The sequence below is a fragment of the Amblyraja radiata genome, chromosome 24 (assembly GCF_010909765.2).
Source record: "Amblyraja radiata isolate CabotCenter1 chromosome 24, sAmbRad1.1.pri, whole genome shotgun sequence".
In the NCBI taxonomy this organism is placed as follows: Eukaryota; Metazoa; Chordata; class Chondrichthyes; order Rajiformes; family Rajidae; genus Amblyraja; species Amblyraja radiata.
The window spans coordinates 22536594-22680772 of NC_045979.1; the positions used below are offsets into that span (position 1 = coordinate 22536594).

The following is a 144179-nucleotide window of genomic DNA, read 5'->3' on the forward strand; positions in this document are numbered from 1 at the left end:
CTGGACAAAAGGAACGCGATGTTTTGTGTCGGCGGTGACGGCTGTATTGCGTGGGAAAGGTACTCGGTGCGGGTTGAGGAATGGTCGCAGCGAATGACAGGCGCTGAACAGCGGCTCCGTCTCCTCCTCCTCCCGCACCCCGCCCGCCCTGATAAGGGCCGTTGCTTGCAAACCCGCACTTTCAATACAAACCCTCCCGCACGCCGAGGCCGGGAGGGGGGAGGGAGGGGGAGCAGATGAGCCGCTGTCGCTCCAACACTTCTGAAGCAGCTGCACAAAAGATACTATAGCTATAGGATCTTTGAGCTGCACCGCTCGGCACCGTTGGCTGGCGGAGGAGGGAGGCGGTGGCGAGGAGATCCCAACGGCCAAGGCAGCGGGCGATGTTGTCCGAGGAGCGCTGACCCTCCTTCCTCCATACCTCGCCCCCCTTCTCTCTCTCTCTCTCTCTCTCTCTCTCTCTCTCTCTCTCTCTCTCTCTCTCTCTCGTACGCCCCCTCCAACCCCCCCTCCCCCTTATCCTGGGGCCCCTCCTCTACATCCAGCACTGATCCCCATTCCCGCCTCTATTCAGTCCTCACTGACATCCCCTGTGCTCCCCTCCCCATCTCCTTCCATCTCCTTCCCCCCCCCCCCCCCCCCACAATCTATTAATCCTGCGCTGATCACCCTATCCACCTCGCATTGATTCTCCTGCCTCCCGCCCCCCCCCCCCCATCCATCCTACACTGGTTCCCCAATTCACCCTGTACTTACCCCTTTCCCATCCATCCTGCACTTCTCCTCCATCCATCCTGTACTGATCCCCCATCCATCCTATACTAATCCACGCATTCATCCCATACTGAACCACCCTCCATTTACCCTGCACCTTCCCCTCATTAATCCTGTAGTTAATCCCATTCATTCTGCACAGACCCTCCGATCCACACTGTACTGACCCTCCCCCCCCCTCACCCCCATTCATCCTGCGCTGATCTCCCCCCCCATCCATCCTGTACTGATCCTCCCATTCAAGAAAAATGGGGGGAACAGTCTGAAGAAGGGTCTCGACCCGAAACGTTGCCTATTTCCTTTGCTCAATAGATGCTGCCTCACCCGCTGAGTTTCTCCAGCACTTTTGTCTACCCCATCCATCCGTACTGAACCCCCCCCTTTCAACATCACTGACATCCCCCGTGCTCTCCCGTCAAAATTTTACCTACTCCAACCAAAATGTTCTAATCCACCTGCCTCAATCCATCCATTCTGCACCGACTGCCTTCTAACCCCCCTCCCCCACTGCCATCTATCCACCCCGCACTGATTCACACACATCCCCCTCCCTGACCCTATTGTAGGTATGTTGCAAAGCCTACCTGAAGCGTCGTTGAAAATCTGTCGCTGCGGGTGTGTGCGATTTTGGCGCCGTTTAGAGGGGGGCGGGTTTAAAACGCGATTTTCTCTAGGCTGTTCAAATCGAAGATGTTCAGCCTAGTTAATTATTAATGAAAAATCGCTGGAAGACCCCGTCGCAAAAGCTATTATTAGTTTTAAAGGCCTCATATAATAGTTATAGTAGTTTAAAAATCAATCTCTAAACCCGCGACCGCCAGCAACCGCAGGGTCCCATAGAGCAAACCACAGAAGGTATGTAGCTTATTTTTACATTAAAAAGGGCTTCTAAAGATCCCTTTATACAAAGTTTAATATTGCGAGGTGCTCATTTTGGGCCCATTATATCCCGCAGTATTTTTCTGGGCATTCGGGGCACAAATCTACCGCAATGTGAACGTTCTAAACCAGCGCGTTCCACAGGGACCAACTGGAAAGCTGATTTAAATGGGCATTTATTTACAGCAATTGAACACTAAATTCCTTCCATTTGGTCTATAAATTAATGTAAATTAGATTTAAAAATCATGTTTTATTGTGAATTATTTGTGAATATTATTTGGACATTTAAGCTATTTAAAAATGTTAATCATTTATTAAGAAATGGATAGATGTTTAGATCTAGTAATTGAAGTCTGAAATTAGCTACAATTAGGTAACTAACTAATTATATGCTTTAATTTCAGGCCATCCAAGTAAGATTATTTTATATTTGTTTCAGAATGCTTCAATCTATGATAACTGAAAATTTCATTCAGTTCTCTTAATTTTTAAGAAAGTTATGGGCTTTTGACTGTTCACGATCACAGCTTTTTTGTTATGTCCATAGAAAATCAATTCCGAGTATGAAAATGGCCATAACTTTTTAAATACTTGAGATATGAAAGTGAATTAGGTGTCAAATTAAACTTATTTTTATGCTTTATCTGATGGGATAAATTAGACTTGATTTTTAAAATCTCAAAATTTTGTAACATTGCTACCTATTGTCCTGGAAATGTCTTCAGAGGAACATTGACTATGTTTGATAACGGAATGCAATAAAAAAATATGTTTTAATTCCCAATGTTATTATTTGTTTTAATCCATAAAGATGGATTAATTAAATTGTCAACATTCACAACTATACGTACGCATATATGTTACCATGGTCCAGGATTTATTGACACAGGTTGATCATACGCTGAATAATTCAGCCACATTTTTGTTTGGAAGTGGAAAGAACTAATAGAAATTGCATTAATTACAATGTGTAAAAAGAGTTGAGATACTGCCTTATAATTTTGCTGCATGTCATTGTGGTATATATAATGTCTTGATTGGTGAATGTTTAGTTTGTGACTTTATTTGAAGCAGAAATAATATGTGAATGTTTCATTGAGTATAATTCCGACTGGTAACTACGCACTTCGTCTGAGCACATTATCCCAAGCGTCATGCAAGCCATCTTAAATAACCACCTAAACTGTCATTTGGCAACCTAAAAAGCTGCCAAGGTTGCCCGGCTGGCAACAGGGAAAAAAAGTTAAGCGAGAGCCCTGGGTATGTCTCTACCAGCTTTGCACATCTAGAGACTGAAATTTTTGCCCATTCTTCTTTGCTAAATAGCTCAAGCTCAGTCAGATTGGATGGAGAGCGTCTGTGAACAGCAATGTTCAAGTCTTGCCAGAGATTCTCAATTGGATTTAGGTCTGGACTTTGACTGGGCCATTCTAACACATGAATATGCTTTGATCTAAACCATTCCATTGTAGCTCTGGCTGTATATTTAGGGTCGTTGTCCTGCTGGAAGGTGAACCTCCACCCCAGTCTCAAGTCTTTTGCAGACTCTAACAGGTTTTCTTCCAAGATTGCCCTGTATTTGGCTCCATCCATCTTCCCATCAACTCTGACCTGCTTCCCTGTCCCTGCTGAAGAAAAGCATCCCCACAGCATAATGCTGCCACCACCATGTTTCACAGTGGGGATGGTGTGTTCAGGGTGATGTGCAGTGTTAGTTTTCCGCCACACATAGCGTTTTGCATTTAGGCCAATTTAGGTCAGTTTAGGTGGACAGCCATGTCTTGGTAGGTTTGCAGTTGTGCCATACTCTTTCCATTTTCGGATGATGGATTGAACAGTGCTCCGTGAGATGTTCAAAGCTTGGGATCTTTTTTTTATAACCTAACCCTGCTTTAAACTTCTCCACAGCTTTATCCCTGACCTGTCTGGTCTGTTCCTTGGGCTTCATGATGCTGTTTGTTCACTAATGTTCTCTAACAAACATCTGAGGCCTTCACAGAACGGCTGTATTTATACTGAGATTAGATCACACACAAGTGGACTCTATTTACTAATTAGGTGACTTCTGAAGGCAATTGGTTGCACTGGATTTTATTTAGGGGTATCAGAGTAAAGGGGGCTGAATACTTTTGCACGCCACACTTTTCAGGTTTTATTTCTAAAAATATTTGAAAACCATGTATCATTTTCCTGCCACTTCACAATTATGCGCCACTTTGTGTTGGTCTATCACATAAAATCCCGATAAAATACATTTACGTTTGTGGTTGTAACGTGACAAAATGTGGAAAAGTTCAAGGGGTATGACTACTTTTGCAAGCCACTGTAGATAGGTAGGTAGGTAGGTAGGTTATCACTGTTTGTGAGCTATTCAAGGTAGTGTTCCTCCATTTTGTGTATGGCCTCACTCTGGCAATGGACGAGGCCTAGGACAGAAAAGTAAGTGTGGGAATGGGAAGGGGAGTTAAAATGATAGCAAATGGGAAATACAGTTGGCATTGGCGGACCAACCGTAACTGTTCATTGAAACAGACAACGAGAGAGACTGTATTTCAGTCCCTGTTCGTCGTGTGTCACCTCTGGCTTCAGCAGAGTGTCCTTTGTGGGAAGCAGGGTCCTGGTCCTCCTGCTTAGGAGTCTCTGTGCCGGGCTTGTGTTGAGGCCCTGGCTCGGTGTGTTGCGATGATCCAGCATTGCCAAGTACGGATCCTGTCTCGCTGCTGCAGCCTTCAGCATCAGGCGCTTGGCTGTCTTTACCGCTGACTCCGCCTTCCCATTACTCTGCGGGTATCCCGGCGACGATGTCCTGTGTTCAAAGCCCCACTTCTGGCTGAAGTGCTGAAACTCTTGTGATGCATACTGGGGTCCGTTATCCGAGATAACAATGTCACGAATCCCCTGTCGGGCAAAGTGGGCCTTGAGTTTTTTGATCACTGTGTTGATAGGAGAGGTCCTATCTCTCTCAGAAGCAGAAGGAGGATTGGAGGTGTAAAGAGCAGAGTGAGGATGGCTGGGTGGGGCTGTGGATTTGGAGAGCATGGGAATGGAGGCTGCCTGATGGGGAGACAGGGAGAGAATGTTGATTGGGAATGGCAGGTGACAGAGTGAGCAGGGGTCAGGAAGCCGGGAGGAGGTCGAAGGACTGAGGTTGGAGTGAGAGAGAGTCTGGGAAGGAGAGGAGGGTTCGAGGTGGTGAAGTGTTGTAACTGCTAGTCGAGCAGGTGAGACCAGGAGAGGGAGAGCGCCGTGGGCACAGAATCAGAAGAGAGCCTGTGCCCAACCAATGATCCCAAGAAACAGCGGACCGTTCCTGGAATCAAAGACGGCTGCAAAGGTTTCCAGTTGTGTTTGTTCTGTGATTAAATTGCCAGTTTGTCTGTAATGACCGAACATCCCCCCCCCCCCCTCCTCCTTCCTCCCCATTCCCTTCACTCTCCCCCTCCCCCCCATCCCACCTGTAAAGGGCCTGTCCCACTTTGCGATTTTTTCGGCGACTGCGAGCGCCAGTGACTGACATCCGTAGTCACCCTAAAAAAACGTCAAGTTGTACGTCAATCTACGACATAGAAACATAGAAAATAGGTGCAGGAGTAGGCCATTCAGCCCTTCGAGCCTGCACCACCATTCAATATGATCATGGCTGATCATCCAACTCAGTATCCTGTACCTGCCTCTCTCCATACCCCCTGATCCCTTTAGCCACAAGGGCCACATCTAACTCCCTCTTAAATATAGCCAATGAACTGGCCTCAACTACCTTCTGTGGCAGAGAGTTCCAGAGATTCACCACTCTCTGTGTGAAAAATGTTTTTCTCATCTCGGTCCTAAAGGATTTCCCCTTTACCCTTAAACTGCGACCCCTTGTCCTGGACTTCCCCAACATCGGAAACAATCTTGCTGCATCTAGCCTGTCCAACCCCTTAAGAATGTTGTGATTTTCTATAAGATCCCCCCTCAATCTTCTAAATTCTAGCGAGTACAAGCCAAGTCTATCCAATCTTTCTTCATATGAAAGTCCTGACATCCCAGGAATCAGTCTGGTGAACCTTCTCTGTACTCCCTCTATGGCAAGAATGTCTTTCCTCAGATTAGGAGACCAAAATTGTACTCAATACTCCAGGTGTGGCCTCACCAAGACGCTGTACAGCTACAGTAGAACCTCCTTGCTCCTATACTCAAATCCTTTTGCTATGAATGCTAACATACCATTCGCTTTCTTCACTGCCTGCTGCACCACCATGCCTACTTTCAATGACTGGTGTACCATGACACCCAGGTCTCGTTGCATCTCCCCTTTTCCTAATCGGCCACCATTTAGATATAGTCTACTTTCCTGTTTTTGCCACCAAAGTGGATAACCTCACATTTATCCACATTATAATGCATCTGCCATACATTTGCCCATTCACCCAGCTTGTCCAAGTCACCTTGCAGCCTCCTAGCATCCTCCTCACAGCTAACACTGCCCCCCAGCTTCGTGTCATCCGCAAACTTGGAGATGTTGCATTCAATTCTGCGTCACCCACCTTCACAACACAAGAAGGTTACACTGAAGTATAATAATCACATTGGAAATGAACTTATCTACAATAAATCTGAGGACCAAAATAATATCATATTGAAAAACAGCAATTTGTTTAACAAGAAAGGTTTAACGTCATCAAAAATAACTGTATATATTTAACGCCATATTTCAAAGAACACCATACTTATGCAAACATTTTATTCAAGAACAATAGTCAGATCTGACAATAACTTTACAATTTACATCAACTCCAATGAACTTCAACAAGGCAAAAAGATCTTAATTTGTTCACCACATTAGAATGAACATCATTTCAGTTGTTCTTAATAATGTACATTTATGTACTTTTGTACTTTTCATTGTTTATGGGCACTTTGGCCCTGGCTATCTTCAGCCAAATAATCAAAAAAGCTTTGAAAGTCGGCGCGTTATATACCCGTGTCACCGGGCATCACCAGCAGGACAGCGTACGTCAGCGTGTGACAGGGCGCACGACATGACAAGACACCCAGATGTCGCCTGAAGATTTTGAACATTCCAAAATCCAGGGGAGGCAGGGAGACACCGCGCGTCACCACATGCGCCACTCCGCGACAACCTCTTTTCAGGCTGTCGCTGAAAATGTCGCCCAACTGGGGCTCCGATGTTAAAGCCCCCGGCGGACAGTAAGCCCTGTGGCCATTAAGCCACGGCGGGCGATGTTAGGCGACCTGACAGGGAAAAAGTCGGGTCCCCGTACAGGGAAGAGATTAATGGTTTCCCCCACACCCCCCCCCCCTCCACCCCCCACATATACACAGCTAAAAAAAGAATTAAAAACTAGGCTCAAGGCATACATTTAACAAGACAAAAATTTAAAAAAAAAGACGATTGTGGTCGAGCCGCTGCCGTTAGGCGCCGCCACTCCCACCTAAGATTAAAGAGATTTTTAAAAAAGGACGAAAACTGATGAGCTGCTCTGCTGGGAACTATATTCTGCTCGCTATATATTCACCTTTGCTCTATCTACTGTACTTTAGTTTGAAGTTATTGTCTGTGTATGGACTATCTAATCTGTTTGAGTAACATGCAAAATAAAGCTTTCGACTGTACCTCAGCACAAGTGACAATAATAAACACAAACTTAAAATGTTACCAAAGTTTGTAGCATTTGTACCCACGGTTTGTAAAATGTTTCACAGTTGACAAAAGGATCAAGTCATTGGCAAAGAAAGGGGAAGCAGAATAAAAGAGCAAGAAAAACAACAAATGTTTACAAACATCTATGGATCTGTATAGTGGCAATGATTGGCTAATGTTGATATGGAACCATCACGACTCAGACAGGAGAAACTATATTTTAATTTAGGTAGGAAATGCAGCGTGGAACAGGCCCTTCAGCCCACCCAGTCCATGCAGACCTTCGATTACCTATTCACACTATAGGGCATTTGTTACAGTACATGTAAATACCTAGGGAGGGGATGGAAAATGTGGGAAGGGATGAATGAAACATGGAGGTGGAGTGTCTGCAAATGGAGCAGGTGAGACCGGGAGAGGAATAACGCCGCGGGCACAGGATCAGAACAGAGCCTGTGCCAGATCAATGATCCCAAGAAACAATGGACTGTTCCTGGAACTAACGGCAGGTTTCCAATTCAGTCTGAAGAAGGATTTCGGCCCGAAACGTTATCCATTTCCTTCGCTCCATAGATGCTGCTGCACCCGCTGAGTTTCTCCAGCATTTTTGGGTACCTTCCAATTGTGTTCTGTGATGAAATTGCCAGTTTGTCTGTAATGATTGTTTGACTGAGATTCTACCTTCAAAAACATGGTAGGAGCCAGTAATGGCACCCTTTAACTAGACTGAGCCAATAGTTAGAAATATTTCCACACCGGAACACAAACATAAGTGCAACAGCTGTGGTTAATAAGAATAAAGAGATTAGATCAAAGGAAATGTCGAAAACTGGTGCCACAATGATGGGAACTATATTCGACACTCTATCTTTATCTTTGCTCCATCTACTGTACTCAGTTTGAAATTATTGTGGCTGTGCATGGACTATCTGATCTGTTTGGGTGGCATGCAAAATAAAAATTTACACTGTACCTCACACACATGACAATAATAAACTCAAACTTAAAATGTTACCAATGAATGTTGGACCCAAGGACTGCAAAACATTTCACAGTTGAGCAAAGGATCAAGACGTTGACAAAGAAAGGGGAAGCAGAATTTGAGAGCAAGAAAAACAGCAAATGGTTACGATATTTTAATATATTTAACTATATTTTAGTTTAGGTAGGAGATACAGATTGGAACAGGCCCTTTGGCCCACCTAATTCTTGCTGACCATTCACATTATAGGGCAGGTGTCACATGTAAGTAACGAGGGAAGGTGTGGAAAATGTGGGAAGGGATGAATGAAACCAGGTTGTGAAGGGAGTTGTCTCTGCAGAAGGTGCAAGGGGTGGGGATGGGAAGATGAGACTGGTGGTGGGATCACATTGAAGATGGCAGAAATGTTGGAGAATTATGCAACTGCCAATCAAATCCCACCTCACCTGCACCAACCTATCACTTCCCAAAGTTTGTCCTGCCCCCACCTCTCTTCCAACTATCTATATCTCCATCCAACCGCCTAAACCCCCCCCCCCCCCCACCCACATTCACTATTACAATCAATCTGAAGGAAGGTGTTAACCTGAAATATCACCTGTCCAGACATTCATCCTGGCCATTTGCCACTTTGCACTGTACGTCTTTATAATAAACCAGATTCAGCAGTTCCTTGGGTCTCCAAGAAGATAGGCTCTTCGGCCCAACTCATCCTTCCTAACTTAGCTGTTACCATTTGCCAAAATTTGACATCCCTCTAAACCATTCCACGTACCTGTCCAAAAGTCTTAAATGTTACGAAGTACCTACCCCTGGCAGCATTCCATATACAGTATTATATATATATTCCACCCCTTTCTTCTATGTGAAAAATATGCCCCCCAGGTTCCTGTTCAATCTTTCCCCTCTCATCTTAGAGCTATGCCCTCAAGTTCTTAATTCCCCAACACCAGGGAAAAGACTATGTACAATCATCCTATCTATGTTATTCATGATTTTAGATACCTCGATAAGATTAGTCTTGTCCGTTCAATGAATAAAGTCCTAGCCTGGCCAACCTTTCCCTGTAACTCAGTCCCTATTATCTTGGCAACATCCTAGTAAATCTTTTCTGGTCCACAGGATCTCAGCGTTTTTCTTCCTGTCAACAACTTCAGGCCACTCACCACCGACCCCCACCCCACCCCTCACCTTGCGAATGTTCTGTTGCATTCAGACACATCCCCAACTCTGGCACCAGGGGGACACACTATCCTGTGTGTGGGTTCATCAGCTGGGACATTTAATACAGAACATAGAGGTTATGGTAAACTTTGTAACACATTGATTAGAATTCAGTGAGCGTATTATATACAGTTCGGGTCACCGCACTAAAGGAGGGATTTCATTGCACTGGTGAGAGTGCAGAGGAGATTCATCAGTATGTTCCCTAACCCCACAATAGATGTGTTCACAGTAAGGGGGCATAAGGTTAGGGTGAGGAATAAGAGCGATCTGAGGAAAAGATTGTTTCACCCAAAGGGTGGTTGGAGACTGGACCACACTGCATGAGAGGGTGGTGGACAAAGATACCAGAGAAAAGCCGTAGTAGCGGATGGGTAAACTTCAGTGCCATTTCCGTAACCGGCTTCTGTCATCTACAAACGCAGCGTACTGCTCGAATCGCCATGGCATGCGACCCGACCAATCTTTCTTCAGGTTCCCCACGAAAAACGAAAGGTGAGAAAAAATGTATTACTTTCTGTCGTGTAGTGACAATATTATTTAGCCTGCCCGTTCTCTCCCTACAGCTCAGATAGTCGAGTCGTTGCCATGACTCGTCTATCTGAGCTATCAAGTGGGAGAGATCGGGCAGGCTAAATAATGTAATTTCTTTCTGCCTCTCGTACAAATTCAACTGAACATCTTGACCAAAGATCGTAGAAGGGACTATGATCTAGACTCTGTTGCACTTGTGCAGCTCCCATACCAAGGGAACAACTACATGCCACGAGGAGCACACATTAAAGCCTTAATTTCCTTCCTAATGTATGATGACTGTAACCATATACATGTAACATACAACCATATACAATTCTATTCTTATGATCCCAACAATGTATTATATTATATGGCATAATTTTTATATTAATGTCTGTTATTGTCCAGCATCCTATTTACTTTATTAATTGCTCTGTCAACCTGCCCCACCTGCTGGCCGATTACGGAAAAGGGAGATGCAACGAGATCTGGGTGTCGTGGTACACCAGTCATTGAAAGTAGGCATGCAGGTGAAGCAGGCAGTGAAGAAAGCGAATGGTATGTCAGGCCCGTACGAAGCTTTTCAAAAAGGGGGGTGGCATGACAGGATTCCAAAAATTTTATGTGAAATAATGTGCACGCAGCGCACATCACAAGCGGGAAGCCCCTCACGTCCGGGTTCCAGGGGCCCTGAAAGCTTTGGGGTTTTAGATGCTCTCTGGTGCATTCTGAGCCTTATTTTGGAGCTTTTTGCACCAAATTTAAAGAAAACCTTTTTTTAGAAAATGTTTTGTGTGATGATTTGATTGCCCGTTACTGTTAGACTGTTAGTGTGTGCAGTGCACCTTTAATGATCCTCCTGACCTAACAACTTCACATCACATCAACTTCAACATGAAATAGTTCAGTTTTCCGAGAATGTAACTGTGCAAACCTACTCACCACTTTGTCCAAGTCATGGGCAAAGTCATAGTGAATGTGCATTAAGGCGAGTGCAGACAGCTTGTCATTGCTCATGGAAGTCCTGGCGTAGTGATGCAGGCGATGGACACTCGTGGCACGCCTGCATATATTGCCATTTAGCCATCAATCGTGTTTTCCAGTCTATTTTCCAGGAATGTAACTGCGCAAACCTAGTCACGACTTTCTCCAAGTTATGGGCAAAGTCATAGTGAATGTTGATTAAGGCAAATACAGACAGCCTGTCATTGCTCATGGAAGTCCTGGTCTTTCCTTCTTTGCGGATGTGAAAACGTGTTTGTCCTCTTTGGCTGGATCAAAGCAAGATGCTGAGCGAGATCGCGCTCCCTGCAAGCATGTCGCCCGAGGCGAGCATCTCTCTGGCACTCAGGCTCATGTCCAAGGGTCCCGGCTACCCCCGTAGACAAATGGAGGGGGACAGGCGGGGTCGGCAGAGCACTGTGGAGAGACTGGCTGCCAACAAGGCCAAGCACTTGAGGAGCCAGATGGCGATGTGGTGCAAAGTGGAGCCCAATGGTTTGGAGCAGCTCTGCCTCCGAGGAAGGCAGCGGCAGTGGGGTCAGCAGCAGCATGAAGACTTACCTGGCCTCCGGCAGCCCCCAGCAGAGCGGGCAGCTGGGGCTCCCGCCTGACATTGTGCGTTACTCCAGCTCCAAGAGGCAGCTCAGGCCTGACTCGCTGGTCATGTATCGGCAGAAGTGCGAGTTTATGCGAGGAGCGGCGGCCACCAGCAGCGCCCGCAGTTTCAAGGACACTGGCAGCCTGGTCCGTTGGCTGCTGCCCGGCTCTAGCGGCCGGGGCGACAAGCAGCAGGGGCTGGCAACGGGAGCAGCAACGTCAGAAGGGGGAGAATTAGCAGAGGGGACAGAGGCTGCAGCACCCCACGGTGCACAAGTAACCACACCAGCAGCACTCCAGAGTTCACAACCACATGAGCAGCACTCCAGTGAGAAACAGCAGCCTCGCCAGCAACACCCCAGGGTGCACAAGTAACTACACCAGCAGCACCCAAGGGTGCACAAGTACACCAGCAGCACCCAAGGGTGCACAAGTAACCACTCCAGCAGCGCCCCAGGCAGCACCGGTCGCCACGCCAGCTGCATCCCAGGGTGCACAAGTAACCACGCCAGCAGCGCCACGAGAAGCAGCATCAGGTCGCCCCAAGGAGCCGCTCAAGGGGAGGGTTTGTGAAGGCGGATTATGGCGCTCGCACTCCGACCTCAGCTGCCGTTTCTCCCGAGCCTGCTCGGGCTTGGACAGTTTCTCCGAGCACTGCGGACTCGAGCCCGAGGTGATCGAGAACCTGGCCAGGGAGAAGTTTGCCGCCGACGCCGCCTTCGAAAGCCTTGCCTCAAGTTTCGCAGCGTGAGATGCCTGTCCCACTTGGGTGACCTTTTCGGCGACAGCCTGAAAAGAAGTTGTCGGGTCGTGGTTGGGGTGTGACGCGGCATGATGCATAGTGACGCATGTAGTGATGCGCGGTGACTACCTGTCACCTCTGGATTTTGGAATGTTCAAAATCCAGGGGCGACATCTGGCTGTCTCATCATGTCGTGCGCCCTGTCACACGCTGGCGTATGCTGTCCTGTGGGTGATGACCGGTTAGGGTTAGGGACCACAGATGGGCTGTAAAATATTCTTCCTTCAATGCATAGATTTTAAACTTTAATATATTAAAATTAATACAATAAAATCAATTGTGGAAATGAAAAGATGTCTGTCCAGTTTTATTTACAGATGTATTGGTCCGCTTCCAGATCCAATCACCATCTCTAACTTTTCACAGGGATGGATTCAGTGAGTGTAACTGAACTCCCCTCTCCCTTCCGCCCCCCACTTCCCTCCTCCCGTCCTAATCCCTCCTTATCCACTCCCCACCCCTCTACCCTTCTCCTCCCCCCCCCCCCACTCCACTCTTCTCTCCCTTCTCCACTCCCCAGGGCACTCACTTAACTTTTTTCCCCTGTTGCCAGCCGGGCAACCTAAGCAGCTTTTTAGGTTGTCAAATGACAGTTTAAGACGGCTTGCACGTGCATTAATGTGCTCGGATGAAGCGGAATAGTTACCAGTCGGAATTATGCTCAATGAAGCATTCACATATTATTTCTGCTTCAAATAGTCACAAACCAAACAAATTCACCAATCAAGACATGATATATACCACAATGACAAACAGCAAAATTATAATACAGTATCTCAACTCTTTTTATACGTTGCAATGAATGCAATTTCTATTATTTCTTTCCACTTCCAAACAAAAATGTGGTTGAATTATTCAGTGTATGATCAACCTGTGTCAATAAATCCTGGACCATGGTAACATATATGCTTAACCATGCACACTACAGATTGATGCAAGCATGTTTTCTGTGAAGGACCAAAAATTATCATGACATGGCCATAGCATGGGTCGTTATTGCTATTGGTACATAAATATTCTCACTTCCCACATAATTTATCCACAACAAAAAAAAACAGGTTGCAAGGACATTTTTATGATAATAGCTGTTAAAGGCGACTATACCCATCTGACAGGTTAAACATTATACTAACTGACAAGAGATGGCCAAAGGACATCAAATGTTCTTTTGGCAATATATATAAAGGTGTCAAAACGTCACATTACCGGAATTCAGATTAGATGAATGTGTTGTGAACAGCAATGAAGATACTCAGTTTGTACGCACCAGATTTAAAAAAATATATTGATAAACGTTGTTTCCATCATTCCCACTTCAGAATTAACGGTAAAATTACAACGGAAATATCTCCAGACCAAATTTGTGGTGTATATGATCAACTGTAGAAGTAAAACTTGGTTAAATCCACCGTAGAGCTGTGAATGTTGCTCAATAAATAATTACAGTACTGATACTACATATTAAGAGCATTGATTTGCCGTTAAAATGATTTCTGTAATAATGTGTCAACGGTAGGAGTGACAATTGTACATTGCGGTTTTAATGTTTCACTTGTTCACAATTTAATTAATCCATCATTATAGATTAAAACAAATAATAACATTGAGAATTAAAACACATTTGACTGCATTCCATTATCAAACATTGTCAATGTTCGCTCTGAAGACATTTCCAACGCAGTAGGGTCAGGCGGGGGTGGGCGAATCAGTGCGGGATGGATAGATGGGGGGGGGGTTGAGAAGGCAATCGGTGCAGAATGGATGGATTGAGGCAGGGGAATTAGTGCGTGTTGGTTGAGTAGGTAAAATTGTGAGGGGAGAGTGCGGGGGATGTCAGTGGGGGAGTACGGGATAGATGGGGATAATCAGTACAGGATGGATGGGGGGGGGATCAGTGCAGGATGAATGGGTGGTACAGTACAGGATGAATGGGAGTGGGTCAGTACAGTGTGGATCGGGGGTCTGTGCAGGATGAATGGGGTATCTGTGCAGGATGAATGGGACAACACCGGCACTCCTCGGACAACACCGGCATCATCGCCCCGCAGCCCGTCCCTGCCCACCACCAAAAGGGGGGGCAGTTGGGACCTCCTCGCCATCGCCTCACCAGCTAACAGGAAGGTGCGGGGCCGAGCGGTGCAGATGCTTCAGACGGCGGAAGGGGACCTCCCCTTTCTTTCCCTCCCCCCAGCCTCGGCATGCAGGAGGGTATGAGGGCGGGCAAGGTGCAGAAGGAAGTGGAGCCGCCATCGCCACTGTTGCTGCTGTGCGGGGCCCGTCATTCACTTGGACAAAGGCGATGGTGGGGGACGATGGACTGTCGGGGCGGGTGCGAGGGCCCGGCGGGTGGGGGAAGCGTAGGCCCGCGACGAGGGCCCGGCGGGGGGTGTTAAAGGCGAGGAGGGGGGGCGTAGACCCGGCCGGAGCAGCGCCTGTTGTCGGGTCACGGCCGCTGCCAGGACCAGGTTCAGTCAGTCGTTCCCGCTTCCCGCCCGGAGAAACGGGATCTCCTTTTTTACCCCAAATCATCCCGCGGGTCGGATTGGACCTTTCGCGGGTAGTTTAACACCCCCGATATAAAACAAACAGATTCCCCCTCCGCGCAACACAACGCAATATTTCACGGTCCTACTCACCCAAACTAGGCCCGGAGCATCGAAGCAATGCATTGAAAATGGCGGCGATCTCATCCCGTCCACTGCGCACGCGCGGAGAGACGGCGTCATTTTGCGTCGCTTCTGCGTCGTTTGTCACCAGCTTCCCCCCACTGCGCAGGCGCGGATGGTCGCAAATATTTTTTTCAAATCGCCCCGCGGGCCCGCGGGCCGGAACTAGAATTTCCCGAATTTTAGGATGGGATGGGATGGGGTGGGAGGGTGCGGTCGCACCCAATGCACCCCCCCTTCGGACGGCCTTTACATTGGGGACCTGGGGTGGAGAGTGCTGCACAGAGCGGTGGCATGTAATTAACTTTTGAGTCGGTTCACGGGCTCGTCCGCCGCATGTATTTTCTGTGGTGAGGAGGAGACCGTGTTCCATGTGTACATGAGAGGTTACTGCCCCTGTACCAATATTTGAAGGGGTTGTTCCTCAAGTTCTGGGTGCATTTTAGTCCCACGATTCTAGTGTTTGGACATAGGGCACGGAGTGAGGAGAGCCGATCGGGGTGGGGGGGGGGGTGGGATTTCCCTGTCGGTTTGCTCCTGGGCCTGGCCAAGATGGCCATTCGTGGGTCCAGGCAGCGGGCGGTCAATGGTCAGGTTAGAGTCGGCTGCCTGCCCCTCTTTAAGGGCCTACGTCCGTGCACATGTGTCCCTGGAGAGGGAACACGCGGTGTCCACGGGGACTTTGGAGGCGCGGGCGCTGATCACCGCGTGTGGTTGAGAGTATTGTAAACAATGAATGCACTGTTGTACTATAATGATTATTTGTTATAGTGTAATTTCTGATTATGTTTTGATGTGTTGTATCATACGATTGTCGAATAAAGGTTTTTGAAAAGGAAAAGAAAGAGAGATTGGAAGTAAAAAAGAAACAGGGAGAGAGAACAGGACTGTGTGTGGATGTGTGTATAGAGAGTTACATGCAATGATGTAGAGAGAGTCACATATGTAGAGAGTCACAAAAATAGGGTCCATGGGTCTGAGAGAGCAACCGATGCATAGAGACAGAGATAGAGATTCTAATTAAAACAAAATGAAAAAGCAAACAAGTCAGAATGTTGGTACGGAAGAGGTCAGTGCAATGTGTTTCTTCCCTGTATGTATCCTATGTCACATGCAGAACATGCTGCCTATTACCCTATCACAGGCGGGTCTGAGGAGGAGTCAGTTCCTGATCTTTTCACTCTTATTATAAATCTCGCAGCGCTGGAACATCACTTCAAGATGTTTTCTTTGAGGAGGATCCCCTTCCTACTCTGTGCATCCCTCATCGGCATCTGTGTAGGTAAGTACAGATATTAATGATCAACTCTGGTTATCGATGAGTGTGAGGCTTGTGCAGGTTTTCAGTGCATATAAAGGCCATTCAACCCATTGTGGTAATTTCCTGGCTTTATGCTATCCCAAATGCTGCCACACTGTCATAAAGGTGGGACAAACTGGTCTCTCATTCCATCCCTCTCTCTGTCATTCACAGCCCCTCTTCCATTCTGCTGATGTTATATTTCTGTGCCTCTTTCTCCAGTTCTGTCACTTTCTGCTGGTTCCTGACATCTCTACAAACCTCTGTCTGTAGTTAACATTGTATTGCCAGTTGTGCCTTGCTATCTCTCTCCCTCCCTCTCTCCCTCCCTTCCTTCAACAACCTCCCCCTCTACCCATTCCACTACTCTCGCTTTACATCCCCAGTCCAGCTCTATTTTTCGCTTCACATACTTCTTGTTCAGCAAAGTGTTCTGAGCCTGAACCACTTCCTGCCACCATTTGATGCAATGTTTGACCAAACACACCCCCCCCCCTATCAGAACCAGCCCATTGCACCCTGACAGCAGCTTCTGACTTCTACAGGGCTCTTGGCATTCAGACTATCAGCTCTGATGGATAACAGTAATGAACTCCAACTCCAAGTGAACTGTCTAATAACAGAATGGCACAACACAGCAGAGACAGTTCCTCACACCAGGTAGTTTCGTAGCACTGGGATGAAGGGCCTGATTTAAGATTCATGGGATCCACAGTGACTTAGACATTCAGATTCAGAACTGGCTCACTCATAGAAGGCAGAAGGTTGTGGGGGAAGAGTGTTATTCTGGCTGGAGGTCTGTGACCAATGGAGTTCCAAAAGGATCTGTGTTGGATCGCTATTGGGTGTTTAATATTATATATATTTACTAGATTAAGGGGGACCCGTTGGGTCCCAGCATCACACAGGAGGGCTGGTCATCCAACATCCAACGCAATATTCCACATCTCCACTAATTCTAATATTGGTGGCCAATTGGGGGGGTGCTGCTTTGTGGAGCGCTAGTATGGGTGTTGTGGGCTGAAGGCACTGGTTTCCAGAGGGCTATTATGCAAATTGTGCACCAAATGGATTCTTGGGCTGGCGTCTCAGTCAATCAAGCCTGTTGTGCTGGCAACTCACTCACTCACGGATGGTGGGCTGGTAGTTGACTCACGGCTAATCCTTGAAATTCTATTTCAAGCAGGGTATAAGGCCACCAAATTCATGTGCAGTTTCTTACCACTTCTAGCAGGGTGCAAGGCCACCAAATTCAAGTGCAGTTTCATACCATTTGAAGTAGGGTGCAAAGCCACCAAAGACAGCGAGTCATGACCTCTCCCTCCTCCATCTTGCAGAGAATGAGCCACACCCACATTTCTGGGTTTTATAACCCCTCCCCCCCCCCACCGGAAAAGGTGTGGCTTTCATGGGGTGATTGATAGGAGAGAGATTCTCAACATTTTTTTTTTAACTAATAACACTTTTATTTTTCAATGATGGGAAGAATTCTCTGCACCTGCTCAGCGGAGGGGGACTGAGTAAGATGGCCAAAAATCACAGCCGTAAGTGGTAGCGTTTTATCTAAAATCAATATTACAGTGCAAACAGGAAGCAAGTGCATTTACAGTAGTGCCTTTTAACTTCAAGCCAAAGCACCCAAGCCACCATTTGCAGTAAGTAGTACCCTTCAACTTCATGACACCATTTGCAGTAAGTGGTGCCTTTCAACTTCAAGCCAATGCACCCACGCTACAATTTGCAGTAAGAAATGCCTTTTAACTTCAAGCCATTGCATCCAAGCCACCATTTGCAGTGCCTTTCAACTTCAAGCCAAAGCAACCAAGCTACCATTTGCAGTAATAGTGCTTTTCAACTTCATGCTACCATTAGCAGTAATAGTGCCTTTCAACTTCAAGCCAAAGCTCCCAAGCCACCATTTGCAGTAAGTAGTGCCTTTCAACTTCAAACCAATGCACCCAAGCCACCACTTGCATTAAGTAGTGCCTTTCAACTTCATGCCACCATTTGCAGTGCCTTTCAACAATGCCAAAGCACCCAAGCTACAATTTGCAGTGTCATTCAACTTCAAGCCAAAGCACCCAAGCCACCATCTGCAGTAAGTAGTGCCTTTCAACTTCAAGCCACACCCAAGCCATCATTTGCAGTAAGTAGTGCCTTTCAACTTCAAGTCAAAGCACCCAAGCCACCATTTGCAGTAAGTAATGCCTTTCAACTTCAAGTCAAAGCTCCCAAGCCACCATTTGCATAAATAGTGCCTTTCAACTTCATGCCACCATTTGCAGTATTGTATTGTATTGTATTTTAATGACCACACAGCCAGGCTGGTGGAATTTGTTATCAGTACAGCTCGGTATAGGTTCCAACATTTCATCAAACATTAAACATATAACATAGATATACATACAGACAGACACATTACATGATACATAAGGGCCATGCTTATTCTTATTCCTCACCGTACAGAGTTTAAAATGTTAATTGCAGTGGGAATGAAACTGTTTTTGAAGCGGTTTGTTTTGGAGGCAATTGTCCTGTAACGCCTCCCAGAGGGCAGTAGCTGAAAGGCATAGTGTGCAGGGTGAGTGGGATCAGAGATGATCTTGCGGGCTCTGTGTAGTGTCCGTTTGTGGTAAAGTGATTCAAGGGATGGTAAGGGTAAGCCAATAATTTTGGATGCCCTGTTGATGATGCGCTGTACTTTCTTCCGGAAGAGTGAGTCGAGACTGCCGAACCAGACTGTGATGGATGAAGTGAGGATGCTTTCGATGATGGCTGTATAGAAGCGGAGCATGAGATGAGACCTTACTCTGAACTTCCTGAGCTGTCGGAGATGGAAAAGTCTTTGCTGGGCTTTTCCATAGATGTGGTCTGCGTTTGTCCTGCATTTGAGGTTGTTGCTGATGTGGGTTCCAAGGAGTTTGAATGTGTCAGTGATGGAGATGGATTCACCTTTAATGAGCACAGGAGTTTTGGGGGATGGCTGGCGTCTTGGGTCGATGATGAGTTCTTTTGTTTTTGATGAGTTGAGTAAGAGATCATGGTCTGTGCACCAGGTCACTGCTTGGTTGACCTGTGCACGGTATTCAGTTTCTTGGTTGTTGGTGATGAATCCTATGATGGTTGAGTCGTCCGCGTACTTGTACAGGTTGACAGAGCTGTGGTGGGATGTGAGCTGGTTTGTGTAAATGGAGAATAGCCAGGGTGAGGGAACACAGCCTTGGGGTGTGCCTGTACTGAGGAACAGAGGGGAGGATGTGTTATTGTTGATCCTCACTCTCTGTTGCCTGTTCCAGAGAAAGCTGTGAATCCAGTGACAGATGCATGGGTCAATGTTCATGTCCAGTAATTTATTGAACAGTTTGGCCGGGTTTATTGTATTGAATGCAGAACTGAAATCCATGAACAGGATGCGGGCATATGTGTTTGCGGACTCCAGGTGGTTCAGAATGTGATGAGTTGCTAAGTTGATGGTGTCCTCAACTGACCTGTTGGCTCTGTATGCAAATTGGTATGGGTCCATGAGTGGAGTGGTGACAGTTTTCAGGTGATTGAGTATGATGCGCTCAAATGATTTCATGACTGCCGATGTCAAGGCAATGGGTCTGTAGTCATTGAGGCAGGAGATGGTCTTGGTCTTGGGAACCGGGATGATAATGGATTCTTTGAAGCAATTGGGTACTGAGCTTTGACAGAGGGAGGTGTTGAAGATGTTGGTAAAAACTCCAGCCAGTTCCGCAGCGCAGTGGTGGAGAACGGAGGGGCTGATGTTATCTGGGCCGGGGGCTTTATTCCTCTTAAGTCCCCTGAAGGTGCTCCTCACCTCCTCCTCGTAGATGGTGAAAGGGGGGGAGGGAGGGGGTCGGGGGGAGATGGTGGTGGAGCCGGTGCCTGCTCAAACCTCCCATAGAAAAAGTTGAGTGTATCAGGAAGCTGATTGTCGCTGTCAGGTGTGGGGGTGGGTTTCTTTTTGTAGTTCGTCATGTTTTGGAGTTTTTTCCAGATGAAACGTGTGTCACTAGTAGTGATTTGTTCTTCTAGTTTAGTGGCATAGTTGGATTTGGCTCTTCTTATAGCAGATCTCAGTTTGTATTTGGCAGCCATATATTGTTCTTTGTTTCCTGCCAGATGTGCTGAATTTTTCTCCTTTCTTAATTTTTGAATGTCCTTGTTAAACCACGGTTTATTATTATTGTAGTGTTTGACTTTTTTGAGTGGTATGCACAGGTCCACGCAGTAGTTGACGTATGACGTCACTGCAACGGTGACGTCGTGGAGGTCGCCTGCAGCATGGAAAACATTCCAGTCTGTGCACGCGAAACAGCCCCGGAGTTTTTCGATGGCTTCAGGGGACCAGCACCGGACAAGTTTTGTTGGTGTCTTGGAGGATTTAACTTTTTGCCTGTATTGTGGAATTAGCAGCAGCATTGCGTGGTCGGACCTGCCCAGCAGAGCCCTCGGGAATGCACGGTAAGCCTCTTTGATGTAGCAGTTTAGCAGTGGTCCAGCGTGTTGGTCCCTCTGCTGGGGCAAGTTACCTGCTGATGGTAGCCGGGGAGCTCAGATGTCAAATTGGTCTGGTTAAAGTCCCCAAGGACGATGACTGCTGTGTCCGGGTGTGAATTTTCCACTGAGGAGACGTAGTTGGCTAACTCGGCTATGGTGGTGTTAGCGTTAGCCTCAGGTGGAATGTAAACACAGATCATAATTACCATAGTAAGTGGTGTCTTTCAACTTCAAGCCACACCCAAGCCACCATTTGCAGTAAGTAGTGCCTTTCAACTTCAAGCCAAAGCAACCAAGCCACCATTTACAGTAATAGTGCCTTTCAACTTCAAGCCACACCCAATCCACCATTTGCAGTAAGTAGTGCCTTTCAACTTCAAGCCAAAGCTCCCAAGCCACCATTTGCAGTAAGTAGTGCCTTTCAACTTCAAGCCAAAGCAACCAATCCACCATTTGCAGTAAGTAGTGCCTTTCAACTTCATGCCACCATTTGCATTAAGTGGTGTATTTCAACTTCAAGCCACACGCAAGCCACCATTTGCAGTAAGTAGTGCCTTTCAACTTCAAGCCAAAGCAACCAAGCCACTATTTGCAGTAATAGTGCCTTTCAACTTCAAGCCAAAGCTCCCAAGCCACCATTTGCAGTAAGTAGTGCCTTTCAACTTCATGCCACCATTTGTAGTAAGTAGTGCCTTTCAATTTCAAGACACACCCATAGAAATTGTTTTGCAAGGTTTAGAACCAATAGACATTGTTTTGCAAGCGTTAGAAGCAATAGACAATGTTTTGCAAGCTTTAGAAGCAATAGACATTGTTTTGCAAGCTTTAGAAGCAATAGACATTGTTTTGCAGGCTTTAGAAGCAATAGAGACATTTTTGCAAGCTTTAGAACCAATAGACATATTTTTGCAAGCTTTAGATCCAATAGAGACATTTTTTGCAAGCTTTAGAACGAAGAGAGACATTTTTTTGCAAGCTTTAGAACCGATAGACATGTTTTGCAAGCTTTAGAACCAAGTTCAAGTTCAAGTGAGTTCAAGTGAGTTTATTGTCATGTGTCCCTGAATAGGACAATGAAATTCTTGCTTTGCTTAAGCAAACAGAAAAATAGTAAGGCATTTACTACAGTACAGATAAATATGTCCATATACCATGATATAAATATATACACACATGAATAAATAAACTGCAAATAAAGTGCAAATAACAGAAAGTGGTTGTTAATAATCAGAGTTTTGTCCGAGCCAGGTTTAATAGCCTGATGGCTGAGGGGAAGTAGCTATTCCTGCACCTGGTTGTTGCAGTCTTCAGGCTCCTGTACCTTCTACCTGAAGGTAGCAGGGAGATGAGTGTATGGCCACGGTGGTGTGGGTCTTTGATGATACTGCCAGCATTTTTGAGGCAGCGACTGCGATAAATCCCCTCGATGGAAGGAAGGTCAGAGCCGATGATGGACTGGGCAGTGTTTACTACTTTTTGTAGTCTTTTCCTCTCCAGGGCGCTCAAATTGCCAAACCAAGCCACGATGCAACCGGTCAGCATGCTCTCGACTGTGCACCTGTAGAAGTTAGAGAGAGTCTTCCTTGACAATCCGACTCTCCGTAATCTTCTCAGGAAGTAGAGGCGCTGATGTGCTTTTTTGATGATTGTATTAGTGTTCTCGGACCAGGAAAGATCTTCAGAGATGTGCACGCCCAGGAATTTGAAGCTCTTGACCCTTTCAACCATCGACCCGTTGATATAAATGGGGCTGTGGGTCCCCCTCCTACTCCTTCCAAAGTCCACAATCAGTTCCTTGGTTTTGCTGGTGTTGAGGGCCAGGTTATTGCGCTGGCACCATATGGACAGTTGCTCGATCTCTCTTCTATATTCTGACTCATCCCCATCAGTGATACGCCCCACGATGGTGGTGTCATCAGCGAACTTGATGATGGAGTTCGCACTGTGGTTCGCTACGCAGTCATGGGTATAGAGTGAGTACGGCAGGGGGCTGAGCACGCAGCCTTGAGGTGCTCCCATGCTGATTGTTATCGAGGCTGACACATTTCCACCAATACGAACAGACTGTGGTCTGTGGACGAGGAAGTCGAGGATCCAGTTGCAGAGGGATGCGCAGAGACCCAGTTCTGCGAGTTTGGTAACCAGTTTGGAGGGGATGATTGTGTTAAATGCCGAGCTGTAATCAATGAATAACAGCCTGACATATGAGTTTTTGTTGTCCAAGTGGTCCAGTGCGGAGTGGAGGGCCAGCGAGATCGCATCCACTGTTGATCTGTTGTGGCGGTACGCGAACTGCAGTGGGTCCAGGTTTTTGTCAAGGTAGGAGTTGATTTGCGCCATGATCAACCTCTCAAAGCACTTCATCACCACAGACGTTAATGCCACTGGTCGATAGTCATTGAGGCACGTCACTTTGCTCTTCTTGGGCACCAGTATAATTGATGCCCTTTTAAAGCAGGTGGGAACTTCAGACCTCAGAAGTGAGAGGTTGAAAATGTCCGTAAAAGCTACAGCCAGATGGTCCACACAGGTTTTTAGAACATGACCGGGTTCAGGGCCAGGCACATTTCGAGGGTTCACCCCTCTGAAGGATTTTCTGACCTCGGCCTCTGTGACTGTGATTGAAATACCATCCCAGCGAATGGGGGCTCGAGAAGGCACACCAGTGTTCTCCCTATCAAAGCATGCGTAAAACGCATTGAGCTCGTCAGGGAGTGATGTTTCGCTGACATTCGAGCTGCCTCCTAATCTCGCCTTGTAGGAGGTGATTGCATTCAAGCCCCGCCACAGCTGCCGAACATCTGTCATCCTTCAGTTTGGAGCAGAAGTCGCTTTTGGCCTTTTTGATGGCCTTACCAAGGTTGTATCTGGACTTCTTGTAGACCATTGTATCATCAGACATGAATGCCCGGTGTCTGTTCTTCAGAAGAGTGCGGTTCTCATAGTTCATCCAAGGCTTCTGATTGGGAAACACTTTTTGTTCGGATGCAGTCCTCCACACATTTCTTTATGAAGTCTGTAATGACTTCATAAAGAAATGTTGCCGAGTCCCTGAACATTGCCCAGTCTACAGACTCCAAACAGTCCTGTAGTTGTTCCTCTGACCCCCCCCCCCGACCAGCTCTGTGCTCACCTCGCGGTCTTCAATTGCTGCCTGTAGGCAGGAAGAAGCAGCACCGCAGTATGGTCAGATTTACCAAAGTGAGGGCGAAATGCTGGAGTAACTGCTGCGGGCAGCATCTCTGGAGAACATGGATAGGTGACATTTTGGGTTGGAACACTTTTCTCCAGATTGATTGTGTTGGGAAATGGGGTGCGCCGGGATATTGTGGAAAAGAACAGCGGCCAGGACAGAACAGTTACCTTATATTGGAGAATTCTATTGGTTGTAAGCTACCCAGAAGGAATTTGAGGTGCAATCCTCCAGTCTGCATGTGGCCTCATTTTGACAATGATGGAGGTCCAGGACAGAAAGGCCCAGGTGATTTAAAAATGGTTAGCAGCCAAGAGATGCAGCAGGCCTTGGCAGACCGAGGGCCAATGCTCGGTAAAATGGTCGCCGAATCTATGCTTCATCCTGTTGACGTAAAGGAGGCAACACCATAAACACCAGATGCAGTGGATGAAGTTAGACAAAGTGCAGGTGAATCCGTGTTCAACCAATGAAGGCAAATATTCCGTATAGCTTCACCACCATATCCACCTATGCTGCTACCTGTAGAGATCCTTGGACTAGTATATCAAGATCCCTCTGTGTTTCAACACTCCTTATGACCCTTACCATTCTTAATATGTTCTAATTCTATAACTCTTCCCAAAATATCTAATTTAGCACCTATTAGGAACAAATTCCACCTGTAATCGCTCTGCCCATCTTAACAACTGAACAGTATATTCTGGAGTCTATGACTATGCTCCAATCAAAGACAACACAGATTTTTTTTTGTGTCATCTGCAAACATGCGAATTAAACATTTTTATTGTACATAGGGAGTAAGAATCCCAACAACAATCCGTGCAGTACACGACTGGTCACAGGGTTCCAATGACAAAACCAACCCTCTACCAATATCTTCTGCTTCCAATCACCCAGATAATTTTGCATCCGATTTGCCAATTTTCCCTGGATCGTGTGCTCTCACCTGTTGATCGTTTCTTGTGTAGTATTCAGTCACCTATCTGTCCTTACTTCCTCCTTCAGGGATCTGTGTACGTGCACTCCAGGGGTCTGCTCCTTGTCCCCACCATATCACTCACACCCTCCCATTTACCCCGTTCCTCCACCATGTTTACTCTCTCCAAACTCACCCCATCCCCCTTCTTTTTCAGACGAGGTCCCATTTGCTGTGTCTGTACCCCCTGACCCATCCATCGATATCTGGCTGCAGGCAGTAACTTCCTTCCTCAGCCCCGGGTGCAGAGAGTCTTCACTCTGTTCCCCCCGTGGGCTCACTATGTGATCTAGGAACTGTGGGCCGGGTCTCTTACAGAACCGGGAGCCAGACGATGGGCCGCATGGCCTACTCCTGTGCTCTGTGATTCTCCCAGCTCCGATTCCTCCTCCAGTCGCTGAGCTCTCCAGCTGACTGCCTCTCTTGTCTCCACAGCTGGGACTGGGGCCGCCGCCGGCACCGTGACCGGAGCTCGGGGACACTCGGTCTCCTTACCTGCTGGGATCACAGTCGCACCGGACATTGCCAGGATTGAGTGGAGCCGGACATCACCCAGAACCAAGATAACGACGTACTCGGCTGAGAATATTGAATACTATACCACCAATTACAAGGGACGGGTAACTCTTCACCGCGGGAACTTCAGTCTGGAAATCCACGATCTATGGAGAGACGACGCTGGTGATTACCAGGTGGATGTTGTTACAAGTTCAGGAAGTGAAACTCAGGCAAGAGTTCGACTGGAGGTGTACGGTGAGTGAGACTGCCGTGGAAGCCCTGGGTTTCACCGGCTCCTGAACACACCTAATTAATGGGCGAGGGCAGATCCTGTGCGTTCCCCAGTTTACTGAACCTCACTGACTGCCAGTGTGCAGAGTGGGGGTCATGGTCCCAGTGTAGTGGGACTGGAGCAGTGCCAGGCTGGGGGACAGGCCCACCACATTCCCGGACACTGGGCCAGGGGCCATGAAGCATCAAACGGTTCCCACATTCCCACTGCTCCATGGGGAAGTGTATTTCCTCCAGACTCCCTGGTGAATTTTCTGGATGACACACACAGCACCCAAACTGATGGAGGGATGGATTGGTTAGGGATTGGACGGAGGGAGTGCTTGGGGTGGTGGTGGGAGTGCTTAGAATGGCAGAAGGATGATGTTAGGATGGGGGGAGGAAGTGCTTAGGCTGGCAGAGGGTGGGAGTATTTAGGGAAGTGGGTAGGGATCTGATTAAGCAGCTGCTACAGTTACAGGTGATGGCAACTTCTTGAGTGATGTTGGAGCTGCACTCACCAGGTATTTGAAGAGTGTTCCCTTACACTCCTGACATGTCCTGTAAATGGGGAAAGGTCACGGTGTCAGGATACGGGATACCCAGCCTCAAACTTTCTCCAATAGCCACAGAGTATGTGTAATTAGTATTGTTGAGTTGCTGTTCCGTTGTCCTGATGATGTGGGACTTGCTGCTGGGAGAATCATTGAGTCTCAAGCACTGGGCTGTCTCCTGCTGACACTTCCATCACGTGGTTGCAAACTTCCCACTTATCAGCCCCTGCCTGAATATTCTCTGGGTCCTGCTGCATGCAGTTGAGTTGATAATGGAACTGAACATTGTGCCATCATCAGTCAAACATTGCGATGCCAGGAAGGTCATTGATGAAGCAGCTGGTTGAGCCCAGGATACTGCCCTGAGGAACACCTGCAGTGATGACCTGTGGCTGGGTTGACTGACCTCCAATGACCACAACCATCTTCCTCCGTGTGAGGTGTGACTCCACGTCAGAGTGTTAACCCTGGATGTTCGTTGACTTTAGTTTTACAAGGGGTCCCTAATGTCAGACTCAGTCAAACAATGCGTTGATGTTGAGGACAGTCAGCCTCGCCTTATCTCTGCAACTCAGCTTTTCGTTCCAGTCTTGGACCAAAGCCGTGATTAGATCTTCAGCTTCAGTGAGCAGGTTATTGGTGAGTAAGTGCTGCATATAAAAAGTGTCAACAATAGCTTCTCTCACTTTGCTGATGATCAAGAGTAGACCAATTGGAAGGTGATCAGCTGATTGGATTCATCCTGTTTTTGAACAGCAAACATGAGGGGAATTTTCCACATTGTTACTGGATGCCAATGTTGCAAAAACAACTTGGCCAGACGTGCCACTACTTCAGGAGTACAGGTCTTCAGTACTATAGCAGGGATGTTGCCTGGAGCTGGATATTTATAGGGGCTCTCTGCTGTTTCCTGGATAGACTGGATGTGGAGAAGATGTTTCCATTAATGATTGAGTCCAGGACCCAAGGCCATAGCCTCAGAATAAAAGTACATACTTTATAAAGGAAATGACGAGGAATTAATTTTGTCAGAAGGTGATGAATCTGTCACAGGAGGCTTTGGAGGCCAAGTCAATGGATATTTTTAAGGTGGAGATTGATATATTCTTGATTAGTACTGGTGTCAGGGGTTATGGGGAGAAGGCAGGAGAATGGGTTTGAGGGAAAGATAGATCAACTGTGATTAGATGGCGCCTTAGACTTGATGGGCCAAATGGGCTAATTCTGCTCCTATAACTTATAAACATGATCTTACATTGAGTCAACTAAATTGTCTGGTCACTGGTTTCTGTGACGGTAGGCTCTCAGAAGATCAGAGATCATTCACTTCAGCACTCTGACTGAACACGGTTGTAAATGATCAGCCTTGTCTCCAGCACTCACATGCTGGGTCACATCATCGCTGAGGATGGGGATGCTATTTTGGCTGCTGCATTCGATGAGCTATTGAATTGTCCACCACTATTCATGTCCAGATATAGTAGGACCAGAGCTTTGACCTGAGTCATAGGGTGTGAAGTCCCTCAGCTCTTTTTTTTGCGGCTGTTGTTGCTGATGAGCTCACAATTCGTCCTCTGTCGCAGCTTCACCAGGTTGGCACCTCGTTGTGTTTATCTCCACCTGGTGCTGCTTCCTCATGTCCTCCTCAGTGAACCAGGGTTGACTCCCTCGGTGACAGGAATGGTGGCGTGAACCATGAGGTTACAGACTGCGTGGTGGACAGTTCTGCTGCTGTCCGCAGGACCGCATGGACCCCAGTTGTCAGCTGCATGATCTCTTCTGAGCCTCTCCCACTGAGCTCAATTGTAGGTGCCACACAATATGATGGGGATGAGCCTTCGGTGTGAAGACCAGACTTGTCTCCACAAGGACTGTACAGTGGGAAGTCTCATCATGAGACTCCTGCCACTGGTAGCCTAGGGATGGCCAGGTCAGGCCAGATTACCCCTGGTCGCAGTCCACCATGGCCTGCCTGTCCGTCAGGAGTTGGTGGCCCAGTCTGTGGAGGTGCTACCAACCCACTCCCATGTTGGACATTGAAATCCCCACCTAGAGGATATTCTGGTCTTTGCTGGTCTCAGGACACTTTCTAAGTGTGGTCCAACATGGGGTAGAGCTAGTTCATCCGCTGAGGATGAGGGGCAGTGATCAGGAGATTTCCCTGCCCTTTCTACCAATGTATCTGCTTTCAGTGAAGTTGACTCTGCAGCCCCAGATCTCTGCTCTGTCCCTTGTGACATTTTCTCCATTCTGACTCCTTGGTTCCCCTCTCTGAATGTGTTCCATCACAAGACTGGGAATAACTTGCTACTTACACCCCCGATTTGTGAGTTGTTTCAGTCTCTGTGGGGGAGAGGGTGTGTGACCCAGGATCTGCAGGGTGCTGGATTCACTCTGGAACATGGCACACTATCCCAGTCTGGGTCTGTGCCCATCACAGTCCCAGGGCTGACACTCTTGGACCAGGTTCAGGACCGGTTTGGGCTGGGTCACACTCGGGTGCATAAGGGACACAGGGACCATTTGCAGAATTGAAGAAAACCCTGCATCTGGATAAAATCCCCAGGTTCAATCATCCATGATTGAATGGCGGAGTAGATTTGATGGGCCAAATGGTTTAATTCTACTCCTATCACTTAAGATACAGAGCCATAAACAGGACATGGTGGAGAGTTGGTGGATGATTGCGGGCAGTAGTCGGGAAGGGGGCGCATCACGTGTGGACTTCGTACAGCAACAACTCGCTGAACTGAAGGGGGGGGGGAGGGTAGAGTTAAACTGGTGGGTGGAAATGAGCTGGGATCGGCTTAAAGTTCACTTGTGGCTGTTGGAGACGGGGTGTTGGGTATCGTGGGGTCCATAAGGATCTCCTTTACTCATCTTTCTTCTCTCTACCCCATCCTCAGAGCCCGTGGCAGGAACACAGATTAAGATTCAGTACATCACCGGGATCTGCAACCTGACCTGCTCCGTGACCTCTGGCGACCCCACCAGCTTCAGGTGGTGGAGGGGACAAGAACCTCTGGGAAACGACAGCACCCATCACCCCCGGCGACACGGAGAGACGATAGAGGTTCATCACACAGCAGCGGTCGGGGACATTGTGTACAAGTGTGAGGCCAGGAACCTGGTCAGTGAGGGCACGGCACAGATCCTGCTGCCGGATGTCTGCAAACAGGCTCCACCTGGTGAGTGAAACACACTGCTGATACTGGAAATGTGTAATAAAAACAGAAAATATCGGAAATACTCCGAAGGTTCATCAGCCAATGATATGAGAGAAAGATAAACAACATTCCAGGTTAATGATTTTATGTCAGAAATTGGAAAAGTTAGAAATCAAATGTATTTTATGGGACAGAAAGTTGGAATCGGAAATACAGGGAGAATGCCAATGATAGCGACAGAGAGACACACACATAACAGAGGCGGTGGTGATGCTGGCTGAGAGATGGTGAATACTTGTTTCGTGAACAGAACCTGACTGTAAAAGGTGCAAATAGGAGATGAATTATAGAAGAGAGAAACAAATCCATGCTGGAACTGTAGAATTCCAAACTTTTATTCAACATCATGCCGAACAGCCTGCAAGCTTGGGTGGGTCCAAAATACAAAAAGTGAAATTGCAAATGGAATCTATGCGAAATAAGTTAGCTCCAGAGAGAGTCACTGAGGGAAGAGATGTGTCTTAGGGCACTTTGTTACAAACAAGAAGGAACAGAAACTAATGAAGGTGCACTGTTATTAGATTTCCATAAAGGGCCTGTCCCACAAGCATGCAACTGCATGCGGCAAGCGCGACCAAACCGGAAGTGTGTGCCGCGCGGAGGTCGAGTGATCCCCGTACAGGGCTGATCCCACAAGCATGCGGCGAGCACGACCAACCCGGAAGCCGGGGCCGCGCGGAGGTCGAGTGATCCCGTACGAGTTGACGTGAAGTTCGAGCGAAGTCCACGGGAAGTTCGCACTAGGCGTACGCCGTCAAGACACTGCGTACGGCGTCGAAACGCTGCACACGCCCTTCGAGGCGGTGTGTACGGCCTCAATGCGGCTGCGGGCCGGCCGGCCGTTGCCGCGCGGAATTTTTGGACAGTGTCACTTTTTCGGGGGCCCGCGCGATGTCGGGACCAGCTCCGCACAACTCCATGCGGCTCTGGCGATAGAAGTGGGACCGGCCACGCGAGGCCGTACGGCTCAAGCGACCACGTTAGGTCGCGCTTGCCGCTTGCAGTCGCATGCTTGTATGACAGGCCCTTTAGGCATTTGATGGAGTTGTTCCATTGTGTGCAGTTTTGGTCCCCTAATTTGAGGAAGGACATTCTTGCTATTGAGGGAGTGCAGCATAGGTTTCCAAGTTAATTCCCAGGATGGCGGGACTGTCATATGCTGAGAGAATGGAGCAGCTGGGCTTGTACACTCTGGAGTTTAGAAGGATGAGTGGGGATCTCATTGAAACATATAAGATTGTTAAGGGTTTGAAATACTAGAGGCAGGAAACATGTTCCCGATGTTGGGGGAGTCCAGGGGTCAGAGTTTGAGAATAAGGAGTAGGTCATTTAGAACGGAGACGAGGAAACACTTTTTCTCACAGAGAGTGGTGAGTCTGTGGAATTCTCTGTCTCAGAGGGCGGTGGAGGCAGGTTCTCTGGATGCTTTCAAGAGGGAGCTAGATAGGGCTCTTAAAGATAGCGGAGTCAGGGGATATGGGGAGAAGGCAGGAATGGGGTATTGATTGGGGATGATCAGCCATGATCATATTGAATGGCGGTGCTAGATCGAAGGGCCAAATGGCCTACTCCTGCACCTATTGTCTATTGTCTAAAAGTTATTGAAGAAAATAAAAGCTTGTAGTGCAGCAGGATTTGTGTTGGAATGAACAGAAGACTGGCAGGATAACAGGAAACAGAGTAGGAATAAATGAACACCATATAATATTGCCATAGGGCTCGTTCTGGAGACTCCACTAGTATATGAATTTTAACATGATTCGTATAAAAGGCCCGAAACGTAGGAAAGTAAGTTATGATGTGGACATAAGATAATTTACTTAAGGACTAGACTAAGTGGGACCAGTTGGGTCCCAGCATCACACTGGTCACCCAACGCAATATTCCACCTCTCCACCAATTCCAATATTGTTGGCCAGTGGGGGGGGGGGGGGGCTTTCTGTTGCGCTAGTATTGTGGGCCGAAGGGTCTGGTTTCCAGAGGGCTAGTATGGACATTGCAGGCTGAATGGATTATTGGGCTGGCACAGTCACGGAGGTCTGGCAGTACAGTCACTCAGACCTGGCAGCTGAGAAACTGCCTAAAATTGTGCCCAAAACAGGTGACAGACTCTGTGAGAGAGAAGGGGGAGAGGGTGGACTGAATAGATTATTGGGCTGGCAGCTCAGTGAGTCTTGGCTGGATGGCTGGCAGTTCACTTACTCAGGGCTGGTGGGCTGGCAGTTCAGTCACTTAAAACTGGTGGACTGGCAGTTCACTTACTAAGGGCTGGTGGGCTGGCAGGCTGGCAGTGCAGTCACTCACGATTTGTGGCTGGCAGTTCAGTCACTTACAGCTGGTGGGCTGGCAGTTCACTTCCTCACGGCTGGTGGGCTGGCAGTGCAGTCACTCACGGCTGCTGGGCTGGCAGTTTAGTTCCTCACGACTGGTGGGCTGGCAGTGCAGTCACTTACGGCTGGTGTGGTGGCAGTACATTCAGTCACCACTCCTCCCTTCATCCCCCCACTCTGCTCCTTGACATTCCCCACACCCCAACGCATTCAGTCCATCTCCCCACAACCTCCCTCCATGCACTCTTAGCGGCTCTCCCACAGAGCAGCCATTCCTGCCTATTAGGTTCCCATTGTGATAAAGAACACGCAGGCATGAAAAGTGGAAAAAGGATTTATTAAAGTTTAAAATGTGAATGACTTAAAATATATGAACAATTTAAATGTTAACATAGAAACATAGAAACATAGAAAATAGGTGCAGGAGTAGGCCATTCAGCCCTTCGAGCCTGCACCGCCATTCAATATGATCATGGCTGATCATCCAACTCAGTATCCTGTACCTGCCATCTCTCCATACCCCCTGATCCCTTTAGCCACAAGGGCCACATCTAACTCCCTCTTAAATATAGCCAATGAACTGGCCTCAACTACCTTCTGCGGCAGAGAATTCCAGAGATTCACCACTCTCTGTGTGAAAAAAGTTTTCCTCATCTCGGTCCTAAAAGATTTCCCCGTTATTTTTAAACTGTGACCCCTTGTTCTGGACTTCCCCAACATCGGGAACAATCTTCCTGCATCTAGCCTGTCCAACCCCTTAAGAATTTTGTAAGTTTCTATAAGAGCCCCCCTCAATCTTCTAAATTCTAACGCGTACAAACCGAGTCTATCCAGTCTTCCTTCATATGAAAGTCCTGACATCCCAGGAATCAGTCTGGTGAACCTTCTCTGTACTCCCTCTATGTCAAGAATGTCTTTCCTCAGATTAGGAGACCAAAATTTCTCCTCATGCCAGTCCTAAATCTTTTGCTCTGTAGCCTGAGACCGCGGGCCCTTGTCCCAGACATTCCAGGCAGGGAAAACAACTTCCACTCATCCCACCTACCAGCTCTCTCAGAATGTGTAAGAAGGAATTGCAGATGCTGGTTTACACCAAAGATAGACCAAAAATGCTGGAGTAACTCAGCGGGCCAGGCAGCATCTCTTACCGGAGACTCTTCTTACCGGAGACCGCGGGCTTCATGGTGATAAAGACCACAGGCCCCCGCGGTCGGAGCACTTCCACAGCGATCCTCGGCAAAGGATCGTGGCTCCAGGAAAGGCCACACCACTCCACATTGTAGGCCGCAAGGGGGGGGACGGAGATGCAACATGGAGCAAAATCACATCTCCGTCGAGATAAGATAACTCCAGGTGTGGTGTCACCAAGACCCTGTACAACTGCAGTAGAACCTCCCTGCTCCGATACTCAAATCATTTTGCTATGAATATGCTAAGCTTTGTTAAAGATGAGAATTATTAAGTTCTTTCTTGTTGTGTCTCTTGTTGTGTTCTGCTGCTCACTGCCTCTTGATGGCTATTTGCTGTTGATAAAGAAAAGAGACAATTTTAAAATAGAGAAATTGAGCGATTGTAATTTATTGTAATTCTCAATCCTCTGGTCTCACTGAAAAATTTGTGCAAAACATTTTTTTGAGGTGGGGCTGTCGGGGTGGGGGCGTGGCAAACGTCCTGCAGCCAAAGGAGGGAGACGGCTTCAGGTGTGGGGCTCTCGTGGGCTGATGAGGGAGGGGGTGTCCTGCAGCGGGAGATGGGGGCGGCTTCAGGAGGGGGAGCATCCTATAGCCAGGTGGAGGGCAGCGTCTTGAGGTGGGGATGCCAGTGGGGAGGGGGGGCTTATGACTGACTTCTGGAGTCACGTCCGACTTTTGTAAACTGAAAACATCCACATTGAGGAACAGCTTCTTCCTGACAGCCATCAGGCTATTTAACATAACGAATAAGCCTTGAACTGCGAAAGACTATATTATTTGTACTATTTGTTATTTGTTGATCACCCACACAACCTCCACTTCACACAGCCACTCACACACACACAGACTCACACACAGATACAGACTCGCTCACACACAGACACACTCACATACACACACACACAGACTCTCACACACACACTCACTCACTCACACACACAGACTCACTCACACACACAGACTCACTCACACACACGGACTAAAATGCCAAGTAACTTCAGAACTTGGTAAAACAGTCTGTAAACCGAATGATTCAAACGTTTAAAGTCTCCTGTAGAGGCTGCTGCTTCTGAAGCAAAAACGTGCTTTAAATAACGTCCAACAAACACACTCATTATAGAGCAGCCAGCTCTCTTGATTTATTCAACAACGTCTTCACTATGCCTTCCGCAGTCAGCGCCATCTTGCCACGAACTGGAAATAACGCACTCAGTGCCATCTTGCCGCTAACCGGAAATGACGTAATCGCCGCCATCTTGCCACTAAGCGGAAGTCACGGAATGAGCGCCAATTTTGCAATTAAACACAGTCCTGGTTTAATTCAATGTTTATTCATGCTTCATCCATCCGAAAACTGCTGAACACAAACTTTTTAAAAGGCAAGGCAAACAATTTGGCAACCACTTTATAACCAATCCATTTACTGAACACTTTTTAACAACCAAGGCAAACAATTTGGCAACCATTTTACAAGCACATCGAGGGGACTCACCGTCGAGTAGACGTGCGTTCAGTGTTATTCGCAGCTCAGTGAGCCGTGACCCTCTCACTTCCTCCATCTCTCAGAGATTGAGCGAGGCATGACACTTTCGGGTTTTATAGTCCCTCCCCCTGCCGTCAGCGGGCGCAGCAGAGAGAATGGTGACATTTTTAAAAACATCAATAACTCTCTGATTTTTCATCGATGGGAAAAATCCTCTGGTCCAGTCCGGCGGAAGAGGACTCTGAGCGAGGTGGCCAAAATTGATGGCCGTAAATGACGGCGTTCTCTCGGAAATCACGAAACAGAAAGTCGAAAGCGGTCAAGATCTTAGTTATAGTAATATAGAAGATAATAAGGCAAGATAAGTGAGCGGGCAAGAATCTAACAAATGTAGAATAATGTGGGTAACATGTTCAGACTGAAGAAGGGTTTCGACCCGAAACGTTGCCTATTTCCTTCGCACCACAGATGCTGCCTCACCCACAAAGTTTCTCCAGAATTCTTGTCTACCTTTGATTTTCCAGCATCTGCAGTTCCTTCTTAAACATACATATAACTACAATCAATCTATACACAAGCAAAAAGAAAAATACCAGAATGCAGAATATATTTTTGCAGCATTGTAATGTTTCAAAGAAAAAGTCCAATGTTGGCAATGTGGTAGATTAGAAGATCAGGATTATACCTGGTTTATGGGTGGACCATTCAGTAGTTTGACTCAGCTGTTCCTGAGTTGGAGTCCTGAGGCTGGTAGTGTGTGGTTTTAAATGTTTGTATAGTCTGCACAATGGGACCAGTACTTGATCCCTAGCTTTCTAGCCTTGGAAATGTATGCCCCTGCCCAGAGGCTTTAATACTGTGAGAATATCTGCCCCACCACCTTCTTAGGGAGTGTGTTTCAGATTTTGTCTGCCCTCCAGGCGAAACAAATCTTCCACAGATCCTCTATAACCTCTCACTGTTATCCTTAAATATATATCTTCTATTAGAAAAATCTATTCGTACTATCTCCATTATCTAGGTCCCTCATAATGTGGTGCATCTATAACAGCACTCCTCAACTCTCAGCCTCCTCCACTCTAAAGAAAACAAACCCAACCAATCCAGTCTCTCCTCATAACTGAAACACTCAATCCCAGACAACATTTTGATGAATCTCCTCTGCATTGCTCCAGTGAAATAGAAACATAGAAAATAGGTGCAGGAGTAGGCCATTCGGCCCTTCGAGCCTGCACTGCCATTCAATATGATCATGGCTGATCATCCAACTCACACCCTTTCTCTAGTGTGATGGCCAGAATTGTACACAATATATTCCAGCTGTGGCTTAATCAATGTATTATAACATTGATCCCTGGAGGGTCTCGTACGACAGAGGGACTGAGTACAAGTACATAGTTCCCTGAAAATAACATCACAGGTTGACAGGGTGGTGAAGAAGGCTTTTGACATGCTGCCGTTTATCAGTATAGGCATTCAATATAGAAGTAGGGATGTTATGTTGCAGTTGTACAAAACTGTGATGAAGCCACACTTGGAGTATTGAGTTCAATTTTGGTCAACATGAAATAGGAGATATGCCATTAAGTTGGACAGCGTACAGAACGATGTACAAGGATGTTGACATGACAGTGAGAGGTTGAGCAGGCTAGGCCTTTATTCCTTGGAGAGTAGAAAGTGTTCGGCTGGCGACCGGAAGGTGGCTGGTTCGAATCCTGCTTGGAGTGCATACTGTCGTTGTGTCTTTGGGCAAGACACTTCACCCACCTTTGCCTGTGTGTGAATGTGTGTGAATGTGTGTGAGTGATTGGTGGTGGTCGGAGGGGCCGTAGGCGCAGATTGGCAGCCACGCTTCCGTCAGTCTGCCCCAGGGCAGCTGTGGCTACAGAAGTAGCTTACCACCACCGAGTGTGACTGAGGAGTGAATGAATAATGCGATGTAAAGCGCCTTGAGTATTAGAAAGGCGCTATATAAATCCCATCCATTATTATTATTATTATTAGAATGCTGAGTGATCTTACAGGGGTGTATAAAATCACGTGTAGCATAGATAGGGTGAACATTGCCTTTTCGCCAGGGCTTTAGAATCAAGAACTAGAAGTCATAACTTTAATGTGCGAGGGGAAAGATTTAGTGGAAAAGTTTGGGGCAATGTTTTCCACACAGAAGGTGGTACATAAATGGAATGTGCAAGCTGATGAAGTGGTTGCAGCAGGTACCATAACAAAATTTAAAAGACAATAAATTCTATCTTCTATCCTTATCTCACACCTTTTGTCTTTTCATCGCTGGACTTTGCCCAACTTTCTGCCTATCAACCCCTCCCCCTTTCCTGTTTCTACCTATCACTTGCTGGGCTTTGCCCTGCACTTATCCAGCATTCCCCCCACTCACCACAATGTCCGAAGAAGGGTTCTGACCCGAAAGATTACCTATCTACGTCCTCCAGAGATGCCGCCTGACCCACTGAGTTATTCCAGCAAATTGTACGTTCCAGCAAATTGTAGCTCACCTTGGATTCCACGCGGGGATGGAGGAGAATGTTTTGAGGGGTGAATAGAGGGTGGACTGAGAGTACCAAAACTGTATTAATGGAGGACTTCATCAAAACTCATGTGGATAGATGGATCCCATCAATTCTCTGTCAGTGGGAGAGCTAGAATGGAAATTGAATCATTAAATTTTGACTCCTCTGTTGTTTTAGGGCGAAGGAGATTAACATGGAATACAATTATTATTATTTGCAGCTTGTGTAGCTGTTTTCATCATTTTTCTGGTCTGCTTCATCGTAAGGTGAAGAACAGTAGGAGGTCAAAATGCTCTAGTCACTGGAGGCAAGTATCTGATACCCAGCCCATGAGCCAGAGTGGTCGCAGTCCCAGGAAAGACTGCACATGGTGCTAGATGGGAGATGATGAATTGGGCCGAGCGTGACCAATGAGATAAGGGGCTGGAAAGCGGTGCTTATTTATTTATTTCTTTCTTGCCAGTGCTAGTGTCGAGCTATTGGCTTAAAACACTATTATTCTGAAATGGAGGGCTAGGAAAATTACTGAAGGGTTGTTTAGAGACTACGGTGCGTTGTGACAGCATGTGTAAGAAAGGCCTATGACAGTGTCAAAAATATTATACACCTTGCAGGGTTCTCACTTTATTTTTTTTCTCTGTTGTCAGCCGGGTAATCTTGGCAGCTTTTTAAGTTGCCAAATGACAGTTTAGGTAGTCATTTAAGGCGGCTTGCATGACGCGTGCGATAATGTGCTCGAACGAAGTGCGTAGTTACCAGTCGGAATTATGCTCAATGAAGCATTCACATATTATTTCTGCGTCAAATAAAGTCACAAACTAAACATATTCACCAATCAAGACATGATTTATACCACAATGACATGCAGCAAAATTATAATACAGTATCTCAACTCTTTTTACACATTGCAATGAATGCAATTTCTATTATTTCTTTCCACTTCCAAACAAAAATGTTGTTGGATTATTCAGCGTATGATCAACCTCGGTGCGACCAAGCGCAGGCTTGGCGATCGCTTCACACAACACCTCCACTCAGTTCGCAATAACCAACCTGATCTCCCGGTGGCTCAACACTTCAACTCCCCTTCCCATTCCGTCCTTTCTGTCCTGGGCCTCCTCCATGGCCAGAGTGAGGCCCACCGCATATTGAAGGAGCAGCACCTCATATTTGCTTGGGTAGTTTACACCCCAGCGGTATGAACATTGACTTCTTCAACTTCAGGTATTCCCTGCTTTCTCCTCCCCTTCCCAGCTCTCCCTCAGCCCACTGTCTCCGCCTCTTCCTTCCTTCTCCCCCCCCCCCCCCCCCCACACCCTCACATCAGTCTGAAGAAGGGTCATTGCCTATTTCCTTTGCTCCATAGATGCTGCCTCACCCGCTGAGTTTCTCCAGCATTTTTGTCTACCTATTCACACAAGTTCTGTTATCTCACTTTCCTCACACACTCCCGACACATTAGGGGCAATTTTACAGAGACACGTTAACCTACAAAGCCAATGTGTCTTTGGGATGTGGGAGGAAACCCACACGCTTGCAGGGAGAATGTGCAAATTCAGCACAGACACAAAACACAATTATACGTTCGGTTACAAAAAAAATGAAAATATCCATTTTCAGTTTAAAATCTCCAAGTGACGCTATGTCCCCCTTTACAGCTACTGTATGTTTTAATTAAGTTTTAATTAAGATAAAACGCTATCACTTACGGCTGTGATTTTTGGCCATCTTACTCAGTCCCCCTCCGCTCAGCAGGTGCAGAGGATTCTTCCCATCAATGAAAAATATAAGTGTTATTAGTGCTTAAAAAGTTGAGAATCTCTCTCCTGTCAATCACGCCATGAAGGCCACACCTTTTCCGGAGGGAGGGGGAGGGGTTATAAAACCCGAAAGTTGGGGAGTGGCTCAGTCTCTGCATAACGGGGGAGGGAGAGGTCACAACTCTGTCTGAGCTGTGAATCAACTGAACACACTGAATGTCTACTTAGCTGTGAGTATGGTGTTTTGTGTGGTTTTATGGTGGTTTCACCCTGATTGAAATGGTATGAAACTGCATTTGAATGTGGTGGTCTTGCACCCTGCATGAAATGGTATGAAACTGCATTTGAATGTGGTGGCGTAGCACCCTGTATGAAATTGTATGAAGCTGCATTTGAATTTGGCGGCCTTGCACCCTGCTTGAAGTGGTATGAAACTGTACTGAATTTTTATGGCCTTGCACCCTGCTCGAAGTGGTAAGAAAGTGCACTTGAATTTGGTGGCCTTGCACCCTGCTTGAAATGGTAGGAAAATGCATTTGAATTTGGTGGCCTTGCACCCTGCTTAAAATGGAATTTCAAGGAATAGCCATGAGTCAACTGCCAGCCCACCAGCCGTGAGTGAGCTGCCAGCACATTGGTGGAGAGGTGGAATATTGCGTCGGGCGACCAGCCCTCCCGTGTGAACATGGGACCCAACAGGTCCCACTTAATCTAGTAATCGTATATGTTTCAATAAGATATCTTCTCATCCTTCTAAACTCCAGTATACAAGCCCAGCCACACCATTCTCTCAGTCATCGTGGGAATTAACCTTGTAAACCTACGCTGCACTCCCTCAATAGCAAGAATGTCCTTCCTCAAATTAGGGGACCAAAACTGTACACAATACTCCAGGTGTGGTCTCACTAAGACCTATACAATTACAGAAGGACCTCTTTGCTCCTATACTAAACTCCTCTTATAAAGGCCAACATGCCATTCGCTTTCTTCCCTGCCAGCTGTACCTGCATGCTTACTTTCATTGACTGATGAACAAGAACCCCCAGATCCCGTTGTACTTCCCCTTTTCCCAACTTGGCACCACTTAGATAGTAATCTGCCTTCCTGTTTTTGCTACCAAAGTTGATAACCTCACATTTATCCACATTAAACTGCATCTGCCATGCATCAACCCACTCAACCCATCCAAGTCACCCTGCATTCTCATCTATCATCTGCAAATTTGCTAATGTTACTTTGAATCCCTTCATCGAAATCATTGATGTATATAGTAAAAAGCTTTTAAAGAACAACAGAAGGTAACTAAAAAGGCAATATCTGGAGAAAAGATGAAATACGAAGGTAAGCTAGTCAATAATATAAGCGGATAGCAAGAGTGTCTTCAGTTATATAAAGAGTAAGAAAGAGGCAAGAGTGGAAGTTGGATCACTGGAGAATGATGCAGGAGGTGATAATGGGGTATAAAGAAATGGCAGAGAAGTTGAATAACTTTTTTGCATCAGTCTACACAGTGGGAGACACCAGCAATGTCAAGAAATTCCGGAAGTGGCGGCGCTGGGAACGGCTGCGGCTTGCCTGCAGTCCGTTTGTCTTTACTTTTTTGTGTTGTTTTTTTCGTTTTGTGTAGTTACGTTTTTGGTTTTAAGCTGTGTTTATGTGGGGGGGGGGTGGGGGGTTGAAACGGGGCTTGCTGTCTCTCCCTTCGGGGGAATACGACTTTTTGTCGTATCCCCCTTCTCTGCCTCCGTCTGCGCTGAGGCCTAATGGCGGAGCTGGTGACCTCGAGGCTCTGGAGGCAGAGCCTGTCAGGACTCGCCCTAGGCTCGCTCCCGTGAGGGCAGCCTGACGAGGGGCTGTGACGCTCCCGTCGGAGTGGCCCAGCCCGAGGTGGAACGGCACGCCCGTCGGAGTGGCCCAGCCCAAGGGTGGAACGGCACTCCCGTCGAAGTGGCCCAGCTCAAGGGAGGAACGGCATTCCCGTCGGAGTGGCCCAGCTCGAGGGAGGAGCGGTACTCACGTGAGGGCGATCCGGCTCGGGGCTGGAACGGTGCTCTGGTGGCTGGGACGGCGTTCTGGCAGCGGTGACCTGAGTCCTGGGTTCAGCCGCGTGCCAGCGGCTGCGTCCACTGGACTGGAGGGCGGCAGCTTCGACCACCCCGGGCCGCGGTGTTTGAGCCGGCCCGTTTGTGGGGTTCGGTGAGCCGCGGGACTGTTTGTGCCATCGCCCGGTGGGGAATCGCCTCAGCGCAGAGGGAGAAGAGGAGGGAAGAGACAGTAACCCTAAGATTTTTGCCTCCACCACAGTGAGGAGGTGCTTGGAGGATACACTGTGGTGGATGTTAATTTGTGTTTATTGTTGTTTTTTATTGTATGTATGACTGCAGGCACGAAATTTCGTTCAGGTCTGAATGACAATAAAGGTATTCAATCAATTCAATTCAATTCAATTCAAAGTCAAGAGAGCCGGGGGTTGGAAGTTAGTGGGGTGGTTATTACGAGGCAGAAGGTGCTTGGGAAACTGAAAAGGATGAAGGTGAATAAGTTACCTGGGCCAGATGGACTGTACCCTAGTCTTCTGAAAGAGGTGCTTTAGAGATTGTGGAGGCATTGACAGTGATATTTCATAAGTTCATAGGTTATAGGAGTTGAATTAGGCCATTCGGCCCATCGAGTCTACTCTGCCATTCAATCATGATTGATCTCTGCCTAATCTACAATTTTTTATTTTCAAGAATCACTAGAGACAGGAGAGGTCCTAGATGATTGGAAAGTTGCCAATATTACCCTATTGCACAAGAAGGAAGCAAAGCAGAATAGTGGGATCTATTAGTCTGACCGGCGGTTGGTAAGATTTTAGAGTCCATTATAAAAGATGAGGTTACAGAGTACTTAGAAGTTCATGATAAAATAGGTCAAAGTCAGCATGGCTTTGTGATGGGGAGGTCTTGCTTGACAAATTTGCTGGAATTCTTTGAAGAAGTAAATAGCAGGACAGACAAAGGAGAGTCAGTAGATGTTATTTACTTAGATTTTCAGAAAGCCTTTGATAAGGTGCCACACATGAGGCTGATAAGGAAGATGAGAGCCCACGGTATCAAAGGGCAGATACTAGCATGGATAGCAGGCTGGCTGGATGGCAGAAGACAATAAAAGGGTTTTTTTCTGGTTGGCTGCCAGTGACTAGTGAAGTACCGTAGGGGTTGGTGCTGGGGCTGCCGCTCTTCAAGTTGTATATGAATGATTTGGACGAGGGGATTGAAGGCTTTGTGGCCAAGTTTGTGGATTGTATGAAAATAGGTGGAAGGGCAGGTAGTGTAGAGAAAGCAAGGAGTCTACAGAAGGACTTGGGATTGTGGGCAGACAAGTGGCAGATGGAATATAGTGTCGCAAAGTGTGGAATCATGCATTTTGGTAGAAGGAATAAAGGCGTAGACTATTTTCTAAATGGGGAGAGAATCCAGAAATTGTAGGAGCATGATGTTCAGTGTGGACTCGGTGGGCAGAAGGGCCTGTTTCTACATTGTATCTCTAAACTAAATTTAACTTTTATAAGATGTATATTATACACATCATCCTCTTGTGCTCCAAAGAAAGAAGTCCCAGCCTGCTCAAACTCTCCCTATAGTGTTGGCCCTCACATCCTGGTCACATTCTTGTAAATCTTCTCTGTACTCTTTCCAGCTGAACAGCATCCTTCCTGTAGCAGGGTGACCAAACCTGAACTCCATTAATCATCCGTCAGCTCACCTGCCCAACCAAGTTCCTTCTACAATATGTGACCCAGGATCTGCACGTGCTGGATTCACTCAGGAACACGGCACGCTACCCAGTCTGGCTCTGTGTCCGTCACATTCCCAGGGCTGCCACATTTGGCCAGGTTCAGGGCCGGTCTGAGCTGGGTCACCCTCAGGTTTTTAATGAGTGACATAAGACATGGAACAGGACACAGTGGAGAGTTTGTGGATGAGTGCGGGCAGTGGTCGGGAAGGGGGCGCAGCGCCCGTGTAGACTTCCTCCAGCAACAACTGGCTGAACTGAATGGGGAGGGAAGAGTTAAACTGGTGGGTGGAAATGAGCTGGGATAGGCTCATTCGTGGCTCGTGGCTGTTGGAGACGGGTTATTAGGTATCAAGGGGTTTACAAGTATCTCCTTCTTTCTTCTCTCTGGCCCAACCTCAGAGCCAGTCTCAGGAACACAGATCAGGCCACAGAACATCACTGAGATCTGCAACTTCAATCTGACCTGCTCCGTGACCGCCGGCAACCTCATCAGCTTCAAGTGGTGGAGGGGAGAAGAAGCTCTGGGAAACGACAGCACCCATTACCTCAGGGGACACGGAGAGACGGTAGAGGTTCATCACACAGCAGAGGTCGGTGACGTTGTGTACAGCTGTGAGGCCAGGAACCCGGTCAGTAAAGACACGGCAAAGATCCAGCTGAAGAACATCTGCAAACAGACCACATCTGGTGAGTGTCAGAGGGGGAATCAGGTTTGAAGAATGTGGTGGTTTAACTGTTCATTGAGATAGTGTAGAGGGAGCTTCACTTTTTTTTTACCTTCCAAGGACTTTATTCAGAAATTGCATATTACAGTCTACCAGAAGGTACAAAACGTTCACTAGTCACATTGCATCAGGCAATTATTATAATGCAACAATGGCATCTTCATCCACAATGCACTCGACCCCCTGAGGCGACCAGCGTTCACGGAAGGCCTCCACAGTCCCTGTGGACACCGCGTGTTCCCTCTCCAGGGACACGCGAGCACTGACATAGGCCCGGAAGAGGGGCAGGCAGCCGACTTTGGTGTGACCATCGACTACGCACTGTCTGGACCAGCTAATGGCCATCTTGACCAAGCCCAGGATCAGACAGACAGGGATATCCCACCCTCCCAATCGACCCTCCCCACTCCCTGCCTTGTGCCCAAATCCAGAATCGTGCGACTAAAAAACAACCAGAGTGTGAGGAGCAGCATCTTCAGATACTCGTAGAGGGGCTGCAACCTCTCACACTCCATATACACGGAGTGTGTACACGGTACACGATCTCTACCTTGCCACAGAAGTTACAGGCAGTTGGCGAGTCCGTGAACTGTCTTAAATATCTGTTACACATCACAGCTCTGTGCAACATTCTCCCTTATAAAGAGACCTCCAATGGGGATCACTCCCGCCATCAGGTGGTAACACGGACTGCCAGGGCATTTCCAGACGGAAGACGAGGGTGAGGAAGTGTAGAGTGTGCAGGAGAAACCTGTACAGTAAACGACTCTTCTGGACATCTTGGAAATGTGAACATCTTGGAAAGGCGGCTCGTGTTGTGTAGGGCCGGCTCCCGGGAAAGATTCCGGAGCCAGGTCCCAATGAGCAATTCTGACGGAGCGGGGGCTAGCTCGGTCGGAATTGTTCCGAGCACATGCCTCTTCTCGACACTCACCATGACAGGGTGAGGACCGGCCACCCTTGCAGTTACAACACCCCCTCCCCCTGAGGAGCAGTGCCCTGGCTGAAGGTGACCAGATTCATAACTCTCAAGACATCACGGTAGAAGCTGGGCAGATCCCACGTGGCTGGTTGACTGATGCCCGCCACCGGGATCCGTAAACCCCCCTCTAGGTAACGGCCCTGGCGGAAAATATACATGGCCAGAGCGTGCCATCTAGGAGGGTGTTCTGCATACACGTACCTCCGCAGGGTCCTGAGACGGAGGGCCCCCACCTGGGTACACACGCATAGCAAGGACTGGCCACCCTCCTCTAACGGGAGACTCAGGACCACTATGGAAACCCAGTGCTTCTTGTCTTCCCAGAGCAAACTCACTAACCTCTTCTGTATCGTGGTAGCAAAGGTAGAGGGCGGGACAAGAGTGGCCAGCCGGTACCATAACATGGAGGCCACCAGCTTGTTTTTGACCAGCACTCTACCTTCAAAGGAAAGCCCTCTGAGCAAACCTGACCAGCGCCCCAGCCGGGCGACGACTTTCGTCTCCAGCTCCTGCCAGTTTGCCGGACAAGCATCCTCAGTGGGACTTAGGTAGATTCCCAGGTAGAGGAGGTGCGTGGTGCTCCACGCATATGATGTCATCTCCTCCGGCAGGGAGTCCCCCTGCCACTGACCCACCAAAAGTTCGGAACACTTACTCCAGTCAATCCTGGGGGAGGATGTGGCTGAGAAAACCTGCTGGCAGTGAACGTAAGGAGTAAGGAGTACATCGTTGGCATAGGCCGAGAGAACCACCCCCACCCCGGTCCTAGCAAAGTCAGGCCTGTCAACTGCCTCCGAAGAAGACACATGAACGGCTCTACACAGACTGAGTACAACTGACTTGACATGGGACACCCCTGGCGTACCCCCCTCCCAAAGTGAATGGGTGCCAACAACGAACCGATCACCTTTACGAGACATTCCGCTGTGGCGTACAAAAGCCGGACCCGGGCCACAATATGCGGCCCAAATCCAAACGCCTGCAGCGTCCCAAAAATGTAGTCATGATCTACCTTGTCAAATGCCTTCCCCTGATCAAGGGATAGAAAAGCAACTGACTGACCAGCCCCCTGGGGCAGATGGATCAGGTCCCTAACCAGGTGGATGGTGTCTTGTATGGACCGGCCAGGGACTGTGCAGGACTGGTCCGGGTGGATCAGTTGGGACAGCACGGAACCCAGACGATTTGCCATTGACGGGCAAAACATTATACTCTGTACTGAGGAGAGAGACCGAGCGCTAATTCTCCAACTGGTGGAGATCACCCTTCTTGGGCAGCAGGACAATGACTACCCTGCACCACGAGAGGGGCATCTCCCTGGTCACCAGGCTCTTCCCCCAGGACCTTTGTGTAATCTCCCCCTGGACATCGAAGAAGGCTCTAACAAACTCTACGGTCAGCCCATCCAGCCCTGGGGCCTTACCCCTTCTGAGCTGGTGCAGGGCACCAGTCAACTCCTCCAAGATATTAGGTCATCAAGGAGTTCAACCACCTCTCTATCTACGGACGGTAGACCCTCCCACAGGACCCGCTGTGCCTCGCCGTTAAAACCATCTGCAGAGAACAGTCCCATAAAAGGACCGAACTAAAGCACTGTGGCAGAGGAGACATCATCCGCAAGCAGCTCGGCGAGGGCCACCTCCTGCTGTGACTTTAAAATAAATTCACATTTCCCCCCTCCAATCTCAGAAGAGGCAATCACGTTCTTCTGAAAGAGATCGTGTTGACCCAATACTATTGCATCCTTGGTCCACTGGTACCCGGTTTGGACTTTGATCCCGTATGTGATCCCACGCAGGTCAACGCAACTCAAGTGACCCTGAAGCCGCTCCTGAAGCTGTGCAGTTCCGAGCCCTAGTCGCCACCATCCTGACAGGGGTACAAACCAGAACCAGAAACAACAGCAGTTTGAGTTTAAAAGCGGTCTCAGAGTCAGTCTAAAAGAGCAGCTGAAGCAGTTCTCTCCAGCCAAGCAAGGTAAACGCCCACGCTTATCTTCTCTGCTGAGAGCAGCTTTGGGAGGCTTTTTCCACGTCTTCTGAGCCTCCAGAAACTGCCGGATTCATAAAGTACCTTCTCTTGTTTATGCCCAACTGACCTGGTTACGATGCTAGAAACCACAACTCCGACTCCGTCTCCAAGTACAGTTGGCAATTCACCAGCCACTGCCGCTCCTAAGGCACTCCAGAAAAGCACTGGAATTCCGCACTAAATTGAGAAATCCTTTGAAAAGAAAAGCCCCTGCAGTCTGACGTTATGTCTAATCTTGAAATCTCACTGCTTCTGTCCCTCTTCCTTTCAAAAACCTTTCAAAAGTTACATAAAACTCTCAGCCGTCGGAGCAGTGCCACTCTGTATCCGACCTTGAGAGCTTCACTCTGTGTCTGTCCATGCTTTTTTTTTTTTACAAATACTTTATCCCAAAAACAATATTAACATACAAAGTAGTAGAGCGTTCATACCAAAAGCTGCCTGTGTCGGCAGTTTACAAACAAAACAAAAATTCAAATTAAAATTCAGCCATCCTTGTCTATAATACAATCGACCTCCCGCGGAGACCAGCGTTCACGGAAGGCCTTGAGCGTTCCCTCTCCAGGGACACGCGGGCACGGACGTAACCCCGGAAAAGGGGCAGGCAGCCGACCGCTGTACAGCCGTCGACTGCCCACTGCCTGGACCAGCGAATGGCCATCTTGGCCAGGCCCAGGAGCAGACCGACAGGGATACCCTCTCCTCCCTCCCGACCCTCCCCCCTCTGTACCTGTATCTGTGCCCAAATGTCAGGAGCGTCGGACTAAAATGGAGCCAAAACTTGAGGAGCAGCCCCTTCAGATGGTCGAACAGGGGCTGCAATCTCTCACACTGCATGTACAAACGGTACACGGTCTATTCCTCGCCGCAGAAGTGACAGGCGGCGGACCAGTCTGTGAACCGGCTCAAGTACCTGTTGCAGGCCACGGTTTTGTCCAACACTCTCCACCCCAGGTCCCCGATGTAAATGGGGAGGACTCCCTTGTAGAGAGACCTCCACTGTGGACCGCTCCTGCAGTCAGGTGGTAACACGGACCGCCAGGGTGTGTCCGGACGGAAGACGAGGGCGAGGAAGTGGAGAGTGTGCAGGAGCAGCCTGTACAACACGCGCTTCTCCACGTCACAAAACGGCACGCTGGGCATCCATGCAAAACCTGTCATCTCCTCCGGCAGGGAGTCCACCTGCCACTGACCCACCAAGAGACCAGCACACTTCCCCCAGTTGATCCTGGCGGAGGACGCAGCTGAGAAAACCTGCTGGCACTTGCGCATCCTCCGCCGGTCAACAGGGTCGGTGAACTTTAGAAGAACATCATCAGCGTAGGCTGAGAGAACCACCTCCACCCCCGGCACCTGCAAAACCAGGCCTGCCAGCCGCCTCCGTAGGAGGCACATGAATGGCTCCACACAGCCGGAAATGGGACATCCCTGACAAACCCCCCTCCCAAAGTGAATGGGGGCCAACAAAGAGCCGTTGATCTTGACCAGGCACTCTGCAGCAGTGTTCCATTCAAACTCTGGGAGGGTGTGAATGGACAGCGCTGTCACAGTTATTTGACGTCAGTCTATGGTGGGGGCCCCGAATTCTTGCTGAGTTTGTGAACAAGGCCCAGTGCAGTCTCTCTGATGAGTGATCCCCTCTCTTTCACCAGGATTGAGAAGATGTCTCTGTCGAAGTTATCTGAGGACCATGATTGAAGCCGTCCTGCTTCTGATTCTCATCTCAGCCACTGTCGCCACCCACATCTACTGTGAGTGCTTTTTTTAAGTGTTTCCAGTGAAAATGTAGAAACAAAGAATTGCAGCCACTGATTAATTCAGAAAAGGCGCTGGAATAGCTGTAGCAAGGGAACAGGTTTGCTTGGACCATCTCCGACACCTACTACTAACCTACTGACTCCAATAGCTATCGAGACTACACTTCTTCCCACCCTGCTTCCTGTAAAGACTATCATCTACTCCCAATTCCTTAATTGTTTACAGTTTTGGTCTCCTAATTTGAGGAAGGACATCCTTGTGATTGAGGCAGTGCAGCGTACGTTCACGAGATTGATCCCTGGGATGGCGGGACTGTCATATGAGGAAAGATTGAAAAGATTAGGCTTGTATTCACTGGAGTTTAGGAGGATGAGGGGGTTTCTTATAGAAACATATAAAATTATAAAAGGACTGGTCAAGCTAGATGCAGGAAAAAAATTCCCAATGTTGGGCGAGTCCAGAACCAGGGGCCACAGTCTTAGAATAAAGGGGAGGCCATTTAAGACTGAGGAGCGAAAAAACTTTTTCACCCAGAGAGTTGTGAATTTATGGAATTCCCTGCCACAGAGGGCAGTGGAGGCCAAATCACTGGATGGATTTAAGAGAGAGTTAGATAGAGCTCTAGGGGCTAGTGGAATCAAGGATATGGGGGGAAGGCAGGCACGGGTTATTGATTGGGGAAGATCAACCATGACCACAATGAATGGCGGAGCTGGCTCGAAGGGCCGAATGGCCTCCTCCTGCACCTATTTTCTATGTTTCTATGTTAATCTACACCGCATCTGCACCCAGGATGAGGTTTTCCATACTAGATCATCGTAGAATTCCTCATTCTTTAGGAAACGGGGGTTCCCCTCTTCCATTATAGATGACGCTCTCACTAGGCTCTCCCGATATCCTGCAGCTCCGCTTTTGCTCCGTGGCCTGCAACAGGTACTTGAGCCGGTTCACAGACTGGTGATGACAGAGTCCCCCTTGTCATCACCTTCCACCCCACCAGCCGTTACAAACAGCATATAATCCTCCAACACTTTCACCACCTCCAACGGGATGCCACTACTGGCAACTTCTTTCCAATCTCCACCCCTTTTTGCTTTCTGCAGAGACTGTTCCCTCCATAACTCCCTGGTCAACTTGTCCCTTCCCATACAAACCACCTCCTCCCCCGCCTGCAGTGTTATGGGGTTTAAATATAGCGCTACTGGCCACAGCGCTATGGGCTTTAAACAGTATAACAGTAGCTCAGCAGTTCAGGCAGCATTTCTAAGGAACATGGATCAGTGACGTTTCAGTTCGAGATCCTTGGTTGTAGGGGCAGGAGAAGAAAGGTGGAAACGGGGAAGGCTGGACAAAGCATGGCAGGTAAAAGATTGACAAAGGCGGGAGAGGGGGGAATGTTGATCGGCAGATGGGGATAATTAGCAAGTGGTCACATGGGAGGCCTGGTCTTCCAACACAATATTCCACCACTGAGCCAAAGCCCTCAACTGCGCATGATCGGCTGACAGTCCCGCACTAACGACAGAAGTTAAGCCGTCTCGCTTCCTACTCCTATCCTCCTCCATTCCCCCTCATCCCCCTGCACTCCATCTCCCTCCTCTTGACACTGCCTCTTTTTTCACCTTTGCGCAAACACGGAGGGAGGGAGAGGTGGAGGGAGGGAATGAGGCACAGAGAGAAAGGGATGGAAAGAAAGAGGGAGGGGGGAAAGAGGAGGGACAGAGAGGGAGGGAGGGAGAGAGGGATGGAGAGAGGGATGGAGAGAGAGAAGAAGGGAGAAAGAGAGAGGGAGGGGGGCAATAGAGGGAGGAAGAGAGAGAGGAAGAAAGAGAGAGAAAGAGGTAGAGGGAGGGAACGAGGGAGGGAATAAGGAAGGGAGGGAAAGAGAGGGAGGGAGGGAAGGAGAGAGTGGGAGGGAGAGAAAGGCGGAGGGAGAGAGAGAGAGAGTTAGAGAGGGAGGGAGGGAGGGAGGGAAACAGGGAGAGGGAGTGAGAAGCAGAGAGAGAGAGAGGGATGGAAAGAAAGATTGAGGGTGAGGGAGGAAGTGAGGGAGGGTGTGAGGTGTATCAGTTTTACAGTGAAAATGGAGGGAGGGGGTAGAGAGGGGGTGGATGGATAGAGGGAGGGGTTGAGAGGGAGGGAGGGAGGAGAGGGAGAGAGGGAGGGAGGGAAGGAGAGAAGGAGGGCCCGTCCCCGATCCCCGGACCCAGGCTCGTTCTTGGTTCCTCCAAGGCCGCGGCTTCTTTCTCGGCCCCGGTCACGGCCCCATCCCAAGCCTCGGGCTCGGCCCTGACTCCAGCCTCAGGCTCTGATCGGATCCAGACCAGGTCCAGTCCCAGTCCCCGGGCTCGGCGGCCGCCACCACTCCTTCACTGACGCGGCCAATCAGTCCCGGCGACGCCCCTTCCTGACTGACACGAGAGGAGACCAATCTACGTGGCGGCAACTGACAGGAAAGGAGACCAATCTGTGCATGCGAGGTTTTTAGGATTTTCAAACATTAATAACGTTTACAATATACCATCGATCAGAACAAAACTTGTCACACATGAGCACAAGAGAATGCTGAGTAAGGTGGCAAAAAATCGTAGTGCTATCCTGTACCGTTTTTGCGCAAATAGAAAAAACACGCAAACCAGAAGAGCACAAGATCAGAGTTTTTGTTATGTATGGATATGGATAGATATGTAGGTACAGTGGCTTGCAAAAGTTTTCATACCTCTTGAACTTTTCCACATTTTGTCACGTTACAACCACAAACGTAAATGTATTTTATTGGGATTTTATGTGATAGACCAACACAAAGTGGTGCATAATTGTGAAGTGGAAGGAAAATGATACATGGTTTTCAAATTTTTTTACAAATAAAAAACTGGAAAGTGTGGCGTGTAAAAGTATTCAGCCCCCCTGAGTCAATACTTTGTAGAACCACCTTCCGCTGCAATTACAGCTGCAAGTCTTTTAGGGTATGCAGAGCTCGAAATTAACGGTTGCCCGGGTGCCATTGACCACTCAAAGCGCCGTCGGGCAACTAAACACCGAGTAATTTTGCCCGGCTTGGCAACCAGATACTGGTTTGTACCAAAGATAGACACAAAAAACTGGAGTAACTCCGCGGGTCAGGCAGCATCTCTGGACAAAAGAAACGCGATGTTTTGTGTCGGCGGTGACGGCTGTATTGCGTGGGAAAGGTACTAGGTGCGGGTTGAGGAATGGTCGAAGTGAATGACGGGCGCTGAACAGCGGCTCCGTCTCCTCCTCCTCCCGCACCCCGCCCGCCCTGATAAGGGCCGTTGCTTGCAAACCCGCACTTTCAAAACAAACCCTCCCGCACGCTGAGGCCAGGAGGGGGGAGGGAGGGGGAGGAGATGAGCCGCTGTCGCTCGCTGTTCAGCGACCGTCATTCGCTCCGACACTTCTGAAGCAGCTGCACAAAAGATACTATAGCTATAGGATCCATGAGCTGCACCGCTCGGCACCGTTGGCTGGCGGAGGCGGGAGGGAGGCGGTGGCGAGGAGATCCCAACGGCCAAGGCAGCGGGCGATGTTGTCCGAGGAGCGCTGACCCTCCTTCCTCCATAACTCGCCCCCCTTCTCTCTCTCACTCTCTCTCTCTCTCTCTCTCTCTTGTACGCCCCCTCCACCCCCCCCCCCTATCCTGGGACCCCTCCTCTACATCCAGCACTGATCCCCATTCCCGCCTCTATTCAGTCCTCACTGACATCCCCTGTGCTCCCCTCCCCATCTCCTCCCCCCCCCCCCACAATCTATTAATCCTGCGCTGATCACCCTATCCACCTCGCATTGATTCTCCTGCCACCCCCCCCCCCCCATCCATCCTACACTGGTTCCCCAATTCACCTTGTACTTACCCCTTTCCCATCCATCCTGCACTTCTCCTCCATCCATCCTGTACTGATCCCCCATCCATCCTGTACTAATCCACGCATTCATCCCATACTGACCCACCCTCCATTTACCCTGCACCTTCCCCTCATTCATCCTGTAGTTAATCCCATTCATTCTGCACAGACCCTCCGATCCACACTGTACTGACCACCCCCCCCCCCACCCCCATTCATCCTGCGCTGATCTCCCCCCCATCCATCCTGTACTGATCCTCCCATTCAAGAAAAATGGGGGGAACAGTCTGAAGAAGGGTCTCGACCCGAAACGTTGCCTAATTTCCTTTGCTCCATATATGCTGCCTCACCCGCTAAGTTTCTCCAGCACTTTTGTCTACCCCCCATCCATCCCATCCATTCAACATCACTGACATCCCCCGTGCTCTCCCCTCACAATTTTACCTACTCCAACCAACATGTACTAATCCACCTGCCTCAATCCATCCATTCTGCATCGACTGCCTTCTAACCCCCCTCCCCCACTGCCATCTATCCACCCCGCACTGATTCACACATACACCCCCCTCCCTGACCCTATTGTCCTGGAAATGTCTTCAGAGCGAACATTGACTATGTTTGATAACGGAATGCAATAAAATATGTTTGAATTCCCAATGTTATTATTTGTTTTAATCCATAAAGATGGATTAATTAAATTGTGAACACGTGAAACATTAAAACCGCAGTGTTCGATTGTTACTGCTACCGTTGGCACGTTATTACAGAATTCATTTTAACGGCAAATCAATGCTCTTAATATGGAATATCAGTTATTTAATGAACAACATTCACAACTATACGTACGCATATATGTTACCATGGTCCAGGATTTATTGACACAGGTTGATCATACGCTGAATAATTCAGCCACATTTTTGTTTGGAAGTGGAAAGAACTAATAGAAATTGCATTCATTGCAATGTGTAAAAAGAGTTGAGATACTGCCTTATAATTTTGCTGCATGTCATTGTGGTATATATAATGTCTTGATTGGTGAATGTTTAGTTTGTGACTTTATTTGAAGCAGAAATAATATGTGAATGTTTCATTGAATATAATTCCGACTGGTAACTACGCACTTCGTCCAAGCACGTTATCGCAAGCGTCATGCAAGCCATCTTAAATGACCACCTAAACTGTCATTTGGCAACCTAAAAAGCTGCCAAGGTTGCCCAATGGCAACAGGGGAAAAAAGTTAAGCGAGAGCCCTGGGTATGTCTCTACCAGCTTTGCACATCTAGAGACTGAAAATTTTGCCCATTCTTCTTTGCAAAATAGCTCAAGCTCAGTCAGATTGGATGGAGAGCGTCTGTGAACAGCAATGTTCAAGTCTTGCCAGAGATTCTCAATTGGATTTAGGTCTGGACTTTGACTGGGCCATTCTAACACATGAATATGCTTTGATCTAAACCATTCCATTGTAGCTCTGGCAGTATGTTTAGGGTCGTTGTCCTGCTGGAAGGTGAACCTCCGCCCCAGTCTCAAGTCTTTTGCAGACTTATAGTCTTTTGCAGGTTTTCTTCCAAGATTGCCCTGTATTTGGCTCCATCCATCTTCCCATCAACTCTGACCTGCTTCCCTGTCCCTGCTGAAGAAAAGCATCCCCACAGCATAATGCTGCCACCACCATGTTTCACAGTGGGGATGGTGTGTTCAGGGTGATGTGCAGTGTTAGTTTTCCGCCACACATAGCGTTTTGCATTTAGGCCAAAAACTTAAATTTTGGTCTCATCTGACCAGAGCACCTTCCTCCACATGTTTGCTGTGTCCCCCACATGGCTTGTGGCAAACTGCAAACGGGACTTCTTATGGCTTTTTTTCAACAATGGCTTTCTTCTTGCCACATAAAGGCCCGATTTGTGGAGTGCACGACTAATAGTTGTCCTGTGGACAGATTCTCCCACCTGAGCTGTGGATCTCTGCAGCTCCTCCAGAGTTATCAGGGGCCTCTTGGCTGCTTCTCTGATCAATGCTCTCCTTGCCCGGCCTGTCAGTTTAGGTGGACGGCCATGTCTGGGTAGGTTTGCAGTTGTGCCATACTCTTTCCATTTACGGATGATGGATTGAACAGTGCTCCGTGAGATGTTCAAAGCTTGGAATATTTTTTTTATAACCTAACCCTGCTTTAAACTTCTCCACAACTTTATCCCTGACCTGTCTGGTGTGTTCCTTGGGCTTCATGATGCTGTTTGTTCACTAATGTTCTCTAACAAACATCTGAGGCCTTCACAGAACGGCTGTATTTATACTGAGATTAGATCACACACAAGTGGACTCTATTTACTAATTAGGTTACTTCTGAAGGCAATTGGTTGCACTGGATTTTATTTAGGGGTATCAGAGTAAAGGGGGCTGAATACTTTTGCACGCCACACTTTTCAGGTTTTTATTTGTAAAAAAATTTGAAAACCATGTATCATTTTCCTTCCACTTCACAATTATGCGCCACTTTGTGTTGGTCTATCACATAAAATCCCGATAAAATACATTTACGTTTGTGGTTGTAACGTGACAAAATGTGGAAAAGTTCAAGGGGTATGAATACTTTTGCAAGCCACTGTAGATAGGTAGGTAGGTAGGTAGGTTATCACTGGTTGTGACCTATTCAAGGTCGTGTTCCTCCATTTTGTGTATGGCCTCACTCTGGCAATGGACGAGGCTTAGGACACAAAAGTAAGTGTGGGAATGGGGAGGGGAGTTAAAATGATGGCAAATGGGAAATACAGTTGGCATTGGCGGACCAACCGTAACTGTTCATTGAAACAGACAACGAGTCCATGCTTGGCCTCCCCAGTGTACAGGAGGCTATGTTGGGAAAACTGGATGTAGTAATTGAGGTTAGAGGAGGTGCATGTGAACGTCTTTCTCAGCTGGAAGGAATGCTAGGTCACTGGATAGAGGCGAGGGTGAAGGTATACGGATATGTGTTTCATCTCATGTGGACTCTCGTAGGGTGCACTGACCTCTCCTATCTCTCTCCCCACAGGCGCCCGCCCTGTCAGTGGAACTGCAGACAGGCCTCACAAGACTGAATGACTTCCCCTCACCTCTTTCCTTCTCCACATCTGCTTTTCCACCTCCCTCTGCCACTGCTCCTCACTCACTTCCCTTCCTCTCCTCTTCCCCATTTTCTCTTTCCCGTCCCTCTCCTTCCCTGCACACCTCTCCATACTTTCCCTCTCGCACTCCCTACTCTACAAAAGGGAAGTCAGCAGTAAGGTCGGGAGGGTGAGAAGAGTTATGGCAGCCAGAGGTGGGGAGGGTGAGGGACGGATAGGGAGGAGAGATAAAGAGAAGTGACAAAGGATAAGAGGAAATGAATGTAGAGGGTTAGGGTGGGAGTGGGGAGGGTGGGCAGAGGTGTCAAGAATAAGAACAGTCATGAATAAGATGGAGGGGTTGGAACGAAGATGGGTGGCATGGGGAAGGACAGATGAATGAGGGAGGATCATAGGGACAGAGTGGGGAGAGAGAGAGAGAGAGATAGGAGAGGTCCTATCTCTCTCAGAAGCAGAAGGAGGTCTGGAGGTGTAAAGAGCAGAGTGAGGATGGCTGGGTGGGGCTGTGGATTTGGAGAGCATGGGAATGGAGGCTGCCTGATGGGGAGAGAATGTTGATTGGGAATGGCAGGTGACAGAGTGAGCAGGGGTCAGGAAGCCAGGAGGAGGTCGAAGGACTGAGGTTGGAGTGAGAGAGAGTCTGGGAAGGAGAGGAGGGTTCGAGGTGGTGAGGTGTTGTAACTGGGAGTCGAGCAGGTGAGACCGGGAAGGGAGAGAGCCGTGGGCACAGAATCAGAAGAGAGCCTGTGCCCAACCAATGATCCCAAGAAACAGCGGACCGTTCCTGGAACCAAAGACGGCTGCAAAGGTTTCCAGTTGTGTTTGTTCTGTGATTAAATTGCTAGTTTGTCTGTAATGACCAGACATCCTCTCCTCCCCTCTTTCCTCCCCATTTCCTTCACTCTCCCCTCTCCCCCTCCCCCTCCCCACCTGTAAAGGGCCTGTCTCACTTTGCGATTTTTTCAGCGACTGCGAGCGTCGGTGACTGACACCCGTAGTCGCCCTAAAAAACCGTCAAGTTGTACGTCAATCTACGGCATAGAAACATAGAAAATAGGTGCAGGAGTAGGCCATTCAGCCCTTCGAGCCTGCACCACCATTCAATATGATCATGGCTGATCATCCAACTCAGTATCCTGTACCTGCCTTCTCTCCATACCCCCTGACCCCTTTAGCCACAAGGGCCACATCTTACTACCTCTTAAATATAGCCAATGAACTGGCCTCAACTATCTTCTGTGGCAGAGAGTTCCAGAGATTCACCACTCTCTGTGTGAATTTTGTTTTTCTCATCACGGTCCTAAAAGGATTTCCCCTTTATCCTTAAACTGTGACACCTTGTCCTGGACTTCCCCAACATCGGGACCAATCTTCCTGCATCTAGCCTGTCCAACCCCTTAAGAATTTTGTAAGTTTCTATAAGATCCCCCCACAATCTTCTAAATTCTTGCGAGTACAAGCCGAGTCTATCCAGTCTTTCTTCATATGAAAGTCCTGACATCCCAGAAATCAGTCTGGAGAACCTTCTCAGTACTCCCTCTATGGCAAGCATGTCTTTCCTCAGATTAGGTGATCAAAATTGTACTCAATACTCCAGGTGTGGCCTCACCAACTACAGTAGAACCTCCTTGCTCCTACACTCAAATCCTTTTGCTATGAATGCTAACATACCATTCGCTTTCTTCACTGCCTGCTGCACCAGCATGCCTACTTTCAATGACTGGTGTACCATGACACCCAGGTCTCGTTGCATCTCCCCTTTTCCTAATCGGCCACCATTTACATATAGTCTACTTTCCTGTTTTTGCCACCAAAGTGGATAACCTCACATTTATCCACATTATAATGCATCTGCCATGCATTTGCCCACTCACCCAGACTGTCCAAGTCACCATGCAGCCTCCTAGCATCCTCCTCACAGCTAACACTGCCCCCCAGCTTCGTGTCCTCCGCAAACTTGGAGATGTTGCATTCAATTCTGCGTCACCCACCTTCACAACACAAGAAGGTTACACTGAAGTATAATAATCACATTGGAAATGAACTTATCTACAATAAATCTGAGGACCAATAACTTTTTAAGAAATAAATTGTTTATTTAATGTCAGCTTAAAAATAACATCATATTGAAAAACAGCAATTTGTTTAACAAGAAAGGTTTAACGTCAACAAAAATAACTATATATTTAATGCCATATTTCAAAGAACACCATACTTATGCAAACATTTTATTCAAGAACAATAGTCAGATCTGACAATAACGTTACAATTTACAACAACTCCAATGAACTTCAACAAGGCAAAAAGATCTTTATTTGTTCACCAATTAGAAAGAACATCATTTCAGATGTTCTTAATAATGTACTTTGTACATTTATGTCCTTTTGTACTTTTCATTGTTTATGGGCACTTTGGCCCTGGCTATCTTCAGCCAAATAATCTAAAAAGCTTTGAAAGTCGGCGCGTTATATACCCGTGTCACCGTGCATCACCCGCAGGACAGCGTACGCCAGCGTGTGACAGGGCACACGACATGACAAGACACCCAGATGTTGCCTGAAGATTTTGAACATTCCAAAATCCAGGGGCGTCAGGGAGACACCGCGCGTCACCACATGCGCCACCCCGCGACAACCTCTTTTCAGGCTGTCGCCGAAAATGTCGCCCAACTGGGGCTCTGATGTTAAAGCCCCCGGCGGACGATGGTAAGTCCTGTGGCCATTAAGCCGCGCCGGGCGATGTTAGGCCCCGGCTCCTTGTCCTTTAAACCCCGCGATTCCAGCGGTAGAAGTTGCCGTTGCGGGAGCTCCTGATGTTCCTGTCCACCGGGCCTGCGGCAGGAGCCTCCGAAGCTCCGAAGTCGGGCCGCAGCCGCCCGCCACCACAGATCCTCCCGTTCCGAAGCCGGCCAGCTCCGCGATGTCAGGTCCGTGATTGGAGGCTTCGTGATTGGAGCCCTCAGGCTGGTCCCGGCTGGAGGTCCCCGCCGGCTCCACAATGTTAGGCTCAACGACACCGGAGACCCGACAGGGTAAAAGTTGGGTCCCCGTACAGGGAAGAGATTAACGGTTTCCCCCACATCCCCCCCCCTCCGCCCCCCACATATACACAGCTAAAAAAATAATAAAAACTAGGATCAAGACATACATTTAACAAGGCAAATTTTTTTTTAAAAAGACGACTGTGGTCGAGCCGCTGCCGTTAGGCGCCGCCACTCCCACCTAAGATTAAAGAGATTTAAAAAAAAGGACGAAAACTGATGAGCTACACTGCTGGGAACTATATTCTGCTTGCTATATATTCACCTTTGCTCTATCTACTGTACTTTAGTTTGAAGTTATTGTCTGTGTATGGACTATCAAATCTGTTTGAGTAGCATGCAAAATAAAGCTTTCCACTGTACCTCAGCACACGTGACAATAATAAACACAAACTTAAAATGTTACCAAAGTTTGTAGCATTTGTACCCACGGTTTGTAAAATGTTTCACAGTTGAGAAAAGGATCAAGTCATTGGCAAAGAAAGGGGAAGCAGAATAAAAGAGCAAGAAAAACAACAAATGTTTACAACCATCTGTGGATATGTAGAGTGGCAATGATTGGCTAATGTTGATATGGAACCATCACGACTCAGACAGGAGAAACTATATTTTAATTTAGGTAGGATATGCAGCGTGGAACAGGCCCTTCAGCCCTCCTAGTCCATGCAGACCTTCGATTACCTATTCACACTATAGGGCATTTGTTACAGTACATGTAAATAACTAGGGAGGGTTGGAAAATGTGGGAAGGGATGAATGAAACATGGAGGTGGAGTGTCTGCAAATGGAGCAGGTGAGACCGGGAGAGGGATAACGCCGCGGGCACAGGATCAGAACAGAGCCTGTGCCAGATCAATGACCCCAAGAAACAATGGACTGTTCCTGGAACTAACAGCAGGTTTCCAATTCAGTCTGAAGAAGGGTTTCGGCCCGAAACGTTACCCATTTCCTTCGCTCCATAGATGCTGCTGCACCCGCTGAGTTTCTCCAGCATTTTTGTGTACCTTCCAATTGTGTTCTGTGATGAAATTGCCAGTTTGTCTGTAATGATTGTTTGACTGAGATTCTACCTTCAAAAACATGGTAGGAGCCAGTAATGGCACCCTTTAACTAGACTGAGCCAATAGTTAGAAATATTTCCACACCGGAACACAAACATAAGTGCAACAGCTGTGGTTAATAAGAGTAAAGAGATTAGATCAAAGGAAATGTCGAAAACTGGTGCCACAATGATGGGAACTATATTCAACACTCTATCTTTATCTTTATCTTTGCTCCATCTACTGTACTCAGTTTGAAATGATTGTGTCTGTGCATGGACTATCTGATCTGTTTGGGTGGCATGCAAAATAAAAATTTACACTGTACCTCACACACATGGCAATAATAAACTCAAACTTAAAATGTTACCAATGAATGTTGGACCCAAGGACTGCAAAACATTTCACAGTTGAGCAAAGGATCAAGACGTTGACAAAGAAAGGGGAAGCAGAATATGAGAGCAAGAAAAACAGCAAATGGTTACGATATTTTAATATATTTAACTATATTTTAGTTTAGGTAGGAGATACAGATTGGAACAGGCCCTTTGGCCCACCTAATTCTTGCTGACCATTCACATTATAGGGCAGGTGTCACATGTAAGTAACGAGGGAAGGTGTGGAAAATGTGGGAAGGGATGAATGAAACCAGGTTGTGAAGGGAGTTGTCTCTGCAGAAGGTGGAAAGTGGTGAGGATGGGAAGATGAGACTGGTGGTGGGATCACTTTGAAGATGGCAGAAATGTTGGAGAATTATGCAACTGCCAATCAAATCCCACCTCACCTGCACCAACCTATCACTTCCCAAAGTTTATCCTGCCCCCACCTCTCTTCCAACTATCTATATCTCCACCCAATCGCCTAAACCCCCCCCCCCCCCACCCCAATTCACTATTACAATCAATCTGAAGAAAGGTGTTAACCTGAAATATCACCTGTCCAGACATTCATCCTGGCCCTTTGCCACTTTGCACTGTACGTCTTTATAATAAACCAGATTCAGCAGTTCCTTGGGTCTCCAAGAAGATAGGCTCTTCGGCCCAACTCATCCTTCCTAACTTAGCTGTTACCATTTGCCAAAATTTGACATCCCTCTAAACCATTCCACGTATCTGTCCAAAAGTCTTAAATGTTACGAAGTACCTACCCCTGGCAGCATTCCATATACAGTATTATATATATATTCCACCCACTTCCTCTATGTGAAAAATATGCTCCCCAGGTTCCTGTTCAATCTTTCCCCTCTCATCTTAGAGCTATGCCCTCAAGTTCTTAATTCCCCAACACCAGGAAAAAGACTATGTGCAATCATCCTATCTATGTTATTCATGATTTTAGATACCTCGATAAGATTAGTCTTGTCCGTTCAATGAATAAAGTCCTAGCCTGGCCAACCTTTCCCTGTAACTCAGTCCCTATTATCTTGGCAACATCCTAGTAAATCTTTTCTGGTCCACAGATCTCAGCGTTTTTCTTCCTGTCAACAACTTCAGGCCACTCACCACCGACCCCCACCCCACCCCTCACCTTGCGAATGTTCTGTTGCATTCAGACACATCCCCAACTCTGGCACCAGGGGGGCACACCATCCTGTGTGTGGGTTCATCAGCTGGGACATTTAATACAGAACAGAGAGGTTATGGTACAACTTTGTAACACATTGATTAGAATTCAGTGAGCGTATTATATACAGTTCGGGTCACTGCACTAAAGGAGGGATTTCATTGCACTGGTGAGAGTGCAGAGGAGATTCATCAGTATGTTCCCTAACCCCACAATAGATGTGTTCACAGTAAGGGGGCATAAGGTCAGGGTGAGGAATAAGAGCGATCTGAGGAAAAGATTGTTTCACCCAAAGGGTGGTTGGAGACTGGACCACACTGCATGAGAGGGTGGTGGACAAAGATACCAGAGAAAAGCCGTAGTAGCGGATGGGTAATCTTCAGTGCCATTTCCGTAACCGGCTTCTGTCATCTACAAGCGCAGCGTACTGCTCGAATCGCCATGGTATGCGACCCGACCAATCTTTCTTCAGGTTACTTTCTGTCGTGTAATGACAATATTATTTAGCCTGCCCGCTCTCTCCCTACAGCTCAGATAGTCGAGTCGTTGCCATGACTCGTCTATCTGAGCAATCAAGTGGGAGAGATCGGGCAGGCTAAATAATGTAATTTCTTTCTGCCTCTCGTACAAATTCAACTGAACATCTTGACCAAAGATCGTAGAAGGGACTATGATCTAGACTCTGTTGCACTTGTGCAGCTCCCATACCAAGGGAACAACTACATGCCACGAGGAGCACACATTAAAGCCTTAATTTCCTTCCTAATGTATGATGACTGTAACCATATACATGTAACATACAACCATATACAATTCTATTCTTATGATCCCAACAATGTATTATATTATATGACATAATTTTTATATTAATGTCTCTGTTATTGTCCAGCATCCTATTTACTTTATTAATTGCTCTGTCAACCTGCCCCACCTGGTGGCCGATTACGGAAAAGGGAGATGCAACGAGACTTGGGTGTCGTGGTACACCAGTCATTGAAAGTAGGTATGCAGGTGAAGCAGGCAGTGAAGAAAGCGAATGGTATGTCAGGCCCGTACGAAGCTTTTCAAAAAGGGGGGTGGCATGACAGGATTCCAAAAATGTTATGTGAAATAATGTGCACGCAGCGCACATCACAAGCGGGAAGCCCCTCACGTCCGGGTTCCAGGGGCCCTGAAAGCTTTGGGGTTTTAGATGCTCTCTGGTGCATTCTGAGCCTTATTTTAGAGCTTTTTGCACCAAATTTAAAGAAAACCTTTTTTTAGAAAATGTTTTGTGTGTTGATTTGATTGCCTGTTACTGTTACTGTGTTAGTGTGTGCAGTGCACCTTTAATGATCCTCCTGACCTAACAACTTCACATCACATCAACTTCAACATGAAATAGTTCAGTTTTCCGAGAATGTAACTGTGCAAACCTACTCACCACTTTGTCCAAGTCATGGGCAAAGTCATAGTGAATGTGCATTAAGGCGAGTGCAGACAGCTTGTCATTGCTCATGGAAGTCCTGGCGTAGTGATGCAGGCGATGGACACTCGTGGCACGCCTGCATATATTGCCATTTAGCCATAAATCGTGTTTTCCAGTCTATTTTCCAGGAATGTAACTGCACAAACCTAGTCACGACTTTCTCCAAGTTATGGGCAAAGTCATAGTGAATGTTGATTAATGCAAATACAGACAGCCTGTCATTGCTCATGGAAGTCCTGGTCTTTCCTTCTTTGCGGATGTGAAAACGTGTTTGTCCTCTTTGGCTGGATCAAAGCAAGATGCTGAGCGAGATCGCGCCCCCTGCAAGCATGTTGCCCGAGGCGAGCATCTCTCTGGCACTCAGGCTCATGTCCAAGGGTCCTGGCTACCCCCGTAGACAAATGGAGGGGGACAGGCGGGGTCGGCAGAGCACTGTGGAGAGACTGGCTGCCAACAAGGCCAAGCACTTGAGGAGCCAGACGGCGAGGTGGTGCAAATTGGAGCCCAATGGTTTGGAGCAGCTCTGCCTCCGAGGAAGGCAGCGGCAGCGGGGTCAGCAGCAGCATGAAGACTTACCTGGCCTCCGGCAGCCCCCAGCAGAGCGGGCAGCTGGGGCTCCCGCCTGACATTGTGCGTCACTCCAGCTCCAAGAGGCAGCTCAGGCCTGACTCGCTGGTCATGTATCGGCAGAAGTGCGAGTTTATGCGAGGAGCGGCGGCCACCAGCAGCGCCCGCAGTTTCAAGGGCACTGGCAGCCTGGTCCGTTGGCTGCAGCCCGGCTCTAGCAGCCGGGGCGACAAGCAGCAGGGGCTGGCAACGGGAGCAGCAACGTTGGAAGGGGGAGAATTAGCAGAGGGGACAGAGGCTGCAGCACCCCACGGTGCACAAGTAACCACACCAGCAGCACTCCAGAGTTCACAAATAACCACATGAGCAGCACTCCAGGGAGAAACAGCAGCCTCGCCAGCAACACCCCAGGGTGCACAAGTAACTACACCAGCAGCACCCAAGGGTGCACAAGTAACCACTCCAGCAGCGCCACGAGAAGCAGCATCAGGTCGCCCCAAGGAGCCGCTCAAGCGGCAGGTTGGTGAAGGCGGATTATGGCGCTCGCACTCCGACCTCAGCTGCCGTTTCTCCCGAGCCTGCTCGGGCTTGGACAGTTTCTCCGAGCACTGCGGACTCGAGCCCGAGGTGATCGAGAACCTGGCCAGGGAGAAGTTTGCTGCCGACGCCGCCTTCGAAAGCCTTGCCTCAAGTTTCGCAGCGTGAGAGGTCTGTCCCACTTGGGTGACATTTTCGGCGACAGCCTGAAAAGAAGTTGTCGGGTCGTGGTTGGGGTGTGACACGGCCTGATGCATGGTGACGCATGTAGTGACGCGCGGTGACTACATGTCACCTCTGGATTTTGGAATGTTCAAAATCCAGGGGCGACATCTGGCTGTCTGATCATGTCGTGCGCCCTGTCACACGCTGACGTATGCTGTCCTGCGGGTGACGACCGGTTAGGGTTAGGGACCACAGATGGGCTGTAAAATATTCTTCCTTCAATGCATGGATTTTAAACTTTAATATATTAAAATTAATACAATAAAATCAATTGTGGAAATGAAAAGATGTCTGTCCAGTTGTATTTACAGATGTATTGGTCCGCTTCCAGATCCAATCACCATCTCTAACTTTTCACAGGGATGGATTCAGTGAGTGTAACTGAACTCCCCTCCACCCCCCACTTCCCTCCTCCTGCCCTAATCCCTCCTTATCCACTCCCCACCCCGCTACCCTTCTCCTCCCCCCCCCCCCCCCCCCACCCCGCTCCACTCTTCTCTCCCTTCTCCACTCCCCAGGACCCTCACTTAACTTTTTTCCCCTGTTGCCAGCCGGGCAACCTAGGCAGCTTTTTAGGTTGTCAAATGACAGTTTAAGACGGCTTGCATGACACGTGCATTAATGTGCTCAGACGAAGTGGATAGTTACCAGTCGGAATTATGCTCAATGAAGCATTCACATATTATTTCTGCTTCAAATAGTCACAAACCAAACAAATTCACCAATCAAGACATGTTATATACCACAATGACAAACAGCAAAATTATAATACAGTATCTCAACTCTTTTTATACGTTGCAATGAATGCAATTTCTATTATTTCTTTCCACTTCCAAACAAAAATGTGGTTGAATTATTCAGTGTATGATCAACCTGTGTCAATAAATCCTGGACCATGGTAACATATATGCTTAACCATGCACACTACAGATTGATGCAAGCATGTTTTCTGTGAAGGACCAAAAATTATCATGACATGGCCATAGCATGGGTCGTTATTGCTATTGGTACATAAATATTCTCGTTTCCCACATAATTTATCCACAACAAAAAAAACAGGTTGCAAGGACATTTTTATGCTAATAGCTGTTAAAGGCGACTATACCCATCTGACAGGTTAAACATTATACTAACTGACAAGAGATGGCCAAAGGACATCAAATGTTCTTTTGGCAATATGTTTAAAGGTGTCAAAACGTCACATTACCGGTATTCAGATTAGATGAATGTGTTGTGAACAGCAATGAAGATACCCAGTTTGTACGCACCAGATTTAAAAAAATATATTGATAAACGTTGTTTCCATCATTCCCACTTCAGAATTAACGGTAAAATTACAACGGAAATATCTCCAGACCAAATTCGTGATGTATATGACCAACTGTAGAAGTAAAACTTGGTTAAATCCACCGTAGAGCTGTGAATGTTGCTCAATAAATAATTACAGTACTGATACTACATATTAAGAGCATTGATTTGCCATTAAAATGATTTCTGTAATAACGTGTCAACGGTAGCAGTGACAATTGTACATTGCGGTTTTAATGTTTCACTTGTTCACAATTTAATTAATCCTTCTTTATAGATTAAAACAAATAATAACATTGAGAATTAAAACACATTTGACTGCATTCCATTATCAAACATTATCAATGTTCGCTCTGAAGACATTTCCAACGCAGTAGGGTCAGGGGGGGGGGGGTGGGTGAATCAGTGCGGGATGGATAGATGGGGGGGTTGAGAAGGCAATCGTTGCAGAATGGATGGATTGAGGCAGGGGAATTAGTGCGTGTTGGTTGAGTAGGTGAAATTGTGAGGGGAGAGTGCGGGGGATGTCAGTGGGGGAGTACGGGATAGATGGGTGTAATCAGTACAGGATGGATGGGGGGGGGATCAGTGCAGGATGAATGGGTGGATCAGTACAGGATGAATGGGGGTGGGTCAGTACAGTGTGGATCGGGGGTCTGTGCAGGATGAATGGAGAAGACAGTGCAGGATGGAAGTTCAGCGCTCCTCGGACAACACCGGCATCATCGCCCCGGAGACCGTCCCTGCCCACCACCAAAAGGGGGGGGAGGGGGGGCAGTTGGGACCTCATCGCCATCGCCTCGCCAGCTAACAGGAACGTGCGGGGCCGAGCGGTGCAGATGCTTCAGACGGCGGAAGGGGACCTCCCCCTTCTTTCCCTCCTCCCAGCCTCGGCATGCAGGAGGGTATGAGCGCGGGCAGGGTGCAGAAGGAAGTGGAGCCGCCATCGCCACTGTTGCTGCTGTGCGGGGCCCGTCATTCACTTGGACAAAGGCGATGGTGGGGGGCGAGGGACTGGCGGGGCGGGTGCGAGGGCCCGGCGGGTGGGGGAAGCGTAGGCCTGCGACGAGGGCCCGGCGGGGGGTGTTAAAGGCGAGGAGGGGGGGCGTAGACCCGGCCGGAGCAGCACGTGTTGTCGGGTCACGGCCGCTGCCAGGACCAGGTTCAGTCAGTCGTTCCCGCTTCCCGCCCGGAGAAACGGATCTCATTTTTTACCCCAAATCATCCCGCGGGTCGGATTGGACCTTTCGCGGGTAGTTTCACACCCCCGATATAAAACAAACAGATTCCCCCTCCCCGCAACACAACGCAATATTTCACGGTCCTACTCACCCAAACTAGGCCCGGAGCATCGAAGCGATGCATTGAAAATGGCGGCGATCTCATCCCGCCCACTGCGCACGCGCGGAGAGAATGCGTCATTTTGCGTCGCTTCTGCGTCGTTTGTCACCAGCTTCCCCCCACTGCGCAGGCGCGGATGGTCGTAAATATTTTTTTCAAATCGTCGCGCGGGCCCGCGGGCCGGAACCAGAATTTCCCGAAATTTGGGGTGGGGTGGGGTGGGGGGGTGCGGTCGCACCCAATGCACCCCCTCTTCCGACGGCCTTTACATTGGGGACCTGGGGTGGAGAGTGCTGCACAGAGCGGTGGCATGTAATTAACTTTTGAGTCGGTTCACGGGCTCGTTCGCCGCATGTATTTTCTGCGGTGAGGAGGAGACCGTGTTCCATGTGTACATGAGAGGTTACTGCCCCTGTACCAATATCTGAAGGGGTTGTTCCTCAAGTTCTGGGTGCATTTTAGTCCCACGATTCTAGTGTTTGGACATAGGGCACGGAGTGAGGAGAGCCGATCGGGGGGGGGGGGGGGGGGGGGGGGGGGGGAGGATTTCCATGTCGGTTTGCTCCTGGGCCTGGCCAAGATGGCCATTCGTGGGCCCAGGCAGCGGGCGGTCAATGGTCAGGTTAGAGTCGGCTGCCTGCCCCTCTTTAAGGGCCTACGTCCGTGCACATATGTCCCTAAAGAGGGAACACGCGGTGTCCACGGGGACTTTGGAGGCGTGGGCGCTGATCACCGCGTGTGGTTGAGAGTATTGTAAACAATGAATGCACTGTTGTACTATAATGATTATTTGTTATAGTGTAATTTCTGATTATGTTTTGATGTGTTGTATCATACGATTGTCGAATAAAGGTTTTTGAAAAGGAAAAAAAGAGAGATTGGAAGTAAAAAAGAAACAGGGAGAGAGAATAGGACTGTGTGTGGATGTGTGTATAGAGAGTTACATGCAATGATGTAGAGAGAGTCACATATGTAGAGAGTCACAAAAATAGGGTCCATGAGTGAGAGAGCAACCGATGCATAGAGACTGAGATAGAGATTCTAATTAAAACAAAATGAAAAAGCAAACAAGTCAGAATGTTGGTACAGAAGAGGTCAGTGCAATGTGTTTCTTCCCTGTTTGTATCCTATGTCACATGCAGAACATGCTGCCTATTACCCTATCACAGGCGGGTCTGAGGAGAAGTTAGTTCCTGATCTTTTCACTCGTATTATAAATCACGCAGCGCTGGAACGTCACTTCAAGATGTTTTCTTTGAGGAGGATCCCCTTCCTACTCTGTGCATCCCTCATCGGCATCTGTGTAGGTAAGTACAGATATTAATGATCAACTCTGGTTATCGATGAGTGTGAGGCTTGTGCAGGTTTTCAGTGCATATAAAGGCCATTCAACCCATTGTGGTAATTTCCTGGCTTTATGCTATCCCAAATGCTGCCACACTGTCATAAAGGTGGGACAAACTGGTCTCTCATTCCATCCCTCTCTCTGTCATTCACAGCCCCTCTTCCATTCTGCTGATGTTATATTTCTTGCCTCTTTCTCCAGGTCTGTCACTTTCTGTTGGTTCCTGACATCTCTACAAACCTCTCTCTGTAGTTAACATTGTATTGCCAATTGTGCCTTGCTATCTCTCTCCCTCCCTCTCTCCCTCCCTCCCTTCAACAACCTCCCCCTCTACCCATTCCACTGCTCTCGCTTTACATCCCCAGTCCAGCTCTATTTTTCGCTTCACATACTTCTTGTTCAGCAAAGTGTTCTGAGCCTGAACCACTTCCTGCCACCATTTGATGCAATGTTTGACCAAACACCCCCCCTATCAGAACCAGCCCATTGCACCCAGACAGCAGCTTCTGACTTCTACAGGGCTCTTGGCATTCAGACTATCAGCTCTGATGGATAACAGTAATGAACTCCAACTCCAAGTGAACTCTCTAATAACAGAATGGCACAGCACAGCAGAGACAGTTCCTCACACCAGGTAGTTTCGTAGCACTGGGATGAAGGGCCTGATTTAAGATTCATGGGATCCACAGTGACTTGGACATTCAGATTCAGAACTGGCTCACTCATAGAAGGCAGAAGGTTGTGGGGGAAGAGTGTTATTCTGGCTGGAGGTCTGTGACCAATGGAGTTCCAAAAGGATCTGTGTTGGATCGCTATTGGGTGTTTAATATTATATATATTTACTAGATTAAGTGGGACCCGTTGGGTCCCAGCATCACACAGGAGGGCTGGTCATCCAACGCAATATTCCACCTCTCCACCAATTCTAATATTGGTGGCCAGTTGGGGGGGGGGCTTTCTGGAGCGCTAGTATGGGTGTTGTGGGCTGAAGGGACTGGTTTCCAGAGGGCTAGTATGCAAATTGTGCGCCAAATGGATTCTTGGGCTGGCGTCTCAGTCAATCAAGCCTGTTGTTCTGGCAACTCACTCACTCACGGCTGGTGGGCTGGTAGTTGACTCACGGCTAATCCTTGAAATTCTATTTCAAGCAGGGTATAAGGCCACCAAATTCAAGTGCAGTTTCTTACCACTTCTAGCAGGGTGCAAGGCCATCAAATTCAAGTGCAGTTTCATACCATTTGAAGTAGGGTGCAAAGCCACTAAAGACAGCGAGTCATGACCTCTCCCTCCTCCATCTTGCAGAGAATGAGCCATACCCACATTTCCGGGAAAAGGTGTGGCTTTCATGGGGTGATTGACAGGAGAGAGATTCTCAACATTTTTTTTAAACTAATAACACTTTTATTTTTCATTGATGGGAAGAATTCTCTGCACAGACAAAAGAACAGACTTTTAGTAATATAGATAGAAGATATTGGTGGAGTTGCAGACAGTGAGGAAGGTGTCAAAGATTACAGCAGAATATAGATCAACTACAGAAATGGGCAGAGAAATGGCAGGTGGTTTGATCTAAATAAGCAAGTATGAGGTGTTACATTTAGGGAGGACCAATGTCAGGGAAAAGTATATTGTTAATTGCAAGGCCCTTAACAGTATTGATGTATTGAGGGATTTTGGGGTCCAAATCCACAACTCCCTGAAAGTGGCAACACAAGTCGATCAAGTGTAAAGAAGATCTATGGTCGTATGGTCATGTGATAGTAGAATAAGGCCATTCGGCCCATCAAGTCTATTCCGTCATTCAATCATGGCTGATCTATCTCTCCCTCCTAACCTCATTCTGCTACCTTTACCCCCATAACCTCTGACACCTCTGGTATGGAGATATAAGGAACTGCAAATGCTGGTTTACAAAAAAAAAGAAACAATGATACAAAGTGTTCAAGAGTTCAAGAGAGTTTATTGTCATGTGTCCCTGATAGGACAATGAAATTCTTGCTTTGCTTTAGCACACCACAACATAGTAGGCACGAGTACAGAACAGATCAGTGTGTCCATATACTATTGTATACATATATACACACATGAATAAATAAACTGAATAAGTGCAAATAAACAGATTATGGGCTATTAATGTTCAAAGTTTTGTCCGAGCCGAGTTTAATAGCCTGATGGCTGTGGGGAAGTAGCTATTCCTGAACCTGGTCGTTGGAGCCTTCAGGCTCCTGTACCTTCTACCTGAAGGTAGTGAGGAGATAAGTGTATGGCCTGGATGGTGTGGGTCCTTGATGATGCTGCCAGTCTTTTTGAAGCTGCGACTATGATAGATCCCCTCATTGGACGGGAGGTCAGAGCCGATGATGGACTGGGCAGTGTTTACTACTTTGTGCAGATTTTCCACTTCAGGGCGCTCAAATTTCCGAACCAAGCCACGATGCAACCAGTCAGCATGCTCGCTACTGTGCACCTCTAGAAGTTAGAGAGAGTCCTCCTTGACAAACCGACTCTCAGTAATCTTCTCAGGAATTAGAGGCGCTGATGTGCTTTCTTTATGATTGCGTCAGTGTTCTCAGAGATATGCACGCCCAGGAATTTGAAGCTCTTGACCCTCTCCACCATCGACCCAGTGATATAAACGGGACTGTGGGTCCCCTTCCAAAGTCCACAATCAGTTCCTTGGTTTTGCTGGTGTTGAGGGCCAGGTTATTGTGCTGGCACCATTTGGTCAGTCGGTCGATCTCACTTCTGTACTCTGACTTGTCCCCATCAGTGATACGTCCCACAACAACAAGTCAGCGAACTTGATGATGGAGTTCGCACTATGATCGGCAATGCAGTCATGAGTATAGAGTGAGTACAGCAGGGGGCTAAGCACGCAGCCTTGGGGTGCTCCCGTGCTGATTGTTTTCGAGGCCGACACATTTCCACCAATACGAACTGACTGTGGTCTGTGAATGAGGAAGTCGAGGATCCAATTGCAGAGGGATGCGCAGAGACCCAGTTATGCAAGTTTGGTAACCAGCTTGGAGGGGATGATTGTATTAAATGCCGAGCTGTAATCAATGAATAACAGCCTGACATATGAGTATTTGTTGGTCAAGTGGTCCAGAGCGGAGTGGAGAGCCACCGTTGATCTGTTGTGGCGGTAAGCGAACTGCAGAGGGTCCAGGTTTTTGTCAAGGTAGGAGTTGATTTGCGCCATGATTAACCTCTCAAAGCACTTCATCGCCACAGACGTTAATGCCACTGGTCGATAGTCATTGAGGCACGTCACCTTGCTCTTCTTGGGCACCGGTATAATCGATGCCCTTTTAAAGCAGGTGGGAACTTCAGACCTCAGAAGTGAGAGGTTGAAAATGTCCGTAAAAACTACAGCCAGATGGTCCACATAGGTTTTTAGAACATGACCGGGTTCAGGTCCAGGCACTTTTCGAGGGTTCACCCCTCTGAAGGATTTTCTGACCTCGGCCTCTGTGACTGTGATTGAAATACCATCCCAGCGAATGGGGGCTCGAGAAGGCACACCAGTGTTCTCCCTATCAAAGCATGCGTAAAATGCATTGAGCTCGTCAGGGAGTGATGTTTCGCTGACATTCGAGCTGCCTCCTAATCTCGCCTTGTAGGAGGTGATTGCATTCAAGCCCCGCCACAGCTGCCGAACATCTGTCATCCTTCAGTTTGGAGGAGAAGTCGCTTTTGGCCTTTTTGATGGCCTTACCAAGGTTGTATCTGGACTTCTTGTAGACCATTGTATCATCAGACATGAAAGTCTGTTCTTCAGAAGAGTGCGGTTCTCATAGTTCATCCAAGGCTTCTGATTGGGAAACACTTTTTGTTCGGATGCAGTCCTCCACACATTTCTTTATGAAGTCTGTAATGACTTCATAAAGAAATGTTGCCGAGTCCCTGAACATTGCCCAGTCTACAGACTCCAAACAGTCCTGTAGATGTTCCTCTGACCCCCCCCACCCCCCGCCCAGCTCTGTGCAGTCCTCACCTCGGGGGGGGGGGGGGCGCTCTTCAATTGCTGCCTGTAGCCAGGAAGAAGCAGCACCGCAGTATGGTCAGATTTACCAAAGTGAGGGCGAAATGCTGGTGTAACTGCTGCGGGCAGCATCTCTGGAGAACATGGATAGGTGACATTTTGGGTTGGAACAATTTTCTCCAGATTGATTGTGTTGGGAAATGGGGTGCGCCGGGATATTGTGGAAAAGAACAGCGGCCAGGACAGAATACCTTATATTGGAGAATTCTATTGGTTGTAAGCTACCCAGAAGGAATTTGAGGTGCAATCCTCCAGCCTGCATGTGGCCTCATTTTGACAATGATGGAGGTCCAGGACAGAAAGGCCCAGGTGATTTAAAAATGGTTAGCAGCCAAGAGATGCAGCAGGCCTTGGCAGACCGAGGGCCAGTGCTCGGTAAAATGGTCGCCGAATCTATGCTTCATCCTGTTGATGTAAAGGAGGCAACACCATAAACACCAGATGCAGTGGATGAAGTTAGACAAAGTGCAGATGAATCCGTGTTCAACCAATGAAGGCAAATATTCCGTATAGCTTCACCACCATATCCACCTATGCTGCTACCTGTAGAGATCCTTGGACTAGTATATCAAGATCCCTCTGTGTTTCAACGCTCCTTATGACCCTTACCATTCTTAATATGTTCTAATTCTATAACTCTTCCCAAAATATCTAATTTAGCACCTATTAGGAACAAATTCCACCTGTAATCACTCTGCCCATCTTAACAACTGAACAGTATATTCTGGAGTCCATGACTATGCTCCAATCAAAGACACCACAGATTTTTTTTTGTGTCATCTGCAAACTTACGAATAAACATTTTTATTGTACACAGGGAGTAAGAATCCCAACAACAATCCCTGCAGTACACGACTGGTCACAGGGTTCCAATAACAAAACCAACCCTCTACCAATATCTTCTGCTTCCAATCACCCAGATAATTTTGCAACCGATTTGCCAATTTTCCCTGGATCCTGTGCTCTCACCTTTGGATCGTTTCTTGTGTAGTATTCAGACACCCATCTGTCCTTACTTCCTCCTTCAGGGATCTGTGTAAGTGCACTCCAGGGGTCTGCTCCTTGTCCCCACCATATCACTCACACCCTCCCATTTACCCCGTTCCTCCACCATGTTCACTCTCTCCAAACTCACCCCATCCCCCTTCTTTTTCAGACCAGGTCCCATTTGCCGTGTCTGTACCCCCTGACCCATTCATCGATATCTGGCTGCCGGCTGTAACTTCCTTCCTCAGCCCCGGGTGCAGAGAGTCTTCACTCTGTTCCCCCCGTAGGCTCACTATGTGATGTAGGAACTGTGGGCCGTGTCTCTAACAGAGCCGGGAGCCAGACGATGGGCCGCATGGCCTGCTCCTGTGCTCTGTGATTCTCCCAGCTCCCATTCCTCCTCCAGTCACTGAGCTCTCCTGCTGACTGCCTCTCTTGTCTCCTCAGCTGGGACTGGGGCCGCCGCTGCCAACGTGACCGGAGCTCGGGGACACTCAGTCTCCTTACCTGCTGGGATCACAGCCGCACCGGACATTGCCAGCGTTGAGTGGAGCCGGACATCACCCAGCACCAAGATAGCCAAGTACTCGGACGAGTATATTGAATACTATACCACCAATTACAAGGCACGGGTAACTCTTCACCGCGGGAACTTCAGTCTGGAAATCCGTGATCTACGGAGAGACGACGCTGGTGATTACCAGGTGGATGTTGTTACAAGTTTAGGAGATGAAACTCAGGCAAGAGTTCGACTGGAAGTGTACGGTGAGTGAGACTGCCGCGGAAGCCCTTGGTTTCACCGGCTCCTGAACACTCCTAATTAATGGGCGAGGGCAGATCCTGTGCATTCCCCAGTTTACTGAACCTCACTGACTGCCAGTGTGCAGAGTGGGGGTCATGGTCCCAGTGTAGTGGGACTGGAGCAGTGTCAGGCTGGGGAACAGGCCCACCACATCCCCGACACTGGGCCAGGGGCCATGAAGCATCAAACGGTTCCCACGTTCCCACTGCTCCATGGGGAAGTGTATTTCCTCCAGACTCCCTGGTGAATTTTCTGGATGACACACACAGCACCCACACTGATGGAGGGATGGAATGTTTAGGGATTGGACAGAGGGAGTGCTTGGGGTGGTGGTGGGAGTGCTTAGAATGGCAGAAGGATGATGTTAGGATGGGGGAGGAAGTGCTTAGGCTGGCAGAGGGTGGGAGTATTTAGGGAAGTGGGTAGGGATCTGATTAAGCAGCTGCTTCAGTTGCAGGTGATGACAACTTATCGAGTGATGTTGGAGCTGCACTCACCAGGTATTTGAAGAGTATTCACTTACACTCCTGACATGTCCTGTAAATGGGGAAAGGTCACGTTGTCAGGATACGGGATACCCAGCCTCAAACTTTCTCCAATAGCCACAGAGTATGTGTAATTAGTATTGTTGAGTTGCTGTTCCGTTGTCCTGATGATGTGGGACTTGCTGCTGGGAGAATCATTGAGTCTCAAGCACTGGGCTGTCTCCTGCTGACACTTCCATCACGTGTTTGCAAACTTCCCACTTATCAGCCCCTGCCTGAATATTCTCTGGGTCCTGCTGCATGCATTGAGTTGATAATGGAACTGAACATTGTGCCATCATCAGTCAAACGTTGCGATGCCAGGAAGGTCATTGATGAAGCAGCTGGTTGAGCCCAGGATACTGCCCTGAGGAACCCCTGCAGTGATGACCTGTGGCTGGGTTGACTGACCTCCAATGACCACAACCATCTTCCTCCGTGTGAGGTGTGACTCCACGTCAGAGTGTTAACCCTGGATTTTCGTTTACTTTAGTTTTACAAGGGCTCCCTAATGTCATTCAGTCAAACAATGCGTTGATGTTGAGGACAGTCAGCTTCGCCTTATCTCTGCAACTCAGCTTGTCGTTCCAGTCTTGGACCAAAGTCGTGATGAGATCTTCAGCTTCAGTGAGCAGGTTATTGGTGAGTAAGTGCTGCATATAAAAAGTGTCAACAATAGCTTCTCCCACTTTGCTGATGATCAAGAGTAGACCAATTGGAAGGTGATCAGCTGATTGGATTCATCCTGTTTTTGAACAGCAAACATGAGGGGAATTTTCCACATTGTTACTGGATGCCAATGTTGCAAAAACAACTTGGCCAGACGTGCCACTACTTCAGGAGTACAGGTCTTCAGTACTATAGCAGGGATGTTGCCTGGAGCTGGATATGTATAGGGGCTCTCTGCTGTTTCCTGGATAGACTGGATGTGGAGAAGATGTTTCCATTAATGATTGAGTCCAGGACCCAAGGCCATAGCCTCAGAATAAAAGGACATACTTTAGAAAGGAAATGACGAGGAATTAATTTTGTCAGAAGGTGATGAATCTGTCACAGGAGGCTTTGGAGGCCAAGTCAATGGATATTTTTAAGGTGGAGATTGATATATTCTTGATTAGTACTGGTGTCAGGGGTTATGGGGAGAAGGCAGGAGAATAGGTTTGAGGGAAAGATAGATCAACTGTGATTAGATGGCGCCTTAGACTTGATGGGCCAAATGGGCTAATTCTGCTCCTATAACTTATAAACATGATCTTACATTGAGTCAACTAAATTGTCTGGTCACTGGTTTCTGTGACGGTAGGCTCTCAGAAGATCAGAGATCATTCACTTCAGCACTCTGACTGAACACGGTTGTAAATGATCAACCTTGTCTCCAGTACTCACATGCTGGGTCACATCATCGCTGAGGATGGGGATGCTATTTTGGCTGCTGCATTCGATAAGCTATTGAATTGTCCACCACTATTCATGTCCAGATATAGTAGGACCAGAGCTTTGACCTGAGCCATAGGGTGTGAAGTCTCTCAGCTCTTTTTTTTGCGGCTGTTGTTGCTGATGAGCTCACAATTCGTCCTCTGTCGCAGCTTCACCAGGTTGGCACCTCGTTGTGTTTATCTCCACCTGGTGCTGCTTCCTCATTTCCTCCTCAGTGAACCAGGGTTGACTCCCTCGGTAACAGGAATGGTGGCGTGAACCATGAGGTTACAGACTGCATGGTGGACAGTTCTGCTGCTGTCCGCAGGACCGCATGGATCCAAGTTGTCAGCTGCATGATCTCTTCTGAGCCTCTCCCACTGAGCTCAATTGTAGGTGCCACACAATATGATGGGGATGAGCCTTCGGTGTGAAGACCAGACTTGTCTCCACAAGGACTGTACAGTGGGAAGTCTCATCATTGGTGTTAGGGACAGGTGCTCCTGCTGGTAGCCTGGGGATGGCCAGGTCAGGCCAGATTATTCCTGGTCGCAGTCCACCATGGCCTGCCTGTCCGTCAGGAGTCGGCGGCTCAGTTTGTTGAGGTGCTACCAACCCACTCCCATGTTGGACATTGAAATCCCCACCTAGAGGACATTCTGGCCTTTGCTGGTCGCGGGACACTTTTTAAGTGTGGTCCAACATGGGGTAGAGCTAGTTCATCCGCTGAGGATGGGGGTCAGTGATCAGGAGATTTCCCTGCCCTTTCTACCAATGTATCTGCTTTCAGTGAAGTTGACTCTGCTCTGTCCCTTGTGACATTTTCTCCATTCTGACTCCTTGGTTCCCCTCTCGGAATGTGTCCCATCACAAGACTGGGAATAACTTGCTACTCACACCCCCGATTTGTGAGCTGTTTCAGTCTCTTTGGGGGAGAGGGTGTGTGACCCAGGATCTGCAGGGTGCTGGATTCACTCTGGAACATGGCATGCTATCCCAGTCTGGGTCTGTGCCCATCACAGTCCCAGGGCTAACACTGTTGGACCAGGTTCAGGACCGGTCTGGGCTGGTTCACACTCAGGTGCATAAGGGACACAGGGACCATTTGCAGAAGCGAAGAAAACCCTGCATCTGGATAAAATCCCCAGGTTCAATCATCCATGATTGAATCCCTCCCTTCACCACCTCCAGTTTAAATTCCATTTGGAATATTTTGGAGGACCAAGAAACCAAGAACCAAGAAGATAGCGACAGAGAGACCCACATAACAGAGGCGATGGTGGTGCTGGCTGAGAGATGGTGAATACTTGTTTCGTGAACAGAACCTGACTGTAGAAGGTGCAAATGGATGAATTACAGAAGAGAGAAAAAATTCCATGCTGGAACTGTAGAATTCCAAACTTTTATTCAACATCATGCTGAACAGATCTGCAAGCTTGGGTGTGTCCAAAATACAAAAAGTGAAATTGCAAATGGAATCTATGCGAAATATGTTAGGCCTCAACGCGGCTGCGGGCCGGCAGGCCGTTGCCGCACGGAATTTTTGGACAGTGTCAGTTTTTCGGAGGCCGGGATGTCGGGACCAGCTCCGCACAACTCCATGCGGCTCCGGCGATCGAAGTAGGACCGGCCCCGCGAGGCCGAACGGCTCAAGTGACCACGTTAGGTCGCGCCTGCCGCATGCAGTCACATGCTCGTGTGACAGGCCCTTTGGGCATTTGATGGAGTTGTTCCATTGTGTGCAGTTTTGGTCCCTTAATTTGAGGAAGGACATTCTTGCTATTGAGGGAGTGCAGCATAGGTTTACAATGTTAATTCCCGGCATGGCGGGACTGTCATATGCTGAGAGAATGGAGCAGCTGGGCTTGTACACTCTGGAGTTTAGAAGGATGAGTAGGTTTCTCATTGAAACATATAAGATTGTTAAGTGCTTGGACATACTAGAGGCAGGAAACATGTTCCCGAGTTGGGGGAGTCCAGGGGTCAGAGTTTGAGAATAAGTAGTAGGCCATTTAGAACAGAGACGAGGAAACATTTTTTCTCACAGAGAGTGGTGAGTCTGTGGAATTCGCTGCCTCAGAGGGCGGTGGAGGCGGGTTCTCTGGATACTTTCAAGAGGGAGTTAGATAGGGCTCAAAGATAGCGGAGTCAGGGGATATGGGGAGAAGGCAGGAACGGAGTACTAATTGGGGATGATCAGCCATGATCACATTGAATGGCGGTGCTAGCTCGAAGGGCCAAATGGCCTACTCCTGCACCTATTGTCTATTGTCTAAAAGTTATTGAAGAAAATAAAAGCTTGTAGTGCAGCAGGATTTGTGTTGGAATGAACAGAATACTGGCAGGATAACAGGACAGAGTAGGAATAAATGGACAACATATAATATTACCATAGAGCTTGTTCTGGAGACTCCACTAGTATATGAATTTTAACATGACTCGTGTAAAAGGCCCGAAACGTAGGAAAGTAAGTTATGATGTGGACATAAGGTAATTATTAAAGGACTAGACTAAGTGGGACCAGTTGGGTCTCAGCATCACACTGGTCACCCAACGCAATATTCCACCTCTCCACCAATTCTAATATTGCTGGCCAGTTGGGGGGGGGAGTGCTTTCTGTTGCGCTAGAATGGGTGTGGGCCGAAGGGTCTGGTTTCCAGAGGGCTAGTATGGACATTGTAGGCTGAATGGATTATTGGGCTGGCGCTCAGTCACTGAGGTCTGGCAGTACAGTCACTGAGACCTGGCAGGCTGGCAGCTGAGAAACTGCTAGAAATTGTGCCCAAAACAGGTGACAGACTCTGTGAGAGAGAGAATGTGGAGACGGTGGACTGAATGAATTATTGGGCTGGCAGTTCAGTGAGTCTTGGCTGGATGGCTGGCAGTTCACTTACTCAGGGCTGGTGGGCTGGCAGTTCAGTCACTTACAGCTGGTGGGCTGGCAGTTCACTTACTCAGGGCTGGTGGGCTGGCAGGCTGGCAGTGCAGTCACTCACGGTTGGTGGCTGGCCGTTCAGTCACTTACAGCTGGTGGGCTGGCAGTTCACTTCCTCACGGCTGGTGGGCTGGCAGTGCAGTCACTCACGGCTGCTGGGCTGGCAGTTTAGTCACACAGCTGGTGGGCTGGCAGTTCACTTACTCACGGCTGGTGGGCTGGCAGTGCAGTTACTCACGGCTGGTGTGGTGGCAGTTCATTCAGTCACCCCTCCTCCCTTCATCCCCTCACTCTGCTCCTTGCCATTCCCCTCCCCCCAACGCATTCAGTCCATCTCCCCACAACCTCCCTCCATGCACTCTTAGCGGCTCTCCCACAGAGCAGCCATTCCTGCCTGTTAGGCTCCCATTGTGATGAAGCACACGCAGGCATGAAAAGTGGAAAAAGGATTTATTAAAGTTTAAAATGTGAATGACTCTTAAAATATAAGAACAATTTAAATGTTAAAGATGAGAATTATTAAGTTATTTCTTGTTGTGTCTCTTGTTGTGTTCTGCTGCTCACTGCCTCTTGATGGCTATTTGCTGTTGATAAAAAAAAAGAGACAATTTTAAAATAGAGAGATTGTGCGATTGTAATTTATTGTAATTCTCAATCCTCTGGTCTCACTGAAAAATTTGTGCAAAACATTTTTTGAGGCGGCGCTGTCGGGTGCGGTGGGGGGCTGGCAAACGTCCTGCAGCCGAGGGAGGGAGACGGCTTCAGGTGGGGGCTCTCGTCGGCTGTTGAGGGAGGGGGTGTCCTGCAGCGGGAGATGGGGTGGCTTCAGGAGGGGGAGCATCCTATAGCCAGGCGGAGGGCAGCGTCTTGAGGTGGGGATCGCAGGGGGGGGGGGGGGGTGCGGTGAGCGACCCACTCATGGCCTCTGGACTCACTGCCTTGGGACTAACTCCTGGTCTCTGCACTGACTCACTGACTCACTCATGGCCTCTGGACTGACAGTCTGAATCACGGCTTGTGGACTGACTGACTCATGACCAACTTCTGGAGTCACGTCCGACTTTTGTAAACTGAAAACTGTAACATCCTCATTGAGAAACAGCTTCTTCCTGACAGCCATCAGGCTATTTAACATAACGAATAAGCCTTGAACTGCGAACGACTATATTATTTGTACTATTTGTTATTTGTTGATCACACACACCCTCCATCTCACACAGACACTCACACACACACAGACTCACACACAAACTCACACACACACACACAGACACAGACTCTCTCACACACACACACACACACACACACACACACACACACACACACACACACACACACACTACTAAAACGCCAAGTAACTTCAGAACGTGGTAAAACATCCAGTGTGTAAACTGAATGATTCAAACGTTTAAAGTCTCCTGTAGAGGCTGTTGCTTTGAAGCAAAAACGTGCTTTAAATAACGTCCAACAAACACACACACCATAGAGCAGCCAGCTCTCTTGAATTATTCAACAACATCTTCACTATGCCTTCTGCAGTCAACGCCATCTTGCCATGAACCAGAAATGACGCACTCAGCGCCATCTTGCCGCTAACCGGAAATGACGTGAGCGGCGCCATCTTGCCACTAAGAGGAAGTCACGGAATGAGCGCCAATTTTGTAATTAAACAGTCCTGGTTTAATTAAATGTTTATTCACGCTTTATCCATCCGAAAACTGTTGCAACAATTTTAAAAACCAAGACAGGCATTTTGGCAACCACTTTACAACCAATCCATTTTCTGAACACAAACTTTCTAAAAGGCAAGGCAAAGAATTTGGCAGCCACTTTACAATCAATCCATTTTCTGAACACTTTTTAAAAGGCAAGGCAAACAATTTGGCAACCATTTTACAACCACATCGAGGGGACTCACCGTCGAGTTAGTCACAGCTCAGAGAGCCGTGACCCTCTCGCTTCCTCCATCTTGCAGAGATTGAGTGAGGCATGACACTTCCGGGTTTTATAGTCCCTCTCCACTGCCGTCAGTGGGGGCAGCAGAGAGAATGGTGACATTTTTTAAAACATTAATAACTCTCTGATTTTTCATCGATGGGAAAAATCCTCCAGTCCAGAGGAGGACTCTGAGCGAGGTGGCCAAAATTAACGGCCGTAAATGGTGGCGTTCTCTCGGAAATCACGAAACAGAAAGTCAAAAGTGGTCAAGATCTTAGATTTAGTAATATACTAGACCAAGTGCAGACCCGTTGGGTCTGTTTCCCCAACGGCGTTTGCGTGGGGGAGGGGGGGTGAGAAGAGGGGAGGGAGGGGAGAGGAGGAAGAGGAAACGGGATAGATTTGGGAGGGAAAGGAGAGCGGGGTAGGGGGTGAGAGATGGGGAGAGAGATGTGGGGGAGGGGGGATGGGGAGGAGGGAGGGAGGGGGAGAGGGGGTGGGTGAGAGAGGGGAAAGAGTGGGGAGGGAGAGTGGAGGGGAGGGGGGAAGAGAAGGGAAGAGTGGGGAGGGAGGAGGAGAGGGGTAGGGGGAGTGAGTGATGGAAGAGGGATAGGGGGAAGGGGGTGGGGGGGAGAGGGAAGGGGGTGGGGTAGAGAGGGAAGGGGGGTGGGGGAGAGAGGGATGGGAGATGGAGAGGGATGAGGAGAGGGAGAGGGGGAGGAGAGAAGGGGGGAGAGAAGTGGAAGAGTGCGGAGGGAGGGAGGGGTAGAGGGGTAGTGGGAGTGGTGGAAGAGAGACGGGGGAGTGGTGGAAGAGGGACAGAGGGGTAGGGGAAGGGGTGGGGGAGAGAGGGGAAAGGAGGGGAAGAGAGGGGTGGGGGGGGGAGGGAGGGAGGAGGAGGGTAGGGGGAGTGGTGAAAGAGGGACAGAGGGGGTAGGGGGAAGGGGGTGGTGGTAGAGAGGGAAGGGGGGTGGGGGAGAGAGGGATGGGTGGGAGAGGGAGAGGGGTGCGGAGAGGGAAACATAGATGCTACCGCCCCCGCTGAGTTTATCCAGCTTTTTTTATGCCTACCTTCGATTTTCCAGCATCTGTAGTTCCTTCTTAAAGACAGAGACTGTGCACGGTAAGGGAATGAGGAGGGAGAGGGGGAAGAGTGTGGAGGGAGGGGGAGAGTGGGATGAGAGGGGGAGAGGGGTGGGGGGAGAGAGGGGAAAGAGTGTGGAGGGGGGAGGGGGCGAGAGAAGTGGAAGAGTGGGGAGGGAGGGAGGGAGGGGGAGAGGGGTAGCAGGAGTGGTGGAAGAGGGACAGGGGGAGTGGTGGAAGAGGGACAGAGGGGTAGGGGAAGGGGTGGGGGGGAGAGGGGAAGGGAGGGGGAGACAGGGGTGGAGGAGGGAGAGGGGTGGGGTAAGGGGAGAGAAGTGGAAGAGGGAGGGGTAGGGGGAGTGGTGGAAGAGGGACAGAGGGGAAGGGGGCGGGGGAGAGAAGGAAGGGGGTGGGGTAGAGAGGGAAGGGGGTGGGGGAGAGACAGATGGGAGAGGGGTGAGGAGAGGGAGAGGAGAGAAGTGGAAGAGTGGGGAGGGAGGGAGGGGTTGAGGGGTAGAGGGAGTGGTGGAAGAGGGATGGGGGAGTGGTGGAAGAGGAACAGAGGGGTAGGGGAAGGGGTGGGACAGGGAGGGGAAGAGAGAGGTGTGGGGGAGGGAGAGGGGTGGGGTAAGGGGAGAGAAGTGGAAGAGTGGGGAGGGAGGGGTAGAGGGACTGGTGGAAGAGGGACAGAGGGATATCACCATTCAATATGATCATGGCTGATCTTCCAACTCAGTATCCTGTATCTGCCTTCTCTCCATATTGGACATATGTGAACATTGGGCATTGTGACATCAATTGTTTGCGGGGGGGGGGGGGTGAGAAGAGGGGCGGAAGGGTAGGTGAGGAGGAGGAAACGGGATAGATTTGGGAGGGAGATGGGGAGAGAGATGTGGGGGAGGGGGGATGGGGAAGATGGGGAGGAGGGAGGGAGGGGAGGAGGGGTGGGGGGAGAGCGGGGAAAGAGTGGGGAGGGAGAGTGGAGGGGAAGGGGGAGAGAAGTGGAAGAGTGGGGAGGGAGGAGGAGAGGGGTAGGGGAGTGATGGAAGAGGGACAGAGGGATAGGGGGAAGGGGGGTGGGGGAGAGGGGAAGGGGTGGGGGGAGAGAGGGAAGCGGGTGGGGTAGAGAGGGAAGAGGGGTGGGGGAGAGAGGGATGGGAGAGAGGTGAGGAGAGGGGGAGGAGAGAGTGGGAGAGAAGTGGAAGAGTGGGGAGGGAGGGAGGGGTAGAGGAGTAGCGGGAGTGGTAGAAGAGGGACGGGGAGTGGTGGAAGAGGGACAGAGGGGTAGGGGAAGGGGTGGGGGAAAGAGGGGAGGGGAGCGGAAGAGAGAGGGGTGGGGGAGGGAGAGGTCGGGTAAGGGGACAGAAGTGGAAGAGTGGTGAGGGAGGGGTAGGGGGAGTGGTGAAAGAGGGACAGAGGGGTAGGGGTAAGGGGGTGGTGGTAGAGAGGAAAGGGGGTGGGGAGAGAGGGATGGGTGGGAGAGGGAGAGGGGTGCGGAGAGGGAAACATTGAAACATAGAAATTAAGTGCAGGAGTAGGCCATTCGGCCCTTCTAGCCTGCACCACCATTCAATATGATCATGGCTGATCATCCAACTCAGTCTCCTGTACCTGCCTTCTCTCCATACCCCCTGATCCCTTTAGCCACAAGGGCCACATCTAACTCCCTCTTAAGTTCCGATTGGACATATGTGAACATTGGGCATTGTGACATCACACAATGGAACGTTCACCATTGGCTGGGGCTCCTGCAAAGGCATATGTAAATGGTCCATTCCGATTGGACATCTGTGAGCATCGGGCATTGTGACATCACACGATGGAACGTTCACCAGGGGCTGGGGCTGGTGCTGCTTCTATGGGTGAGAAGCCAGTTTATTTTTGAAATATTGGGGGGGGGGGGGGGGGGGGGGGGGAAGGATTTGATTAAAACGTGTACTTAAACACGACGAAATGTAATGAGGAGCGGATACTGAGAAAGAAAAGTGAAATCTCTACCGAAATGGAAAAGATTTCGGCGATTCTGCGTCTGGTTTCGGAGTTGCAGTGAATCAAAGGAAGAAATGCAGCCGGAAGCCGTACATGTAAATGGATCCATTCCGATTGGACATCTGCGAGCATTGGGCATTGTGATTGGACATCTGCAAGCATTGGGCATTGTGACATCACACGATGGAAACGAATCAAAAGGCAGAAAAGCAGCCGGACGGACCGCAGGCGACAGGCACAGACTTTTATACATTAACTAGACCAAGTGCAGACCCGTTGGGTCTGTTTCCCCAACGGCGTTTGCGGGGGGAGGGGGGGGGGCTGCGGCATCACACTCACATTAACCACCCCCCAAACACACAGGTGGGGGGAGGGGAGGTGAGAAGAGGGGAGGGAGGGGAGAGGAGGAGGAGGAAACGGGACAGATTTGGAGGGAAAGGAGAGCGGGGTAGGAGGTGAGAGAGGTGGATGTGGAGAGAGACGTGGGGGAGGTGGGGATGGGGAGGGAGGGGAGGATGGAGGGATGGGGAGAGGGGTGGGGGGAGAGAGGGGAAGGAGTGGGGAGAGGAGGGGGAAGGGGGGAGAGAAGAGGAAGAGGGGGGAGGGAGGGGGAGAGGGGTAGGGGAGTGATGGAAGAGGGACAGAGGGGTAGGGGGAAGGAGCGGGGGGAGAGAGGGAAGGGGGGTGGGTAGAGAGGGAAGGGGGTGGGGGAGAGAGGGAAGGGGGTGGGGGAGGGATGAGGAGAGGGAGAGGGGGAGAGGAGTGGGGAGGGAGGGAGGGGTAGAGGGGTAGCGGGAGTGGTGGAAGAGGGACGGGGGAATGGTGGAAGAGGAACAGAGGGGTAGAGAAAGGGGTGGGGGAGAGAGGGGAAGGGAGAGGGATGGAGCAGAATGAGGGGTGGGGTAAGGGGAGAGAAGTGGAAGAGTGGGGAGGGAGGGGTAGGGGGAGTGGTAGAAGAGGGACAGAGCGGTATGGGGGAAGGGGGCGGGGGGGAGAGAGGGAAGGGGTGGGGTTAGCGCGGGAAGGGGGGAGGGGGGAGAGAGGGATGGGTGGGAGAGGGAGAGGTGGTGGAGAGGGATACATAGAAATTAAGTGCAGGAGTAGGCCATTCGGCCCTACGAGCCTGCACCACCATTCAATATGATCATGGCTGATCATCCAACTCAGTATCCTGTACCTGCCTTCTCTCCATACCCCCTGATCCCTTTAGCCACAAGGGCCAGATCTAACTCCCTCTTAATATAGCCAATGAACTGGCCTCAACTACCTTCTGTGCCAGTGAATTCCAGAGATTCACCACTCTCTGTGTGAAATTTTTTTTTCTCATCTCGGTCCTAAAAGATTTACCCCTTATCCTTAAACTGTGACCCCTTGTTCGGGACTTCCCCAACATCTGGAACAATCTTCCTGCATCTAGCCTGTCCAAGCCCTTAAGAATTTTGTAAGTTTCTATAAGATACCCCTTCAATCTTCTAAAATCTAGCGAGTACAAGCCGAGTCTATCCAGTCTTTCTTCATATGAAAGTCCTGACATCCCAGCAATCAGTCTGGTGAACCTTCTCTGTACTCCCTCTATGGCAACAATGTCTTTGAGCATTGGGCATTGTGACATCACAACAATGGACGTTCACCAGGGCTGGGGCTGGGGCTGGGGCTTGATTCTATGGGTGAGAAGCCAGTATTTTTTGAAATATTGGGGGGTAGGGGGGGGGGGGGCTGCGGCATCACACTCACATTAACCACCCCCCAAACACACAGGGAGGGGGGGTGAGAAGAGGGGAGGGAGGGGAGAGGAAGAGGAGGAAACGGGACAGATTTGGGAGAGAAAGGAGAGCGGGGTAGGGGGTGAGAGAGGGGGATGGGGACAGAGTTGTGGGGGGGAGGGGATGGGGAGGGCGGGAAGAGGGAGTGAGGGGGAGAGGGGTGGGGGGGAGAGAGGGGAAAGAGTGGGGAGGGAGAGTGGAGGGGGATGGGGGGGAGAGAAGTGGCAGAGTGGGGAGGGAGGAGGAGAGCGGTAGGGGGAGTGATGGAAGACGGACAGAGGGATAGGGGGAAGGGGCGGGGGGGAGGAGAGAGGGAAGGGGTGCGGTGGGGCGAGAGGGATGGTGTGTAGGAGAGGAGAGGGAGGAGAGGAAGGGGGAGAGAAGTTGGAAGAATGGGGAGGGAGTGGGGTAGCGGGCGAGTGGTGAGAGAGGGACGGGGAGTGAGTGGTGGAAGAGAGGAACAGAGGAGGTAAGAGGAAGGGGTGGTGGAGACGTGGAGAGTAGGAAAGGGAGAGGAAGAGAGCGGGGTGGGGGGAGAGAGGGATGGGTGGGAGAGGGAGAGGGGTGGCGAGAGGGAAACATAGAACCATAGAAATTAAGTGCAGTAGGCCATTCGGCCCTTTGAGCCTGCACCACCATTCAATATGATCATGGCTGATCATCCAACTCAGTCTCCTGTACCTGCCTTTTCTCCATACCCCCTGATCCCTTTAGCCACAAGGGCCACATCTAACTCCCTCTTAAGTTCCGATTGGACATATGTGAACATTGGGCATTGTGACATCACACAATGGAACGTTCACCATTGGCTGGGGTTCCTGCAAAGGCATATGTAAATGGTCCATTCCGATTGGACATCTGTGAGCATCGGGCATTGTGACATCACACGATGGAACGTTCACCAGGGGCTGGGGCTGGTGCTGCTTCTATGGGTGAGAAGCCAGTTTAATTTTGAAATATTGGGGGGGGGGGGGGGGGGGGGGAAGGATTTGATTAAACGTGTACTTAAACACGACGAAATGTAATGAGGAGCGGATACTGAGAAAGAAAAGTGAAATCTCTACCGAAATGGAAAAGATTTCGGCGATTCTGCGTCTGGTTTCGGAGTTGCAGTGAATCAAAGGAAGAAATGCAGCCAGCAGCCGTCCATGTTAATGGATCCATTCCGATTGGACATCTGCGAGCATTGGGCATTGTGATTGGACATCTGCGAGCATTGGGCATTGTGACATCACACGATGGAAACAAATCAAAAGGAAGAATGGCAGCCGGACGGACGGCAGGCGACAGGCACACAGTTTTATATATTAGATAGATAGATAGATAGATAGATAGATAGATAGATAGATAGATAGATAGATAGATAGATAGATAGATAGATAGATAGATAGACAGATAGACAGATAGACAGATAGACAGATAGACAGATAGATAGATAGATAGATAGATAGATAGATAGATAGATAGATAGATAGATAGATAGATAGATAGATAGATAGATAGATAGATAGATAGATAGATAGATAGATAGATAGATAGATAGATAGAGCAAGATAAGTGAGTGGGCAAGGATCTAACAAATGTAGAATAATGTGGGTAACATGTTCAGACTGAAGAAGGGTTTCGACCCGAAACGTTGCCTATTTCCTTCGCTCCATAGATGCTGCCTCACCACAAGTTTCTCCAGCATGTTCTACCTTCGATTTGCCAGCATCTGCAGTTCCCTTCTTAAACATACATATAACTACAATCAAGCTATACACAAGCAAAAAGAAAAATACCAGAATGCAGAATATATTTTTGCAGCATTGTAATGTTCAAAGTAAAAGTCCAATGTGGCAATGTGGTAGATTAGAAAATCAGGATTATACCTGCCTTATGGGTGAACCATTCAGTAGTTTGACTCAGCTTGTTTCGTGAGTTGGAGTCCTGAGGCTGGTAGTGTGTGGTTTTAAATGTTGTATAGTCTGCCCAATGGGACCAGTACTTGATCCATAGCTTTCTAGCTTTGGAAATTTATGCCCTTGCCCAGAGGCTTTAATACTGTGAGAATATCTGCCCCACCACCTTCTTAGGGAGTGTGTTTTCAGATTTTGTCTGCCCTCCAGGCGAAAACTAATCTTCCACAGATCCTCTATAACCTCTCCACTGTTATCCTTAAATATATATCTTCTATTAGAAAAACCTATTCATACTATCTCCCCTATCTAGGTCCCTCATAATGTGGTGCATCTTTGGGAGAGAAAGGAGAGCGGGGTAGGGGGGTGAGAGAGGGGGATGGGGACAGAGTTGTGGGGGGGGGGGGGGATGGGGAGGGAGGGGAAGAGGGAGTGAGGGGGAGAGGGGTGGGGGGGAGAGAGGGGAAAGAGTGGGGAGGGAGAGTGGAGGGGGAGGGGGGAGAGAAGTGCAGAGTGGGGAGGGAGGAGGAGAGCGTGTAGGGGGAGTGATGGAAGAGGGACAGAGGGTTAGGGGGAAGGGGGTGGGGGGAGAGAGGGAAGGGGTGGGGGGAGAGAGGGATGGGTGAGGAGAGGGAGAGGGAGGAGAGAAGGGTGAGAGAAGTGGAAGAATGGGGAGGGAGGGGTAGAGGGGTAGCGGGAAGTGGTGGAAGAGGGACGGGGAGTGGTGGAAGAGGAACAGAGGGGTAAGAGGAAGGGGTGGTGGAGAGAGGAAGGGAGAGGAAGAGAGAGGGTGGGGGGAGAGAGGGATGGGTGGCAGAGGGAGAGGGGTGACGAGAGGGAAACATAGAAACATTTGAAATTAAGTGCAGTAGGCCATTCGGCCCTTTGAGCCTGCACCACCATTCAATATGATCATGGCTGATCATCCAACTCAGTCTCCTGTACCTGCCTTCTCTCCATACCCCCTGATCCCTTTAGCCACAAGGGCCACATCTAACTCCCTCTTAAGTTCCGATTGGACATATGTGAACATTGGGCATTGTGACATCACACAATGGAACGTTCACCATTGGCTGGGGCTCCTGCAAAGGCATATGTAAATGGATCCATTCCGATTGGAACTCTGTGAGCATCGGGCATTGTGACATCACACGATGGAACGTTCACCAGGGGCTGGGGCTGGTGCTGTTCTATGGGTGAGAAGCCAGTTTATTTTTGAAATATTGGGGGAGAGGGGGGGAAGGATTTGATTAAAACGTGTACTTAAACACGACGAAATGTAATGAGGAGCGGATACCGAGAAAGAAAAGTGAAATCTCTACCGAAATGGAAAAGATTTCGGCGATTCTGCATCTGGTTTCGGAGTTGCAGTGAATCAAAGGAAGAAATGCAGCCAGCAGCCGTCCATGTAAATGGATCCATTCCGATTGGACATCTGCGAGCATTGGGCATTGTGATTGGACATCTGCCAGCATTGGGCATTGTGACATCACACGATGGAAACAAATCAAAAGGAAGAAAGGCAGCCGGACGGACGGCAGGCGACAGGCACACAGTTTTATATATTAGATAGATAGATAGATAGATAGATAGATAGATAGATAGATAGATAGATAGATAGATAGAGAGAGAGAGAGAGAGAGAGAAAGAGAGAGAGAGAGAGAGAGAGAGAGAGAGATAGATAGATAGATAGATAGATAGATAGATAGATAGATAGATAGATAGATAGATAGATAGATAGATAGATAGATAGATAGATAGATAGATAGATAGATAGATAGATAGATAGATAGATAGATAGATAGATAGATAGATAGATAGATAATAAGGCAAGATAAGTGAGTGGGCAAGGATCTAACAAATGTAGAATAATGTGGGTAACATGTTCAGACTGAAGAAGGGTTTCGACCCGAAACGTTGCCTATTTCCTTCGCTCCATAGATGCTGCCTCACCCACAAAGTTTCTCCAGCATGTTCTACCTTCGATTTGCCAGCATCTGCAGTTCCTTCTTAAACATACATATAACTACAATCAAGCTATACACAAGCAAAAAGAAAAATACCAGATGCAGAATATATTTTTGCAGCATTGTAAGTTTCAAAGAAAAAGTCCAATGTTGGCAATGTGGTAGATTAGAAGATCAGGATTATACCTGGTTTATGGGTGAACCATTCAGTAGTTTGACTCAGCTGTTCCTGAGTTGGAGTCCTGAGCCTGGTCGTGTGTGGTTTTAAATGTTTGTATAGTCTGCCCAATGGGACCAGTACTTGATCCATAGCTTTCTAGCTTTGGAAATTTATGCCCTTGCCCAGAGGCTTTAATACTGTGAGAATATCTGCCCCACCACCTTCTTAGGGAGTGTGTTTCAGATTTTGTCTGCCCTCCAGGCGAAACAAATCTTCCACAGATCCTCTATAACCTCTCACTGTTATCCTTAAATATATATCTTCTATTAGAAAAATCTATTCATACTATCTCCCCTATCTAGGTCCCTCATAATGTGGTGCATCTATAACAGCACTCCTCCACTCTCAGCCACCTCCACTCTAAAGAAAACAAACCCAACCAATCCAGTCTCCCCTCATAACTGAAACACTCAATCCCAGACAACATTTTGATGAATCTCCTCTGCATTGCTCCAGTGAAATAGAAACATAGAAAATAGGTGCAGGAGTAGGCCATTCGGCCCTTCGAGCCTGCACCGCCATTCAATATCATCATGGCTGATCATCTAACTCACACCCTTTCTCTAGTGTGATGGCCAGAATTGTACACAATATATTCCAGCTGTGGCTTACTCAATGTATCATAACATTGATCCCTGGAGGGTCTCGTACGACAGAGGGACTGAGTACAAGTACATAGTTCCCTGAAAATAACATCACAGGTTGACAGGGTGGTGAAGAAGGCTTTTGACATGCTGCCGTTTATCAGTATAGGCATTCAATATAGAAGTAGAGATGTTATGTTGCAGTTGTACAAAACTGTGATGAAGCCACACTTGGAGTATTGAGTTAAATTTTGGTCAACATGAAATAGGAGATATGCCATTAAGTTGGAAAGCGTACAGAACGATGTACAAGGATGTTGACATGACAGTGAGAGGTAGAGCAGGCTAGGACTTTATTCCTTGGAGAGTAGAAGGCTGAGTGATCTTACAGGGGTGTATAAAATCACGTGTAGCATAGATAGGGTGAACATTGCCTTTTCGCCAGGGCTTTAAAAGCAAGAACTAGAAGTCATAACTTTAATGTGCGAGGGGAAAGATTTAATGGAAAAGTTTGGGGCAATGTTTTCCACACCGAAGGTGGTACATAAATGGAATGTGCAACCTGATGAAGTGGTTGCAGCGGGTACCATAACAAAATTTAAAAGACAATAAAGTCTATCTTCTATCCTTATCTCACACCTTATGTCTTTTCATCACTGGATTTTGCCCAACTTTCTGCCTATCAACCCCTCCCCCTTTCCTGTTTCTACATATCATTTGCCGGGCTTTGCCCTGCACTCATCCAGCATTCCACCCCCCCCCCCCCCCCCATCACCACAATCAGTCCGAAGAAGGGTTCTGACCCGAAACATTACCTATCTACGTCCTCCAGAGATGCCGCCTGACCCACTGAGTTATTCCAGCAAATTGTATGTTCCAGCAAATTGTAGCTCACCTTGGATTCCACGCGGGGATGGAGGGGAATGTTTTGAGGGTGAATAGAGGGTGGACTGAGAGTACCCAAACTATATTAATGGAGGACTTCATCAAAACCCATGTGGATAGATGGATCCCATCAATTCTCTGTCAGTGGGAGAGCTAGAATGGAAATTGAATCATTAAATTTTGACTCCTCTGTTGTTTTAGGCCGAAGGAGATTAACATGGAATAAAATTATTATTATTTGCAGCTTGTGTAGCTGTTTTCATCATTTTTCTGGTCTGCTTCATCGTAAGGTGAAGAACAGTAGGAGGTCAAAATGCTCTAGTCACTGGAGGCAAGTATCTGATACCCAGCCCATGAGCCAGAGTGGTCGCAGTCCCAGGAAAGACTGCACATGGTGCTAGATGGGGGATGATGAATTGGGCCGAGCGTGACCAATGAGATAAGGGGCTGGAAAGCGGTGCGTATTTATTTATTTATTTCTTGCCAGTGCTAGTGTCGAGCTATTGGCTTAAAACACTATTATTCTGAAATGGAGGGCTAGGAAAATTACTAAAGGGTTGTTTAGAGACTACGGTGCGTTGTGACAGCATGTGTAAGAAAGGCCTATGACAGTGTCAAAAATATTATACACCTTGCAGGGTTCTCACTTCATTTTCTTCCGCTGTTGTCAGCCGGGTAATCTTGGCAGCTTTTTAAGTTGCCAAATGACAGTTTAGGTGGTCATTTAAGGCGGCTTGCATGACGCGTGCGATAATGTGCTCAGACGAAGTGCGTAGTTACCAGTCGGAATTATGCTCAATGAAGCATTCACATATTATTTCTGCGTCAAATAAAGTCACAAACTAAACATATTCACCAATCAAGACATGATTTATACCACAATGACATGCAGCAAAATTATAATACAGTATCTCAACTCTTTTTACACATTGCAATGAATGCAATTTCTATTATTTCTTTCCACTTCCAAACAAAAATGTTGTTGGATTATTCAGCGTATGATCAACCTCGGTGAGACCAAGCGCAGTCTTGGCGATCGCTTCACACAACACCTCCACTCAGTTCGCAATAACCAACCTGATCTCCCGGTGGCTCAACACTTCAACTCCCCTTCCCATTCCAAATCCGTCCTTTCTGTCCTGGGCCTCCTCCATGGCCAGAGTGAGGCCCACTGCATATTGAAGCAGCAGCACCTCATATTTGCTTGGGTAGTTTACTCCCCAGCGGCATGAACATTGACTTCTCTAATTTCAGGTAGTCCTTGCTTTAGAAACATAGAAACATAGAAACATAGAAAGTAGGTGCGAGAGTAGACCACCAGGTCCGTCGAGCCCGCACCGCCATTCGCTCATGGCTGAACACTAAACAGACACACTTACCCACAAACAGTAGACACAGGACACAGAACACAAGACACTACCCTCCCCTTTATACCGCTATCACCCCTCTCCACCCCAAGAACCTCGTGATCTCCTGGGGGAGGCAAAAAAACGGATAAAAACCCAGGTCCAATTCGGGAAAAAAATCCGGGAAATTCCTCTCTGACCCCAATCCAGGCGATCGACACTTGTCCAGGAGATCACTCAGGTCTTACTATACTAACCATACCTAGGTCCATATCCCTGCCCTCTCCCCGTAGCCCCTTATCCCCTTGGCAGCTAAAAAAACATCTATTTTAGTCTTAAATATATTTAACGTTTCTGCTTCCACTGCTCCCTGGGGCAGTGAATTCCATAAATTAACCACCCTCTGGGTGAAGAAGTTCTTCCTCATCTCAGTTTTAAAAGAGCCCCCCCTTATTCTGCGACTATGTCCCCTAGTTCTAGTTTCCCCGATCATTGGGAACATCCTCGGTGCATCCACCCGATCAAGGCCCCTCACGATCTTATATGTTTCAATGAGATCGCCTCTCATTCTTCTAAACTCCAAAGAGTAGAGTTCCAGCCTACTTAACCTTCCTCATATGTCAATCCCCTCATTGCAGGAATTAATCTTGTAAACCTTCGCTGCACTGCCTCCAGGGCTAGTACATCCTTTCTTAAGTATGGACCCCAGAACTGTACACAGTATTCCAAATGTGGTCTCACTAATACTGTGTACAGCTGCAGCAAGACCTCCGTGTTTTTATACTCAATCCCCCTAGCAATAAAGGCCAAAACTCCATTGGCCTTCCTGATTGCTTGCTGCACCTGCATACTAACTTTTAGTGATTCATGTACTAATACCCCTAGATCCCTTTGCGTTGCATTACAACGCAGCTCCTCCTCATTTAGAAAATAACTTGCCCTATCATTTTTTTTCCCAAAGTGAATGACTTCACATTTATTAGTATTAAATTTCATCTGCCAAGTTGTTGCCCACTCGCCTAGCTTATCTATATCCTTTTGCAGACTCTTCCTATCCTCCTCATCCCCTACTTTTCCTCCCATTTTTGTATCGTCCGCAAATTTTGATATATTACACTTGGTTCCCTCCTCCAAATCATTTATATAAATTGTGAACAACTGGGGTCCCAGCACCGACCCTTGCGGAACCCCGCTAGTTACCGGTTGCCATCCCGAGTATGAACCATTTATCCCCACTCTCTGCTTCCTATTTGTTAGCCAATCCTCTACCCATGCTAATATATTACCCCCAATCCCATAATTTTTTATTTTTAGCAATAGTCTCTTATGTGGCACCTTGTCAAAAGCCTTTTGGAAGTCCAAGTATACCACATCCACCGGTTCCCCTTTATCCACCCGGGTTGTTACTTCCTCAAAGAATTCGAGCAGATTCGTTAAACAGGACTTCCCCTTCACAAAACCATGCTGGTTCTGTCCGATGAAGTCATGTTTATCCAAGTGCCCCGTTAGTGTTTCTTTAATAATTGTCTCTAACATTTTACCCACCACCGATGTTAGACTAACCGGTCTATAGTTACCCGCCTTCTGTTTACTTCCTTTTTTAAATATAGGTGTTACATTGGCCATTTTCCAATCCACTGGGACCGTTCCTGCCTCCAGGGAGTTTTGGAAAATTATCACCAATGCATCCACAATCCCCACCGCTATCTCCCTCAAGACCCTTGGATGTAATCCATCAGGCCCAGGGGATTTATCCTCCTTCAGTCTCATTAATTTCCCTAATACCACCTCCTTGGTGATCTTAATAGTATTTAGCTCCTCCATTCCTGCCGCCCCCTGTTTATCCAGCGTTGGAATATTTTTTGTGTCTTCTATGGTGAAGACTGATACAAAATACTCGTTTAATGCCTTTGCCATTTCCATGTTCCCCACCAACAACTCTCCAGTCTCACCCTCCAATGGACCAACGTTCACCTTAGCCACCCTTTTTCTTTTTATATAGCTATAAAAACTCTTACTATTAGTTTTTATGTTGTTCGCTAAATTCCTTTCATAGTCTATTTTCCCCGTCTTAATTAATCTCTTAGTTATTTTTTGCTGACCTTTAAATGCTTCCCAATCCTCTACCCTCCCACTATCTCTGGCTACCTTATATGCCCTTGCCTTCAGCCGAATACTATCCTTTATAGTTTTACTGAGCCATGGCTGACTGTTCTTACCCTTACCCCTTTTTTTCTTCATAGGAATAAATTTTTCTTGAAGGTTATACAGTAGACCCTTAAACGTACACCACTGCTCATGTACCGTCTTATTCTTGAGTCTGCTATCCCAGTCAACTTTGATCAGCTCAGTCCTCATACCTTCATAATCCCCCTTATTTAGACTAAGCACCCTAGCCTGAGTTTCAACCTGCTCCCCTTCTATTTGAATATGGAATTCGACCATATTGTGGTCACTTGTTCCCAACGAGTCCCTAACTATGACATTTTTAATTAATCCTGCTTCATTACACAGGACCAGATCCAAGATTGCCTCCCCCCTTGTCGGTTCTGTGACATACTGTTCTAGGAACCCGTCTCTAATACATTCTATAAACTCTTCCTCTAGTCTACCCTGCCCAGTTTGGTTTGCCCAATTAATATGGAAATTGAAGTCCCCCATGATTACAGCAGTTCCCTTTTTACATGCGTCAACTATTTGCAGATTTATGTTCTGACTAACAGCGTCACAGCTATTTGGAGGTCTATAAATTACACCCACTAGTGTTTTTTTTCCCCTTGTTATTCTCTATCTGTACCCAAGCTGTTTCACTATCCTGATCCTTCAACGCAATATCCTTCCTCTCTATTGCCGTTATTCCCTCCCTTATTAAAAGGGCCACCCCGCCTCCCTTTCTTTCCTGTCTATCTTTCCTAATTGTCGAGTACCCCTCTATATTTAACTCCGAGTCCTGATCCCCTTGCAGCCATGTCTCCGTAATGGCCACGATATCATAACTATATATACTTAATTGCACCGTTAATTCATTTATCTTATTTCGAATACTCCGTGCATTTAGATAAAGCACTTTCAGATGATTTTTACTACCCTTCCTTTCCGTTTTTGCCCCTTTTACATCTAGAGCTTTATCTTCACACATTCTGTCTCCTGTCACATTTTGACTTTCCGCTTCCCCACTGATACCCTGCTCTATTTCCTCTACCCCTGCCGTTATTACCCCCCTTGATACCTCCCCCCCGCTACTTAGTTTAAAGACCTCTCTACTGCCCTAGTTATATGATTTGCCAGGACCCCAGTCCCAGCACCGTTCAGGTGAAGTCCGTCCTTACAGAACAGATCCCCCCTGTCCCAGTACTGGTGCCAGTGGCCCAAGAAACCAAACCCATTTTTCCCACACCAGTCTTTGAGCCACGCATTCAGCTTTTTAATTTTACGTACCCTCGCCGATTTGGCCCGTGGCTCAGGTAGCAATCCGGAGATCAGTACCCTCGAGGTTCTGCTTTTTAATTTATTCCCTAACTGCTCAAACTCCTTCAGCAGATCCTCCTTCCTCGTCCTTCCTATGTCATTGGTCCCCACATGGACCACGACCACTGGATCCTCCCCTTCCCTCTGCAAATTTCTCTCCAGCATCGCAGAGATATCCTTAACCCTAGCACCGGGTAGGCAACACAGCCTTCGGGACATGTTCTGCTGGCCGCAGAGAACCTTATCTACCCCCCGAATAATACTATCCCCTATCACTACGGCATTTCTTCTAACTCCCCCCTCTTGAATGGCCCCCTGATCCACGGTGCTGCAGCCAGGTTGCTCATCCCTCCCACAGCCCCTGATCCCGTCCTTACATTGAGTAAGAGCCTCGGTCATGCTCGTCAGGGACAAGGGCTGTGGCTCCTGCCGCATCTCCTCCTGGTTCCCCCTACCTGCCTCGCTTATGGCCACACCTTCCTTTCCTTGCTCACTGCCTACTGAATTAGTTAAACTAGTCGGTGTGACCATCCCCTGGCACAAAACATCCAGGTAATACTCCCCCTCCCTGATGTACCGCAGCGTATGAAGTTGGGTCTCCAGCTCATCAATGCGGAGCTCGAGTTCCTCTAGCCTCAAACACTTACTGCAGCTGTAGGGATCTTCTACATCAATGGTGTCGACAAATTCCCACATCTCACAGTATTGGCACATCTCCTGGCCGCCCATCTTATATAAGTAATTAACTGGTCCTATTTAAGAATCCCCTACCCGGATTACTGTATTGATACACCCCTTATTTATATAATCCTACCTCCTATAAATGGGAAAGTACTCACCCCAGCCGTAAATTACCTACTGGTTTGGCTGTCTAGTGGTAATTCCGTCCGCTCTTCCTGTCTGGTCCACTGCTCCCTTGCAGTGCGTGGCAAACCTCTTTGCCTCTGTTAGCCTCTCGAGCCGCGGCTCCGTCCGTCCTCCCTCGGCGACAGCACCTGTGGCACCTGTGGCACCGCGGTCGTGACGTCCCTTCCGTTCCTGCAGAGCCTTCCTGTCCTGGGCGGAGTCTGCAGCTAACTGTGTGAATGGCCTACTCCTGCACCTATTGTCTATTGTCTATCTGGAAAAGACCCCCTTCCCCTCCCATTCCCAGCTCTCCCACAGCCTACTATCTCCGCATCTTCCTTTCTTTTTCATGCGCCCCCACCCACCCACCCCGACATCAATCTGAAGAAGGGTCTCGACGTGAAACGTCGTCACTTCCTTCGCTCCATAGATGCTGCCTTACCCGCTGATTTTCTCCAGCAACTCCCTGGTCAATTTGTCCCTTCCCACCCAATCCACCCCCTCTCCTGGCACTTTCCCAGGCAACCGCAGGAAATGCTACACTTGTCGTTTTACCTCCCCCCTTGACTCCATTCAAGGACCCAAGCAGTCTTTCCAGGTGCGGGAGAGGTTCACCTGCACCTCCTCCAACCTCATCTATTGCATCCACTGCAGCTGCTCTACATCGGCGAGACCAAGCGTATCTTCAGTTTAAACCAGCATCTGCAGTTCCTTCCTACACACACGATAACACGATACTATAAGATTGAACTTTATTAATCCCAGGAGGGAAACTGTGTGTGTGTGTATATATATTATACACACACGCACACACACACGCACACGCAAACACACACATCTTATCTTATATATTACTAAAAGTCTGATCTTGACTTGGCTTGCTGTGCTGTGATTTCCGAGAGAACACCGCCAACTATGGCTGTCATTTTTGGCCACCTCGCTCAGAGCCCCCCTCCGCCTTCCGGGACCGGAGGGATTTTCCCATCGATGAAAAATCAGAGAGATATCAATGTTTTTTTTTAAAATGCTATTCTCTCTGCTGCCCCTGCTGGTGGGAGGGGGGAGGGACTATCAAACCCGGAAGTGGTGTGCGTCACTCAGTCTCTGCAAGATGGATGAAGCCAGAGGGTCATGTCTCTCTGAGCTCTGAATAACACTGAACACATGTCTACTCAACTGTGAGTCCCCTTAATGTGCTTTGAAAATGAAAATATGGTTGATTTGAAGTTAAAAGGCACTATTACAAATGGTGGTTTGGGTGCTTTGGGTTGAAGTTAAAAGGCACTACTACAAATGGTGGTTTGGGTGCTTTGGCTTGAAGTAAAAAGGCACTACTGCAAATGGTGGTTTGAGTGCTTTGGCTTGAAGTTAAAAGGCACTACTGCAAATGGTGATTTGAGAGCTTTGGGTAACATCCTGTTTGCACTGTATATTGATTTTAGATAAAACGCTATCACTTACGGCTGTGATTTTTGGCCATCTTACTCAGTCCCCCTCCGCTCAGCAGGTGCAGAGGATTCTTCCCATCAATGAAAAATAAAAGTGTTATTAGTGTTTAAAAAGTTGAGAATCTCTCTCCTGTCAATCACGCCATGAAGGCCACACCTTTTCCGGAGGGAGGGGGAGGGGTTATAAAACCCGAAAGTGGGGGTGTGGCTCAGTCTCTGCATGATGGGGGAGGGAGAGGTCACAACTCTGTCTGAGCTGTGAATCAACTGAACACACTGAATGTCTACTGAACAGTCAGTTTGGTGTTTTGTGTGGTTTTATGGTGGTTTCACCCTGATTGAAATGGTATGTAACTGCATTTGAATGTGGTGGTCTTGCACCCTGCATGAAATGGTATGAAGCTGCTTTTAAATGTGGTGGCGTAGCACCCTGCATGAAATTGTATGAAGCTGCATTTGAATTTGGTGGCCTTACATCCTGCTTGAAATGGTATGAAACTGCACTTGAATTTGGCGGCCTTGCACCCTGCTTGAAGTGGTATGAAACTGCACTTAAATTCGGTGGCCTTGCACCCTGCTTGAAGTGGTAGGAAACTGCACTTGAATTTGGTGGCCTTGCAGCCTGCTTGAAATGGTAGGAAAATGCATTTGAATTTGGTGGCCTTGCACCCTGCTTGAAATGGAATTTCAAAGAATAGCCATGAGTCAACTGCCAGCCCACCAGCCGTGAGTGAGCTGCCAGCACATCAGGCTTGAGGGACTGAGCTGCCAACCCAAGAACCCATACCAGTTCTCCATAAAGTCCCCCCACTGGCCACCAATATTGGAATTGGTGGAGAGGTGGAATATTGCGTCGGGGGACCAGCCCTCCCGTGTGAACATGGGACCCAACAGGTCCCAATTAGTCTACTAATCGTATATGTTTCAATAAGATATCCTCTCATCCTTCTAAACTCCAGAGTATACAAGCCCAGCCACACCATTCTCTCAGCCATCGTGGGAATTAACCTTGTAAACCTACGCTGCACTCCCTCAATAGCAAGAATGTCCTTCCTCAAATTAGGGGACCAAAACTGTACACAATACTCCAGGTGTGGTCTCACTAAGGCCGATACAATTGCAGAAGGACGTCTTTGCTCCTATACTCAACTCCTCTTGTTATAAAGGCTAACATGCCATTCGCTTTCTTCACTGCCTGCTGTACCTGCATGCTTACTTTCATTGACTGATGAACAAGGACCCCCCAGATCCCGTTGTACTTACCCTTTTCCCAACTTGACACCACTTAGATAGTAATCTGCCTTCCTGTTTTTGCTACCAAAGTTGATAACCTCACATTTATCCACATTAAACTGCATCTGCCATGCATCAGCCCACTCACTCAACCTATCCAAGTCACCCTACATTCTCATCTGTCATCTGCAAATTTGCTAATGTTACTTTGAATCCCTTCATCTAAATCATTGATGTATATAGTAAAAAGCTTTTAAAGAACAACAGAAGGTAACTAAAAAGGCAATATCTGGAGAAAAGATGAAATACGAAGGTAAGCTAGTCAATAATATAAGCGGATAGCAAGAGTGTCTTCAGTTATATAAAGAGTAAGAAAGAGGCAAGAGTGGAAGTTGGATCACTGGAGAATGATGCAGGAGGTGATAATGGGGAATAAAGAAATAGCAGAGTAGTTAAATAACTTTTTTGCGTCAGTCTACACAGTGGGAGACACCAGCAACATCCCTGAAATTCAAGAGAGCCAGGGGTTGGAAGTTAATGGGGTGGTTATTACTAGGCAGAAGGTGCTTGGGAAACTGAAAAGGCTGAAGGTGGATAAGTCACCTGGACCAGATGGACTGTACCCTAGTCTTCTGAAAGAGGCGGCTTTAGTGATTGTGGAGGCATTGACAGTGATATTTCATAAGTTTATAGGTTATAGGAGTAGAATTAGGCCATTCGGCCCATCGAGTCTACTCCGCCGTTCAATCATGATTGATCTCTGCCTCCTAATCTACAATTTTACTTTTTTTTCAAGAATCACTAGAGACAGGAGAGGTCCTAGATGATTGGAAAGTTGCCAATATTACCCTATTGCACAAGAAGGAAGCAAAGCAGAATAGTGGGATCTATATTCAATTCAACTTTAATGTAATTGCACAAATACAAGTATGGGTACAACGAAATGCAGTTTAGCGTCAGTCCGTAGTAGTAGTGCAATATAGAAATAAAAATACAGAATAATCAAACAATGTGGACGGAGAGACTGGAGAAATCTATCGGCGGGACTCCGAGTTCAGCAATGTGATGGTATTATTGTAGGAGCTGTTCCTCATCCTACTAGTACGAGACCTGAGGCTCCTGTACCGCCTCCCTGATGGGAGGAGGGCAAACAGTCCATGGTTGGAGTGGGAGGGGTCTTTAATGGTCTTCCCGGCCCGTGTCAGACACCGTTTTCGGTGGAGGGCATCCATGGCAGGGAGCGGGGCACCGGTGATGTTCTGCGCGGTTTTCACCACCCGTTGTGTGCCTTCCTGTCCGCTACAGTGCAACTGCTGTACCATACCATAAAGCAGGTGGTCAGGATGCTTTCGATGGTACAGCGTTAAAAGTTGGTCAAGATCTGGGGGGACAGGTGAGCTTTCTTGAGCATCCTCAGGAAGTAAAGGCGCTGCTGCGCCTTTTTGATCAGCTTGGAGGTGTTGAGGGACCAGGACAGATCCTCCGAGATGTGTACCCCGAGGAATTTGTAGTTGGAGACGCGCTCCACCTCAGTCCCGTTTATATGGATGGGTTTATATCTGCCCCCTCTGATCTTCTTGAAGTCGACAATAATTTCCTTCATCTTCTTGGAGTTGAGGACGAGGTTATTGTTGGCACACCAGGTTGTCAGGTGCTGGACCTCCTCCCTGTAGGCTGACTCGTCGTTGTCACTGATCAGTCCTACCACCGTGGTGTCGTCGGCAAATTTAATGATGGCGTTGGATCCATTCTTAGGGATGCAGTCATGGGTGAAGAGGGAGTAGAGGAGAGGGCTGAGCACACAGCCCTGTGGCACGCCGGTGTTCAGTGTTATAGTGGAGGAGGTGAGGTTGTTGACCCTAACAGACTGTGGTCTGTTGGTGAGGAAATCCAGTGTCCAGTTGCAGAGGGAGGTGGTGATGCCAAGTCGGCTGAGTTTGGTGATCAAGCTGGCGGGAATGACAGTGTTAAAGGCAGAGCTGAAATCAATGAACAGCAACCTGATGTAGGAGTTGTTGTTGTCCAGGTGGGTCAGGGCAGAGTTTAGGGCCGCAGATATGGCGTCCTCTGTAGACCTGTTGGTCCGGTAGGCAAACTGATGGGTGTCCAGTGTGGGGGGGAGGCTGGCTTTGAGGTGAGCCAAGATCAGCCGCTCAAAGCACTTTGCAATGACAGGGGTGAGTGCCACTGGGCGGAAATCGTTATAGGTATAATCGGAAAACTATAGGTCGGTTAATCTGACTTTGGTCTGAAATCTTGGTAAGATTTTAGAGTCCATTATAAAAAATGAGGTTACAGAGTACTTAGAAGTTCACGATAAAATAGGCCAAAGTCAGCATGGCTATGTGAAGGGGAGGTCTTGCTTGACAAATATGCTGGAATTCTTTGAAGAAGTAAATAGCAGGACAGACAAAGGAGAGTCAGTAGATGTTATTTACTTAGATTTTCAGCAAGCCTTTGATAAGGTGCCACACGTGAGGCTGATAAGGAAGTCGAGAGCCCACGGTATCAAAAGGCAGATACTAGCATGGATAGCAGGCTGGCTGGATGGCAGAAGACAAAGAGTGGCAATAAAAGGTTTTTTTTCTGGTTGGCTGCCAGTGACTAGTGAAGTTCCGTAGGGGTTGGTGCTGAGGCCGCTACTCTTCAAGTTGTATATGAATGATTTGGACGAGGGGATTGAAGGCTTTGTGGCCAAGTTTGTGGATGATATGAAAATAGGTGGAAGGTCAGGTAGTGCAGAGAAATCAAGGAGTCTGCAGAAGGACTTGGGATGGTGGGCAGACAAGTGGCAGATGGAATATAGTGTCGCAAAGTGTGGAATCATGCATTTTGTTCAGAGGAATAAAGGTGCAGACTATTTTCTAAATAGGGAGATAATCCAGAAATCGGAGGTGCATGATGGTCGATGTGGACTCGGTGGGCTGAAGGGCCTGTTTCTACACTGTATCTCTATACTAAACTTCTATAAGATGTATATTATACAGATCATCCTCGTGCTCCAAAGAATAAAGTCCTAGCCTGCCCAAACTCTCCCTATAGCTTTGGCCCTCACGTCCCAGCCAAATTCTTGTAAATCTTCTCTGTACTCTTTCCAGCCGAACAGCATCCTTCCTGTAGCAGGGTGACCAAACCTGAACTCCATTAACCATCCGTCAGCTCACCTGCCCAACTAATCAAGATATGTGACCCAGGAGCTGCACGTGCTGGATTCACTCTGGAACACAGCACGCTACCCAGTCTGGGTCTGTGCTCATCACAGTCCCGGGGCTGTCACTGTTGGCCAGGTTCTGGGCCAGTCTGAGTTGGGTCACACTCGGGTTTTTAAGGAACACTGGGACCACTCACAAGTGACAAAAGATATGGAACTGGAGAGATTCCCAGGATACAGAGCCATAAACAGGACACAGTGGGGTTTGTGGATGAGTGCGGGCAGTGTTCGGGAAGGGGGCACATCACACGTGTGGACTTCATCCAGCAACAACTGGCTGAACTGAATGGGGAGGGAAGAGTGGAAAACTGGTGGGTGGAAATGAGCTGGGATCGGCTCATTCATGGCTCGTGGCTCTTGGAGACGGGTTATGGGGTATCGAGGGGTTTACAAGTATCTCCGTTACTCATCTTTCTTCCCTCTGCTCAACCTCAGAGCCCGTGTCAGGAACACAGATCAAGGCCGAGAACATCACTGAGATCTGCGACTTCACCCTGACCTGCTACGTGACATCCGGCGACTCCACCAGCTTCACGTGGTGGAGGGAAGCTGTGGGAAATGACAGCACCCATCACCTCGAGGGACATGGAAAGACAATACAGGTTCATCACACAGCAGAGGTCGGGGACGTTGTGTACAGGTGTGAGGCCAGGAACCTGGTCAGTGAAGGCACGGCACAGATCCGGCTGAAGAACGTCTGCAAACAGACCACATCTGGTGAGTGTCAGAGGGCGAATCAGGTTTGAAGAATGTGGTGGTTTAATTGTCCATTGAGACAGTTCAGAGGAAGAATCACATTTTTTTTTCCCTTCCAAGGACTTTATTCAGTAATTGCATATTACAGTGTACCAGAAAGTACAAAAACGTTCAATAGTCACATTGCATCAGGCAATCATCATAAAACAATAATGGCATCTTTACAATGCATTCATTGTAAAGATGCGGAAGGCCATTGTTCACGGAAGGCCACCAGAGTCCCCGTGGACACCACATGTTCCCTCTCCAGGGACACAATGGGAGCCAACAAAGAACCATTGATCTTGACAGGCACTCTGCAGCAGTGTTCTATCCATGCTCTGGGAGTGTGTGAATGGACAGCGCTGTCACAGTTATTTGATGTCAGTCTACATTGCGGGCCCAGAGTTCTTGCTGAGTTTGTGAACAAGGCCCAGTGCAGTCTCTCTGATGAGTGATCCCCTCTCTTTCACCAGGGTTGAGTAGCTGTCTCTGTGGATGTTGGTTGAGGGCCACGGTCGCAGCCGTCCTGCTTCTGATTCTCATCTCAGTCACTGTCGCCACCCACATCATCAGTGAGTGCTGTTTTTAAGTGTTTCCAGTGAAAATGTAGAAACAATGAACTGCAGGCATTGTTTAATTCAGAAAAGGACACAAAGTGCTGGAGTAGCTGTAGCAAGGAAACAGGTTCGCTTGGACCATCTCCGAACTCTCCCTACCGTTTCTGAATATCACCGTCTCCATCACAGGAGACAGACTATTGACCGACATCTACTACTAACCTACTGACTCCCATAGATATCTAGACTACATTTCTTCCCACCCTGCTTCCTGTAAAGACTGTCATCTACTCCCAATTCCTACGTCTACGCTGCATCTGCACCCAGGACGAGGCTTTCCATGATCATTGGAGATGTCCTCATTCTATACGAAACGGAATTTTGACTTCCATTATAGATGAGGCTCCCACTAGGGTCTCCTCGATATCCCGCAGCTCTGCTCTTGCTCCCCATTCGCAACAAGAAAAGAGTCCCCCTTGTCCTCACCTTCCACCCCATCAGCCGTCGCATACAACATATAATCCTCCAACACTTTCACCACCTCCAACGGGATCCCATTACTGGCAACATCTTCCCATCTCCACCCCTTTCTGCTTTCTGCAGACACCCTTTCCTCCGTAACTCCCTGGTCAACTCGGCCCTTCCCACTCAAACCACCTTCTCCCCAGGTACTTTCCCATGTAACTGCAGGAGATGCAACACCTGTCCCTATACCTCCCCCTTCGACTCCATCCAAGGACCCCAACAGTCATTTCAGGTGAGGCAGAGGTTCTCTTGCACCACCTCCAACCTCATCTATGGTATCCGCTGTTCCAGGTATCAACTTCTGTCCACACCGTTACACTGACCACTCCGAGCTCACTGTGTCCACACCGTTACACTGACCACTCCGAGCTCACTGAGTCCACACCGTCACACTGACCACTCAGCCACAGCGCCATGGGTCACAGACTGTTCAGGGAAATTCTCGTATAACAGTAGCTCAGCAGTTCCAGAAGCATCTCTGGGGAACATGGATAGGCGCGTTTCTGCTCAAGATCGTTGATTGTAGGGGCAGGGGGAAAAGGGTGGAAACGGGAAAGGCAGGACAAAGCATGGCAGGTAAAAGATTGACAAAGGCGGGAAGGGGTGGTTGTTGATAGGCAGATGGTTAAAACAGAGGCCAGAGATAAGAAAGGAAGGTGAGAGACAGGTTTAAGAGCTCCAGATTGTGAAGCCAGATGGGGATGATTAGTAAGTGGTGACCTAAAATCGGAGAATTTCTTATTTATTTTGCTGTTTGTGAGCTATCCACATGGAATACGAGGTGGTCCTCCATTTTGTGTATGGCCTCACTCTGACAATGGACGAGGCCTAGGACAGAAAAGTTAGTGTGGGAATGGGAAGGGGAGTTAAAATGATGGCAAATGGGAAATACAGTTGGCATTGGCGGACCAACCGTAACTGTTCATTGAAACAGACAACGAGTCCATGCTTGGCCTCCCCAGTGTACAGGAGGCTATGTTGGGAAAACTGGATGTAGTAATTGAGGTTAGAGGAGGTGCCTGTGAACGTCTTTCTCAGCTGGAAGAAATGCTAGGGTCACTGGATAGAGGCGAGGGTGAAGGTATACGGATATGTGTTTCATCTCCTGCGGACCCCCATATGGTGCACTGACCTCTCCTATCTCTCTCCCCACAGGCGCCCGCCCTGTCAGTGGAACTGCAGAAAGGCCTCACAAGACTGAATGACTTCCCCATCACCTCTTTCCTTCTCCACATCTGCTTTTCCACCAACCTCTGCCACTGCTCCTCACTCACTTCCCTTCCTCTCCTCTTCCCCATTTTATCTTTCCCGTCCCGCTCCTTCCCGGCACACTTCTCCGTGGCACACTTCTCCGTACCTCCCCTCTCGCATTCCCGACTCTACAAAGGGAAGTCAGCAGTAAGGTCGGGAGGGTGAGCAGAGTTATGGCAGCCAGAGGTGGGGAGGGTGAGGGACGGATAGGGAGGAGAGATAGAGAGAAGTGACAAAGGATAAGAGGAAATGAATGTAGAGGGTTCGGGGGTGGGGTGGGGAGGGGGGGGCAGAGGTGTCAGGAATAAGAAGGGAGATGGAGGGGTTGGAAGGAAGATGGTCGGCATGGGGAAGGACAGATGAATGAGGGAGGATCATAGGGATAGACAGTGGGGGGAGGGCAGAGCAGAAGGAGATCTGGAGGTGTAAAGAGCAGAGTGAGGATGGCTGGGTGGGGCTGTGGATTTGGAGAGCATGGGAATGGAGGCTGCCTGATGGGGAGTGAATGTTGATTGGGAATGGCAGGTGACAGAGTGAGCAGGGGTCAGGAAGCCGGGAGGAGGTCGAAGGACTGAGGTTGGAGTGAGAGAGAGTCTGGGAAGGAGAGGAGGGTTTAAGGTGGTGAGGTGTTGTAACTGCGAGTCGAGCAGGTGAGACCAGGAGAGGGAGAGAGCCGTGGGCACAGAATCAGAAGAGAGCCTGTGCCCAACCAATGATCCCAAGAAACAGCGGACCGTTCCTGGAACCAAAGACGGCTGCAAAGGTTTCCAGTTGTGTTTGTTCTGTGATGAAATTGCTAGTTTGTCTGTAATGACCAGACATCCCCTCCTCCCCTCCTTCCTCCCCATTTCCTTCACTCTCCCCTCTCCCCCTCCCCCTTCCCACTTGTAAAGGGCTGCGTGATTATTATACTTCAGTGACTGACACCCGTAGTCGCCCTAAAAAACCGTCAAGTTGTACGTCAATCTACCACATAGAAACATAAAAAATAGGTGCAGGAGTAGGCCATTCAGCCCTTCGAGCCTGCACCGCCATTCAATATGATCATGGCTGATCATCCAACTCAGTATCCTGTACCTGCCTTCTCTCCGTACCCCCTGACCCCTTTAGCCACAAGGGCCACATCTTACTACCTCTTAAATATAGCCAATGAACTGGCCTCAACTACCTTCTGTGGCAGAGAGTTCCAGAGATTCACCACTCTGTGAATTTTTTTTTTCTCATCTCGGTCCTAAAAGGATTTCCCCTTTATCCTTAAACTGTGACCCCTTGTCCTGGACTTCCCCAACATCGGGAACAATCTTCCTGCATCTAACCTGTCCAACCCCTTAAGAATTTTGTAAGTTTCTATAAGATCCCCCCACAATCTTCTAAATTCTAGCGAGTACAAGCCAAGTCTATCCAGTCTTTCTTCATATAAAAGTCCTGACATCCCAGGAATCAGTCTGGTGAACCTTCTCTGTACTCCCTCTATGGCAAGAATGTCTTTCCTCAGATTTGGAGACCAAAACTGTACGCAATACTCCAGGTGTGGTCTCACCAAAACCCTGTACAACTGCAGTATCTCCCTGCTCCTATACTCAAATCCTTTTGCTATGAATGCTAACATACCATTCGCTTTCTTCACTGCCTGCTGCACCTGCATGCCTACTTTCAATGACTGGTGTACCATGACACACAGGTCTCGTTGCATCTCCCCTTTTCCTAATCGGCCATCATTTAAATATAGTCTACTTTCCTGTTTTTGCCACCAAAGTGCATAACCTCACATTTATCCACAGGATACTGCATCTGCCATGCATTTGCCCACTCACCCAGCCTGTCCAAGTCACCTTGCAGCCTCCTAGCATCCTCCTCACAGCTAACTCTACCCCCCAGCTTCGTGTCATCCGCAAACTTGGAGATGTTGCATTCAATTCTGCGTCACCCACCTTCACAACACAAGAAGGTTACACTGAAGTATAATAATCACATTGGAAATGAACTTATCTACAATAAATCTGAGGACCAATAACTTTTAAAGAAATAAATTGTTTATTTAATGTCAGCTTAAAAATAACATCATATTGAGAAACAGCAATTTGTTTAACAAGAAAGGTTTAACGTCAACAAAAATAACTGTATATATTTAACGCCATGTTTCAAAGAACACCATACTTATGCAAACATTTTATTCAAGAACAATAGTCAGATCTGACATTGACTTTACAATTTACAACAACTCCAATGAACTTCAACTAGGCAAAAAGATCTTTATTTGTTCACCAATTAGAATGAACATCATTTCAGATGTTCTTAATAATGTACTTTGTACATTTATGTACTTTTGTACTTTTCATTCTTTATGGGCACTTTGGCCCTGGCTATCTTCAGCCAAATAATCTAAAAAGCTTTGAAAGTCGGCGCGTAATATACCCACGTTATATCACCGGGCATCACCCGTAGGACAGTGTACGTCAGCGTGTGACAGGGCGCACGACATGACAAGACACCCAGATGTCGCTTGAAGATTTTGAACATTCCAAAATCCAGGGGCGTCAGGGAGACACCGCGCGTCACCACATGCGCCACCCCGCGACAACCTCTTTTCAGGCTGTCGCCGAAAATGTCGCCCAACTGAGGCTCCGATGTTAAAGCCCCCGGAGGACGATGGTAAGCCCTGTGGCCATTAAGCCGCGCCGGGCGATGTTAGGCCCCGGCTCCGTGTTCTTTAAACCCCGCGATTCCAGCGGGAGAAGTTGCCTTTGCGGGAGCTCCGAAAAGCCGTCCCCCACTAGGGACCTGGAGCTCCCGATGTTCCTGTCCACCGGGCCTGCGGCCGGATCCTCCGAAGCTCCGAAGTCGGGCCGCAGCCGCCCGCCACCACAAATCCTCCCATTCCGAAGTCGGCCAGCTCCGCGATGTCAGGTCCGCAGGCTCCGCGACTGGAGCCCTCAGGCTGGTCCCGGCTGGAGGTCGCCGCCGGCTCCACGATGTTAGGCTCAACGACACCTGAGACCCGACAGGGAAAAAGTTGGGTCCCCGTACAGGGAAGAGATTAACGGTTTCCCCCACATCCACCCCCCACATATACACAGCTAAAAAAATAATAAAAACTAGGATCAAGGCATACATTTAACAAGACAAAAATTAAAAAAGACAAACGACTGTAGTCGAGCCGCTGCCGTTAGGCGCCGCCACTCCCACCTAAGATTAAAGAGATTTTTTTAAAAGGACGAAAACTGATGAGCTGCACTGCTGGGAACTATATTCTGCTCGCTATATATTCACCTTTGCTCTATCTACTGTACTTTAGTTTGAAGTTATTGTCTGTGTATGGACTATCTAATCTGTTTGAGTGGCATGCAAAATAAAGCTTTCCACTGTACCTCAGCACATGTGACAATAATAAACACAAACTTTAAATATTACCAAAGTTTGTAGCATTTGTACCCACGGTTTGTAAAATGTTTCACAGTTGACAAAAGGATCAAGTCATTGGCAAAGAAAGGGGAAGCAGAATAAAAGAGCAAGAAAAACAACTATCTGTGGATCTGTAGAGTGGCAATGATTGACTAATGTTGATATGGAACCATCACGACTCAGACAGGAGAAACTATATTTTAATTTAGGTAGGAAATGCAGAGTGGAACAGGCCCTTCAGCCCACCCAGTCCATGCCGACCTTCGATTACCTATTCACACTATAGGGCATTTGTTACAGTACATGTAAATACCGAGGGAGGGGATGGAAACTGTGGGAAGGGATGAATGAAACATGGAGGTGGAGTGTCTGCGAGTAGAGCAGGTGAGACCGGGAGAGAGATATCACCATGGGCACAGGATCAGAACAGAGCCTGTGCCAGATCAATGACCCCGAGAAACAATGGACTCTTCCTGGAACCAACGGCAGTTGCAAAGGTTTCCAATTGTGTTTGTTCAGTGATGAAATTACCAGTTTGTCTGTAACGACGGACATCCTCCTCCCCCCCCCCCCCCCCCCCCCCCCCCGACTACAGTGTGAATATATCTGAATAAAGCAAACTGAGAGCACAGACACTGCGATGACTGTTTGATTGAGTTTCTACCTTAAAAAACATGGTAGGATCCAGTAATGGCACCCTTTAACTAGACCGAGCCAGTAGTTAGAAAGATTTCCACACCGGAACACAAACATAAGTACGACATCTGTGGTTAATAAGATTAAAGAGATTAGATCAAAGGAAATGTTGAAAACTGGTGCCACAATGATGGGAACTATATTCAACACTCTATCTTTATCTTTGTCTTTGCTCCATCTACTGTACTCAGTTTGAAATGATTGTGTCTGTGCATGGACTATCTGATCTGTTTGGGTGGCATGCAAAATAAAGATTTACACTGTACCTCACACACATGGCAATAATAAACTCAAACTTAAAATGTTACCAATGAATGTTGGACCCAAGGACTGCAAAACATTTCACAGTTGAGCAAAGGATCAAGACGTTGACAAAGAAAGGGGAAGCAGAATATTAGAGGAAGAAAAACAGCAAATGGTTACGATATTTTAATATATTTAACTATATTTTAGTTTAGGTAGGAGATACAGATTGGAACAGGCCCTTTGGCCCACCTAATTCTTGCCGACCATTCACATTATAGGGCAGGTGTCACATGTAAGTAACGAGGGAAGGTGTGGAAAATGTGGGAAGGGATGAATGAAACCAGGTTGTGAAGGGAGTTGTCTCTGCAGAAGGTGGAAAGGGGTGGGGATGGGAAGATGAGACTGGTGGTGGGATCACATTGAAGATGGCAGAAATGTCGGAGAATTATGCAACTGCCAATCAAATCCCACCTCACCTGCACCAACCTATCACTTCCCAATGTTTGTCCTGCCCCCACCTCTCTTCCAGCTATCTATATCTCCACCCAACCGCCTAAACCCCCCCCCACCCCAATTCACTATTACAATCAATCTGAAGGAAGGTGTTAACCTGAAATATCACCTGTCCAGACATTCATCCTGGCCCTTTGCCACTTTGCACTGTACGTCTTTATAATAAACCAGATTCAGCAGTTCCTTGGGTCTCCAAGAAGATAGGCTCTTCGGCCCCACTCATCCTTCCTAACCTAGCTGTTACCATTTGCCAAAATTTGACATCCCTCTAAACCATTCCACGTATCTGTCCAAAAGTCTAAATGTTACGAAGTACCTACCCCTGGCAGCATTCCATATACAGTATTATATATATAACCATATAACAATTACAGCACGGAAACAGGCCATCTCGACCCTTCTAGTCCGTGCCGAACACGTATTCTCCCCTAGTCCCATATACCTGTGCTCCATTCCTTTCCCGTCCATATAACTATCCAATTTATTTTTAAATGATAAAAACGAACCTGCCTCCACCACCTTCACTGGAAGCTCATTCCACACAGCCACCACTCTCTGAGTAAAGAAGTTCCCCCTAAACTTCTGTCCCTTAATTCTCAAATCATGTCCCCTTGTTTGAATCTTCCCTACTCCCAGTGGGAAAAGCTTATCCACGTCAACTCTGTCTATCCCTCTCATCATTTTAAAGACCTCTATTAAGGACTATTAAGTCCCCCCTTAACCTTCTGCGCTCCAAAGAATAAAGCCCTAACTTGTTCAACCTTTCTCTGTAACTTAGTTGCTGAAACCCAGGCAACATTCTAGTAAATCTCCTCTGTACTCTCTCTATTTTGTTGACATCCTTCCTATAATCAGGCGACCAAAATTGTACACCATACTCCAGAATTGGAGTATATATATATATATATATATTCCACCCCCTTCTTCTATGTGAAAAATATGCCCCCCAGGTTCCTGTTCAATCTTTCCCCTCTCATCTTAGAGCTATGCCCTCAAGTTCTTAATTCCCCAACACCAGGAAAAAGACTATGTGGTACATGGCTCAATATTCGGGACTCGACATGACATATCGAGGGAACTCTTACGGAGGAGACATCGGGGAACGCGTGCGGGAGTGAAGAGAAACAAGAGGAGGTTGACGAGAACATGGAGAGAGACTTTTAAACCAGCCCTTCCATCTATCACCATGGGAAATGTTCGCTGTCTAACGAACAAATTAGACGAATTAGAAACCCTGGTCAGGTACCAGAAAGTGTATCGGGAGAGCAGCATTGTTAGCCTGACAGAGACGTGGCTGACGGAACACACGCCCGATTCTTTGATCAGTTTCACCGGCTTCAGGTCGATACGTGCGGACAGGGACACCGGAGCGAGCGGTAAGCAGAAATGTGGGGGGGCTTTTACTGCTCGTCAATAACAAGTGGTGTAACCCTAATCACGCTACTATCAAAGAACGGATATGCAACAAGGACATTGAACTCTTAGCGGTTAGTTTAAGACCTTATTACCTACCCAGGGAGTTCACTGTGGTGGTAGCCATTGTTGTTTATATTCCCCCATCTGCCAAGGCGGAAGTCGCGTGTGACGTGCTGCACACCACTATAGCGGGACTCCAGTCCAAGTACCCAGAGGCGTTCATTGTTGTGTCTGGAGATTATAACCATGTCTGTCTCTCTAAGACTTTGCCCACCTTTAAACAGTATATTGACTGTACAACCAGAGGTGATAAAACGCTGGATCTCTTGTATGCAAATGTCAAAAATGCATACAAATGTACTGCACTGCCCCCTCTTGGTCGATCAGACCACGACATGCTACATCTCTCTCCCTCCTACACACCAGCTGCCAAGAGGTTGCCTGTCACCATCAGAACATCAAGAGACTGGTATCCTGAGGCAGATGAAGCCCTGAGGTATTGTTTTGAGACAACAGATTGGGATGTGTTCTGTGAGGAGTATGGGGAAGACATTGACGGCCTAACAGAATGCATTACCCATTACATCAATTTCTGTTATGATGACATCATGCCACCCAGGGTAATTCGTTGCTACCCTAATAACAAACCTTGGATTACCAGCAGCCTGAAGGCCTTACTTAATGAGAAGAAAAAGGCTTTCAGGGAGGGCGACAGGAATAAAATCAAAGAACTTCAAAAGGAACTGAAGGTGAGGATTAAGGAGGGGAAAGAAGCCTATAGGTTCAAATTGGAACGACAGCTGCAGCAAGATGGTGTGAAGCAGGTATGGGCTGGAATGCGAAAGATCACGGGCATGAAGCAGAATGGTGGTACACTGCCTGATGGTGAACAGAGTCTGGCTGATGATCTGAACAGATTCTTCAACAGATTTGACGGCTCCACACCACCCCAGCCTCCCCCACCTGGTCTGCTGACCATTGCTGCTTCCTCTCCACCTCCCATCCCTCTCTCCATCACTCCAGAGATGTCACCTGTACGGAGTCCCCTCTTTCCACCTCCCACTCCACCGGCAGCCCCACCCATGACTCTTCATACTGCTCAGGTCAAGGTGATGCTGGACAGACTGAAGCCAGGGAAAGCAGTGGGGCCTGATGACACCAGCCCAAGGCTACTGAAGACTTGCTCTTCAGAGCTGTGTGGTATTCTAACACACCTGTTCAACCTGAGCTTGCGTCTACAGAGGGTTCCAAGGCTGTGGAAAACATCTTGCCTGGTACCTGTTCCAAAGAAGACCCATCCCACTCTCCACAATGACTACAGACCAGTAGCGCTCACTTCACATATAATGAAGACATTTGAGAGACTTGTCCTTTCCTACATCAGGACTAGTGTGTCAAATCAAATGGATCCTTTACAGTTTGCATATCAGCCTAACATCAGTGTCGATGATGCCCTCATTTACATGCTGCAGAGGGTGTACACACATTTGGACACTACTGATGCATCTGTAAGGATTACTTTTTTTGACTTTTCAAGCGCCTTCAACACAATTCAGCCCCGACTGCTAGGGGAGAAGATGGAGAAGATGAAAGTGGATCCATCACTGGTACTGTGGTGTTTGGATTACCTTTCCCTCAGACCACAGTACGTGCGCCTACAGAACAGTGTCTCGGGCACCATCTTGAGCAGCACAGGGGCTCCACAAGGAACTGTGCTGGCTCCGTTCCTGTTTACCATCTACACAGCGGATCTCCAATGTAACACCAACAGCTGCTTTTTGCAGAAGTTTTCGGATGATACAGCTGTTGTCGGCCTCATTAAAGGGGGCAATGAGGAGGAATACAGAGACATAATAAGTAACTTTGTGGAGTGGAGCGCACACAATAACCTCCATCTTAACACCAAAAAAACAAAGGAGATAGTTGTGGACTTCAGGAGGGGGAGGAGGAGGACTCAAGCAACGCCGATCACCATTAAGGGCACTGAGGTGGAGGTGGTCGCTAATCACAGGTACCTTGGGGTGCAGCTTGACAGTGAGCTGAACTGGAAGTGTCATATGGAGGCGGTGTACAGGAAGGGACAAAGCCGACTGTATTTTTTAAGGAGGCTGAGGTCATTTAATATCTGCCAACCCCTACTGTGCAGTGTCTACCATTCAGTGGTGGCCAGTGCTCTGTTTTTTGCTGTGGCCTGTTGGGGAGATGGCGCCCGTATAGCGGATAAAAACAGACTGGACAAACTAATCAGGAAGGCCGGCTCAGTGGTCGGGGCTGAGCAACGAACGGTCCAGCAGGTGGCAGAGGCTAGAACTCTAAATAAACTAGGTTCTATAATGACAAACCGCACTCACCCACTCCATGCCCTGAAGGTGATCAAGAGCAGCATCTTCAGTCAGAGGCTGATTGCACCAATGTGCAAAACGGAGAGATATAGGAAGTCCTGTTTACCAGCTGCTATAAGACTTTATAATGCGCATAAATAATTGCACTTTTTTTTTAATTAATTGTATTTTAACTTGTATTTTAACGTATTTTAACTTGTTAAGTATGGAAGCCATTTGAGGAAATGTGTGGTGTTATGTTTGTCTTGAAGCTGTCGTGGCACTGTAATTTCCTGAAAAGGATTATTAAAGGTATAATCAATCAATAATCAATCAATCAATCAATCCTATCTATGTTATTCATGATTTTAGATACCTCGATAAGATTAGTCTTGTCCGTTCAATGAATAAAGTCCTAGCCTGGCCAACCTTTCCCTGTAACTCAGTCCCTATTATCTTGGCAACATCCTAGTAAATCTTTTCTGGTCCACAGGATCTCAGCGTTTTTCTTCCTGTCAACAACTTCAGGCCACTCACCACCGACCCCCACCCCACCCCTCACCTTGCGAATGTTCTGTTGCATTCAGACACACCCCCAACTCTGGCACCAGGGGGGCACACCATCCTGTGTGTGGGTTCATCAGCTCGGACATTTAATACAGAACAGAGAGGTTATGGTACAACTTTGTAATACATTGATTAGAATTCAGTGAGCGTATTATATACAGTTCGGGTCACTGCACTAAAGGAGGGATTTCATTGCACTGGTGAGAGTGCAGAGGAGATTCATCAGTATGTTCCCTAACCCCACAATAGATGTGTTCACAGTAAGGGGGCATAAGGTTAGGGTGAGGAATAAGAGCGATCTGAGGAAAAGATTGTTTCACCCAAAGGGTGGTTGGAGACTGAACCACACTGCATGAGAGGGTGGTGGACAAAGATACCAGAGAAAAGCCGTAGTAGCGGATGGGTAAACTTCAGTGCCATTTCCGTAACCGGCTTCTGTCATCTACAAGCGCAGCGTACTGCTCGAATCACCATGGTATGCGACCCGACCAATCTTTCTTCAGGTTACTTTCTGTCGTGTAGTGACAATATTATTTAGCCTGCCCGTTCTCTCCCTACAGCTCAGATAGTCGAGTCGTTGCCATGACTCGTCTATCTGAGCTATCAAGTGGGAGAGATCGGGCAGGCTAAATAATGTAATTTCTTTCTGCCTCTCGTACAAATTCAACTGAACATCTTGACCAAAGATCGTAGAAGGGACTATGATCTAGACTCTGTTGCACTTGTGCAGCTCCCATCCCAAGGGAACAACTACATGCCACGAGGAGCACACATTAAAGCCTTAATTTCCTTCCTAATGTATGATGACTGTAACCATATACATGTAACATACAACCATATACAATTCTATTCTTATGATCCCAACAATGTATTATATTATATGGCATAATTTTTATATTAATGTCTGTTATTGTCCAGCATCCTATTTACTTTATTAATTGCTCTGTCAACCTGCCCCACCTGGTGGCCGATTACGGAAAAGGGAGATGCAACGAGACCTGGGTGTCGTGGTACACCAGTTATTGAAAGTAGGCATGCATGTGAAGCAGGCAGTGAAGAAAACGAATGGTATGTCAGGCCCGTATGAAGCTTTTCAAAAAGGGGGGTGGCATGACAGGATTCCAAAAATGTTATGTGAAATAATGTGCACGCAGCGCACATCACAAGCGGGAAGCCCCTCATGTCCGGGTTCCAGGGGCCCTGAAAGCTTTGGGGTTTTAGATGCTCTCTGGTGCATTCTGAGCCTTATTTTGGAGCTTTTTGCACCAAATTTAAAGAAAACCTTTTTTTAGAAAATGTTTTGTGTGATGATTTGATTGCCCGTTACTGTTACTGTGTTAGTGTGTGCAGTGCACCTTTAATGATCCTCCTGACCTAACAACTTCACATCACATCAACTTCAACATGAAATAGTTCAGTTTTCCGAGAATGTAACTGTGAAAACCTACTCACCACTTTGTCCAAGTCATGGGCAAAGTCATAGTGAATGTGCATTAAGGCGAGTGCAGACAGCTTGTCATTGCTCATGGAAGTCCTGGCGTAGTGATGCAGGCAATGGACACTCGTGGCACGCCTGCATATATTGCCATTTAGCCATAAATCGTGTTTTCCAGTCTATTTTCCAGGAATGTAACTGCGCAAACCTAGTCACGACTGTCTCCAAGTTATGGGCAAAGTCATAGTGAATGTTGATTAATGCAAATACAGACAGCCTGTCATTGCTCATGGAAGTCCTGGTCTTTCCTTCTTTGCGGATGTGAAAACGTGTTTGTCCTCTTTGGCTGGATCAAAGCAAGGTGCTGAGCGAGATCGCGCCCCCTGCAAGCATGTCGCCCGAGGCGAGCATCTCTCTGGCACTCAGGCTCATGTCCAAGGGTCCCGGCTACCCCCGTAGACAAATGGAGGGGGACAGGCGGGGTCGGCAGAGCACTGTGGAGAGACTGGCTGCCAACAAGGCCAAGCACTTGAGGAGCCAGACGGCGAGGTGGTGCAAAGTGGAGCCCAATGGTTTGGAGCAACTCTGCCTCCGAGGAAGGCAGCGGCAGCGGGGTCAGCAGCAGCATGAAGACTTACCTGGCCTCCAGCAGCCCCCAGCAGAGCGGGCAGCTGGGGCTCCCGCCTGACACTGTGCGTCACTCCAGCTCCAAGAGGCAGCTCAGGCCTGACTCGCTGGTCATGTATCGGCAGAAGTGCGAGTTTATGCGAGGAGCGGCGGCCACCAGCAGCGCCCGCAGTTTCAAGGGCACTGGCAGCCTGGTCCGTTGGCTGCAGCCCGGCTCTAGCAGCCGGGGCGACAAGCAGCAGGGGCTGGCAACGGGAGCAGCAACGTTGGAAGGGGGAGAATTAGCAGAGGGGACAGAGGCTGCAGCACCCCACGGTGCACAAGTAACCACACCAGCAGCACTCCAGAGTTCACAAGTAACCACATGAGCAGCACTCCAGTGAGAAACAGCAGCCTCGCCAGCAACACCCCAGGGTGCACAAGTAACTACACCAGCAGCACCCAAGGGTGCACAAGTACACCAGCAGCACCCAAGGGTGCACAAGTAACCACTCCAGCAGCGCCCCAGGAAGCAGCATCAGGTCGCCCCAAGGAGCCGCTCAAGGGGCAGGTTGGTGAAGGCGGATTATGGCGCTCGCACTCCGACCTCAGCTGCCGTTTCTCCCGAGCCTGCTCGGGCTTGGACAGTTTCTCCGAGCACTGCGGACTCGAGCCCGAGGTGATCGAGAACCTGGCCAGGGAGAAGTTTGCTGCCGACGCCGCCTTCGAAAGCCTTGCCTCAAGTTTCGCTGCATGAGAGGCCTGTCCCACTTGGGTGACATTTTCGGCGACAGCCTGAAAAGAAGTTGTCGGGTCGTGGTTGGGGTGTGACACGGCCTGATGCATGGTGACGCATGTAGTGACGCGCGGTGACTACCTGTCACCTCTGGATTTTGTAATGTTCAAAATCCAGGGGCGACATCTGGCTGTCTCATCATGTCGTGCGCCCTGTCACACGCTGACGTATGCTGTCCTGCGGGTGACGACCGGTTAGGGTTAGGGACCACAGATGGGCTGTAAAATATTCTTCCTTCAATGCATGGATTTTAAACTTTAATATATTAAAATTAATACAATAAAATCAATTGTGCAATTGAAAAGATGTCTGTCCAGTTTTATTTACAGATGTATTGGTCCGCTTCCAGATCCAATCACCATCTCTAACTTTTCACAGGGATGGATTCAGTGAGTGTAACCAAACTCCCCTCCACCCCCCACTTCCCTCCTCCCGCTCCAATCCCTCTTTCTCCACTCCCCCCCCCCCCCCCCCCCCGCCCCACTCCTCTCACCCTTCTCCACTCCCCAGGGCCATCACTTAACTTTTTTCCCGTTGCCAATTCGCCAATCAAGACATGATATATACCACAATGACAAACAGCAAAATTATAATACAGCATCTCAACTCTTTCTCAAATCTCAATTTCTATTATTTCTTTCAACTTCCAAACAAAAATGTGGATGGATTATTCAGTGTATGATCAACGTGTCAATAAATGCTGGACCATGGTAACATATATGCTTAACCATGCACACTACAGATTGATGCAAGCATGTTTTCTGTGAAGGCCCAAAAATTATCATGACATGGCCATAGCATGGGTCGTTATTGCTATTGGTACATAAACACTCTCGCTTCCCACATAATTTATACACAACAAAATATACAGGTTGCAAGGACATTTTTATGATAATAGCTGTTAAAAGCAACTATACCCATCTGACAGGTTAAACATTACACTAACTGACAAGAGATGGCCAAAGGAACGTGTAAACGGTAGCAGTGACAATTGAACACTGCGGTTTTAATGTTTCACTTATTCACAATTTAATTAATCCATCATTATAGATTAAAACAAATAATAACATTGAGAATTAAAACACATTTGACTGCATTCCATTATCAAACATTGTCAATGTTTGCTCTGAAGACATTTCCAACGCAGTAGGGTCAGGGGGGGGGGGGTGGGTGAATCAGTACGGGATGGATAGATGGGGGGGTTGAAGGCAATCGTTGCAGAATGGATGGATTGAGGCAGGAGAATAGGGAGGTTTCACAGCAGTCGGGTTACGACCCATGACCCGTACTGTTGCTACACTACTCCAAATGGAGTACAGGCGATGAACTGCAGGTAAGCACTTACCATTGTTTCCAGCGTAGTGGGCTCGTTAAAACCCGCTGAAATTGTCAATTTTTGCGCTGTAAATAATTATGGAAATCGGGATAAGCGTGTGAGACATTTAGCCTACTTCAGAATTCCAAAAGTGAGGCGAAATGACGGTAGATAGAAGCGAGATCTGAAGGGACAACAGCCAAAGTGCTTAGCGAACATTGGCCGTTTGCTCACTACATTTCATCAAGTAAGGCATTATTTGTGTTTTTTGTTGATCCCTTTGGCATCTAAAAAGTTTCAGAAGTGATAAATCTGGCTGTAAATTTTTTAAATCGCCTATGCTTCACAAGTGGGTTTTTACATACAAAATGAAAATGCCTCTGAAGCAAGATTTAGCCAGATTTATCACTTCTGAGACTTTTTAGATACCAAAGGATTCAAGAAAAAACACAAATAATGCCTTACTGTTGATGAATTAAACCTTATTGTTTGTTTTGTTTTTGATTTTGTCTTTTGTTTTTTTACCTTGTTTGGGATGTGTTTATTTTTGTGTGGGACTAAAGATGGAAATTAGCCACTGGCTACAATCTTGCATATTACATGCAAATGTTTTATTAATATGCACTGTCCCTAATAAAATCAAAATCAATAAAATCAAAATCAAATCAAGCAAACGCGATAATTCCCAATATTTTCCATACCGATATCTGCACAGCCAATGTTTACCAAGCACTTTAGCTGCTGTTGTCCCTTCAGCTCTCGCTTCTCTTTACCTTCATTTCGTTTCACTTTTGGAATTCTGAGGTTGGGTACATATCTCTCACACTTACCCCGACTTCCACAATTTTTTTCAGCGCAAAGATTCAACATTTTGGCGGTTTTTAACAGGTAGGAAATTATCTAGCATTAATAACATATACCGGAAGTTACGGATGTCCTCCAGGTGGATTGAGTTGCTCCGTGCGTCAAGCCCTATGACCCAGCGACCTTACGTGCAACCCCCCTATTAGTGTGTGTTGGTTGAGTAGGTAAAAATGTGAGGGGAGAGTGCGGGGGATGTCAGTGGGGGAGTACGGGATAGATGGGGGTAATCAGTACAGGATGGATGGGGGGGGGGGGTGGGTCCGTGCAGGATGAATGAGGGGCTCAGTACAGGATGAATGGGGGTGGGTCAGTACAGTGTGGATCGGGGGGTCTGTGCAGGATGAATGGAGAAGACAGTGCAGGATGGATGGGAAGGGGGTCAATACAGGATGAATTGGGGGACCAGTGTAGGATGGATGGGGGGGGGGGGGAGCAGGAGAATCAATGCGAGGTGGATAGGGAGATCAGTGCAGGATGAATAGATGGGGTGGGGGGGGGGTGTGGTGGTAGATGGGGAGGAAAGCACAGGGGGTGGCAGTGAGGACTGAATAGATGGGGAATTGGGATCAGTGTGGGGTGGATAGGATGGGTCCCAGTGTGAGGGATAAGATGATTAAACCACTATCATTGTGAGGGGCCGAATAATTGGAGTCACCGACCTTGTGATGGGCCGAGAAGTTGGAATCACCAACCTTGTGATTCGAACAAACAGTCAGACCTTCAGAGCTGTTGATAACACGTTTGGGAGAATATGGAAAGAAAGGGGGATGATTACAGCAAGAGGAAAGGAGTTGGCACATGAGCAATTAATTGAGAAGGCGCTGGAAGCATTACATTTGCCAGAAAGGATAGCGGTGGTCCATGTGGCGGGACACCAAAAGGGGAACTCATTAGAAGCAAGGGGAAATGAAGCGGCAGACGGAGCCGCCAAAAAGGCAGCGACAGAAGGAACAGTGAGGATGTTGTCTTTAATACCATTAAGGGAAGGAGTAGGAAAGATACCTGTATTCTCACAGGAGGAGGAGGATAAAATGAATGAGTTAGGGGCTCGGCGTTCCACTGACGGGAGGTGGTGGACGCCGGATGGGAAACAAATGTTAACCAAAGGATTAACTCGGGATTTGATGACACAACTGCACTCCCAGTCACATTGGGGAGCGCAGGCCCTCTGTGACACACTACTATGGACCTACGCTTGCCGAGGTATCTATACTTTGGCTAAGCAGACAGTCTCCGGTTGTGTGTTATGTCAGAGGGTTAACAAGAAGGTAATGAGAGCTGTCCCTGGTGGAGGACAACAATTGGCTATAAGACCCTTCCAGAGAATACAGGTAGATTTTACAGAACTTCCAACAATACAAAGGTGGAAGTACCTCCTAGTAGTTGTAGACCATTTCACCAGGTGGGTGGAAGCATTTCCCATGATAAATGCCACCGCTCAGGCAGTAACCCGGTTATTATTAGAACAAATCATTCCCCGATATGGGGTCATCGAATCCATAGATTCCGACCGAGGAACACATTTTGCCTCTAAGGTTCACCTGTTGGTTTGCAGTACCTTGGGAATAAATTGGAAATTGCATACACCCTGGCACCCCCAGAGTTCTGGGCGAGTGGAAAGGATGAATGCAACCCTTAAAACACAGATAACTAAGTTAATGGAGGAAACCAGACTACCCTGGACTAAGTGTTTACCAATTGCATTATTAAGAATACGAACGGCACCCCGTAAAGATATTGCGGTGTCTCCCTACGAAATGTTGTTTGGGCTGCCCTATCTTGGAAAGGTAGAGGGCACGCCGACCTTCGAAGGCAGCGATGTGTTCCTGAGGAACTATTTACTGGCAGTGTCTCGTTCCCTTGCAGAATTAAAAATAAAAGGACTGTTGGCACAAAGTCCACCACTCGACTTTCCAATACACGCTATAAAGGCCGGTGACTGGGTACTGATTAAAAGTTGGAAGGAGGAGAAACTGCAGCCCCGGTGGACTGGCCCATACCTGGCATTGCTGACAACGGAGACAGCAGTACGAACAAAAGAAAAAGGGTGGACACATGCGACCCGGGTTAAAGGACCCGTTGACCCGCCATCAGTTCCTGAGAAAGACGATCAGTGGACGGTAAAACCAGGGAATAAGCCCCTGGCATTAACTTTCAGTAAGAAATAAGTGTATGAAACTAACAGCATGAAAGGAGCAGTTGTAGTATTACTAACTATGTATGTAACCATTATAAGAAGTGTTAATAACTGTGATAAGTGCTACCATCCTATCAGATATGGAACAACCAGATCATTTACCTATCATTCCCATGTAAGTGATGATTGCTACGACTTAAGGACTAGAGCTGTTTGTCAGGATGGGGGGAGGGGGTATTATGTAGTAGAAAATAAGGGACATGTAGGAAGTTTTGGGCACATTACCTGCCCAAAAGGGGAGAAATGGGTCTGCATGACCAAGAGAGGACAGTTAGGCATCCCTTCCCGAGCCAGGGAGGAAACATTAGACAAAATTAAGGAGGTAGTGATAGGGAAGTTAGCAGAAGCAGTAGTCAACAAACCTCCCCCACCTTCCCAGCCTCAACTGCACCAGACTATGTATGATGAAATAAAGCAGCAGATTGAGATCAGTGGGGAGAAACCTGTTTGTGGACTTGGCCCTCCGGATAGCCAGAACCCTGAATGTGACTAACTGTTGGGTTTGTGGAGGACCGCTGATGAGCTCACGCTGGCCATTGAGAGGATCTATCATTGAGGTATGGGACCTGATAAAGTGGAATTTGACGGTGGGAAGAGATCGAAGTCCCCAGGAATGGGTCCTGACACACACCCCGGTTGGAACTGAGTGTATCGCCAGGCCCTGGGCAAAGGATGTCATCCTAGTAGGCAGCAGCCCCTGCCAGCGCATCATCACCCAGTGGCCAAATCAATCCCGAGTGTGGTGGCCAGAGGAACCTCAATGGTATCCCACTGTAAAGGATGAAAGAAACTGTACTATCTGGATGAAGACTGATGGAAGCGAATCGACTGGATTATGGAATTGCACCGGAAACAACCCTTACCAGAGAATCCCAGTGTTGCAGGACATATGGGACAATGTTACCTCTAGTGGACCGGCCCCTGAAGGACTGCTATGGATATGCGGACACAAGGCATACTCGGTATTGCCAGAAAAATGGAGTGGGACTTGTTTAATTGGACTGGTACAACCAGGGTTTTTTTTGTTGACCACTGAGGAGGGGCGGTCGCTAGGAACACCCATCTTTGACGATCTACACCGAACGAAGAGAAGAATGGATATCGGAAAATGGGAAAATGATGAGTGGCCACCTGCAAGAATCATCTCATATTATGGACCAGCCACTTGGGCACAGGACGGATCCTGGGGCTACCGGACCCCAGTGTATATGTTAAATCGGATCATAAGACTACAGGCAGTGCTGGAAGTAATTACTAACCAGACTGCATCTGCACTAGAGATGTTGGCGAAGCAGCAGACACAGATGAGAACAGCGATATACCAAAACCGTTTGGCCTTAGACTACTTACTATCCGAAGAGGGAGGAGTATGCGGAAAATTCAACCTCTCTAATTGCTGCCTAAACATAGATGACAACGGGCAAGCAGTAATGGATATATCAGAAGGAATCAGAAAAATAGCACATGTCCCGGTACAGAGATGGAACACAATCATGGGAGCAGGATGGTGGGATTACATCTTAGGAGGAGCCTGGTGGAAAGCGGTGGGACTGGTGATTTTATGGGCATTAGCTGCATTGATCATTATCCCCTGTTGTATACCATGTCTCAGGGTTCCTATAACTAGAAGTATAAGCCAAATGCAGGCAGTTGTAGTCCCCATGGGGGAGAAAGGGGGCGTCCAGAAGATAATGATAATGAGGCCGAGAGAGGACCCAGAGGAAAGAGAGATAAAAAGAATGTTATTAGCTTTGGAACAGCAGGAAGTCTAGGAATGGGGTTTAATACAGGATGCGTAGCAAAAGAAAAAGGGAGGATTGTGAGGGATAAGATGATTAAACCACCATCATTGTGCGGGGCCGAGTGATTGAAGTCACCGACCTTGTGATGGGCCGAGGAATTGGAATCACCAACCTTGTGATTCGAACAAACAGTCAGACCTTCAGAGCTGTTGATAACATTGTAGAATAACAAGATGAGGTAAGGAATGTAGCTGACAACGCAGAAGCTATTCTTTAGGTCAAAGGCAATTAAGTAGGTTAGGGCAATAGCTACTGAGCATGCTTAATAAAATAAATGAATATTAACTTTACGCCCCTCATGACAAAGAACCTAATTTAAATGTACATGCGATGTATGATGTGGGAGGAGAGGGAATGATTGATGACGCACGGAGGGGAGGGTTGGAAGATTGTGAACCTCGGTACCCTGATTGGAAAGGGTCAGAAGGGGAGGCGTCCGATCAATAAAGACTGTATACTGAATTGTATAAAAATAGACGTTTTTCCTTTGCTCGGGGTGTCTCAACTTGGAGAGGCACCCGATTCTGCAGACTCGCAAATAAAGCATTTCTTGTTTCCACGATTTAGTCTCTGAGTAGTGATTGTGAGCACAAACCATATATCTCACAGTATGATCAACCTGTGTCAATAAATCCTGGACCATGGTAACATATATGCTTAACCATGCACACTACAGATTGATGCAAGCATGTTTTCTGTGAAGGCCCAAAAATTATCATGACATGGCCATAGCATGGGTCGTTATTGCTATTGGTACATAAACACTCTCGCTTCCCACATAATTTATACACAACAAAATATATAGGTTGCAAGGACATTTTTATGATAATAGCTGTTAAAAGCAACTATACCCATCTGACAGGTTAAACATTACACTAACTGACAAGAGATGGCCAAAGGACATCAAATGCAGCAAATGTTCTTTTGGCAATATGTTTAAAGGTGTCAAAACGCCACATTACCGGACATTCAGATTAGATGAATGTGTTGTGAACAGCAATGAAGATACACAGTATGTACGCACCAGATTTAAAAAAATATATTGATAAACGCTGTTTCCATCATTCCCACTTCAGAATTAACGGTAAAATTACAACTGAAATATCTCCGGAACAAATTCGTGATGTATATGACCAACTGTAGAAGTAAAACTTGGATAAATCCAAAATACAGCTGTGAATGTTGCTCAATAAATAACTACAGTACTGATACTCCATATTAAGAGCATTGATTTGCCGTTAAAATGATTTCTGTAATAACGGGTAAACGGTAGCAGTGACAATTGAACACTGCGGTTTTAATGTTTCACTTGTTCACAATTTAATTAATCCATCATTATAGATTAAAACAAATAATAACATTGAGAATTAAAACACATTTGACTGCATTCCATTATCAAACATTGTCAATGTTCGCTCTGAAGACATTTCCAACGCAGTAGGGTCAGGGGGGGTGGGTGAATCAGTGCGGGATGGATAGATGGGGGGGGGGGGGGGGGGGTTGAGAAGGCAATCGTTTCAGAATGGATGGATTGAGGCAGGAGAATAGGGAAGTTTCACGGCAGTCGAGCCACGACCCATACTGTTGCTACACTACTCCAAATGGAGTACAAGCGATGAACTGCAGGTAAGCACTTACCATTGTTTCCAGCGTCGTGGGCTCGTTAAAACCCGCTGAAATTGTCAATTTTTGCGCTGTAAATAATTATGGAAATCGGGATAAGCGTGTGAGACATTTAGCCTACTTCAGAATTCCAAAAGTGAGGAGAAATTACGGTAGATAGAAGCGAGATCTGTAGGGACAACAGCTAACGTGCTTAGCGAACATTGGCCGTTTGCTCACTGCATTTCATCAACTAAGGCATTATTTGTGTTTTTTGTTGATCCCGTTGGCATCTAAAAAGTTTCAGAAGTGATAAATCTGGCTGTAAATTTTTTAAAACGCCCATGCTTCACAAGTGGGTTTTTACATACAAAATGAAAATGCCTCTGAAGCAAGATTTAGCCAGATTTATCACTTCTGAGACTTTTTAGATACCAAAGGATTCAAGAAAAAACACAAATAATGCCTTACAGTTGATGAAATGCAGTGAGCAAACGCGATAATTCCCAATATTTTCAATTCCGATATCTGCACAGCCAATGTTTACCAGGCACTTTAGCTGCTGTTGTCCCTTCAGCTCTCGCTTCTCTTTACCTTCATTTCGTTTCACTTTTGGAATTCTGAGGTTGGGTACATGTCTCTCACACTTACCCCGACTTCCACAATTTTTTTCAGCGCAAAGATTCAACATTTTGGCGGTTTTTAAGGTAGGAAAGTACGCGTTTCTAGCATTAATAACATATACCGGAAGTTACGGATGTCCTCCAGGTGGATTGAGTGGCTCCGTGCGTCAAGCCCTATGACCCAGTGACCTTACGTGCAACCCCCCTATTAGTGTGTGTTGGTTGAGTAGGTAAAATGTGAGGGGAGAGTGCGGGGGGTGTCAGTGGGGGAGTACGGGATAGATGGGGGTAATCAGTACAGGATGGATGGGGGGGGGGGTCCGTGCAGGATGAATGGGGGTGGGCCAGTACAGGATGAATGGGGGTGGGTCAGTACCAAAGATCATAGAGGAGCTATGATCTTTGGTCAGTACAGTGTGGATCGGGGGGTCTGTGCGGGATGAATGGAGAAGACAGTGCAGAATGGATGGGAAGGGGGGCAATACAGGATGAATTGGGGGACCAGTGTAGGATGGATGGGGGGGGGGGGGGGGGGTGGGGGGGGGGAGCAGGAGAATCAATGCGAGGTGGATAGGGAGATCAGTGCAGGGTGAATAGATGGGGGGGGGGGGGTAGATGGGGAGGGAAGCACAGGGGGTGGCAGTGAGGACTGAATAGATGGGGAATTGGGATCAGTGTGGGGTGGATAGGATGGGTCCCAGGATAAAGGGGGGGGGGGACGTACAAGAGAGAGAAGATGCATAGGAGGTGGCGAGGAGGAAGGAAGGTCAGCGCTCCTCGGGCAACACCGGCATCATCGCGCCGCAGCCCGTCCCTGCCCACCGCCAAAAGGGGAGGCAGTCTGGAAAAAAAGGGGGGTGCGGCCGCTCTCCTTTTCGCACCCCCGCTCTCCGTCACTCTCAGCACCGACCAATTCAAATGCGCCCAGGCCAGGATGCGTGCGAACTCGTTGAATGATGCCGTGGGTCACTAGTCGGGCGGCTGCGAGAAGAGACGTGGAGGAAGGAACTGTAGATTTACTGGTTTATACCGAAGATAGAATCAAAATGCTGGAGTAATTCAGCGGGACAGGTAGCGTCTCTGGATAGAAGGAATGGGTGACGTTTCAGAAGGGTCTCCACTCGAAACGTCACCCATTCCTTCTATCCCGCTGAGTTACTCCAGCATTTTATGTCCATCTGCGGGGAAAATACATTTGGTAACTGACCCTTGACGCTAACGCGAGGCATGGAGCAAATATTCTGAAGCATCTCCTTCTGCAGATGCTGCTCAACCCGCTGTTTTCCAGCAGGTTGTTCTTTGCATGACATCGTCAATGTTCTCTCTTGTCTCTGTGTAGACGAATCCCCCATCTAATTCCCACCCCCACAGCAGGATATTAGAGACCATGCGCCCATGGCCATGGCCCGAGCAAAAAGCTTAGGACAGAGTATGATCGGGGGGTGGAGGGTATGCTTGATGTGAAGGAGATGGCGTGAGGCTGGCAGGAGTAGTGAACTCTGGATAACAAGAGATATACACACAAAATTTTGGAGTAAGGCCTGACCCACTGAGTTACTACAGTGTTTTGGTATAAGCCAGCATCTGCAGTTCCTTTTTATTACAAAGATCGAGAAACTGGTCCAAATGTGCACTGTGAAAAAGAAGAACAAATGAGAGAATACCGAAGACCAAACTGGACATTTAAGTTTGGAGGAAGAAGAGATGGATGAGGTCCTCAATTATTATTTATCCTCTCGTTCTTACAAATAGAGAAAGACATGAAGCCGAATTAACTCTGAAAATGCGGATGTCTTGGTAATTACAGAAGGTGCTGACATGTTAAAATGTATTTTTTAAATCGCATTATTTATTTATTTATTTATTTATTTTTGTTAGAAGTAAGTACAATACTGTGGTACCTCAGTACCTAATACTTGTTGACATATTACATTTCATATACATGTTCACATGTTAAAATGTATGATGGTAAATAAATCTTCAGGGCCTGATCAGATAGATCCAAGAACTAGTAAGCTAGAGAAGAAATTGCAGGAGCCCTGGATGAGATGTATGCATCATTGTTAGGCACGGGTGAGGTGCCGGAAAACTGGAGGGTTCTCTGTAATTTCTTGCCATCTTGGATGAAGATGTTTCCAAACCGTGCTGTGATGCCTCCTGATAAAATGCTCCCTACGGCGCATCAGTGGAGGTTGGTGAGCTTTGTTGGGAACATGCCGAATTTCTGAAGCCTTCAAAGGAATTAGAGGTGTTGGTGTGTTTTCTTGGCCATTGTTTTGATATCGCTAGTCCAGGATAAGTTGCTGGTGATATTTACTCCAAGGGACTTGAAACTTTCAACCATCTCTACTTCAGCACAATCAATTTATACCTGGGTGTGTGTACCGCTTCACTCCCTGAACTCAATCACTATCTCCTTTGCCGTACTAACATTGGGAGAAAGGTTGTTGTCTTGTCAACAGGTCATGAGATTCTCAATTTCCTTCCTGTACCCCGTCACATCATTATTTGATATAAGGCCCACTACGGTGGTGTCGTCTTCTAATTTGTAAATTGAATTGAATTTATACTTTGTTGCACAGTCATGGATACATAAGGATTAAAGAAGGGGGCTAATAATGCAGGATGGTCATAGAGGATGATTTGTCCCATATCCTCACTGATTGGGGTCTGTTGATCAGGAATTCCAGGATTCATTTGCAGTGATGAGTGTTGACTTCAAGTTCCGCAAGTTTGGTAATGAGCTTGGATGGGATAATGATCTTAAAAGCAGAGCTATAGTATCTGAATAGAAGTCTGATGGGGGTGTCTCTCTTATCCAGTTGTTCCTGGAATTAGTGTAGGGCCAGAGAGATTGCATCAGCTGTAGACCTATTGTGGCAATGGGCGAACTGCAGTGAGTCAAGGCTGCTTGTCAGACTGGATTTAATGTGTTCCATAACCAACCTGTCAAAGCACATTATCATGGTGGATGTCAAGGCTGAAGGGGGGCTTGAGTTAAACCATTCTTGGTTTTCTTGGTCTTGCTGGGATATGGATCAGCATTTGGTGACGAGGAGAGCCAACAGAACAAGAAAAAACAGTGCTCTTGCATTGAGAGACTCTGCCCATCCTTGAACTGTGTTGTGTCTGCCACCCCTTTGTGGCTTCTATTGTGAACTCGCCTCCTCCCACACTGACTTCCTGTCCATCTCTCTCGATTGTTTCAGTTGCACAGAAGCAGCGGGATAGGAAGGGCGCTGAGACTGAGGGAAGTCGCCCTCTGTCCTCTCTCACATTGCTCCACTGCACCAATCCCATCCTTGAGTGAGTCCAGGAGTTTGACATCTTTCCTGAAGAGAAAAGGTGTCCATCGGGACAGATCAGGTGTCCACTTCACACTGGTTGCTGAGAAAAAGATGGATGTTTGGTGCCTGCTCATCTGCTTCTGGCTGTCTCTCCCCAGCTCAATCCGTGAGTTTCATTCTGAGCGAGTCGTTTTATTTCATTTCCCCCTCTCTGAGCGGATTTCTTTCTTTTTTCCGGAACAGGAACTAAACTCTTCAAGCGTGATGGGGAAGGAGGACTTAAAAGAGGAGCAGATATTGCAATATTAGTTCAGGGGTCCACATACCATAGAATGCTCTTTGAATGAATCCAAGTGGGCTTTTCTTCTTAGTAGACCTTTCGGGGATCTTCTACATAGATTTAAAATTGGCATCCCTATAGTCAGCAGGAGATAGAGAAGCACGGATGCAGACAAATTATAGAATTATGTTGGAGTAACTAAGCGGGCGAGGCAGCATCTCTGGGGAGAAGGAATGGGCGATGTTTTGGGTTGAGACCCTTTTTCTTCTGAAACCTGAGGTCCAGTCGCCCATTCCTTCTCTCCAGAGATGCTGCCTCACCCACTGAGTTACTCCAGCATTTTGTGTCCCCCTTCATTTTAAACCAGCATCTGCAGTTCTTTCTTACACAGAATGGACCCTTTGGCCCAACTTGTCCATGCTGGTCATGTTTTAGTTCATTAAAACTGATCTAGTCCCATTTGGCTGGATTGGCCCATGTCCCTGTAAACCGTTCCTATCCATGTACTTGTCTAAATGTTTTTTTTAATAGTCTCCATTATACCTTCCTCTGCAGCTTCTTCTGGCCGCTTGTACCACACATACACCACTCTCTACAAGAAGAAATTGCTCGACAGGTGTCCTAAATCTTTCTCTTCTCATCTTAAACCCATGCCTCCTGTTCTCGACTCCTCTATCCTCTAAGGAAAAAACTGTGACCATTCACCTAATTTATGCCTCTAATGATTTTGTATACTTCTGTAAGGCCATCCTGCAAATCTCTTACATTCCAGGGTAAAAAGTCCCAGCTCACCAGCCTCTCATAACTCAAACCATCACGTCCTGATAACATTCTAATTAATCTTTTTTTCACCTTAGATTAAAGGGGAGGCCATTTAAGACTGAGGTGAGAAAAAAACTTTTTCACCCAGAGAGTTGTGAATTTGTGGAATTCCCTGCCACAGAGGGCAGTGGAGGCCAAATCACTGGATGGTTTTAAGAGAGAGTTAGATAGAGCTCTAGGGACTGGTGGAATCAAGGGATATGGGGAGAAGGCAGGCACGGGTTATTGATTGGGGACGATCAGCCATGATCACAATGAATGGCGGTGCTGTCTTGAAGGGCCGAATGGCCTCCTCCTGCACCTATTTTCTATGTTTCTATGTTTCACCCCTCACAGCTCAATGGCATCCTTCCTACCACAGGGCAACCAGAACTGAACATAGTACTCCAAATGTGGTATTGACAGCTGTAATATGATGTCCCTACACCTGTACTCAGAAGGCAATCTGTCTACCTGTGTTGTCATTTTCAAGGGAACTGCGAACATGTATTCCAAGTTCTGTCTGCTCTTCAACAAACTCCAGGGCTCCACACTTCCTGTGTAATTCCTGCCACAAGTTGGACTTAACAAAACGCATCACCTACAATTGTCCAAGTTAAATTCCATCTGCCTGTGGAATTGCACCAGAAAACTGGTGCAATTCCATAGTTAATCAAGATCCTTTTGTAAATTTAGATATCATTTCTCATAGCCAGTATACATTCAATTTTGCTATTATTTGCAAATTTATAAACCACATTAACTACATCCAATTCATTAATATGGGCTACAGAAAATAGTGATGTTGCAGGTAGATAGGCTGGTAAAGAATGCTTCTGGTACACTGGCCTTCACGTGTGCCGAGATGCAGTAAAAAGCTTTTGTTTGCATGCTATCCAGTTAAATTAGATAATACTGTACTTGTATATAATCAAACAATACCCAAGGACAGCAAAGAGAAAAATGTTAGTGGGCTGAATATAGTTTTTAGCTTTATAGCATTACAGTTTCAGAGAAAATGTCCAATGTCCACAATAAGATAAACTGGAGGCATGGGACTACACCCTAGTTTATGAGAGAATTATTCCAATGTTGGATCACAGAGGGGAAGAAGCTGTTCCTGAGTCCGGTAGTACATGCTTTCAACCTTTTTTAATCAACTGCCAGATGGAAGTGAGGAGAAGAGGTAATCACAGGGAATTACACATAAACGTTGGGGGTTATGTTACAGCTGTACACAATCTTTGTGAGGCTCCACTTGGAATATTGTGTTCAGATTTGGTCACCCTGCTATAGTAAAGATGTAGGGTGTAGGTTTAACGTGATAGAGGAAAGATTTAATAGGAACCTGAGGGGCAATTATTTTCACACAAGGTGGTGGATAAATAAAACGAGCTGCCCGATGAAGTAGTTGAGGGAAGTACAATAACAATATTGAAAATGCATTTGGATATGTATGTGGATAGGAAATGTTTAGTGAGGTAATGGCAAGTCACGGGCAATTGGGACTAGATTGGATGACACATCATGGTCATCATTGACGAGTTTGACCAAAAGGGCCTGTTTTCATGCTGTATGATTATGACATGAGTGGACCCAGCCTTAATTCCTGTGGGTGCACAGCTGGTCACAAACCTCCAATCTGAAAAACAACTCTTTGCTACCACCAGCTAAATCCTTTTTGCATAACAACTAGAAATTCATTTGGTTAGCTGACCTTGGCTTCCATGTGATCTAAACCTCCGGACTTACCTACTATACAAGGCCATGTGAAAGGCCTTGTTAAAGTCCATTCAGACAACGGCCACTGCCCTGTCCTCATTTTGGTGACCTCTTAAAAAAATATTTGAGAGATGCGATTTCCCCCACACACAGCCAGGGTGACCCTCTTCAATCGTTCTCTATTCAAATGCAAGTAGATCACTTGGAATCCTCTCTAATAACTTACCCACCACTGATGTCAGGGTCACTGACCTGTAGTTCCCTGTCCTTGCAGCCCTTCTACAACATTAGCCACCCTCCAGTCTTCTGGTAACTGGCTGAACAGGATCAGGGGTCTTGCAATTTCTACCCTAACTTCTTACAATGTCAAAGAATACACTTAGTCAGGCTATGGGGACTTATCTAACTTAATACCTTTAAGAAGCTAGCACCTCCTCTTTTGTAATTTAGATGTTGTCCAACATATCACGACTCACTTCCCTTAAGTCCATTGCATCCGTCCTTCTCCATGGAAACAAAACTGAGAAGTATTCATTAGTGACTCGACACATAGGCGACCATGTTGATCTCTATGGAGGTATATTCTCTCACTTGTTGCCTTTGTACTCTTAATATAGCTCCAGAATCTCTTAGCAATTTCCATTATTGTCTGCCAGAGCTTCCTCATGTCCTCTTTTTGCCCCATGATTTCCCGCTTCAGTGTACTCTAATACATCTCAGGGATTTGCTTGATCCCAGTTGCCATAGGCCTCCTTGTCAGATGGGATTTCATCTTCTCCAGCATTGTTGGGATCTTATTGGTGTGAAAGGCAAAGAGGTTGGTAGCTTTTAAAGTGAGCCCAGGGGAGTTTTAACAGTCACCAAATGTCCGTAAGTTTTTTTGATGGTTATGGTAAGGAATACAGATTGGGGGAAGTGATTTCAATATCATGAGATTGGATCTGGCAAAACTACACTGGGAGCAACTTGTGTGGTGTCACGTGGGAATCATTCAAAAGTGAAATAATGAGAGTTCAGGTCTAACTTGTTCCCATTGGGTGAAAGGCAATGAACTCTGGATGTCAAAAAATATCAAAGGCTGGATAAAGAAAGTCAAGTGACAGCTACAGATAATTGAAAGCAGGTGAGGGCTTCAGAGGTATAGCAAATATAGAGGATATTTAAAATAGAAATCAGTGAAGTGGCGGAGTGGTGAGTAAAGAAAGGTCATGAGATATTATTAGTGGACAAGCTTCATACCACCCATCTCTTTCCATTTACCACATTTTCTCGTAATGTTCAACTCCCCCAATGCAACGACTATTTTCCGAACTGAGTCCCATCCATGGGTATCTGGCTGTAGGCTGTAACTTCCTTCCTCAGGCCAGAGTGGAGAGAGTCTTAACTCTGTTCCTCCCTTTGGCTCACAGTGTGACATAAGAACTGTGGGCCGGTCTCTCACAGAGCCGGGAGCCAGGCGCCGGGCCGCATGGCCTGCTCCTGTGCTCATTGACTCTCCTAGCTCCTCCTCCTCTAGTCATAGAGCTCTTCTGCTGACTGCCTCTCTTGTTTCCTTAGCTGGGCCTGAGGCTCTCCCTCCCACTGTGAACGGAGCACTAGGGCACTCGATCTCCTTATCTCCTGAGATTGCAGGTGGACTGGACATTGGCAAGATTGAGTGGAGGAAAACATCTCTCAGAAGCAAAATAATAGAATTCTCAAAGGGGAATATTACATACTTCGGAACTGAGGAGTACGGGCGACGGATCACTTTTCATCCCAGGAGTTTAAGTCTGGAAATCCGTGATCTACAGAGAGAGGATGCTGGTGATTATGAGGTGACAGTTATTACACGTTCAGGAACTGAAATTCTGTCAAGAATCCGACTGGAGGTGTACGGTGAGTGAGACTGTTGTGGAGGGGTCCGAGTTTCACTGGCTCCTGAAACAGCGTTAATTAATGGGTGGGGCAGATCCCGTACCTTCCCGTGGTAGAGTGTTGGAGTAACTCAGCAGGTCAGGCAGCATCTCTGGAGAAAAAAGGTTGAGTAACATTTCGGGTCGGGACCCTTCCTCAGACTGAGATGTAGATGTGGGGGAATAAGATCAGGCCTCTTCTAAGGACAGAGGGTTCTGCATTGGCGATGGGGGAGAGGGGAGCTCTTGGTAAAACTCTACAGTGAGAGATTGGATAGGCTAGATTATCCTTGGAATAGTGGAGGATAAGTGCAAAGCTTTCAAAATTATGAGACATATCTGGTAGGTAGTGGGAAACGTTGCCTGTGGAGAAGATAGGGGTAAGAGATTTAGATGGGATCGTCAAGGCTTAGATAGACGATAACTAAGTCCAGGTCGTTGGGATTAGTATAGATAGCTACCCATGACAAGAATGGACATAGTGGGTGGAGTGGCCTGTTTCTGTGCTGTGTGATCCAATGAACAGAAATGTGCCTGTTGCTTCCAATGTAGTCTAACCCAGTATGGTCTAATCCAGGCATCCAGACTCTTGGTAGATCAGTGACATGCTGGATGGAGGAGATAAAACCTATTGTTTGAGCACCGTGCACCCCTTTTCCCTAATCTATCTGAGGCCCAATGAAAAAATCTGGCCAGTGAACTGGCAGGGCTTGTAGATGAAAGTCATTGCCTGGCTAGCGTGCAGATGCAGGCTACTCTAATTATTTACCTACCCAGACATACACCAGTTGGTGACCTTCATGTTGTGGTGCCGATTGGTCATTTTAACCCTGACTTTTGCCTTTGCTGCCAAGAACCAGAGGAAGTTGGTGGATTTCTTCAGGGTCAACAGGAAAGACTGTTTCTCTGCTGCGGCTCTGAGTCTCCTCTTTAGAAGTTAGTCAGTGGTGTGTGACTGTACCCACGTGGTGACTCTAGCTCTTTGCACCTGCAGTAGTACCTTCACTTTGCGCATCCTCCCAGATGGTGGGTGCTGTTAACACATATGATCGGCCAGAAACACTGTCTTCAGGAGGACTGTAGATCCCAGTGGTGAGCAGCAGCCAAGTCACTCTGTGGACTTGCTTGGTTCTTCTTACTTATTAAGAGTTTGGAAAATTGTTGCCTTCAGCCAGAGCATTCTTGCACCAGCAGGAGAAGGCACTTCAGCTGTGAGAGTTGCCAGATGAAGAGACAGACAGGACAGTGGCAGTTGGAACTCTTAGCTAAAGTCTAGTAAGCACTTGGAACTCTTAGCTAAAGTCTCAAGACATTCTGTCACAAAGTACACCCAGGGACCTAACAGATGTGGAGCAATGCTGACTGCGCTGATCCCTGCTTGGCCAGATTAGTCTGTGGAATTCTCTGTCTCAGAGCGTTGTGGAGGCAGGTTCTCTGGATGCTTTCAAGCGAGAGCTAGATAGGGCTCTTAAAAATAGCGAAGTCAGGGGATATGGGGAGAAGGCAGGAACTGATTGGCGATGATCAGCCATGATCAAATTGAATGGCGGTGCTGGCTCGAAGGGCTGAATGGCCTATTCCTGCACCTATTGTCTATTGTCTAATGTCTATTAGCACATTGTATCCAACTCCTGGATCCTTTCTCAGGAGCCACCCACACAATATGAATTGTTTCTCAGAAGTACTGTTCCCTGTACAGGTTGCTCCTGCATGCTCTATTTCCTTGCCCTCATCTGCCATTTGGATATGCTATGGTGGTCTGTTCTGCCATCCAATAGAGAGAATGGCTTCCCAAGTGGAGGATTGGCGACCTGGGCTGGAGAATTGCACAGAGCTTTGCCATGTAACAGACTTTTAAGCCAGTTCGTGGATTCACCAGCCTCCCCCCACTCTCAAAGTCTAGAGAAGATAGTGTTCATGAGGCATGAGAAACTATGTCAGGGAATAAGGAAATAGCAGGGAAAGAAAATAAATATTTTGTGATGCCTTTAGCCACAGAAAAGCCTCCAGAAATGGTGCAGAATCACAGGTCTGGCGCATACGAGGAGCTGAAAGAAATGAACGTGAATAGAAACTTGTTATCGGAGAATCTAATAGGACAGAAAAATTATAAAACTCCAGGACCCGACGACCTGCACCTCAAAAGTTTGCAGAAGGTGGGCATGGAAAGAGTGGTTTTACCTTCCACACTTCTGTAGAATCCAGAATGATTACCACTGATTGGAAGGTAGCAAACGTGTCCTTGTTATTTAAAGAGAGCGACAGTTAACCTTTCATCAGTAATGTGAAATATGCAAGAATGTATTCTTAAATAAATGTAATAAGGCAATTGGAGATTATTAATGAGAGGCAGAATCGAGGGATGTTTGAAAGGGTCAAGGAGTAATTTGGTTCAGAAACGGGCTCTTTAGATCATCATGTCAGAATCTGTCATCAAGAACCTGACTATGATTCCTATTTTCCAGCAGTTCACTCTTTGCCTTCCATACTTGGTGATTCGAGTGTTCATGTAAATAATTGTTGTGAAAGTCTCTGCCTCCTCACCCCCTCAGGCAGTGCATCGCAGATTTCAATTGCCTTCGGGTGAAATATCCTCTTCCAATTACTTCTATATCTCCCATCCATGCCCTTAAACCCATGCTTTTTTTCGGGTTCTTACCTTCCCGGAGATGTGATCATTTTTCGGATCACATTCTCCGGGATCTGCGGCCTAACATCGCTGGAGCTGGAAGCCGCCTCGGACTGTCGTGAGCTCCACTGCGGGGCACGGACTTAACATCGGAGTGGATCCCTTGCCTGGGATCGCTCCCACCGTGGCCTGCGGACTTACCATCAAGGGTTCGCTGTCTCGGGAGAGGCAAGTCGGGAGCTCCAACGCCGCAGAAGGTTCGACCAACCCCGACGCGAGGTTTGATCGCCCAGCGCAGGGCACGGACAACCCCCCGATGCGGGAGCTGAACGCCTCGATACGGAGGGCCCGGGTGTCAAGATCATCCGGTCAATGGAGGGCTCGAGGCCCACGACTGAGGAAGAACAAAAGGGAGGGACTTGAACTTTATTTTGACTTCCATCACAGTGAGGAATGTGTAGGAGTCACTGTGGTGGATGTTCATGTTAAAATGTGTTCTTGAGTCTGTTGCTTTTAATTGTATGACTGAACTGGCCAGTGAAATTCCTCATATGTTTCAAAACATACTTGGCGAATAAAATCTGATTCTGATTCTGATATGGATTTCCTCTTGTGGTTCTGGTTTATCCTAACATCCCAAATATGTGCTGGTTGGTAGATTAGTTTGTCACTGTAAATTGTCCCTGGTATATGGGTGGCTGGGACTGGATAGCACGCAACAAAAAGCTTTTCACTGTACCTCAGCACACATGAGAATAATAAACTAAACTAAACTAATGGCTACTAACATTTAAAAGACATTGGAACAGGTGCATGGATAGGAACAGTTTAGAGGGATTGGGCCAAATGGGACTGGTTTAGATTGGGCATCTTGGATGAATGCTATAACTTTGATCCCACCCGTAACCCACTAGTCAGCACCTGTCTCCTGGTCAAAGACTATTCATTCCAACTGTTTTCCGCCTATTGTGCAGTTTTTAACCTATGCCAGTATATTACCCAATCCATGGATTTGAATTTTACATACTAACATTTTTATGGGTCTCAAGATCTAAACACACCACATTTAATGGTTCTCTCTTACCTATTTGACCCGCAAAACTCCAGTAGATTTCTTACAAATTATTTCCTTTGCTTAAACATGTGATGAGTTGTCCAATCCCATTGATGATTTCCAAGTGTCCAGTCATTGCACCTTTTATCATCGATTTTAGCATTTGCCCCACTATTGTTGTAAGTCTCACTGGTCTGCAATCCCATAATAACTTCCCAGCACTATTTCTCTGCTCATACTGATTTCACTAAGTTCTCATTCGCCACTTGGTTTCTTCAGTGGGAGTACGTGCAAGGCGCCGCCCAGAACAATTGGATGGTCTCAAGTTGCTTGCCCCCCCCCCCCCCCCCCCCAATGGACAGGCTGATGATAGTTCCTCAGGGGTTTCAGGACACCTGGAGATGCAAGCCTGATGAAAAGTCACACGGAAAACTATTTCTCTCACCACAGATGCTGCCCTATCTGCTGAGTTGCATTTTCTGTTTTATTTCATCCATCTGGGAATCAACCTGAACCACAGACTGGCTGGAGCTGGAGGTGGAAATTACCAACATCGGCCAAGTGACCGGGTTCCTGGCCTCACACCTGTACGCAATGTCCCCGACCTCTGCTGTGTGATGATCCTCTGCCATCACTCCATGTCCACGGGGGTGATGGGTGCTGTCATTTCACAGAGCTTCTCCTCTCCTCCACCACATGAAGATGGTGGGGTCGCCGGAGGTCATGGAGCAGGTCAGGGTGAAGTTGCAAATCTCGGCGATGTTCTGAGGCCTGGTCTGTGTTCCTGCCATGTCTCTGAGGTTGGGGCAGAGAGAAGAAAGATGAGTAAAGGAGATCTTTGTGGACCCCTTGATACCCAACAACCCGTCTCCAACAGCGATGAGTGAATGTTAGGCTGATCCCAGCTCATTTCCACCCACTAGTTTAACTCATCCATCCACCTTCAGTTCAGCCAGTTGAAAGAAGTCCACACGTGTGCTGCGCCCCCTTCCTGACCACTGCCCCCCCTCATCCACAAGCTCTCCACCATGTCCTGCTTGTGGACCTGTACCCTGGGAATTCTCTCCAGTTCCATGTCTTTTATCATCCTATCATTGGCCCCGGTGTCCCTTATACACCTGAGCATGACCCAGCCCACAACTGCCTTGAACCTGCCAACAGCAGCAGCCCTAGGACTGTGATGGGCACAGACCCAGACTGGGATAGTGTTCATGAGTTCATAGTTCTTTAGTGATAGGAACCGAATTAGGCCCTTAGGCCCAACGTCTACTCTGCCATTCAATCATGACTGATATAACCATTGTCCTGCATTCTCCCCTTACATGACACCCGTACTAATCAATAATCTATAAATCTGTGCCTTAAATATCTCAATTGACAGCCTCCTCAGCCTTCTGGGGAATGAATTCCACAGATTCACCACCCTCTGACTAAAGAAATTCCCCCTCATCTCCTTCCTAAAGGTACGTCCTATTCTGAGGCAATGGCCTCTGGTCCTAGATTCATCCACGAGTGGATATATCATCTCTCCACATTCTCTCTATCCGGGGCTATCACGAGTCGGTAAGTTTCAATGAGGTCCCCCCTCACCCTTCTAAACTCCAGCAAGTACAGGCCCAATTCCATCAAATGCTCATCATATGCTAATCCAATCATTCCTGGGATCATTCTCATAAACCTCCTCTGGACCCTCTCCAATGCTAACGCATGCTTCCTCAGATTTGGGGCCCAAAACTGCTCACAATACTCCAAATGCGGTCTGGTGTTCCAGTGAATTTGGGCATCGTGCAGATCCAGGTTCATACAACCTCTCCCCCACAGAGATTTAATTAGCTCACAGATCAGGGGTGTATTCAAGAAGTTCAGTCCAGTCTGGTGTGAGGTTATATGCAGTTCCTGATATTGACAGCAAGAGCATAGTCCCCTTGTTTTTATATTATTTTCCTCATCTGATAAGGAATATCCATTGTGCCTATTTAATCCCCTAATGACCTGGCCTAGACTTGGCAGATCCTCACCCCTGCTCTCCGAGTGAAGATGTTGATACTGCACCGTCATGAGCATTTTTCTTTGCCCCAAGTGATTTACTCTACGCTTATTGGTTCACTTTTGCTGACTTATTTTGGATTAGTAAAATTGTCTTGACTCCATTTTAGAATCTTTGATTTTAGTTTTGTTCTTTTCTGTCACAAAATCAAATTGAATTTTTTTGCATCAATATATTTTTAACTGAATGTATCCCAGTTAATAATAAGATAATAATAAATACTCACTTTTACAGACCTCTTTATAACAGATTTCAGTTATAGCTTTCTGTCCTGTAGACCACTACCAGGCTGGGCTGCTGATGCCTGTGTCCCCACTCCAGTCGCTCCTCCCACTGCACCCACTCCTAGGCCATGCCTGCCGCTGCAGTGGGCATGACTGACTCCGCTGCCACTAACCATCACCGTCACCTCAACCACCGCTAACATCATCACCGTTGCAACCATCGACGCCACTGTCTCTGTCACCATCACCACTCCGGCCAGACCCAGAGAAGGACTGAGAGACAAGTCAGTACAGATATCTCCCCCGACAGAGAAGGACTGTGATACACTAGTCAGTGTACAGATATCCCTCTGAGCAAGAGGGACTGCGATACTCCAGTCAGTACAGTTATCTCCCCTGAGAGAGAGGGACAGAGATATATCATAGTGTCATCAGGTTATAGACACGTACAGCAGAGGAACAGGCCTTCTTAATGCTGACATGCCTCAGAATGATGAAGATCCACATGCCAAAAGCCCTCTCACCACCCTGCAAACAGTGGTGCTACTTTGTACCCCTATGTTCCTCATTTTAGTGACTCCTAGGGCCCTCCTTTTTACTGTGAATGTCCTACAGAGCTTGATGTCACAAATGCAAAACCTTCCACTTAACTGAATTAAATTCCATTTGCCATTTTCAGCCCACCTACCCAGCTGTGCAGGATCAAATGTTGTTGATAACTTCTTCAATGTCCATGATGCCACTATTTTAGTATCATCTGCAAACTTACTATCTGTGCCTTGACCATTCTCATCCAAATCCTTGATATAGATGATAGACACCAATGGACCCAGCATCGACCCTTAAGGCACACCACTAGTCACGGGCCTCCAGTCTGAAAACAAACTTCCACCATCGTTGTTTCCTACCGTAAAGCCAATTAGTTATCCAAATAGCTCCCTGGATTCCATGCGATTTAACCTTCCTGAGATGTGGAACCAGATCAAAGCCTAGCTGTAATCCATAAAAACCACATCTACCATCCTGCCCTCATTTACCGTTATGTCCTCCAAAATCAATTAAATTCACGAGACACACGATCTCCCATTCAAATAGACATGCTGACAATCACTAATCAACCCATCTTTCCAAATAAATATATGTCTTATTCCTCTGAATCCTCTCCAGTAACTTACCAGTAACTAGATGTAATGGGGCTTTTTCACGGGGCGAGTTGACGCAAGATGTCACCAGAGTGAAGTGGTCGTGGTCCAGCACGAGTCTCGCACGATATAACGGGGGGTAGATAAAGAGTTCCCACGGTACTCGGCATTTCTGTTATTTGTGCGAGTGACTTGTCCGTCTCCCGAGCTTTCGCGTTAAATCTTGAATGAACATCGTGAACTACACGTGACACAAATGATGTAACTTTTTTTTTCACACACTATAAATATCCTCCCTTGGTTGAATTGGCTCATTTGGATACATGTTTTACTGTGTATGTGGGAGACACAGATGGACTGAGCACAGTACCTCGGTCTTACTGTGTGTGGGAGAGGGGGAGAAAGAGACGCACACTCACAGAGGCAGAGTCTCTCAGCCTGTGTAAGGGGGAGGGAGAGAGAGAGAGAGGCACACACAAGGTGGATGTGAAATCTCACCTGCCTGTTTCAGTGACAGACACCCGCCGCCAGTAAATGAAGACACCCCCATCTGTCTCCCCCTCCTCTCCCTCGACTATAATCTTTAAAAGGGACTTTAAAAGGGACTTTACTGAAAGGTTACGCATTTATCGACCACAGGCAGCATATCAGAAGGGCCTCCATATCTCTGGAGAAAAAGAATAGGTGGCGATTCGAATCGGAACCCTTCTTCAGACATCCTAATCGGAATTGAGTCTGAAGATGTGTCTCGTCCCGAAACATCAGCTATTTTTCTCCAGAGATGCTGCTTGACTCGCTGAGTTACTCCAGCGTTTTGTGTCTGTCTTCGGTTTAAACCAGCATGTGCAGTTCACTCCTTACACGGGTCTCTGGAGAACATTGATTGGTAGCGTTCCGGACCCTGCTTCGGAAAGACATCGATCGCTAGTCGGCGAGGACTCCGAGCTGTATCTCTCAAAGAAGTACATGTGAAAAATTTCTCACGGACCATAAAAATGCGTAACCTTTCAGTAAAGTCCCTTTTAAAGTCCCTTCTAAAGATTATAGTTATTTTCTTGAATCTCATTAACATAACTCATGAATAAGTTGATGTCCATATGCGGATGCAAATCTTTATTTTTATTTATTTTTTAAATTCAATCCCACAGAAGACAATTTTTACTCACCTTCTGTCCCCTCTGTCCAGCTTCCGGGTTCACCGTTCGCAGGAGTTCCCACGGTACCCGCAAGAGTTATTACGGATATCGCACTGGCCACTACGTTCATATAATGTTGCAATGCTCAACCACAAGTGTACAAGTCACTCTTGGAGAAATTCAAACTTTCTTGAATTTTCTCCCGAGTGACCAAGGTACACGATTACCTGCCGTTAGCGCTACGGTGGTCCACGAATGCCGTACTGTTATCGCACGAGGTTCCCACGATGTTAAACTCTGGTTAACTCTTGCGTCAAGTCGCCCCGTGAAAAGGCCGCTTAAGGCTTACTATATACGTCCCAGCATTTTCTTAAAGAAAGGGACAACATCTGTTGTTTTGGCGCCGACCTGTAGGGGGTATGGCTGCCTAGCCTGCAGCTGTCTGTTTTTCATTTCTTTTTTCTTATTTTTAGTTAGTTTAGTGTTTTGTTTTTAAGGAGTTCTAGCTTTTTTATGTGTGGGGGGGGGGGGGAAGGGGGAAACTAATTTTCAGGGTCCCTACCTGGTCGGAGATGCAGCTTTTCTCCGGGCTGCACTTTCGACCCGTCCTCGCGGCCTACCAGCGGGCCTGGAGCGGCATTTCCTGAGGGGACCACCCGGAGCCTCGGCATCGGCGGCGGCTGCGGAGCTGTGGGTCCGAGGAGCGACGGGGCCGTCCGGAGCCTCGGCATCGGCGGCGGCATCGGCGGCCGTGGCGGCGGCATCGGCATCGGCGGCGGCGGTGCAGCGCTGGAGCGCCATTGCGGGGCGGGCGGTGCCTTGCCTCGGACGCCGCGCTGGAACTCACGTGAGCTGGGACCGGCATTAAAAACATCGCGGAGCTGCGGGCGGCGGCGCTGAAACTTTACATCGGGAGACTGGGATCTCGCGACGAGATCGCCAGTTGAGCTCCATTCGGCGCGGCCTTGTCGATTCCGGAAGCCACGGTCTCGAGTAGGGAGGCGGCCGTTCCAGGGTTCCCAGGCCGCTGGGAGGGCTCTCCCGACGCCGGAACATCATCACCCGGCGAGGACGGCCTGGAACATCGGGCCTCCGTAGAGGCAACTGTGGAGGCCTCAATAGGCCCGACTATGGGTGGACATTGGGGATGGGACTGGACTTTGTGCCTTCCCCCATAATGGGAACCATTGTGGGGGGATGTTTTTTATGTTAAAGCTATTTATTATTGTTATGTTTGTATTCCTTTTTTAATGTGCTGCATTGGCAAAAAGAATTTCACTACATCTAGGTGTATGTGACAATAAATCAACCTTTGAACCTTTGCACATCAACCACTGTTCAATCTTCTGATACCTCACCCATGTATCTCAGCCGGGGATCCCATAAATTCTTCTCTCACTTCCTGTAGTGTTCTTGGGTAAACCTGATCAGACCATGGAACTTTATTTACCTTCATATGATATAGTAGCAATGTTACAAAATTTTGAGGTTTTAAAAATCAAGTCTGTAATTTATCCCATCAGATAAAGCATAAAAATAAGTTTAATTTGACACCTAATTCACTTTCATATCTCAAGTATTTAAAAAGTTATGGCCATTTTCATACTGGGAAATGAGCATCTTGTTCCCTATTGATTTTCTATGGACATAACAAAAAAGCTGCGATCGTGGACAGTCAAAAGCCCATAACTTTCTTAAAAATTAAGAGAACTGAATGAAATTTTCAGTTATTATAGATTGAAGCATTCTGAAACAAATATAAAATAATCTTACTTGGATGACCTGAAATTAAAGCATATAATTAGTTAGTTCCCTAATTGTAGCTAATTTCAGACTTCAATTACTAGATCTAAACATCTATCCATTTCTTAATAAATGATTAACATTTTTAAATAGCCTAAATGTCCAAATAATATTCACAAATAATTCACAATAAAACATGATTTTTAAATCTCATTTACATTAATTTATAGGCCAAATGGAAGGAATTCAGTGTTCAATTGCTGTAAATAAAAGCCCATTTAAATCAGCTTTCCAGTGGGTCCCCGTGGAACGCGCTGGTTTAGAACGTTCACATTGCGGTAGATTTGTGCCCCAAATGCCCAGAAAAATACTGCGGGATATAATGGGCCCAAAATGAGCTACTCGCAATATTAAACTTTGTATAAAGCGATCTTTAGAAGCCCTTTTTAATGTAAAAATATGCAGCCTACCTTCAATTATTTGCTTTATGAGTCCCTGCGGTTGTTGGTGGTCGCGGGTTTAGAGATTGATTTTTAAACTACTATAACTATTATACGTGGCCTTTAAAACTAATA

General features: G+C 47.6%; 1 protein-coding gene across 1 annotated transcript; it reads left to right on the plus strand.

Annotated features, from left to right (window-relative positions):
* The first annotated feature begins 11687 nt into the window (after nt 1–11687).
* Nucleotides 11688–105204, plus strand: LOC116986580. Its single transcript, XM_033042178.1, has 9 exons — nt 11688–11839; nt 12228–12368; nt 14615–14769; nt 16234–16371; nt 25503–25820; nt 29296–29577; nt 102608–102889; nt 103384–103482; nt 105148–105204. Exons 1-9 carry the CDS (start codon nt 11688–11690, stop codon nt 105195–105197), a joined length of 1617 nt encoding a protein of 538 aa, XP_032898069.1. The 3' UTR covers nt 105198–105204.
* Nucleotides 105205–144179: the final 38975 nt, after the last annotated feature.

What these genes read in the sequence shown, in the direction of transcription:
- LOC116986580 (XM_033042178.1), top strand. Translation starts at nt 11,688, where the DNA reads ATGTATCGGCAGAAGTGCGAGTTTATGCGAGGAGCGGCGGCCACCAGC. An exon ending in CTGGCAACGGGAGCAGCAAC is followed by an intron (nt 11,840 to 12,227) that starts GTCAGAAGGGGG and finishes CTCCGACCTCAG; the next exon opens with CTGCCGTTTCTCCCGAGCCT. An exon ending in CTGCAAACAGACCACATCTG is followed by an intron (nt 102,890 to 103,383) that starts GTGAGTGTCAGA and finishes CTCTTTCACCAG; the next exon opens with GGTTGAGTAGCTGTCTCTGT.